At 39.1% G+C, this 144,179-nt stretch overlaps 2 protein-coding genes across 8 annotated transcripts; both read left to right on the top strand.

Annotated features, from left to right (window-relative positions):
* The first annotated feature begins 36,520 nt into the window (after window positions 1-36,520).
* On the top strand, window positions 36,521-58,200 carry DAB2 (DAB adaptor protein 2). Of its 3 annotated transcripts, none has more exons than XM_085213242.1 (15): window positions 36,521-36,743; window positions 45,510-45,682; window positions 46,731-46,870; window positions 47,610-47,708; window positions 47,833-47,964; window positions 49,991-50,077; window positions 50,279-50,302; window positions 50,567-50,614; window positions 50,786-50,848; window positions 51,864-52,157; window positions 53,311-53,464; window positions 53,983-54,498; window positions 55,056-55,147; window positions 55,884-55,948; window positions 56,724-58,200. In XM_085213242.1, exons 2-14 carry the CDS (start codon window positions 45,586-45,588, stop codon window positions 55,941-55,943), a joined length of 1,806 nt encoding a protein of 601 aa, XP_085069368.1. In that variant the 5' UTR covers window positions 36,521-36,743; window positions 45,510-45,585; the 3' UTR covers window positions 55,944-55,948; window positions 56,724-58,200. The 3 variants fall into 3 exon arrangements, with proteins under 3 accessions (XP_085069368.1, XP_085069366.1, XP_085069367.1); XM_085213240.1 differs by having other exon boundaries at window positions 51,864-52,499; XM_085213241.1 differs by lacking the exon at window positions 50,786-50,848 and having other exon boundaries at window positions 51,864-52,499.
* Window positions 58,201-70,540: 12,340 nt separating this feature from the next.
* FYB1 (FYN binding protein 1) lies at window positions 70,541-139,789 on the top strand. 5 transcript variants are annotated; one of them, XM_085212747.1, is made up of 19 exons: window positions 70,541-70,662; window positions 98,112-99,261; window positions 116,541-116,694; window positions 118,122-118,180; window positions 119,417-119,436; window positions 120,189-120,235; window positions 121,613-121,730; window positions 123,214-123,370; window positions 124,163-124,295; window positions 127,184-127,212; window positions 128,387-128,456; window positions 128,968-129,108; window positions 129,772-129,800; window positions 130,854-130,923; window positions 132,270-132,375; window positions 132,659-132,821; window positions 136,033-136,066; window positions 137,193-137,224; window positions 137,333-139,789. In XM_085212747.1, exons 1-19 carry the CDS (start codon window positions 70,660-70,662, stop codon window positions 137,353-137,355), a joined length of 2,538 nt encoding a protein of 845 aa, XP_085068873.1. In that variant the 5' UTR covers window positions 70,541-70,659; the 3' UTR covers window positions 137,356-139,789. The 5 variants fall into 5 exon arrangements, with proteins under 5 accessions (XP_085068873.1, XP_085068871.1, XP_085068876.1 ...); XM_085212745.1 differs by having other exon boundaries at window positions 129,769-129,800; XM_085212748.1 differs by lacking the exon at window positions 70,541-70,662 and adding an exon at window positions 89,147-92,852 and having other exon boundaries at window positions 129,769-129,800.
* The last annotated feature ends 4,390 nt before the right edge of the window (window positions 139,790-144,179 follow it).

Here is a 144,179-nt window from a genome sequence, read left to right as displayed (position 1 = left end):
CCTCAAGACAATCTGCTCCATAACCTTCCCTGGCACCGAGGTCAGGCTAACAGGCCTGTAGTTCCCCGGATCCTTCTTACGACCTTTCTTGTAAATGGGAGTCACATTGGCAAGCCTCCAGTCTTCTGGGACCTCACCAGTCAACAAGGAGTGCTGATAGATGATGGAAAGCGGCTCGGCTATCACCTCCGCCAGCTCGCTCAGCACTCTCGGGTGGATCTCATCTGGCCCCATAGACTTGTGGCAGTCCAGTTGGAGTAGTAGGTCTCTGATTGTTTCTTCCAGAATCACAGGGGGGTTAGTGTGCTCCCCAGCCGAGACTACCAGGTCAGAGAGAGGAGTATCCTGAGGATAACTGGTCTGACTTTTAAAGACAGACGTAAAGAAGGCATTCAGAACCTCTGCCTTTTCCTTATCCTCAGTGGTCACATTCCCAGCCTATTCCAGCAAAGAGTGGATATTCTCCTTTTTCCTCCTCTTACTGTTAATACATTTATAAAAGAGTTTCTTATTCCTTTTCACCCCAGTGGCCAGATTAAATTCAAGCTAGCTTTTTGCCTTTCTGATTTCACCTCTACACATCCTAACGACTTCCTTATATTCATTCTGAGTTGCCTGTCCCTCTTTCCACAGGCTAGAGTAGATTCTCTTTTTCTCCCGGAGCCTCAAGAATAGCTCCCTATTCATCCACGCCGGTCTTCTTCCCCACCGGCTCATTTTGCAGCTCAGGAGGACTGCCTGCTCCTGCACCCTTTAGACTTCCTTCTTGAAGAGCAACCAGCTTTCTTGGACCCCTTTACTCGCTAAGACTGAATGCCAGGGGACTCCCCCTATTAGTCTCTTGAACAATTCAAAGTCCGCCCTCCTGAAGTCCAAGGTAGCAGTTTTACTATTCCCCTTCCAGGCTCCACCATGAATCAAGAAATCTATCATTTCATGGTCACTCTGTCCAAGACAGCCTCCAACCTCCACATCTCCCACCAGACCTTCCCTGTTTGTGAACAGCAGGTCTAATGGGGCAGTTCCCCTTGTGGGCTCTCTGATCAACTGCATCAGGAAGTTATCCTCTATGCATTCCAGAAACCTCCTAGACTGCTTCTTCTGTGCTGTGCTGTACTCCCAGCATATGTCAGGGAAGTTAAAGTCCCCCTTGAGGACAAGGGCAGGCGACTGTGCAGCTCATGCCAGCTGCTTATAGAATACCTCATCTGATTCTTCATCCTGGTTTGGAGGTCTATAACAGACGCCCACCCGGGTGCCTGTCTTGTCAGCCCTTCTTCTGAACTTTACCCAAAGGGATTCAACGTTATCGTCCCCAGTCACAATCTCAGTAGCATCTCCTGTTTTAGTTTGAAACCATTTTCCCCTGTACTATCGCAACAGACCCTCCTGAAGAGTCTGTCCTCATGCAGTCATGCAGACTTCACCCTGGAAGCTTTCGTTTCTATATGATGAAGGCACAGCTTTCACTCGAGTTTCAAGTGCTGTGACACACTTCCTCACCCTGCCTCAGGACCACAGTCAATCACAGTACCAAAACTTGGGTCAGCCTTAACTTAAAACTATCTGTCCTAGTTGTGACAGTGTTTAACTTAGCTGCATCAAGATGCCTCCAGGAACGGAGGGGAAGCAAGCACAAAAGGACTGAAAGTTTGTGGGAGGTTCAGAGCAAAAAGGTCTGGAAGAGATCAATATTATTGCAGAGACCTTCAGAACCCGAAGAACTTTCCTCAGTACCTGCCCATGACGCTTGAGATTTTAAATGATAATAAATATAAAGTAATAAAATGAAACAAGGGCACAGAGGAAAATATTTTCCCAGCCATAGGAAAAGTTCTGCTCTTACCCAAAAAAATCTACTCAAACCCAGATAAACAGATCTGAGCACGTTGTGTTTCAGCTGTTAAATACACCTCTATCAGGTCTTTGCTGATCAAGGCGAGAAGTGTGTCAAGGCAGTAGGGTCAAGATCTAATTACTGAGTGACAGCAGCCAAGAAAAACCTACTCACCAGCAACCTACTCCCCAGCATTAACCACACAGGAACATGGCCAGCCAAGAAAAGCTGTGCATGCAAGAGGCCAGGACAGAGGAGGATGGTGAAGGCTGCTTGCAACTAGTGTGGTGAGAGTGGTCAGGGCTTTGATGGGATGTGCAGAGCTCAGGCTCCCTCCCAGCTCCAAGGCCAGCCCTACCAGGCCCCTCTGTCCTTTCAGCCCCCTATGCTTTCCCTGAGGAACATTCCAGGAGCTGTGAGGTTACTTCCCACCACCGCTGTCTCTCACTGCCAGGTCTTCACCTGGGAAATAAGCAGAGGTCAGATATGTTTGGTTATGTTCAATACCTCCCTCTCTTTCAGCTGAAGCTGAACACTGAGCACCAAATGGTAGGGCCACCAACATTTTCTGACTTCTTTCTATTTCTTCGTCTTTCTCTGACTGAAGATGCCACAGCCGGTTCTGATTCTAGCCTGCAATGTGTGCCATATCTGTTAGAGGATCCCATGGTAAGAAAAATGTACTAATTGATATATTTTTAGTTTTTCACTTACATTTCCCATCTAGTCATCCAGCAAACATATGCTCTGGTGCTAATAATTAAGCCCCTGTGGTCTATCATAACCCACAAACAAATGCCAAGGGACCTGAATAGCAGAACCAGTCACAAGCTTAAGCAAAGCTTGTCAGGAATATTCAGCTAGTCCTCTTGCTTGCCTTTTCCTCCTCCACTTGAGGAAATAGATGAAATAGATTCTGTGCTTCAGTGAAAAGAGTGTTGAACAGCGATATTTACCTTAGTTCATTCGATGTTATTGAACCACATTATTATGCTGGTTACTGAAAAGTCACAAGGAATGTCTTAGGAGAGCTGGCACAACATGTCCCTTAGGCAGCTCTTCCTCCTGTCTACTGGAAAGAATCCCTTTTTAGATATTTAGAAGCAAATTTTGTATTATTTCTAACAGCCGTACTTATGTGAGCCTGGAGAGAGAGAGAAAGGGACGGATGGAGAAAAGGAAGAGGAGAGATAGAGAATGAAGAGAGGGGGAGAGGGAAGGAAGGGAAGGGAGGAAGGGAAGGGAAGGGAAGGGAAGGGAGGAAGGGAAGGGAAGGGAAGGGAGGAGGGAAGGGAAGGGAAGGGAAGGGAAGGGAAGGGAAGGGAAGGGAAGGGAAGGGAAGGGAAGGGAAGGGAAGGGAAGGGAAGGGAAGGGAAGGGAAGGGAAGGGAAGGGAAGGAGGAAGGGAAGGGAAGGGAGGGAAGGGAAGGGAAGGAGGAAGTGGGAGAAGAAAGGGAGGGGGGGAAGAGAGGGCAGGGGAGGGAGGGGAGAAGGGAGGGAGAAGGGGAGTGGGAAGGGGAGGGGGAGGGACAGGGGAAGGGAGGGGCAGAGGGAGGTCCCCTATAAAAAATGGGAGACAGCATCCAGTTACCTTTCATAATCTGGTCTTGAAAGAATGATAAACGTAATTCGAAGGAGATAGTTAAAGCAGGAGAGACTCTAAAGTTGAGTAAACGTTTGCATTTCTTTGTAACTCTCTAATCAGTTTTCTTTCGCATTTGTAGGGCTATAAATGTCCCATTTCTTGTTGCATTTTTCTAGCCTAAATTGTGAAGCTTGAAACATAGGCTGTTCTCTTGTAATAATTTTTTAACTACTTATAGTAAAGGACGAGCTGGCTGGTAGCTGAGTACTGTTGCTTACACAAGTCATGAATCTGAATATTTTGCAGGAGTGTTCTTGGCTTATTTGGTGGTGATGCTGGAGTCAGTATCTTTGACAGATTGAGATGTCTGGAAGAAGGGAGAACTTGCAAAAGCAAGGGCAGCCTAGTACACTGAGCCACCACAGTGCCCTCCATATCAGTAAGTGAAAGCTAAACTGACATGGTTGCTTCTGAGTTGTTCATTAAGGATGCAACTTGCCATGGAAAGAAATGTCTGCTTCTCTGGACTCTAAAGAAAGTATATGGAAGCTACAGACACTAAGATGAATCTACCCTAACAAACACTTCTTAAAGAGCCTCCAGGAGCTGTTAAACATGGCAATCTTTAAACCACACCAACAGTTCCCCATGTGTATCTTTGTTCCATCATGTTCTATCAATTCTAGACATTGGTGTAATAATAATATTGCTAGTGAATCCTACTTGTAATTGGAAATAAGCTCTTCAAATATTTGTTAGCATCACAGAAAGACATGTCATCACAGCATTTAAATAAAAAGGAGGCCTTAATTTTACTCCTGACAGTGATGATATGTAGCATGAGGTGTTCAACAGACACTGGCTTTTAAGTCAAGTGATTAACATCAAGGTTTATTGATTTACAAAGTAAATATTAGTGCAGAATGAAACCAAGGTTAATATTTGCCTCAAGGGACAATGAATTCTGGTGATCCATAAAACTTTATGTTAGTTAGGACCTCCAACATCCTCCAGATTAGAGTGGTGCTAATCTAGAAATAGTCTGTTGAAATACATAGAGTTGTAGCAGTTTGTAAATAAACCTGGATGTATGCTTGCTGTATATTATGTTTTTTCCCTAAAATAATAGCCTAATGTCACAGGTATAATTTTGAGAGAATTTTTTAAAACTTATAGTCATTTAATAGTTATACATAAATAGTAAGAGAAAAGGTAGCAGTAGACCTATGACAGTTTTAGATGACTGGAAAATCAATGCAAGGAAAAATATTTTTAGTTTCTGACAAAGCCAAAATCAAATAAGCTAATTTGCAACCCAAATAATCACCTTATTATTTTGAATAGACACTAGCTGTGATGGTCACAATTTTAAAAATCAATATTTAAATCTGAAAAGATAAAACACAACAGGATTTGCCTTTAATTTTGAACCCCTGAATCCATCTAACCACCATTGAGAATACTGCCAAACTCACTAGAGATAATTTTACTTGTATATAATATAAATCTAAATCTTTATTGATTACTCAGTTTGTTCAGCTATTTTGTTTCTTGGATGTCATATGGATCATTTCAACAGAATTAAGCTAGCAAAACAATGGAAAAATGCCACTGAAAATGAGGCAACCTAATCTCTTTTCTGAAACCCCCCTTTTCTGACAGAGATGTTCATATAACCTAAACTCTAATTTCAAAAAAAAAAAAAAAGAAGAACAAAAACAACCATACTTCAAATGTCCTTTCAAGACTTTCTCAGAAGCAAGGATTTCCCACCATCAATAATACATCGAGTTCTTGTGCAAAGGGCAGCCACGAAGGATTCTTGCAACATCAAAAACATATCCATCCTTGAAGGTTCTTGAAAGCGTATTTCAAAATATGTTCTAACTAAAACAAGCAGCACACATGGAAGAAACACTTTTCAGCCATTAGCCACTTCTGTGTGTAAATGATTTCTTACACTGTTATTTACTACCTGAATGTTATGGTGTTCTTCTCAGTTCCTGAAAAGATGAAAAAAAGGGTTATCATGTCCCTTTCTTTACATGTAAGACTGATAGCTAGATAAACGTTTTGCAATCGCTTTTCCAAGGACAAACAAGGAAGAAAAAACATCCAAATTCATATCACCAGCCTATATGGAGGACTTCGATACCAAGCAGGTCTGCTCAATGTAACTTCAAAAGGCACAGCGTAAGAATAAGAAAACATAGCTTTCAAAGTATATTGCGTTTGTGTTGGCAATGAGTAATGCTGAACCATAGAGAAACACAGGATGCTTCTGCTGTTTCCTTTTTGCAGAATACATTTGCGTTTAAAGAGCTCTCTTAAGACATTTTCTGCAAATACAAACCGTCTGATGTAAATAAGTCATTTGCTAGTCTGATCACTCGTTAGAAAAAAATATTTTTGCTGAGCCGGGAATAATTGTCTCTGACAAGGGCACACTAAAAGTAAAACAATATTAAAAGTAAACAATACTAGAAGAGATTATTTTTTATATCAGTAACGTTGATGTAGTTTATGTTATTCGTAATGATTTAAGCTGTCTGACACATGAATTCATATAGCTATTAGCTGATGTTCGTTTCTCCTAACAGACAATAGATTCCAAATTGAGTTCAGAATTTGTCCTTTCAGGGGGAATTCGCTCTTTCCAAAGCCACAGAATTGATCCCAAATCATAAATTAAATCCTTTTATATCACAATCCTAATTGGAAAGAATGAGCTACATTATATTAAGCTCTAATTCTTGGATTTTTTAGTAGTAATAGTCCAGCAGCCAGGCTTAAAATATCTCAGTAATGTATTTCTCCATGGAATAACTTGAATGGGAAATGGCATGGAGCTATGCACTAAAGTGAACTCAAGCCTTGCCAACAACAAAACTGTCAGTTCATGACAACTGCAAGCAAGCACTTGTAGCTTTGTAGCACCTTTGTTCCAAAGTGAACTTCAGCTGCCCTAATTATCTTTGCAGCTGATGGATTGACTGGCAGAATCTGTGGATTATTTGTATTTGCCTCGGCTGTCTGACATGTAAAATCTGGACATGTACATACAGCTTATGTTGATCAGATGGGCTGCAGACAAGCAGCGCATCTAATGTCTGACTTACTTCTCACACACAAGCAGTTATCTTGCATAACAACCTGTCTTTCAGAGGTACCAGACCTTCTACTCACCAGGCCACAGGCCACTGACATGAGCTCAGCCTTCCAAGACAAAGGCAGCAATAAAAGAAGTTTGACAGGAATCAGTCACATTAGACATCAACTCTAACAAGTCCCACTTGCCCTTCCTTTTTCTGGTGTTCACAAAAGGTGGGACTCACTGTAAGCATTCTGCTATGTCCAGGAACCATGACATCTCTAGGAAACACCAGAGAGGCTGTGAATGCCCAATATAAATTGGAGGCATTTTAGCATGTGCCAACTATATCAATTTGGGAAGCCAGACTGGAGCCATTAGGTAGTGTGTAGGACATCTGCTTTGCACTTTCTTCTCCACAGAGGGAAGCTCCAGTGCCAAAACTGGTTTCCTCAAAAACCATACTTAGCTACTGCCAAATGAAGAACCAACTAAAATCTGTAATTGATCTATTTTTATTTGCAAGAACACACTCCAGGCACTTATGGTTCTGCTCTTCAGCATGCCTAGAACTATTGTCTTGAATGATCAGACTCATTCAGCACTTTTCCCTAAGCCTAGAGTCTTGGTACTGCGTGCAACTATCCTAACCTAGGTATAGTCTTAAAACAGCAGAAAATCTGACTCTGAACACAGCCAGAATGATGTTGGGTAGAGATTCATTTTAGCCAAAGTCTCAGTGTTTAGAGAACTCAGGCAGAAAGCTCCTCCAATTCTTTCTCTGAACATGGGAAATGTTAAACCCAACTTTTCTACAACAAACAGATACCCTTTCTGCCAACTCAGAGCTTCGAGAGCATTACTTCTCCATGCAGCTTCATTGCTCTGTGGTTTCACTGGACAAGATTAAACCCAGTGTATCCATTTCTCTTCACTTAACAGTTCCTACAAAACAAGAGATGAGTCTGATGCCTGGCAATCAGAGGAGACAATATCTGGAAATTTTGCATATTATGAAAGACTGCCTAGTTATGGGTGGAATGGCTGATGCTACATCCTCTTCTGGAGATGTTTTATAAGAAAGCAAAAACTAAAACAAAACAATTTTATCCTTTTTTGAAGAAAAAAACATAGGCATCTATTTTGGGAGTTGGGAGTCACATGCTAAGTGAACAGAGTCACTTTGCTACACCCCTGGAGAAATTAACTGTGGCCTCCTTAAAAGTGACATTCAGTTCCCTTAGAGGATTTTTGCCCCAAGGCATTTACTGGAAAGGCAAATCATGTATTTCAGCTGTGTTAGAGATACTCAAGTTGCCTCCAGGGTAAGAAGCAAGTTTACGCAGAAGAGCACTGGGGAGATGCATTCATCAAATTCCTGTAAGTGCTCCAGAAGCACTGTGGCTTTCAGATCATCAGTCTCACCCTGAGACCTCTCTCCCTGGTATGGAGTGACTGTTACACACAAATTTCAGCACTAACCCATACTGTAGGTGGATGAAATCTACTTCAAAATTAAACCAACAAAAAAAGACTTTTGTTGAACAGCGTGTTATAGATAGTACATACATTCTTTAAGTACAATGAACGAACACTATACAAGAATGTCCATGGGATACATTATTATTTACTATGAGTTAATAGACTCTTGCTGCTGTGTGAAGAGGATTGGGCAAGGCTGAGACATTTATGGAAAACTGGAGGCAATAGTGATGATTTAATTTCCAAAACTAGAGAAACTTATTCTTTCATATAGGTTATGCTACAAATAATGCATGCATGCTACATACATATGTATATATATACATATGCGTGGCAAAGAGCAGAGTCAGGATCCGGAACTTTAGGAGAGCAAACTTCAGGCTGTTTAAGGAATTGTTGGATTAAATCCTCTGGGAAATTATCCTTAGGGATTTAGGATTAGGATCAGAACAGAGATGGCAGCTCTTTAAGGACAACTTTCTGAGACCAAAAGAGCTCTCTGTCCCCCTTCGTAAAAAATCAAGCAGAGGAGGCAGGAACATCATAGAGCAGATTCTCCTGGAAGATATATTAAGGTACGTATAAGACAAGGACATGATCCAAGACAGCTAGTATGACTTCACTTAAAGCATATCATGCCTGACCAACCTGGAGACCTGCTATGATGAAAGGACAGCTCTGGTTGACAAAAGGACAACTGATTTCATCTATCTGGACTTGTGCAAGGCCTTTGACATGTTCCCACACAATATTTTTATCTCTACATTGGAGAAATATGAATTTGAAGGCTGGACTATTTGATGGATAAAGAATTTTTTGGATGGGTTGAAATCAGTAGCTTCAATAGATCTATCTATGTCCAAGTGGAGGTGGATCATGAATTGTGTTCCCAGGGGATCCATGTTAGAACTGGTGCTCTTCATCATCCTTATCAACAACATAGGCAGTGGGATTGATTATTCTTGTAACCTGAGCAAGTTGGCTGATGACACCATGCTGAACAGTGCAGTTGATACAGCAGGAAGGGATGCCATCCATAGGGATCTGGATAAGCTTGAAAAGTTGGCCCACATGAACCTAATGAGGTTCAACAAAATCAAGTGCAAGGTGTTGCAGTTGCATCAGGACTATCCCATGTATGCGTGCAGGCTGGAAGAAGAACTAGTTGAGAGCAGCCCTACTGAGTGGACTTGAAGGGTCCTGGTGGAAAAAAAGTTGGAAAACAGTATCCCTGGCTGCATCAAAAGAGAGGTGGCCAGCAGGGAGAGGGAGGGAATTGCCTGCCTCTGCTCAGGTGTCAAGCCTTGAGCCCCTGGCACAAGATACAGAGCTGCTGGATCAGGTTCATGATCACATGACTGGAACATCTCTCCTATGAAGAAAGGCTGAAGATGTTGGGCTTGTTCAGATTGGAGAAGGCTCAGGGGAAACATCCCAGAACTTGAGGGGAGCTTGTAAGCAGGAGGGAGACAGACTGCTTACAGTCTAATACTGACTGGACAAGGAGGAATGGCTTTAAACTAAAAGTAGAGATTCATGTTAGATGTTAGGAAGAAATTCTTTACTCAGAGGATGGTGAGAAGCTGCGGATGCCATTCCTGGAGGGATTCATAGCCAAATTGGATGGGGCCATGAGCAGGCTTATTTGGTGGGTGGCAATGCTGTCCACAGCAGAGAGTTTGGAATTAGATGCTCTTTAAGGTCCCTTCCAACTGAAGCAATTCTATGATTCTATGACAGTTGATCCTGTAGAAAAAGAACTTATTATTTAACACCTGTTACGACCAGTCTTGAACATATCAGTAGTTCAATTTAAAAAAGTAAAAAGATCTGTCCAAACATGGACTAGTCCAGTGAGTAAAGGTGTAACACCAACTTCTCAGAAGCAGATCATGCCTTTAAGACATAGTTTTGCTACAATACAGATATGTGTGATCTATCCCAGATATTTCTGAAAGTAATCATGCATCAAAGAGACCACTAACACATCTAGACAGATTTATGCCATATATTCTGTCTGAAGGGAAATTTATATGCCACAAACAGTCAAGGACAACAGGGCCCATAAATACATTATTATCTTAAGTGAGCTTTTTAGCTTTCATAATTCAGTTATATTTTTTCTACTTGCATATTCCTGAAATCTAATTGGACACTGGAACTAAAAGTGGTAGCACAGATTTTCAGAACAATATGAACTCAGAGATATTGAATATTGCTAACATTGCACATTTAGTTACCACAAGCTGGTCATCTAGCCATGCAAAAAATTAACTAACTACATGATAGCACAGACTGCCAGGGAGATACTTAGATTTTCCATAATGCTCACTTCTGTGATGTAAGAATATTTTGATGTCACAAGCAGTTCTGGTAGATAGTCATTACTTTCCACTAGCTGAAAAAGAAAGGGACTACAACATAAGGAAGATGTAGAAAGCTGAGATATGGAAGTATTCCCACATGTTGTGTGTATACCTGTTTTGTCACAAATTAGCCCAAGTGAACACATAATGAAACCCATCCCTTTACTGTCTTACATTCCTTGGGTATTTTTGATTATCATTAGATTAATATCTGTGAGGTGGTACAGATTTGATCAGCATGGAAGTGTACCTACATAAGAGGAAGCATGAAATCATTACTGTCTAAAAACAGCTGGTGCTTTATGTGAGCACATGTTCAGTATCTTAATCCGATACCTCAGTATAAGTATTCACACCATACTGGCTGATAACTCTGTGTTGCATGAATAGCCATAATACAAAGACCTATATTTCACGAAGAAGATGAGGTTTTAATAAACGTATAAAGTTTTGTTTCTGTATTGAAATGAAAACCATAAGTTTTAGGAAAATGCCTATGGGAGAGATAGGAAAGAATTCTGCACAAGATCTGCAACTTTAAGAACTTGGGAAGCTTTCTGGCAGCTGTAGGAGGAGGTATGGGAGGAGAAAGAGAAGTTACTAAGGAACTGTCTTATTTCTTCTACTTCCCATTCCCTTGTCTGTCTGCATGTTGCAATACGCTGTCCCTAGTGGTGCGGTCATTTCCGGTTTATCAGACCCTTGTGCCTAGGTTTAATCAATGTCCAAGTTACTCTTTTACTGTAGCAATGAAGGAAAAGCAAATAGTTAACAAGTGACTAGGAGTCTTTATAGTTGTTGACCTTCAATAGTCTATATAATGTGACTTTAGGCCACTGAGTAATAAATAGACCAGTGTAATATTTACAGACATGTCTGGAATGCAGCAAGTTCCTCTCTTCTCTTTCACAAAGTCATTAATGGCCCTGTGAGGAAATCAGACGACCACTGTTCATGTTCCCCCAAAACACTGTTATCTGTCGATTGTTTGTGCTGACCTTTCTGCTACTTGTTTAATATATATATTTTTTAATTTGTTGTTCCCTGTTCCATTTCTCAAGTCCTGGGTTTTACAAACTGTTCTAAGGTTTTTCAGCATGTCTTTCTGGATCTCCCCACAGATTCCCTAGTCCAGTGAACAGAAAAACTTATAGGAACAGCATTTCTCAATCAGGTAGAAAGGACCATGTTATTTAGATGAATAGAAATTTTCCTACTGAAAGTATAGAACTCTCCCTCTTTCCCACTCCAGCAGCCACTTTCCATCACTTTGAAATTCTGAACACTGAAGCAAATAGAGAAAAATAGGAAATATGTTTTGGAGAGCAGAAATGAAAACATATGGGGAAAGTTTCTTGTTTTCCTTCTCTTGTTACCCCAAAATAAAAAATCTGAATGCAACAGCAGCTGCTGAAAAGCCCACAGTCTTCAGGGAGACACAGTGTGAGATGGGTCTTTGCGCCGTATTGGGTGCACAGGACTTACTTGTAAGAGGAGTGAAGGGATTCTTTCCAAAGAACAAAAATCAGCACTGTTGAAGAAACAGAGCAGATTCAAAACATTGTAGAGTTCCACTAAAAAGCTTAGTAATTGTTTGCAGCTGCCTGCTAAAGCTATTTCCTTTAAATCCTGTGGCACTGCAGGCAGAACGAAAGGGACTATATGCCAAATTTTATGGATCATATTGTCAGATCTAAACCACTCTGCTGTGGTCTACAAACCATTTTTGTTTTTGTTTTGTGGTTTTTTTCTGTTTTACTCCAAATACAGACAATGCATACAACAGCTTAACATTTCAAAACAAAAATAAAATAATAATGACTTACAGGAATTTACAGTGAATATATTCAAATCTTTACCAAACAAAAGGGAAGCACTATTGGAAGTGCTGGTTGCTGGAAAGTCCACTACATACTGGATCTAGATCTGCATCATGTCATGCCCCCTTTCTGGAGGTAGGAGAAGCAAACTCAGGTGGACTTCTTGTCTTATAATACTATAGTCTGTGTCAAATTTGAGATTTAGTACCCACTGAGATTTTCATTTCAGTTTATATTTTGCTTTGATTTTTAATGTACAGTATGTTGCAGTATAATTCAGCATGGCCCATGGGCATATTAAAGAAGTGTTGCCCTTAGCTACACTCATTTGCTTTCTAATATTTACATCACAGAGCTAAATTTGACTTTCAGTAGAATGCTTTTACCTTCCACTTAACCATTCCTGGCCTAGATACTCACACCAACTTCACTTCCTTGGAAAATAAGGAATTAAGTAAAAACCAAAGACATTCTGAGCAAGACCCAGAGATTTCAGATCCAAACAATAACTGTCTTCCAAGCAGTATGTGGAGTGGAGAGGGAATGGAAAATTTTTGGAAGAAATTTCTCTGTAAAATCAGTACAGAGGCGATATCTAGTGTGGTTATTTTTGCACAATGGCAAATAAGGAAATGTGAGAAATCTGTCTCATGTTATCATCTTCCTCTGATATTGAGCAAGCTATTCTTGGATTAGATCAGCAATTTCTTTCCCTTCCATTCCTGTCCCCTCCATTTCTGCACATGTGCAGTAAACATCTGTGTTAGGGCATTGACACGCTTCTCACTTCGTCCCATTCCTTTCCCTTTTTAGGGAGAGCTGCTCTCTGGAGGTCTCAACAAGTGGCAGCATGTTATTATTTAGTTGCTCTAACTATAAACAAGAAAATTTTTCCATATTGTAACACCACCGGATGACAGTGTGAGATACAGAGAGGAATCAGACTGCAATTAAAGGTCATTTTAATCCTGCCCAAATTCAATTCACTTTCCCAAATATGTCTGTCTGATGGAACTGCTGAAGATGATATATGGTGAGAAGAAAAGGAATAAACAGATATATCTTGTGCTAAGGCATCTCCAGCAAAGGAAGGGAAAGAGCTGGAGTCTTCTCAAAACCACAGTGTGGCTTGGAGAGCTAGTGTACTTTGAGATTGCTTTGCAGGGACTGAGATGACATAAAAAGGTCAACAGTAGGGATTCAGTTAAATACATTTTTCACATGAAGACCTTATCTTTGTGTCCCACAGAATTTGTGCATTGAATTTTGTTTGGTAACTGCTCTCATTCTGGTCATGCCTGCTCAAGCAGTAATTCTTCTATTTCAGGTTCTCCAACAGCACTCTCATTTCCTTGCTACTTTTTTTTACAATGTCTAAATAACAAAATCTCCAGTACAGACATTTGTAAGAGAGAAGAATATGTGATACAGCTTGTCTCTCAAAGACACTTTTTGCTGCACAGCTTTGTGTTTACCTAGGAAGTACTGTGATTTCCCTACAAATACAATTGTAAAGACAAAAATTACTGCCTTTAAACATACAGGAAATGAAATGGGTAGTGCACAAAATGCTTGTACAACTTCTAGAGATGTAGAACGTGAGACAGAAGAGATGTGTAATAAATGTGGAGGAGTGGGAGAAAAATGATAGGAAGCCATCACAAATGGAGAAGTAAAACAAAAGCCAAAGCTTATTCATTTATTCTGTATATTGCTGAACATGTGAGTGAAAGGAGGGAGCTTCCAGTAATGAACAAGTTCTTCAAAAGAAGAAACAACTACGCACAACATATTTCTACTTTGCAAAACCTATTTGCCTCTCTCTTTATCTACCTCATTTTTCACAAATCTTTTGTTTGCAGCTCACTTCCTTTTTAGCAAGAAAGGCAAGCAGCTCTGCTGCAGGCTGCCTTTTCTTTGCGGCACATACCTACCCATAAGATGTTCACACACTGAAAATATGTTTGTCACGTGCATAAACGGTTAGAGTTGCACTTCATTATCCTCGTGATGATCTCAGAGTGGCTGATTTTTCCCTTGCAACTCAGGAGGCTTTTCCTCGGTTTGCTCTTACTTGTTTTTCCTCCTTTGTGCTGGATTTCTCCAACACCTGCACTGGCATACTTCTACCCAGATCTGAGTCATTGGGCTCTAATTCTGCTCCTTGCCATCTCTGGTTATCATTTTGGAGTACTGATGTGGCTTTGAGTTTCTTCCTGGCTTGGGTGCTGTTTGCCTTTTAGTGCTTCTGCATGAACTACAGCAATTTACCACTTGATGTTATCTGGGTAACACATGAATGCACCTGAAATCAGCAAATAATTCTACTGTTACTCAAGACTACATCTTTCATATCCTGTCACTTCAGACAATTTGAAATCATAGGAGATGATTTTAAGAAGCTTGGGCTGCAATTTGTGGCCCTTTTCTGTATGTTATGGCCCAGAAACACTTATGTTTCTTAGTTTGCTTTGCTTAATTGATATATTTTTCTTAATATCTAAAAAAAGAAATCTTTTTTCTTAGTTGGTTCTCCAAAATTTTCTGTCAACTCATATTTTTTTCAGAAAGCATTTTTGAGCAGCCTCACTAAAATCCCTCTTTTTTTTTTTCACTAATAGAATCATGGTTTTATGATTTTTCTTATCAACACTCCACATTGTAACATCATATAGTGGACTAGGAGTTAAAGAGCTATTTCTGCAGTTCCATGGGTTTTTGATAGTTCTGGGCACCTGGTCCCAGGAAGAGATGAACTACAGCTCCCAGAAGACTTCATTATTCTGCTTCTGTTCTCCATTCATAGGGAAAGATAAAACTGCATTTATTCTACAAGCAGTGGAAAAATGATGATTCATTACATTTTCATTTTTACTGTACAGTGCTGTGAATGACTTAGCAGACTCCTGAATTTTTTTATTTATTTTTTTTTACCACAGTATTGGTCACTCCACCATGAGAAACCACAAACCACTTACCCCATCATTGGGGTAAGTTTTGAAACACTGCCATCAGAAGAATGGCAGTACAAAATGAGCCCAAAGGTCTGGCTAGCCTGTCTCCAATATCAGTGGTAACTGAATGGCTAAGGAGAACTTGAAATAAAGCGAGAATATTGTATTCCCCACTAATACTCTCGTAGCTTCCCACACTTCTCACCGCAAGTTCTTCCAGAGCTGGATGTGGTTTCCACATACTCAGTAATCCTTATTGGATTTTTCCACCCTAAACTGTCCCAAACATCACTTGAGCCCACGCAAGCTTGCATCTACTATTCCACTCTTTGGAGCTGAGCTCTGTGGTGTAAAGAGCCACTTTCTTTTTTCTGAACCTTCTTATACCAACCTCATCTGAAATTCTGTGGTTCCTGTAGTGAAATAAAAAATGAACCCTTTGGAAGCCTGTTACAATATTGTAGACATCTAGTATATCTCCTCTGCCATCTCTTTTCAACACCAAAGAATGCAACATTACAAAGACATTCATCTATTTTCATGACAACATAATAACACGGACTTCTAAATACTGAATATTTGGAAATAAAGATTATCCCAGACTATATATGTGAAAGTTCATCAATTCTGTCCGGTGATTCCACTGTGTTTATATTCAACTCCCTTGACGTAATGTACATATTTAGAGTTGGTCTATAAGTGTCAGGGTTTGCCTCTGAAGCCTAACTGAATAATGAACATGCTCACTGTTTTCTATCAGACAAATCCAAGTTCTACTCGGTGCTTTCCATGTGATTGAATTTCATTGGCAATTAAGTGTTTAAGGGTTAGAGGAAAACAAAACCACAGGTTTTCCAGGGTGGCAGAATATGGTACTCAGAATCCAAACAGATTCACAACGAACAGCTTCTCATGTACACAGGCAGACTTCTTTGATGCACTATAGAAACAGACTACTCAAACAACTGCATCATTATAGCCTCAAAAATAAGATGGTGCTGAGGACAAAACACATGTCCTGTGTAAGTGGAAGGTGTTCTGCTGGAAGTTAAGAAGAGTTACACCCAAACACAGAACAGCTGAATTGGACTCTTTTGGCCCCCAGTGATCAAAATGGATCTCACTCAACTCTTCTGCTTGTCAACATCTCCTGAGGCAAAAAGCTCTTCAGCATCAGTAAATACTGAATTGCAAAATTGGCTCTTATCATATTTAGTCTTGTAGTAGACTAAGCAGAGTAATTGCATATAGGAGTTTAATTAACCCAGCTTCATGTCAAGCCCAGAATTATCTGCTAAATTTGTACGCTACACCTTAAATGACACATTTATCTGGCTGTAGAAACACATAACTGAATGCTCTGGAATAATACCAATTATCCATTCCACTCCCTTCATCAGGATTTGTTTCTGTGCTTATCTCACAAAGATTTTCTCTCACCTACTTTTTAACACCATTCAGCTGATGACTGGCACTAACCTGGATGCATAGCACTTGCAGATGATTATTTGGTAATATTTCTGAGGTGTCTACAATGGGAATGCCATCTGTGCCATGTCATACCTACCTCCTTATACAATTGACATAATGACAGTCTTAAAAATACTAATTACTTTTTCAACATAGGCCTAACTGACCTCATCAGACACGTGTGGAACTGAGTGTAGCTGTAGGCACTCAGCATGCTGCTGTTAGGTAGGACATTTTCCTGCCTATCACTGCCCACAGAAGTGTACTGCATGGGCACTGACATTTGTGCTGTAAACCAGTTATGATGTGAGTAAGACTGTATTTTGCAAAAAGAAAGAAACAATTCAGGAACATATTTTACAGCTCTGTTGCTCAATCAGAGAGCCATTACAATATACCCACAGACCTCAATGTGCAAAAGCACATGGATTTGCTGCAATATCTACAAATAGTTTAAACAGCCAGATTCATCACCCTATGTGGACAGAAATAAAGAAATCTCCAAAAGATCTCCAGGTTTCCAAGAAAACCCAAAGATCTGCAGCATCCCTACTGTAACAGCACCTATTGCCAAGCTCCTCAGGCTGTGAAGAAGACTCCTCCAGCTGCCACAGGCACACAGAGCCTAGAACTAGCTGTAGATATGTAGGTAACAAGCTCATACTGCTCAGCTGCACTTGTGATGGATAAGCGTTCCACCCTTACTCTAGGGAATTGAGCTCTTTTGGCACACTCATTCGCTGAGTCAGAGCCACTACAGCATGCAATAGGTCCCCTCTTCTTCCCAGGCTTAGCCTGTGGATAACTTTAACCCTCTGTTACCAACTTGTCTGTCAGTTTTGTGTTCATCTTCACTTGTAAAGACTATAGAGAGATAGTTAAACCATTCTTGGATAACGGAAGCCATAAGCACAGGACTTGTCTGGTGAAAAGGTGAAGTTTGGGGTTTTTGCTCTGACAAATACCATATCTACAACAGTAACAAATGTATAATCACACCTGGCTGAACCCCATTCGCTCTTCACCTGAAAGAGTTTTTGCCTTAGGAGCCATAGCATGTACTGATTCATTTTAAAGAAGTGTCTTTATGTAATTTCTGTGTTGCTTTCTGATTACAGCAGATTATAGCAGGATTTCCTTTCAGACTATTAACTACTTCTTTGTATCTATTATTAAATGAATACGGATTAGATCTTCACTGTCATAATAATGAAAAGATTGTCCTGAGGATGAATAGTCTAGTTACAAATTTGTGTATATAAAAAAATTAATAGTCGTAGCTACAACTACTTATTCAATTAAGTGAAACACACTGATTATCCTTTATCTCAACTTATTTAAAAAAAAAACAACCTAGTTTATCTCAGTAAGTACTGAATTTCAGTCACTAATTCCATGCAATAGAATAATTGCTTTTTTATTATGCAAATGCAAATTTCTATTTGAGATTACTGGTCCTCATTTAAATTCCATTAGCTATCATAAACATCTTCTTTGTGTATCTATTGTGGTTCCCATCTACAAGAAGGGTTGTAAGGAGAATCTGAGGCCTGTCAGCCTGACTTTAGTATTAGGCCGGGTTATGGATCAGACCATCTTGAGTGAGATCACACAACATGTGCAGGACAACCAAGGAATCAGGCCCAGGCAGAATGGGTTCATGAAAGGCAAGTCCTGCTTGACCAGCCTGATCTCCTACAGACAAGTAACCCACCTGGTGGATGAGGGAAAGGCTATTGACATAGTTTACCTAGACTTCAGCAAAGCCTTTGACACTATCTCCCACAGTATTCTCCTGGAGACGCTGGCAGGCTGTGGCTTGGACAGATACCCAACTCTTTACTGGGTAAAGAAATGGCCACATGTCTAGCCCAGAGAATACTGGTGAATGGAGTTAAATCCGTCATCAATGGTGTTCCCTGAGGTTCAGTACTGGGGCCTGTCCTGTTTGATACCTTTACTGATTATCTGGATGAGGGGATTGAGTGCACCCTCAGGAAGTTTGCAGATGACACCAAGTTGGAAGGAAATATCAATATGCCTGAGGGAGGACTGCCCTACAAAGAGATCTGGACGGGCTGGATAGCTGGGCTGAGGCCAATGGGATGAAGTTCAACAGGACCAAGTGCCAGGTCCTTCATTTTGGTCACAACAACCCCAGGCAACGCTGCAGGTTTGGGGCAGAGAAGTTAGAAGACAGTGGGAAGAAATGGACCTGGGGGCATTGGTTGACATTGGGCTGATCATGAGCCAGCACTGTGCCCAGGTGGCCAAGAAGGCCAATGGCATTCTGGCTTGTATCAGAAATAGTGCTGCCAGCAGGAGCAGGTTGATGATTTTCCCTCTGTACTCAGCAATGGTGAGGCTGCACCTCTAGTACTGTGTTCGGTTTTGGGCCCCTCAGCAGAAGAAAGACATTGAGGCCCTGGAGTGTGTCCAGAGAAAGGCAACAAAGCTGTGAGGGCTCTGGAGCACAAGTCTGGAGCAGCCGAAGGAACTGGGATTATTTAGTCTGGAGAAGTGATTTTATTGCTCTCTACAACTACCAGAAAGGAGATTGTGGTGAGGTGGGAGGTCTTCTCCTGCATCAAGAGTGAAAGGACTAGAGGGAATGGCCTCAAACTGTGCCAGGGGAGATTCAGCTTGGACTTTAGGTATAATTTCTTCTCCAAAAGAGTGGTTAGGCACTAGAACAGGCTGCCCATGGAGATGGTGGAGTCCCTGTCCCTGGAGATGGTCAAGAAACATTTGGATGTTGTACTAAGGGACACGATTTAGTGGGGAAATATTGGTGGAATGTGAAGGGTTAGACTGGGTGATCTTGGAGGTCTTTTCCAGCCCTGGTGATTCTATGATTCTACATCATTTTGTCTTAATTATCAGCAAAGGTGAATGTAATTCTCTTCAGACATATGAACATGTGTATGCTTGCTCTTACTCATATCACTTCAAGAAACATGAGTTACCAAGCATAAAGCTAAACTCCTATTAGTAACACACTTTGTGCCATGCAGAAAAACACCAATACACAGCTGCAACACGCTGAAAATACCTGGTCTGCAGTCAATATCGTGTAAGTCTTGGAAACAAAAATAACAATCATGAGCTGGATAATTCAGAAACTGGAAAAACAGAGTTTCTCATACTGCCTCAGCTGTAATGCTGAACTGTTAACAAATAGCCCTGTTTCCCACTATTTTACTCAATTTTCTCTTTTTTATGAACCAAATTTAGTCTCAGTCATGAAAGTGGTGTATATGCTACTATGCATTTTCAAGAGCTCATCACATTCATACTCATCACATTCATAATATCGCACATGTAAAAGTGCAGATGTATCTGGTCTTAAATGAATTCTGAACTCTGTCTTCACTGGAACAGTGAGATATGCAAGTGGGACCAAGAGCAGGTTTCCTTCCTCTCACACTATCATAGGAAAAGTCTTGTAGGACTTCGTGCATCCACATTGCCTTATCTGTCAGAGATCTTCCAGCTCCTCAAAAGAGAGGAGTTCTGCCACAAGCATACAATCCATTGTCCCCAGGAGAAAAGCCAGGAAAAAAAGGTAGGTATGCTGAGGAGGAGGGGTACCAGAAACCAAAGGAACAGAAAATGGAATCACAAAGAGAAAATTCTGATCCCACAACAAAATTGGGTCAGTTCAGAACATGGAAATAATGTGGAATATGTGAAATAACAGAAAATTTCTCCTTGCCCTTACGCACAGCTTCTCCTCCACCCAATTATAGCTAGTTTAATGGTTTCACAATCCTTTGTGGCACTGCAATGTTTTTTTGGTGTTGGTTTTGAGAAGAATTCAAGTGTATATACTGATTTAGCAGAAAGTCAACGTACAAAGTCATATTTGACTTTCACTTCTGCAAGCAGAGCAGCCAAAGGGGTACTGAGTTTGTCCTGTACCTTTTGCTGAATTAACTGTTAGAGACTTGGACTGGGAAGCTGGCTGATTGGAGAGGAAAGAATAGATTGTGTTTGCAAATGACCAGACATTTTACTCCCTGTTCTTCTTTTCCCTTCACTTTTTGTGTTCTAGAGCAGTGGAGATCACCTGCCCTGTGTAATGAAGGACCCATCTCTTCCTCCCTGACTCACATGTGAAGAGTAAGCAAGGAGCAGGAAATGGGCTTCTCCTGAAGCAGTGCTGCTGTGTAAAACCGCAATCTAGATAACACACTTCCTTTTCTGGCTTTCTTTTTATACTGCTGGGATTTTTGCAATATATATAAAACAGAGGAGCCCCTGTCAGCTTCTGTTTCTGTTCCCCATTTCAGTTAAATACTGTTTTTTTCAGAGATGGGTGATTATGTTACAAGCTATTTCTACTGCAATGGATCTGGACATTTCTTTCAGAATGCTAGAAGGGAACTGGTGCAGTTTTGTCACCTCATGCAAGAGGGTAACAAATAAATGAACTCTTCCAACACTCTTTGGAACAATTTTCTTTCTTTATTTGAACTTCATGCTTCTGTCAATATCATCCTTATGTTGTCTATTCTGAAACAACTGCTCACTAGTACTATTTCTGATAGAAATTTTGGTGTATTTACTGAGAACTAGACTGAGACTCATCACAGCATTTGTTATACACAGTTGAGAGGCAGCAGTGGCAGCTTTCAGGAAGAATCTTTTGCCAGCTAAGTCTGGAAATTTAGTGTTCAGCTTGCTCAGCAACCTTCCAGATGGAAATGTGCGTCCAAGATGCAACTTTTGCTAAATTTGAATCTCAGGCAAATTCAATTGCAAGACTATTTTGATCTAATGTAGCTATCTTATGACATGGATGTTTCCTGCAGAGAAGGACTTGGAGATTCTGGTAGACAAAAAGCTTGACACAAGTCATCAGCGTGTACTCAAAGCCCAGAAGGCAAACTATATCCTGGACTGTATCAAAAAAGGCCATCAGGGTGAGGGAGGTGATTGTCCCCTTTTGCTCTGCTCTTGCGAAGCTCCATCTGGAGTACTGCATATAGGCTTGGGGCCCCCAGCACAAAAAAGACGAGGAGCTTATTAGTGGGTTAAGAGGACAGCCATGAAGATATTAGAGGGCTTGAGAGTGGTCTAAGGGAGGAAGCCTGGAAAAAAAAAGGCTCTGGGAAGCCCTGTGGCCTTCCAGCATCTAGAAAGAGCTTCTCAGCAGGAAGAAGTCTGGCTTCTTGCATGATCTGATTGTGATAGGACAAGGGCAACAGTTTTAAACTAAAAGAGGAGAGATTTATACGAGATATTAGGAGGAAATTCTTTACTCAGAGAAGGGTGGCACAGACAAGGTGTAGATGCCCCTGGAGGCATTCATGTCTGGGTTGGATGGGGCTCTGCCCAGTCTGAGGAGGTGGTGACAACTCTGTCATGGCAGAGAGTTGAAACAAAATTATTTTTAAGGTCCCTTCCAACCCAAGCAATTCTGTGATCTGATGATGTTTCTAGTTTGTATGGGTACACTTGTCTTATTGTCCAACTTAAAAACAGCTCTTACACATCATGTCCTGTATTGCCCTCTCATCACACTTCATGCCTTTTCAAATTTCATCGTAAGTATTGCAGATTTTACTTTTTTCTGTGCCTCTTTACTATTTTTCTCCCTCTGCAGTGGTCCTTATACTGACTGAAAGTTTTTTTTTCTATCAGAGCAACATTCATATCTATATTTGTTGTCTGAAGTTTGCACCACATATTCTCTGTGGTTTGGTATTACTCAGTATCGCACTCTGAGATGTTGGAGACCTGCTTTTGGAGTTGCTCACATTTACTTGCACTCCTCAGGACCTATTGTCAGGGTAACAATGTACCAGGGCAGGTTCAGCACAGTGACAGCAGAGCTCAGGCAAGGACATAAAGCAAGAGCTTGATCCTGGTCACAGCTCCTGCATTCTCAGATTCACAAGGGAAACCAGACAATGCTTCTGGCTATCAGCTGTTTTCACAACGTCTTTATCCAAGGTTACCCAGCTGTACCATATTCAAGCTGCCTTCAGCACATCTTCCTAGGACAGGAGACAGTTTACAGGGCCTGCTGGTGCACTCTGTGCCTTGTAGGCAAGTATTACTGAAGGTCTTCCCTTTTTCATTGTTTGTTTCCATACTCTGTGGCTCATTTGGGCCCTGAATGCAGTTACAAAATAGAGCACAGGACTAGAACTGGGAACCTGTCAGGCACCAATCATTTTGGATTTTCCTGATATCATAGAAATTTAAAATTGCAATAACACCAATTTAGCCACTTGTCATTTGTCAACAGATAAATGGATATGTGAATAGTACTTGCAATGTCCTCACTGAGTCCCAAACTACAGCCTTGTTGTGCTGAAAATCTCCAGAAAAATGTGTAACACAGCAATGCAAAACTGTTCTACAGAGGTCTGCTAGCTTTTGATAGCTCAGCAAGTACTCTGTTCCTGGAATATGCACGTTCCCAGTAGTTCACTTGTTTACTGCTCTCTGGCCACTCTTTCTATGGAATTTACATTAATTTTCCAGTCAATAGTAGAGATGCTCTCAGCCAACATCAACGTTTAAAGCACAGTAATGAGAAAAAATAAGTATTTCAAAACATCCTTTTCTGCTGCTGCATATTATTGAGAATAATACACAAAGCTTGTGGTGCTTAGGAGAGTAGCATGAAAGATAACATGAGGAAGATGATTTCTAAGCTTAAAACAGAGTTTATGGTCACTACAATTTATGATTTATGTAGTGAGTAGCTAGACCACTTCTAAGTGGTAGTACTATCCTGCATCCAATTTGAATAAGTTTTTAAGGACACTTAGGAATGATTGGAAAGAAAAAATACAGGAGGCATAATGACACTGCATTATGATATCTAATGCTGTATGCTCAGAAATTACAGAACTAAGTGTGCACAGACGCTGGGGGAAGATCTGCATCCAGTACAGTTTATACAATTTCAAAATGGTAACAGGATGAGCTGAAGACAAGGCTCATATCTCAGTCAGATAACACTGACAGATAACAAGGCCGTTCCCACTGTGACCTTGCTAACAACCACAAGGAACATTAATGCATTACTGATTATTTAACACTACTGTGTCAGCCTGCACCTAAATGATTTACCTCAGTGGAACTATATCAGTAGAATCCAAGTTACTTTCTTGCTTGTTTTTAACTGCTGATTATCAGGCTTCTGTGAATTATGCAGAATCCAATCATTGTAGATGATGGATATGCCAAAAAACGGATAAAGGGACACAGCTGAAGCTGTCTGTCACTGAGACAATGTGAGTTCTACATTGGAAACCACTGCAGTAGATACCTTGTGACCTTGGTCACTTTCTTTGCTTTGGTCTATGAGGCTATTTGCTTTGTGAGATCCTCAGAGCAGGGACCAGGCTCTAAATGGCTATTTGTACACTGATCAGTACTACCAGATGACAGCTCCAAGTAGGAAACCAGTGGAAGACAGACATCTGCATTTTTTCAAAATTTTTATATTTCTTTATTTTTGGAATTCAAATGTTTGAATTTTACAATTTTGTCCCTGTAAGTAGGTTGAAAATAGAATTATTTTATATCTAAAATTGACTATCTTTGTAGCCCCAAACCAAGGATAAACAGTGACTTATGGTCTTATTTCTATCTTTCTGATTTGGGGATTCTCAAAGGCTTAAGCAACAATGCCATGGGTTAGATTATTCTCAAGATAAATACATCAAGATAAAGAACTTATCCAGCACAGACCCTGAAAATAGTCTGGTAAAAGCACAGTGCAACACCAGAGAAAGTCAGAAAATAAATTGGCTGCTGTATTTACAAGAGCAGCCTCAGCAGGGGAACATAATCCCCCCCTTGAGATCAACACTGCTGCAAATGAAAACAAAGTTCCAGAATCATAGTATTGGAAAGGATCGTAAGTCGAGGCTCCTACAGTCACAGATAACAATGTAAATGAGATATTTGGTGCAGAAGGGTCCCCACAAACCACAAAATACTTCCAAACACTCTGTAACAAGCCTACAAACTGTGATGCAAAAGACCAGAAAGCCACAAAGACTTTAGTGTGCCACAGTCTGAGAAAGATCCAGCTCACCAATGATATCTTTGGCCTGTATGAGAGCAAGGGTATTGGGACAGTAAAAACTTGCACATTTTGTCTTGAGTTATGTCTGTTCTATCTGATGGTTGTTCTTTAAATTTCAACTTGTGCTAGAAACCTAAAGTAAGCCCTAAAAAATGAATTCAAGTATCATATTTCAATAGGAAAATTAGATAGTCATGAATCCTTTTTGTCTCAGCCTTGTTAACTCCTTTCTGTGGCTTCCCATATGAACAGTGCAAAGTGAACATCAAGTACCACTAGCGGTATCGCTAGTATACTAAAGTGTTGTCCTAAGTGTTGTCCCTCACTAAACTGTGAGTAGCAGCTGAAGACAGCATTCTTCAGGCAATGTTGGAAACTGTACTTGTGAAAACCAATCAGAAACGTGTTTGAGACACAAACCTGTGATTTTCTTTCTTTTTTTTTTTTTTTTTAAGCTCTCAGATTTGGAGAGAAGCCCAAATTTGGATTTTGCCCTTCCAAAATATCCTATGAGCATCTGGTTAGGTTAGTGGTTCATTTGTTTCAAGTGCTTCCTACACAATAAATGATATCCATGGTTGCATATAACCTAACACATATTTTTACTGCATTTGCAAAAAAAAGGCAACAGCAACAATAGCAACAAAAGTTTGATTTTGGAAGATGCAGAGCCAATTTGGACTTGGCAGACAAAAGCTGCTTTAAAAGTGGCCTAGCAGACCTCCCAAAATACAACGAATATGGCATCAGAATATGCTGAAAAAGGAATTTTGGTTTGTTGCGAAATTAGAGTATATTATTTTCCCTTCACTGCAGTTTTGCTGTCTAGTATGTAGACTACTTTCTTAAAAAATTTTGAATCCTGCTGTTCTCAGTAGGAGTTGCATATTATGGCAGTTCTGTTGGAAGTCTTACTTAAAATGACTGAATGTTTTTGCAGGGTGTCAACTTCCAAGTCATCATTAATGTTTACAGTTTCAATAGCAGCTTGCATTGCTATAGTAACCCTTAAAGGAATACTCCTGTCAGAAAGCTAAAATAAAAGAAAGACACATTTTCACTGAACTTTCATAACACGGGGAATATTCCTGGGCTATTTCAGTAATTTATATTTTAAACAAAGGAATCCTAAAGAAAAAGGGGGCCTCTTGTGCTAGCAAACCAGTTTTATATACTGCCGCATGATGAGATGTGACAGAACTTGGATATTTGCCCCCTCCTAAAAAATATAACCTCTGTCAGCTCAGATTGAAGCAAGGAAAGGAAGGGAGTTAAGGAAAGGGAAGTTTCTTGCCAGCAAATCTTTTTGCGAGGAATTCTGTGGCTATTAACACAGAAAATCAGTCTACCATGATCTTTGTGTTTATCTCTAGGCCAAGTAGGAGAAAACAAAGCTGTCTTCTGAGTATTTAGTGCCACGCACTGTGGAGAGAAATACACTGTAGAGTAGTTTATGGTCTATAGCATCCCTTCCTCAGCATGAACTACAGCATTTATAGCAATCATTTTCCCAAGCGCAAGCATATTGTGCTAAACCTCATACAAATTTACAGCCAGATTTACGTAGATGAATTTGTTCCACGTTTCTCTAATATTTTACACTCTTTCTCTAAAATCCAGTTTTATTTCCTACAGCAGTAGTCTCATAACTTTCACTCACCAGGAAAATTCTGAATCTACTTTACAATGTATTTGTCTTCTAATAACAACAGTATGTTAACTTCCAGGCTGCCGAAATGTTACAGCTGTAGAGAGGTGATCTAATCTGAGCATTCTCAGATTTGTGAAGTCACAACCATTTTCTGATGAGAAAATGTCTTTTAGCAGTGATATTGGACAATAGTTATGACAAAGAGAATTATGAAATGAAACTTGACTTTTAAAAATATCAAACTTTGTAGAGTAGCAAGAGGGAGCTTTTTATGGGGGAAAAAAAAAAAAACTCTAGCAAAAAGGAAGTTTAGAGGAATGAAGAATGAGCACAGTCTGAAAAGTCAGAGTCAATATCCTGATGCTGATCATACAAGTACCCTACAAACTTTATTTAGTTTTAACTTAAAAATGTCTTTACCCCAACTTTCCTACCACTCTGAGTAAGGCAAATTGCTATGGTCAAAGCTGCAAAGCAAGTAAGTATCAAAATTCCAGTGCCTCAGGTGTCTAAGATGAATGTATCTCAAAAGAAACAGAAATTATCCTAGGTTGTTAAAGCTCAGTGCCCTGAATACAAGTCATGGAATGTTTGTTCACTTCTGACTTTCTATCTACAGAACAGGGAGAATTAGGTTACCTAGAGAAATGGGACTGTAGAACCTGCATATTTGACAGCCATCTTCTTCACTATTTCTGTTTTTTGTCCTCTATATTCAGTCTTGTCAAGCCTGGATCTTTATGGACCAAATGGGTTCCTTTGAAATGAATATAAATTGAAAGGACAGCCAGAATCACAGTTTTTCCTTCACAAACAAAGCATGACAAATCTGAGCCTCTCTTTTTCGAATTGGGAACATGTAATAGGAATTTCTCTATGCCCCTTCATGTAAACTAAGAATGAAAATATTAACTCAGAGAAAAATGCATTAAAAAAAAAAAAAAAGTCAGTAAGGAAATGTTGACATGACTAAAATACTACTGACCAAATTTTGTAAATTTTAGAATAAAAAGTATGACTTATACAAGGCAAGAGATGGGTGCAGATGTTCTCTAAATGCACACCAAAAACTAACATGGAGCTTTCTCTCTTCTAGAAGGCTAGTGTAAAGCTCACATTTGGCAAGTTGATGCTAGATACTGATAAATTAAGCTAGCATAAAAAGGAAGAGGATATAGTTTTACTGCATTCCCCAGTGTGTGTTATTTACAAGATAGATAAGGAAGATGTAAAATTCAAGTAGAGATTGCCAGTAGGGCAGCAAGGCTATCTGAAAAAGCCAGGAACTACTGCAAGGAGACACACTTTTAAAAAATGGATGAAAAGACAACTAAACTTAGCATGAGAGGTAATTCTAAAGAATTAGGGGAATCACAGAATCACAGAATGGTTGAAGTTGAAAGGGACCTTCGCAGGTCATTAGTCCAACCTCTTGCTCAAACAGAGACATCCAGAGCAGGATGGCCAGGACTATGTCCAGGTTATTTTTGAAGATTTCCAAAGACAATGACTCCACAGCCTCTCTGTGCAATCTTTGACAGCACTCCATCACTCAGCGCATGAGTGTTTCCTGGTGTTCAGACAGGATCTCTTGTACTCCAGTTTGCATATACTGTCCCTTGTTCTGGCACTGGGCACCACTAAAACATGTCTGCCTCCATCCACTTTGCATTCTTCCTTCAGGTATTAACAGATATTAATACATTTTTCCCCCTGAGCCTGATTTTCTCCAAGCTGAGCAGTCTCAGCTCTCTCAAACTCTGTTAATAGAAGAATCACTCCAGTCCTTTGGTCATCTCACTGGTCCTCTGCATGAATATATTCATGCCTACTTTATACTGGAGCCCAGAACTGGACACAGTATTCCTGGCACAGTCTCAGTAGTAGAGGTGAAGGATAACTCTTTTGACTTGTTGATGAGACTGGCTAATGCAGCTAAGAATCATAGAATCACAAAATCACAGAAACAGAATCACAAGGTTGGAAGGGAATTACAAGATCACGTAGTCCAACCATCCTCCTATCATCATTGCTACCACAAGCTACTAAACCACATCTCATAACACCTCATCCAGACGCCTCTTGAACGCTGTTAGGGACGGTAACTCCACCACCTCCCTGAGCAGGCCATTTCAGTGCCTGACCTCTCTTTGAGAGAAGAAATTTTTCCTTATATCTAATCTAAATTTCCCCTGACACAAATTGTGGCCATTTCCTTGGGTCCTGTTTGTTGCCTAAGACAAGAGGCCAAACCCCTCCTCATCACAACCTCCCTTCAGGAAGTTGCAGTTGAATACTGTTTACTGTTAATTATCCACCCTCAGCAAGTTTGCTGATGATACAAAGCTGGGAGCAGTGGCTGGCACACTGGAAGGCTGTGTTGCCATTCAACAAGAGCTGGGCAGAGCAATGAGTTGGGCAGAGAGGAACCTGATGAGGTTTAACAAGACCAAGTGTAGAGCCTTGCACCTGGAAAGGAATCATCTGGGGAGGAGTAGCTGCATGCATCAGTACAGGTTAGGGGATGACCTGTCAGAGAGGAGCTCTGCAGAGAAGGACATGAGTGTTCTAGAGGACAACAGGTTAGCCGTGAGCCAGCAATGTGCCTTGTGGCCAAGGTCATCAATGGTATTCTGGAGTGCATTAAAAAGAGCATGGCCAGCAGGTCAAGAGAGATGATCGTCACCCTCTATTTTGCCCTGGGGAGGCCATATTTAGAATACTGCATCCAGTTCCAGGATCCTCACTTCAAAAAAGACAGGGATCTCCTAGAAGGAGTTCAGCAGAGATCCACAAAAATTGTAAAGAGCCTGGAGCATCCCCCTGATAAGGAAAGGCTGAGTAACCTGGGTATGTTCAGCCTGGTGAAAAGAAGACTGAGAGGAGACCTAAATAGTGTTCATACATATCTAAATTGAGGTGGGAGGCAAGTGGATGAGGCCAGGCTCTTCTCAGTGGTATGTAGTGATAGGACAAGGAGTAATGGCCTAAAACTTGAACATAGGAAGTTCCAGACAAACGTGTGGAATAAGTTCTTAAGGTAAGGGTGACGGAGCACTGGAACGGCTTGCCCAGAGAGGTTGTGGAATTTCCTTCTATGGAGATGTTCAAAACCCATCTGCATACCTACCTGTTTGACCTGCTTTAGCAGGGAGGTTAAATGCAATGCTCTCTTCAAGACCCTTCCAACCCCTGCAATTCTGTGATTCTGTCTTAGCATCAGGACATACTGCTGACTCATGTTCAACCTGGTGTTCACCAGGATTCCCATGTTCTTTCCTGCAGAGCTGAATTCCAGGTTGGTGCTCTCAGCACTGGTGCCAGAAGCTGTTCCTCTCTAGCTGCAGGACTTTGCATTTCTCCTCACTAAACTCCATAGATTCTGGTCAGCCCACCTCTCCAGCCTGTTGAGTTCCCTCTTTGTGGCTGCACGGCTTTCTGGTGAGTGAGCCACTGCCCCCAGTTTTGTGTCATCCATAAATGTGCTGAAGTGCACTCTGTCCCATTGTCCAGATCAGAAATGAAGATGTTAATCTGGACTCAGAACTGACCTCTGGAGTACTTCACTTGTTACTCTCCTCCAACTAGACTTTGCAATTTCAGCCATTACACTCCGGGCCCAAACATTCAGCTTCACCATCTGCTCTGCCAGCTCACCCTCCATCTGCTTCACTATGAGGCTCTTATCAAGTACAGTGTTAAAGGCCTTACTGAAGTTCAGGATGACGAAATCCATTATCTCCCTCACTGTCTCCTTATCTATCAGACTGCTTATTTCATTATAGAAGCTTGTCATGTTGGTCAGAGATCGTTTTCCCTTGGTGAATCTGTGCTGAGCACTCCTGATGATACTGAGCACTTTGATCTTCAAAGGGATCTCATGGTCATACAACCCAGATCCTTGTTGATGACTGTTCCACAGGCAGTTACTGGAAAAAGAAACAGACAAAACCAAATGTAGTTTGTGATTTTTCTCAAGAAGTGAAAACAAAAAGTGTTGAATCATAGAATCATAGACCTATAGAATTACAGAATTATAACATCATAGAATCGTAAAATGATTTGGGTTGGAAGGGACCTTAAAATCATCTAGATACAAACCCCTTTTTCTGTGGGCAGGGACACCATCCACAAAAACAGATTGTTCTAAGCCCCATCCAAACTGGCCTCGAGGACCTCCACAGCTCTGGACAAGTTGTTCCAGTGCCTAACCACTCCCATAGATATGAATTTCTTCCTGGTGTTTAATCCAAATCTACCCTCTTTCAGTTTAAAAACATTACGTACTGTCCTATGGATGCAATGACTGATAGAGAGTGTCTCGCCATCTTTCCATTAGGTCTCATTTAGGCACTGAAAGGCTATTATAAGATCTTCCCAGGGTACTCTCCAAGTTGAATAACCCCAGTTCAGCCTATTTTCACAGGAGGGGTGTTCCTGCCCTTCGATTTTCTTTGGGGTCCAACCCTTGACCTGTTCTAACATGTCCACGTCCTTGCGCTGGGGGCTGCAGAGCTGAACGCAGTAGTGAAAGTCGGGCCTTACAAGGCTGAGTAGAGGGGTGGAATCATCTGCGCTACCCTGCTTAGCCGTGTTTCCTTTGATGTAGCCCAGGATAGAGTTGGCTTTCCGGGCTACAAGCGCAAAGTGCCAGATCATTATAAGTTTTCCATCACCAAAAGCTCCTGAGTCCTTATCTTCATGGCTGTTCTCAGTCCATTCTCTGACAAGCCTGTATTTGTGCTTAGGTTTGCCCTGACAAAGGTAAAGAACTTTGCACTACACTTTCTTGAACATCATGAGTTTTGCATGAGCCACCTCTCAAAGCTGTTAGGGTTCCTCTGGATGGCATCTATTCCCTGTCACTGATAAGTATGTAAAATACCAGTCCCATTACAGACTCTTGAGAAATCTGGTCTCCACTTGCAGTTGGCCATAATGATTTGAATGTGACCATCAGCCAATTCCTCACCCACCAAGTGGTCCATCTGTCAAGTCTATGGCTCTCTAATTTAGAGTCGAGGACATTGTGTGGGTCAATTTCAAATGCTTTACACAAGCCCAGATAGATTACATCAGTTGCTCTTCCTTCTCTACCAGTGATGTAAAACCATTGTAGAAAGCCACCAATATCATCAGGCACTATGTGCCCTTAGTGAAGTCATGCCTATCACCAATAACCTCTGTTTTATATGAGACTTTGCATAGTTTTCAGGGGTATCTGCTCCATGATCTTGCCGGGTACAGAAATAAGACTAACTGGCCTGTAGTTCACTGTTTCTTCCTTTTTCTAACATTAAAAATGCGGCTATGTTTCCCCTGTTTCAATCACTAAATCACTAGAAACTTCATCAGACTGCCACAGCTTCTCAAATATGATGGAGAGTAGCTCAGCAGCTTACAAAAAATAAAAAAAAAGGATAACGAACAATAAAGGCCACAAAGAGGCTTGATTTTTCTCCCTAGAGCATGTATCACATGACAATCATCTAAATAAAATAAAGTCATTATTGACTTCTACCTGTTACCTCCTCTTTTACCTCAGTGGTGTTAATGTGATTAAAAGTATGGAAAAATACAACTTAGCTAGGGCACTGCCAGCTAACAAATGAAATGCTTTTCTCAAGGAGACTGATTTCAGGGTTTCATAAGAGACCTGAGCTTTTAGCATTATGTCATTTTTTAGTAGAATTTCAAAACATAGCTAAGCAGGTCAACTATCAAACTCCAGTTCACAGTCTGTAAAGGTTAGGAATGATGGGCCAGACTCCAGAAGAAGTTCACATGTTTGGATGCTAAATATTATGAAGCCCAAAAGTCAGCAACCAGCTGTGGACTTAAAAACCAGAGCCAGAATATATAATGTGCACAAACAGAAGAAGCTACATCCAGCCAGCATGACACACTGCCAAGAGGGATGCATCTGAAATTCTCCCTCTCTTCTGGACATAGCACCTCTCCAGGGAAGAAACATACCATGCCAAAATCCTTTCCTGTATGCTGGAACATATGTACACATGCAGTGTCATTTAGGCCACAGATTCTGGCCACTCATTATTAAAGACAGAGAGTGGTCACCACCTTCCTTTTGCAGAGTGGCCTCACAATTAATGAACACTGCTTGTAAATGGGCTTTTATTCACCTTGAGCATTGCCAAACAAAATATTGTGTTTATATATTTAATATGGGTGGGGGCAGAGTACTCTTTTAGATCTGGTGATATTGTCTACCAGTCTATTTTTTTGCTCTTAAGAATTCATAGAACTAGTTGATCATATCAGTGACCAAGAAATACTCTACAGTGGTAGCTGCTTCAGTTAAAATCTGTTGGCCATTGAGTCAAGCACAGAAGTGCTAGAACAGAGGCAGCGTGTAAGCTGCACACCATGACCATGTTATGTGATGTAAGAGCATGCCCATGTTCTGTGGCAGCACACAGTCACAGCCAGGCCTGAGGTAGAATACAGGCACAGGAGTTAAGAGATACAAAAACTGCTGAACAGCTCCACAGTGTCTCTCTTGTTTTGGAAACCTGGATTGTGCTGGTGACAGCATTGGACGCATAGAACCTCCAGGTAGGAGAGAGATGACACTGTAATTCCAGCCCTGACACTTGTAAACTCCTCCCAAAATATTCCTGACTGAATCCTGACAGACTATAGTAGTCTGTATAGTATAGAACTTAGAGGAAATCATCAAGTCTCAGCCAAGTATTAGCAGTCAGCAGAAGCGAACTGGGAGAGGTTAGCTTAAATTCTTAGCAAATACCACTGATGGCAATTTAAAATAATTGGTTTTGCCTTGCAGTTCAGCTGGTTAAGATGCACACCAAGAGAGCTGAGGAGCAATAGCTCTAACATTTCTTTTGGTCAATCACTTCTAAACGGATGAACATATTAGCAATTTAAATCCCTGTGGCAGTCTAAACTAGAGACTGCCAAACCAGAGCCTCCACAAACAAGCCTTGGTTTAAATAATTACTCAAGTCTATTCTTGATTCCAGAAGACAAGTTACCTGTGCACTACATTACCCAGAGCTTTATGTCTAGAGCTACACTAACGTGAACAACAGAGTGCAATTTAAGATTTTAAAATAGCAGGGATGCTTTTTGCTACAGATATTCTGTGGACTTTGTCTTTAACTGAATTTATAAAAAGAAGTGGTCAGCAAGTCCAAGTCACATGAGAAACTTGGCTGAGAAGTCCAAAGGCTGAAGTACAAATTCTTCCTTCATGTTTCCTTTGACATAGTTCGCCTTCTCTCCTTTTGACAGCAGTGAAGCTTCACTGAAAATGTACTTTCTAGGCCAGTTTTCCATTAATTCTATTCCCGTATATTCCGAAGTGAGAATTGCCTAGGGACAACCACATCTTCCCAACAAGTCCTGCTCTCACCAGCATTTCTTTTAACACCAAGAGAAAAGTTAGCAAGTCCTCTTACATTCAGTTACTTATTGTGTGCCTGAAACATCTGTCGCATCGCAAGGAAGCTTCCAGGAGCAGACAGTTTACCTTATGGCAAATTCCAAGGCAGTATTTAAAGTTCAAATGAAATTCCACTATTCAAAGTGGGAGGTTTAAGAAAAAAAAAGTCTCAGGTCTGTCAGTAAAATGTTTAATTATGGACAAGATGACACACACATAGTATAGCCCACAAAGGCAGCAACACCGCTGTGGAAGCACATTCCAATAAAATCTTAAAAGATTACTTTAATAATAAACCGTGCATTCTTGAGCAAGCCATCGCAGGATTAGCTACCACACTGCTTTGCTGCAAGCAGACTTTTCACAAACTGTTATTGATACTACTTTCAAGGCACTCATGTTTCTACAATTAAAGTCAATGTCTTCTGAAAGTCTCTGCACTTCTGTGTTTTCATTTCACTCTGCTACCCCAGTTTTCCACCCAGACTGGAATCCCAGTGAACCTAATGACAGACTGTGGTTTAGGCAGAGTTAACGTCCGGAAAAGCAATAGAAAAACTCACTGAAGTGAAGCTTTCCAGCTGCAACTTTGAGATAATTTTAGACCTGTTTGTGAAGTCTTCAGGACGATACTGTTTTCTGCAATAAGTGGTTGATTTAAAACAAAAAAACCTTGGGTAGGCACTGAACTTATGCCAGCAACAGTAAGATCAGACACAACAAACGAGAGAAAAAAAAAAAATCGTCCTGGAAAACAGAGCACTCTCTCTGCTATAATCTTTTAGGAGTCAGGCTTAAAGTCATAACAGCCATTGTTCATTTGGTTCTGTTTTTACTGTGGTGAAATAAAAATCTTTTTACTTTTCATGAAGTGCAAAGCACGCCCTTTGAGTCCTGTAGTGCGCTATAGACGAAATAGCTGAATTCCTGTGGGGCTTTCTGCCTGGATTCCTCCTACAGTCGCAAAGCAATCCTATTACATATGTTTAATGTAACAGTTCTGAATTTTACCATTTAGTTCAACACTGTGGGATATCAGGGGAGCTGTTCAGAGTTGAATTACAAAATAGATAGTGTAGTCCTTTAAGGCTTGAGACATTTTCTATTCTCTAAGAAAATCGTCACTTTTTCCAGTTAGTTATTAACCATTTATCAGTTAAAAAACCCTTTTTCCATGATGTTATTAGTTGTGTCTCAAGTGCTGGTAGGTAGTGAGGAACCTCTTGGTGTTTCTGCAGTAGGTGTAATTTCACAGCGCCCTGAAAGGGCTCATAAGCTGCTTTCTATGGCCAATGAAAAATATTTTAATATCTTCCATTTTAACAAGAAATACTATGAATCATATTTGTAGCCATTACTGCAACTAGTATTTCGGGGCTTAGGTTTCATGCCAGGCAAAGCACAAGTGTTAGTCCTGCTTATGCCAGCAGCAGTCTGACTGCGTTATAGAAACTGCTTCGTTACTACACTGTGTTTAAACCAGGCACAGCCTCATCCTTCATTTGTGTTGCTCACTTCCACAATACATGCTGAGCAAAGCATCACTCTTTAAAACGCATACTGCCCCAGCACAGAGAAGCTCCAGCCTCAATGATAGGTCTCCAGCTCAGGGTGTTCACAATAATGTACAGTGCAGTACAAGAGGTACAAAAACAACGTTGTTAAACATGAATAAGATAGCGTCCCAAAGAATTCACATCTAATCCTTCAAACGCCGACATGTGCATGGCCAGCAACCTGCTAACTGCTGCAAATGCCTTACTTATGTAGTATGTACTTCCTTCCATGAACGCTAGGCTGATGTACAAAAATGTGTCCCTCAGAGTCCTTTATGGTTAAAATTAGCACTTCTGAAATTAAAGACTGATATGGGCAAACGACACAAAACTGACAGGTTTTGGTTACCACAAGCACAGGGCTCCTACGAATTTTGCAATTCCAGGCCTGAGCAGCATCACATTGTGTCAAGGAAGACACTGTGCCACTTGGATGTGCTTCATGACCAGATGTACCCATCAGTTTAGAATCCTGAACTCCCCAGTAATAAAATCATTTAGTATTAATTCTTTTCTTCTTCTAAAACAGTTTAAAATATCTACCCAATTCATTGCTACTTCAAAGAAAAAACATCTTTTTTATTTTTTTTTTAATGTCAGGTATAGCTGCAAAGGGCAATAGCACAGATTTGGACAGAAATGTTTTGCACTATTGTTGAGAAAATGAATGTTAAATTAACTTTGTAGTTTCAGGGGAAAAAAAGTAAAAAAAAAAAAAAAAAGCTCTTCTGCAAGGTCAAAGTATGAGTTTTCATCAGAGGGTTCTTTCATATAAGTTGGAAATTGTTGTACTGCACTGGGAAACAAAACATTATTGAGATTTTAATAAAGATGAATGGAAATTATAGAGGTCAGGTCTGGGTGTGACCCAGAAACAGAATCATACCATCCCAGTATGGTGCAGCTAGCCACTGATTTGTGGGAGAGAAAGGATGGAATTTTGATTTTGGTGTTTTTGCAGAAAATAAGTGTTCGGCTTGGATTGGATTTTTAACAACGCTGCCGCACCTGTCTATAAACAGATGGTCACAGAGACACAAGAGAAGACCTGTTTTCTAGATGAGAACTTCAAATGCATCGCTGCACGAGGAGCACCAGCTATGTCTCCCCTGAACCAGTCTGCACCCACCGCACGTCTCACCCAGTGACTGCGGCTGGGCTGGACCCCCCCCAGCAGCGACAGAGGCCGGAGAGGCGGCTCGCAAGGAGTTAATCTTGGGAGTACCGACACGTTGAGGGGGAGTAGCCAAGACCGAGCAGCAAAAACATCATAGCACATTCCTGGGTAGTGCTCAGCTGCCAGCATCTGATTAAAACCATATCTCTCACTGTGAGTGGCTAACTAATCCGAAGGCGAGAGTGCCACTGAATATTTAACCGGGCCCTCGCTCCCCGTCAGGCTGCCAGCTGCGGTTCTCCTCGGATCATGCTCGGAGCGGCACGGATCTAGCCCGTAAGCAGCTTTGCGAGCGGGGACTCGGCTCTTGCAAGCCTCCGGGAGGGGCTATAACCAGAGAGAGAGGGCGATTTTTTTTTGTTTTGTTTTGTTTTTTTTCCCTCTTTTCTTTTGCCTCTTTCTTCCTCGAGAACGTGGCAGAGCGAGCTTATAGCCGGGCTGCGGGGGCCAGCCACCCCCTGCCGCGGGGTGGCAAAGCCGGGGGAGCGGGTGGCTCCCAACGGGGCCACGGGTCCGTGTCTTCCTGCAGCGCCGGCGGCGTCGGGCCGCACTCCGGCCGCAACGGAGGAGGAGGCGACGCGGGGTGGGGGGCGCTGGGGGCCGCGGGGCGCGCTGCTGTTCGGGTGCCGTGGGCTGGAAGCCGCAAGCATCCTGCCCTGGGCTGCAGCAGAACCGGCTCCCTGAGGAAGCCGGAGCTGAAAACAAAATAAACATGCGTTTTTATTTCTGTTGTGGAGGAAGGGGTGAAAACGCAAAAAATTATATGAAACTTTGTGTTTATATGCATGCATCACCGAGATGAAAAAATCTTCTGGCAGCAGAGAGAAGGGTTAGAATGTAGTGAAGCAGGGGTAGGCTTTCTGTTCTCATTTTAGATGGAGCATCCTTGCTGAGCACCCCTCTGTCTGCCAATGAATCTCAGGATGATACTTCCATTTGTGGTAAATGGATATAGTTAAGAATTTCTAGGACTAACTGAAGTGAAAACACACTCTTGTCAGGAAAACTAACTTCTCAGCTGGTGAAGATTTAAGCCCCAGTGATCATCACATGATGACACTTTGAGTGCTGTTCCGCAGTAGTGCCTGCGATCCAGCCATAAGACCAGTGCAGTTGGGCTTCCCTGGAGCAGAGCTTTTACTCCTCTGCTGAATTGAGGGTGGTTGGTTGAGCGCTTACTAGGGAAGCATATAAATCCATTGTTAAGGTAGGACTAACTTCATTTTGTTTGGGTCTTTATTTGGGGGTGTGGGAGGAGGTTGAGGGTAGAAGAGGGACTAGAGAGAAATCATCTTCATCTTGATAAAGTTACTCTGCCTTAGAAGGTTACATTTTTGCCCAGAGTATTTCATAGTTTCCATGAAAATTCTATCCAAAATAGGCTGGGTTTGAGAGTACGTATGCTTTAAGATTTGGTCATTGTATGCAGGAATGAGCACTGATATGCTTAGGGGTGGGAGCTCCTTTGTAGATAAGCAACTCAGATTAAATTAATTGCAAAGCTATATATTCCAGTTGGTTGTGAAGATTTATTAGGCACTAATAAGTTGAAAAAAATGATGTGATGTCTGATAGATGCACTTAGAAGTTGTTATGAAGGCCTACTAACACTGTGTCAGGTGATTATAGAGGTGAGTGAGACACTGGGTGTCTAAACAGAAGCAAATCTTAATCCAAATGAATGCTTGAGAAGAGGATTTTTTGAGGGAGGAAAGGAGCATGCCTGTTTAAAGAATCACTGCAGTCACATCCAACACAAATGGCCCTTGGGGCACAGTTAAGCTTCCAAAATGCCCTGAGTGAGTTGAGGATGTGGTCAAGTCTAAAGCAGAAGCTTCTGTTAATAGAAACTCACTAAAGTTTGCATTTGGAGGAGGAAAATTGTTGTGAGTTCTGAATGAATGTCAGGTGAGCCATCAAAGCAGAAGCTTCACTTGCAAACCTCATGACTGAGAATACAGGAAAACTCAAGCTAAAGTGGGTTGAATGTTAGGTGCTGTGAGTCTTAGATGAGATGCTTCTGCTGTAAGGAATCTAGTAGGGCCTTCTGTGCTTCTTGCTGAAGACAAGACTGGAAGAATGATGAGCTTTACTGTATAAGTCCTGTGACTTGTGACACTCTTTCTAATCTATTGTGCTTCAAACAAAGCTATTGGCTAAGCATCAGCAGTTGTGCTCAGCATTATCACTTGGAAGGATGGGACAAAAGCAAAAAGTCTGGCATCGTTTTCCTCTTGTGAAGGTAGAGATGGTTATCCATTCTAATATGTGCCTTCTGCTGTATTTATATTTACATCTGCAGAACACAGTCTACTTTCTCAGTGAGAGAACATGACTTGACAAATTTCCTGCATAACTCAATTACTAAACAGAATGGCCCAGTAGATGCTATAGTTGCTTAGCACCTTTATTTTATGAGTAGATAGGAATAATGCACTTTAAACATGTGAATGATATATGCAAAAAGTACCAGAAGAGCTCTTAGATTTGTGGGAAAACAGCTGTACTTAATGTCAGAATGGGGGGGGGGGGGGGGGGGGGGGGAAACAAACAGCTGCTATTCAGACAGGATGTTTAAAATAAAAACTACTGCTTGTGATGTTAAGTAAATAGAAGTGCATAATATGCTGTGATTACTGAGTATTGTTGCTAGACCCACAGATCTTTCTCCTGTTGATGGTCTTCTCTCTTTATGAACTTTACACTGCTATTATACTAGTGTGACCTACTAGGTTAACCCAGTTCTTGGGAGTGCTTGTGGACTTCATACAGCACATCTCCCACAAAGCAAGCACTCCTGAAGTGTGAATTTGCTAGGATAACCAAGGGACATATTCCGCACCAGAGAGAGATGTCTTACTCAGGAAATAGTACTGGTAAACCAAATCCTGCTTGCTTAGTACTTTCCATCAAAAGATGAGATAGTATGAAAGTACCTCATAATCTGCAAGGGTTTTGGAGGAAAAACTTAGCTCTTAGATGAAGAATAAGGGATTAGTAGTAGAAATAAAAGTCTTTCCCTGCTTTGTGGGGTGGGGAGGGAAATCTGAGGGGTTTAAAGCTTCTTCTGTGAAACACAACCAAGCATAAGCCACTGCTCCCCTGCCTCAGGTTGGCCTCTGTAGGAAAAAAAAAAATCAGAGGTGTGTTTAGAGGATCAAATAGAATGAAGTGTCAAAGCAGTGTAACTTTCAAAACAAACTAACTTTAGGAACCCAGTTTTGAGGCTGTATCTGGGTACAAGGGTCTTAGGGTCATAAAGAAGCTGGATAAAGTATAGTGGCAGGCCTAGTCAGTAAACAAGATGTACCAGTTCAAACAGGATTAAGCTGTTTATAAAGCTGGGCAGCTGAGTACTGAACAAAGCATCGTCTCCTGTCTAACTCTTGTTGGCCTGGGTTGATGAGGGCATAGATCATTCCAGTTTCACATTTACTGGAAGGATGTGCCTTGCATGTGCTATGGAGTGCTTGAGAATGAAGCATCTCTGTTGAAACGCCCTGCAGACCTTCACTCCCAACTATATCCATGTGTATTTTTTCTTAAAAGCTTCTAAGTTTCATAGCTGGTGCATGTTGCCTTAAATCTCAAAGCTCAGACACTCTGGGGCCAGTTAAGGGCAGACTTTTGGCCTTGGAGATGAATTTCCTGCTGTTTTGTCAGTTCATATTGCATTCTTAGGCAATAAAATGAGAAGTAAAATACCTTATGAGGATTATGTTTTGAACCAAACAGCTAGGTTAGATCTTCAACCTGTCATTGAGAAGGCTTCACAACAGTGTTCTTGAGGATCGTGTTCTTTAGAAAGGTATGTGGAGCACTTAATGCTGATGCATCACATAGCCACAAGTCTCCTCCTACAAGGAGTCTGTGATATGTCTCTCCTATGGCTAAAATGCTTAGGATTGAGACTATGATCCAAGAAGGGACAGGACAAGTAGGGAACACACAGGTTGAAGTGTGATGAACACTACATCCTTTGTCCATCCTTTAGGCTAACTTCTGTGCTTCTACTAAAGAGGGTAATTGGTGCTTTAAACAAGGGCACAAATGTTGCTATGAATAAAAAAACTAATCTTCTAGAAGCTCGAATAGCAGATCTGTTTGAGAACAGCTACTAGCCTTATTAATAGAAGATAGACTCTAGATGAGGATGGGAGGCTTGCCCTTTCTCTCTTCTGGTGGGTGGGGGACACGTCTGTAACCCGATATCGAGACCCTCTTAGGGATGGAAAGCTGACTGGGGTCTCATAGGGATTCCTAGAGTCTTGATTTAGGAGTAATGTTGTAAAGTTCCCTGAGGAAAGAGTGAGACCGCTTCAGGAGAGCTGGTCTTCATAAAGTGCAGGCAGGATCATCAGTCTCCTGGTGAAAGATCAAGAACATAATTTGTGTCTGTTACAGGAATCTTGTGACTAGTGACTACTGCACTGAACAATGTAACCAAAGGCTGGCAGAAGCTGGTGGCTACATGGAAACCTCTTCAAATATTGATGATTTATTTTTAAGGGCAGATTTCTGGCTGGTCATGGATAATCAGCTGGATGAGCACCTTTGGGTAAGCAGACCACAGTACTTGACACTGTGGTAATGACAATATGGTGCTGAGCTGGGTGAGCTCAAGAACAGTACAGGAAAAATCCTGTTTCTCATGGAGATGTTTGTGATTAGGTAGAGAACATAGTTCAGTGTATGCTATGTAGAACATATGCAATCTCTCTCAGTACAGCTTGCACACACCCAAACTGCAAAGAGGGATAACTCTGCCAGCACTGGACAGTTAACAGCATTCAGCTGAAATAACCTATGATAACAACTTCAATATGTGTCAAGTTCCTACTCTGAGGAAGGGGGTGAGAAGCACAGTTATTAGCAAGAGTCTTTTGTTATACAAACTAGAAGGAAGATCAGAAACAGTCTTCTTAGGCATGAGAGAGTTAGAAGCACGGTTATAAGTGAGGTATTTGAGTTGTTCTTTAGTTCAAACTCCAGTTGGCATCGGAGTAAACCCTAGCTGAGTTAATTAAGCAACCTGGAAGCAAAGCAGTTGTTAATATATGCAGTGAATCCCGTCAAACAGTACTGACAGAAGACTGAGTGGTAGATGCTGCAGACATACAAGACGAGAAAACTCAAACTGTGAGTAGGCAGGTGATGTTCTCCTGAGCAATGTCTAGGACAGGTGAACTCAGACTCAGAAGCCACTGACTTTAGGGGCTTCAGCACCGGGGGCCGGATATGTAGGAGCAGCCTCTCAAGTGTGAAAGGATGTTGTCTTTCTGCAAGACTGATGTGAAGAAATTTTATTTGGAAACTTTGTTGTGAGAACTACAGGAGTAAGCAGGAAACCTTCTGTAAGTACATATTTCTAGAATAAGCCTATGTTATCAGCCAAATAAGTCTGTAACAACAAAAAAGGAGAACATATCCACTAGTTGCTTTCTAAGAGAAGGATTTAGATTTAAGAAGCTGATATTGTTTGTACTAAAACTGAGGTGGTTTTTTAGTTTACAGAATTAACTAGGAGGACAGTATGCTGAATGTAGATGTTGGAAAGGCTGCTATGAAGTATTGAGAATTTTAAAATTCTACTTTATTTCTAGAATAAATTGTAAATTCAGATAGATAGATAGGTATCTGGATGATACCGTTAGACACTTGAGTTTCTGGCTGAAGAATAGCTCTTATTTATCAGTCTGACTATGGCAGTGCTAGTTCCGCTTGTTTTGAGGTGAAGTCTTAGCAAACCAGATAACAAATATTGACCTCTACTTACTTCTAAAGAAAGTGAGACTGTCTTCATAACCTATTGTTAACTTACATAATACCAAGTTCTTAACCAGGTGCAGCTTGTTTAAACTTGCTGTGACTTCACTGAGACCTCTGTTCTAATACACTTGGAATAGCTATATTGATTCCTATAGGTGGAGGAAAAATTCAAACTAGAACTACCATAGTGGCTGGGCTCAGAGACTACTGACCATCTCATCAGAAATGCAGTGCTTACAACTGCAGCACTATGACAAAAAGGAACAGTTCAACTGTATTAGTTGTATGCAGTGACCTGTCCAGTTCTAGCTTCTAGCATGGTGATGTTCATTTGGCTGTAATTCCAGTGACTGAAGTGTGCAGCAAACACTTCCAGGAATTCAGTTTGAATTTCTACATTCTTGCTAAAAAATAAGCACTTTGGAGAAAGCTGATGCACTGATACAGTGAGAACAGACTGTTCTGTTCTTGTGATGAAATAGCAGTTGGTAAATAAACTGAAATGGTAAGATACCTGGGTGGTGATTCGCAGGCATGGTCCTGCACCAGCTGTGGTACATGCCAACATCTGAAGCTGACACCACTTACTAAAGCAACAAGATCTGTCTTCTTTGCAGTGGATGCCTAAGGGAATCAGAATCATGAAGAAGGTATTCCATAAGGTACTGTAATATCTCATCAGGTGAGATGAGCTGTGTCAGACCTCAGATGAGAGACATTTTTGTCTGTGATCTGACCAGAAAGGTCTCACTAATCTTCTCAAACTGAGTTGTTAACACAGAGTGGCTGAGCACTTGCAACCCATGCTGTTCTTCCTGTGGAAGATCTCATACTTGTGTATATTCCTGCCCATTTTCTTCTATCTCAGGTCTTTGTGCTGTGTGTCTCTATGCAACTCAGTGGTCTTGTTTCTGGAGGCTGGAGACAGATAGCTAAAAACAGATGCATAACTAGAGCCTGAAGATGAGAACTGCCCTTATGGAGTTCTATCATTTTAGTGAGATCCTGTTTGTGCATGTCTATTCCTTCGTAGGAAATTAACTTGTAATTGACTCTTAGTCATACTTCAGTCTTTGGCTTTATACATCCTGGACTAAACTGGTCAAGCAGGATCACTGGCAGGAAGGATTTGGTGCCTTGAGGTTGCTGTTTCTTCTATCTAGTACCATGCTGGGCAGAAAGTCCTAAAGCTGTGATCCATCTCCTTGACAGTGTGTCTTAGCTGTTCTTCGCCAAGCTCTTTCCTTCTTTTCTCCAAATTGTAACATACCAGGTGAGGGTGAGTGGTTGAGTAATGACATCATCTTAATCATCCTTTCTTCCTCTCTTTCTAAAGGACTTGATAAACCTAGAGAAAGGTCCATTACCAAATGCTACTTACACTGTAGTATAAAGACCATCTCCAACTGTTACTCTACCATCAGAAGTAGATGCTGGCCTAGACTTAAAGCGGGATTCAATTGGCTTTATTTCACTTGATTAATGTGGGGTTTTTTTTTGTTTTGTTTTAGTTTTTTTTGGTGGTTTTGATTGGCACCTTTTAATAGTTCTGCAAACATTATGCAAAATCCCTGTTTTATTGCAATAGTTTGTCCTTTGTTAGAATGGGCACACAATAATAACATTGCTTTCCTAAATCATGACTTCAAATATTGGCTCTTCCTATATCATCTATTTTTACTTGGTAACACTTGAAATTTTCACAACACCACCTGTTCTCTTGACTCAAGGATTACCGACCTGTGACCAAGTAAGTTCCTTACAGAAGAGAACAGATAGAGCTGCCAGAGATTTTTCTCAAATTAGCAGTATTATCTTAGTTGATATACTAGAGCAAGGATAAATGCAACTCAGAAACCACCTGATAAGCAGATAGATTTAACTTTGCTTCTGTTAGCAGATAGTTGACTAATGGAGGCCCTTCTGTCTAAATGGAAATGAAAGCCTTCAGGGTGACTTTTTTTTTTCTTCTAAAGATCTAGGCATTTGTGTTCTTTCTAGGTTAAGAATCAGTTAAGCATTGACATCCATAGCTCTGCTAGTTGCAGGCTGGATGAGTCAGTTCATAGTTATTGACTTAACAAATTGAGGAAAGAGGAGAAAGGTAGGAGTGAAAACAAAATTCTTAAAGTAACAGAAGTAATGGGTAAAGCATTAGCTAAAATAAGGCTAGTGGTGAATAAGCCATTGAGAATTACAGGCTTTTAAAGCAGAAGGTATGCAACTCTTCCAGCAGTTGTCTGGGGACATAGAACATCTCAAATGGAGTGCTGATTAAAAGGTGGCTTGGTCTGTGGCTACCTCATTAGAAACAGAGGAAATTAGTAGTAGTGGAAGGCAGCCCAGCTATTTAATTATCTAAACAATGTTTTGGCTTCACTTGTCACCTAAAATTCACACTATCTGATATCACTACTATACCTCATACTCAGAGCAATTTTTGTAGCAATATGAATGCCCTTTCTGTCTGGTGATAGGTGATCTTCAAAAGTACATGTACCTTTATTTGTTAAATTTTACTCAGTATTTCTGCTGTTTGGGAACAAAACAGGTGACTGCTAGTGATGGTGCATATTTTGCATATTCATATGTATTATGAGTTTCCTCTCTGAGGCTAGAAAGGTATCATGGTGTGGATTTGAGAGAAACAGTGGACTAGCATGGCTTAACTTCTAGAGTTTTTTGTGGGGAGGGGGAAAGTAAGGTTGCTTGATTACTCTTTGGGCAAGGGTGTGGTGGTTTTCTGGTTTTGCCTTTCTTCTGAAACAGTCTTGCAGCCAAAGGAATTCATTGGCTTTCACTTCTTGAGTGTTGAAACTTCAGACATTGACTATTATGGGAACGTGAATAAGATCTAATAGCTTTTTTTTTTTTTTCTAACTGTTCTGTTGATATCTTCGTGAGTGTTTAAAAACAGATCCTAGCAAAAATTTCTTGCATGGTCTCCTGCCCTACTACAGAGATGATGGTTGCAGTGAAGAGTACAACAAATCTCTAAAGTTCTAAAAATAGCCTTAGAAGCTAAGAAGCTACAGGTTCACATATTATAGCAGGCTGTCGCAAGTACAGCCTGCAGATGTATGTCAGTATGATATACTGATTGGGTATCACTGGGGAAAAGGGGTCATCACCTAGTTGCCATAACTTCATGCTCTCTGAGGAGCAGCATGAGATGAACAGGTGAGATGACACTTCTAGTCAGGAGTCCTGTTTCAGTAATTCAGCAGAACAAAACTGGACTAACAGGTCTAATGGGAGTATTTCTTCTTTAAGGTAAAATATTATGCCTGCCTACTGATTGTTACTTGGATTTCAAACTACAGCAAGCATAGCTGACAACCATCTCATCATGTCTACTGAAGCTGAAACTACTTCTACTGTAAACAACCAGCCAGAGCACCAGGCTCCACCAAAAACACAACCTTCAAAGAAAGAAAAAAAGAAAGGTGAGCAATATCTACTCAGTGAACACTTCCATTCAGTCTCCTTAATTTTTTGCAACTTTCACTGTGTAGTTGACATAACTCTGAGGTTTCAAATTGGCTGAAAAAGTGAGTAAATAAGCTAGTGAAATAACTCTAATCAGAAGGTAGGCTTCTAGATAAAAGCTGTTTCTAACTCTTCTAAGGCCTTCAGTTCTACTTGTCAGAATCTGCAAATAAGTCATTGGAAGCTTGGTGAAATGAAAGCATTCTGAGAAGGCTAAACAACTGAGTAGTAGCACGAACTCAAACTTTTTCCCTCCAAAGATGGAATGACATGCTAGATACAGATTCAGATTTTTACCCCAGAGAATCTAGAAAATACCATTCATGAGAATAATTGTCAGTCAACAGGTTTTTAGAGAGATTTGGTTATGTAAGTATACAGAGATACATACTCAAACATACTCAAAGTATACACACTGAGTGTATGGAGCATGCAGAAGAAAATGAAGATGTTCTGAGAAATAATGGGAACAGCAGGAATAGCAAATGCAGCTAAAATATCAAGAGGTTACAGGGATGTGGGTATTAGTACCTCTTACAGAGATGAAGGTGCTGATACAAAATTTCAGCATGGGTACTAGCAGGTTCTTAGAGACCAAGAAGAGTTCTGATTAGACCACAACTGGCAGCAAACATCTGAAAGTCTTACTGAACACCCAGTATCACCATATGAAGTACTGGTTTTGCTTAGAGGTAGTGTTTAGTCCTCGTATCTAGTTGGCTGTTACCTGAAAACAAGTCTGTGGGGATTTCAGAACAATCCAAAGACCATTAAGCATTAGACCCAACTCTGAGTAGAATCTTAGAGATTCTGTAAGAGCAGCATGATCTTACAGGGTCAGTTACCTTGCAGAGCATGCACCACTGGAAGGACTACAGTTGTTAGTCCATTATAATCAACAGACAGTTTTTAAAAGCAAAAATGTACCATATTAGTATTTTAAATAATATTTCTAAAGCCACAACATAAATATTTCCCTTCTAAAACAAATCTTTCTGTCTCTAGGGCAAGAAAAGACAGATGAATCTCTCCTGACTAGATTCAAAGGGGATGGTGTTAGATACAAAGCTAAATTGATTGGCATTGATGATGTGCCAGAAGCAAGAGGAGACAAAATGAGTCAGGATTCAATGATGAAGTTGAAGGTAAGATTTCAAGTTGGCATCCAAGCAACATGTTTTGCTTGGTCTTCAGAAGATGCATCAAATGACTTTGTCACAGTTTCAAATATTGCTTAGTGGGAACATCTAGCGTGATATTTATTGCTTCATGGAAGATGCTTTTGAAGTTGTAATTTATTGCTTGGAGACTGGTAGTCTTAAACATAATCAGTTGTTTCTCTGCCTTGGGAATACTCTATTGATGAATCTCTTGTTATCAGTCATACTAGATTCCAAAGTATTACGTTGATTACAAGTAGTTAACTTAGGTGGTGGATGGGGAAGAGGGAGATTTTTCTTCTTTAGGATAAGACTGCAAAGCCCAAGCTGCTATTCTGTAGCTATGGTAACACCAAAAGATACAGATAAACCAAAGGATAAATGTGACCCTGCAGCAATGAAGATAACCTCTTCTGGAGAGCAGAACCCTCACATTAGTTTCTGTTAGATGAGTAAATCTGAGGTGGCCTGGTAAGGATGCTGTTACTTCACTGGTTCCTTGAACAAAGGTAAAAGCTCTAAAGCTCCTAAAAATTATGAAATTTTGTGCTATGAGGGTTCATGTGTTATGTTGGAAGAGAAATGTGGCTTAAACATTGCTTAGGAATAACTAGGCTAGTGCTAATACAGTCACAGCTATGGGCTCATGAGAAATTCTAAGGAAGCAAGCTAAAGCTCAATTAAATGGAAGTCCCATCAATACTATAATATTCATCTTCTTCAGGGAATGGCAGTGGCAGCTCGTTCCCAGGGTCAACACAAGCAGCGGATCTGGGTGAACATCTCCCTCTCTGGTATCAAGATCATAGATGAAAAAACTGGGGTAAGAAATGACTCATTCTCATATTTTGAGTCTTAAATAAAGTGATGAGTTGGAGTTAGACGAATCTAAACTAAATCTATTAATGGTATCTTGCAATTTGAACTTCATTTCTTTCCAATTCCAGGTCATCGAGCATGAGCATCCAGTAACCAAAATCTCTTTCATTGCTCGAGATGTAACAGATAATCGTGCCTTTGGCTATATTTGTGGAGGAGAAGGCCAGCACCAGTTTTTTGCTATAAAAACAGCACAGCAGGTATTGATTATAGCCTTTTTTTTCACATTCTTTAAATATATTATATTTAATATATATAAATATATTTATATATATATAAATATATAAATATATTGTCTAAACTCTTAGTAAAACTTCTGGTAAGGCTTTCTCATCGATAGTTCTGTGAGGTGTAGAGAAACATCAGCACTGATGGATTGGTATATATCCTGAAGAAGGATGGTAGAAAATGACTATCATCAGTGGCTTTGGTTTTATTCAGTTCTGCCATCCAGAATAAAAGTGTTCAAGTAGCTTTGTTTATTATTGCTGTTGCTTAACATTTCATTCACTGTGGAAGTCATTAGTAAGATGAACAGAGCTTTTATTATGGGCTTTCCTGTACAGAAGTATGTTGCTGTCAGTGAGAATATTTTTGAGTCAAACATCCATAGGTTTGCTCAGTTAGTAGGAAAGAGAACAACAGAATTGCACTAGTCTAGTTTTCATTATGCATTGTCTTGCACAACAGTAAAAACTAACACAACTGCACCAGTATTTCTGGGACAAATGAGTGGCATAATTGGTTATCCCAGATTTGCTTCTTCTGAGAGGAGTTCTAATCTTTCTGTAATGGGCTTCCACCTTGCAGATATTCAGTGCAGAGTATGTCTCTGTGAAGAGAAACTGTGCATAAGCAGTATTAAATACAAGCTACTTAGAATTAATACTGAATATTGTCCAGCTTCCTAAAACACCGAGACATGTGCTAGATATTTATCATGATAAGCTGCTAGACAATCGTGTCTACAGTAGTCACCATAATGACTTGAACAGCCAAGATTTCAGTGCTAGATATTTCCTCACACACATGCCTTCCTCCATTCCTGTAGGACCTCTTATCAGCTTCAGACCCACTGCAGGTGAGAGTGAGGAGCTCCTTGTTAGAACTTTAGTAACAGCTGCTACACCACTGAGCTTGTTTTATTTCAGATTCCTGTTCTGATCTGCTTCACTGGAATTGAAAATCAAGCACAAAAGCTTTCTGTGTGATCAAGTGGAGTCTGTTCTCTGGGCTTTACACCATGGGGTGCTGCTTGCTAGTCTGTAAGCTTAGCTAAGCCATAGACAGCTCTTTATTTAGCTGCTAGTTGCTTTTAAACATAAACACATCTGAGTAGTAAGCAGTTCAGCAGATCTAGACTACTGCTGTAGCTGTACTCTTTGTCAAAGTGACAACTTGAAATGGTTCTTCCTGCAATTGCGTATCTAAAACACTTAATTAGGAGAGGAGGGTGCTCACATATGAACAAAGAGACCAGTTCAACAGATTTTCTGCTCAAGCCAAAGGTAGTATCTGAGCAGGAGGACTTGTCATTGACTTGTCAGGACTTTACATTGACTCAGCTGTAATATGCTTCAAGCAAAAGTTTCTAATCAATATAGCTTAATAGCTGAACCTGCTACCACTTCAAAGGCCTCTCCAAATATTCTTCATAATGTTCTGTTTAGAGCCACCCATTCTTGTTCACAAAATGCAATACCATTCTAATTCACACTGAACTTCCATCCAGATGCAGATGTCACCTCTAAGTCTTACCTGGTATCTGTTCCACACACACTTGATTGTTTGCATTAAAATAAATGTAATACTAAAGAAGCATTCTCCAGTTTCATTGTTGGAGTTGGTAGAAAGCAGAGAGAATGTATGTTATTATCATCTCATGAAGATACGAGAGCTTCAGTGCCCTGTACGTTTCTGAGGAAATGCTTAGGATTTGCCATGTACTTATGAAATTGTGAATTTTAGGGGGGAAAAAAAAAGAGTTCAATGTAGACACTGTCACTTTCCCCAGGGAGTTAACTGTTCTGGGCTGATGGTATGCCATCACCCCAGCTCTCTGCATAAGAGAGTTTATGAAGAGACCAGGCAGTCTTTGAAGTCTTGCTTTTCCTGGTATCTGAACTGTACTATTGCATCACTTAGGAAAGTTTGACTTGCAGTTTCCTGGACTTCTACTGAAGCTAAAAACAAAGTAATTTGTAGTCTAAATATGTTCTTTTTCAGGCTGAGCCTCTAGTTGTTGATCTTAAGGACCTCTTCCAACTAATATATAACATGAAGAAGAAGGAAGAAGAAGAAGACAAGAAAAAGGCAAGTAAAATTACAGATGCTGCAGCAGTTTGCATAAAGTTTGTTTTATCTTTGGCTGGACTTGTAGTGAGACATGATACTATTGGCTGGCAGTTGTGCCAGCAGTTTCATCACTAGATCTAGGAGGTAAGCTAACTAAAGCCTCTTGCTTTGGATATTCTACCTGATGTATAGATACTAAAAGCTTTTTTTCTTCTTTAGAGTGAAGAAGCAAATAAGACTCAGGTAAGTCACTTTAATTCATCTTCACTTGATCAGGTATTCTGCTGTGATAGAACTAGCTCTGTCCTTCTTCATGCTGCTAGCATTATGATGGAATCACGAGATGCCCAATTACACTGGAAATGGAGACAAATGTGTCTGCAGAACTAATAGTAGGGATCTCCCATACTTTTTCTTCTATATCATTTGCTCGTTCAAGCATGTAAGTTTAGTGTTTAAGGCAGGTTTTGTTTTCTTGTCACTGACACTGTTGTCCATCTATTCCAGAATGGAAGTGAGACACTATCTGCTGGTCAAGCTGACAAACTGAAAATGGTAGGTTAAATTTTAGAGCTTTATCCTGATGTCATTAAAGTGTATAGCAGACTATCTCCATGTCATACAGGAAATGTAAGTTTCATAGATGTTCAGCAGATATGTGTAATACTTGGATTTGGCTTTTGCAACAACTCTGACACCAATTCTTTCAATACTTTCGGCTTCAAGGGAGTTGACCAGATGGACTTGTTTGGGGATATGTCAACACCTCCTGATGTGAGCAGTCCCACAGTAAGTGGACTCCAGCTTACTTATGTCACTTCTACATTTGAGAGCAAACTTTGTCTGAGTAGTAAGATCTATTTTGTTCTGGTTTTGCAGAAGCCTCTTCCTAGTTATAGCAATATATTAGAAACTTAGAGCTATGATAGTGGAAACATATAAAATAGACTAGCTAATATTCTCATCCAACAGTATTCACTGAAGTTTGTGTGACAGAAATACTATGTGTATCCTATGTTGTTAGCCATAGGCCTGATAAATATGTACTAGCAGCATATGCCTGTGCAGTAGGAAAAAAATAGAAACTCAGTTAACAACCTTTAAAGTTGAAACTTATTTTTTGGATGAGTCAGTAAGTTCCAAGTGGACTTCTAGGTATTACAGATGTAAGCTAGGTCCATAAAATACGGCCTAACTTCACAGAAGTATGCATTTACCCTGTAAAAACTCATTGTGACTTCAAAATTGTATTAGCTTGCTCTGGCACAAAAAGTTATTAGTAGTCATTCAACTATTGGTGTTGCAACTGATGTCAGTAGAGCTATTGACTAGGTCTTCTGCCACTTGCTTTGGTGGATAGTGTGTTAACCTTCTCCACAGGCAGATTGCTTTCTAGTCTTACTCCAAAGCTGAGACTGCAACTTGGAATCACTCTAAGGCAATGTGATTTCACAATTGTTAAAACAAAGGAGTAAAACCCAGGCTGTCACTGGAGTCAAACACCCCTAGGTATAATTAGTGCTAATGACTAAAACTTCCCTTACATTAAGTTCACTTGAACTAAAGGGATCTTGAAACAGGTGCTTTCAAGATGATTTTTTTTTTAATTGAGTAGCTGAGGTATAATTACAGCTACCAGACTTATAAAATGGTACCTTAGTGTGACTTCAGTGTGACATTGAATACATATTAGTATGATGTGCTGGATACCAGAACTGTCCTTTTCTAAAAGTTTTCCTTAAGCTTGTATACTTTGCAGTAGGTGATACAGAAAACTAACTTTCTTTTCTTTCTGAACAAATAGGAAGCTAAAGAGATTCTCTTAGTGGATCTTAACTCAGAAATTGAGACCAAACAGACTTTTACAAAAGAGGATCTCTTCTTGAATGGCATCACACCTTCCCTTCCACAACCAAAGCCACGGCCACCCTTCTTGCCAGAAAGTTCTTTCTCTACCAATCTCAACTTCTTTCCCACACCTAATCCAGACCCTTTCAGTGATGATCCTTTTGCACAGCCAGACCAATCCACACCACCTTCATTTGATTCTCTAAAATCTGCTGATCAGAAGAAGGAAAATCTGAGTACCTTGACATCGGTGGGTAATGGTGCTTCAAATGGTGATGTTGACTACTTTGGTAAGCAGTTTGACCAGATATCTAATAGAGCTGGCAAACGAGAAGCACTAACAAGCCAGTGGCCATTTGACAGTAAGCCACCCACAGCAAGAACTCCAAATGGGGTACCAGAGAGAGAACAGAATGGCTTTCTTAAAGCCCCATCAAACCTCTTTGTGGAAGATCCTTCCAAAGGAGTAACTCTGCAAAATGGAGTAAAGCTGGATTCTGAAAGCAATATCCAGCTCTTGTCACATGAATCTATAACAATTAGCCCACCACCACAAAGTAACAAGCCAGGAAGAGGAAGGAGGTCTGTCAAGGTGAACAATGTTCAAGTAATTAATGTGATATGCATGCTCTTACTTAGAGAAGCTGGGTGAAGGAAGCTTTTCTTTCTTCACACTGCGTAAATGACTAAAGAGCTTCACAGTGTCTCTCTTCCACCTGCCATGCTTACTCTAACCTCTCTGCAGCCATGGTAAATCCTAACTCTCATGAATGCTCTGTAGTAGCTATGATACTAAACATATGTTCTTTTCCTTAATGCTGCCGTACTTCTGTAAAGGTCTGGTAAGTATGCTGCTGTGAAATATTGATGCCAGGTACAATGTCAATAGCTGTTATGATAGCTATGATAGATACACATAGCCTGTGGCTTCTTAACAATGAGGTACCAATAGAAATTTACAGAAGTAATTGTGGCTTCACAGTGCCTGCCAAATTTGCCTGGTCATACACAGGATGTCTCTGGGTTAATCTCTTGCAGTAAAACAATACAGAACTCAGTTGATGACCTTGACATAACTTCAGGGGTCATTACAGTCTGGGCAGGAGTATTTGTACGTGAGGAGAAGAGGATTCTCATTATGGTAACAAGTAATTCAGTTACTCTATAAGTCTTACTCTTCTGCTGTTGACCTGGAACTACTATATATAATATACAATGCCAAACTTATCAGTAGGCATAAACTGGTGAAGTCTGAATCACTTATACTGAGTACCTTTGAATATAGCAAAGCTTCATGCTTTGCTGTAGCTAAAATAAAAGCTCATGGCTTCAGAATAGCAATCCTTAATCATGTTAGTTTATACTCTGCCATGCCATTTTACAACAACTTTTTTTCTTTCTAGACTGCATCAAATGACTTGTTTAGCTCGGAGTTTTTTGCACCAACTACAGAGAGCCTTGGCTTAAACTCATCAGTACAGACAGGACCAGTGCAAACTAATCGACTGGACCTCTTCAAAACAAGCCCTGCCACAGCCCCTCCATTGGCTGGCCGAGGTTAGTTGACAACAAATATCTTGACTGGAATAAGAGCTTGAATTTAAACCTAGCACGGATGTTCTAATTACCTTTTATTTCATGTGTGGTGCTTAATCCATGTGCTGTCTGTCATAAACTATTAAATTCTGTGAATCGGGGACCTAAATTCTGCATCTTCAACTAGAACAGGACTTTTTGCTTAAACTTTGACGACAGCCCCAGGTTGTTCCAGGATGCTAATGTATGTATCACAGCTTGAGAAACTAGGGTACCATTGCTGGAGGATCTTAGTAAATACTTGTGTAGAAGTAACTATCAACCACGGTTCTGTTCTTTAAGGACTGACGTGAAGTGAAGGAAAAAATACCCTTTTCTCACCAGCTCCCTTCCCCCAGTAGCATTATATTAAGGGTAAATCAACAGATTTTTACAAACAGACATGAAGAATGCCTTTCTGGTATCAACAGTGGAATTGATACACTCTTTCTTGATCTTTGAATCACTGAAGAACTGTGTAACAACCGTATTCCCCACAGGTGGCTTGCCCTCACCATGGAATACAGAGATACCTGCCTTCACCCAGGCCACATCTGTCTTTCCTGGGTCTATGATGCCTACCCAGTCTCCAGGATTTACTCAACAGCTTACGTTTGGCTCTCAAGCAGTGCCAAGCTGGAGCCAGCCTGGATCTTTTGGTCCAACAGCATCTCAGTCCTCTGGTCTCTGGGCACAGCCAGCACAAGTTCCATCTGTTCCATGGGTACAGCCACCCAGTGCTGTAAATCCCTTCCAGAGTAGTGTGTTTGCACCTTCAACACTACCTGCTCAGACACAGTCTGTACTGCCCTCTATGTCAACAACAAGCCCACCTCAGCCACCACCTAGAGTTGTACCTCAGAAGGAGCTATCCAAGAAAGAGAGTGATGCTTTTATTGCTCTGGATCCACTTGGTGATAGAGAGATGAAGGACGTCAAAGAAATGTTCAAAGATTTCCAGCTGACAAAGCCACCTGCAGTACCAGCAAGAAGAGGAGAGCAGCAAAGTTTTTCAGGTGCCTCCAGAGCTTTCAGCAATTGTTTTATTAATAAAGTACCAATTTGTCAAGATAGTACAGGTCACAATGATGTGAAAGTTAGCAAGCTGTCCATAAAAAAGACTGGTAAAATCTTTCTTGTATTTGAATAGCTACTCAGGTAACATGATGTCTGATCATGTCTTATCTAAAATCTACAATTATACTGATTGTTTTATTTACTTTAAAGTTCTTAAACAGAGAATTGAAGGACCTTTTCCCTAATAGCATTACATAGACCACTGTCAGTGGCCAAACACTGACGCATCTAGTGTCTAGGCTAAACTGAGATAGACTAGGTCTGTGCAGTGTTAGAAAACCCAGATAGCTTATGTGTATTGAGGAATAGGTAGGAGATAAAACTGAGATCATGCAAAGCAATTTGCATGCTTTTTTCAATTTTTTAAATCTATTTTTGTTTGTTGTTTTGTTTGTTTGTTTTTAAACATCTAATTGGATGAGTTTAAGGTCAGCTGATAGGGCTTAGTACATGTAAAAGCTGTTTAGTGATATAGCAGTATGTCTCCTCTTCCTAGAGCCACTGAAGCCTGTTCCCAGACAAAGTGCACTACCAATTGATGGCCTGTTTGAAAGTCAACCTAAGCCAGACCTTTTCAATGTCTTCTCTGTAAGTAATAGATGTTTTCTCTATGCCTATTACTACACCCCACCAACAGGAATATTTGTGATGCAATGGCTTTAGAGGCCATGGAAAAAAACTTCTTGTATACTTGATCTAACAAAACCCTTCTTGAAAGGCCAACGAAGCTTTATTCCATTTAGCTTAAGTCCATAACCAGTGCCCCAAGCTGTGAAGCCTCTCTGCAACTTTGTTTCTCTATGGGGAGAGCTTCTACAAAGGACTGTAAAGTAATGGAGGTGGAAGTAGAAGACTTCTACAGCTATGCTTACTTCTCTGCAGAGCAGACAATATTGACTGTGCAGGTGTTGGCTGAACAAATGGGAGGATCCCATGACCAGTATCCTCTTGCAGAAGCAAGTGGCCTAACCACATCACTCCACCTGGGACATGACACTTGGAGTCCCCGGTGGGAAAACCTGGATCATCTCCAGAATGCTGACTTAAAACATCTAACATTTGGCTAATCAGATTTTATCATGAATACACTAACTCAGCTCCACATGGCTTTTCTAAAGGATACCTTAACCCAAACTAATGTGTACTAACACAGCTTTAGATCTCCTTTTACATTCCTTAAAGCAAGGCATTTAATACCTGCTTACCAGTGTTTCTTCAGTATTCTTTCCAGAAGGAGTTTGGAATCAAAACCAGCTGAAATAAACATGAAGAATAAAACCTGAAAAACCTTTAATGACTAATGATTTATAACTTTTCTTGGCAGGAATCTCAGAAGCAACATTCTGGCCCATTTGGTGGTCCTTCCGGCAACCCTTTTGCATAGACCAGGTAATATTTACTCTACTGAGACAAACTACTTCAACCTCTGAAATTGTTTTCAACTAGCTCTTTGCCAGTTTTCCTGAATCAACTACACTGGCTTAACTTTATTGCTCCTCTGAAGTACTGCTTGCTGTACTCTAGAAGCATTCTTCTAAGGACCTCTGCTTAGAGCTATACATGCTGTCTGCCAAGGCCTAACTAGTGTCACTTTCTTAACAATGAAGATCCTGTTTCTTCATATTCTTAAATCTCAAAGCCATAATAGATGCCTATTTCCTTTCCTTGAGGAAAGTTAATGAATATGCGAAGTCTGTGGGGCATGTTTACAGGAGAGTGTTAGCAGAAAGCCCAATGCAGCTCTCTGAAGTTTAATATCTGAAGTATTATTGGATAATAAGCTGGGTGAATTAAAGTGATAACAAGCTAAGAGCTGTTATGAGAGCTTTTGCAGTGAGAAACAAATTAATTCATGCTCTCTTATCACTGACTAAAGAGCATGAATTGTCAGATGTGTGGCAGAGGAATAGATTTGCTAATTTAAGTCACGGAATCAGTAAGGTTAGAAAAGATCTCTAAGATCATCTAGTCTAAATGTCAGCCCACTATACTACATCCCTAAGTGCCATATATACATATTTCTCAAATCTTCCCATGAAGTACTGTCTGTCTTGTAAGAGAAGACAAGTATTGCTATTGCTTTAAATTTGCCCTCAGTATCTATAAGCTAGTTTAAACTATGAAGCTATAACCTCAAATCATTCTAACCTTAAATTCTTTTCAGTATACTAGGCATAACCAGGAAAGGAGAAATGGAATAACTGGACCTCTGCTCAACATCAATTTTCTACTTTTTTCATTTTTGTCTGCCACTCTTGCTGCCGCTCCATGATGTGTCATCTAAAACATGTCCAGATGGATTGAAGCACAAACACTGAAGAACATGCTGTGAAGATAGTAATTCAGGGCAAATGGAAACTTAGACTCAACCCTGAAGACCCAAAATCAAATTGGTGGATGTTAATTTTACTTTAGGCTTTGCAGTCATTTGTGGAAGAGCTTAGCAACACTAAGTCACGTGTTTTGTAAAATGCAGTCACCTCAATTTCTCTTTATTGTAGCACTTACTGTCCTGAAACATGGGAATTGAATGTACCTAGGAGAGAAATGCTGCTTTAACATAAGGGAATTGAATTAGTGGCTACACCACACTTTAAACAACTAGGTCAGTTGCTGTATGTTTACACAGTATCAGCCAGTTGTAAAGTTATGTGGATGTTTCATGCTTCTAATTGGTGAATGAACATATGACTTGGTCTCTAAGCCATTGTAGGATTGTAGGAAATGGGGGGGGAATTGGGTGAAGGAGGAACGTATCCAGTACACTTGTTCACTTAACTAACGGTAAAAGTAGCATTCTGCCATAAACATATAATAAAGGGACTAACCGTAGGGTCTTCAACAGAGTTGCTGGGGTCCTGAGCAATAGGGGTCTAAGGCAGGATCAAATAAGCTAAAACATTTCTTGAAGTACATTGAGGTATTCATGGACACTAACTGTTTTATTGGTGCTAATATAGCTATTTGAGGGAGGGAAATCTATGAAGATTACCTTTCTTTATGAAGGTGGCTTGGCAGACAAATGGAACAAGCAGATAGGTCAGACATGGTGTAGTACGACATTATTCCAGTGTGTTAGAAAGCAAAAAGACAATCATTGCTTTATTCTATGCCTTGATTCCTTATGAACAGATGTACCATCTCTGTGTCATTAACGTGAGGTATAATGTCTTTAAACAGTGCCTTTTCCAAAAAAAAAAAAAAAAAAAAAAAAAAAAACAACAAAAAAAAACCACCTCTTTACTAACAGACCTTTAAATCAGAAATCAGTCAGATGTTACAACTAGTTGTAACACTTTGTCAATGGGGATAGCTGATATCTGAGTGGTTGTTTGTTTGTTTTTTTCTGTTTAATACTAAGTATAAACTTGAAATAGTATAAATCAAAAGCCTAAGCAGTTGCTGAACTGGAGATCTAAGAAAATCAACTTGAAGACAGCCTTAGTACTCAATTCAGCAGGTCATGCAATTATATAAACCTTTCTTGCACTTTCTGTAATGCAAAAAAGCTATGAATTTAAATATTTGTCTCAAACTGGAAATGTAGAAACTTCTGGATATTACACTGCTATATAAAACTGTAGTATCTCAAGTGATGTTACCTAATGACATTAAAAACAAGCAACTCTAATAGCAAAGAATCATCTGTGTGGCTGTTGGTTTTATCCTTATAACTCAGTCTTTTGGTATAATTGATTCTACAATTTTTGGTGCTGGCTAAGACTTGTTTGTTTCACAGCTTCCTAACATATCTGTTTGACAGCATTCTCTTAAGTCTTTCTGTAGCATCTTGTGTCTCAGGCCTGTTCAACATGAGTTACTCCTCAGTAAGTTCTCAGCTGACCTAAGCGTTTCCTGCTACTAATGTGGATTGCCAACAAGAATAAATAAATGGGAAATTTTCTCTCTTAGGTAGCTGTCAGCCATAACTTTTTGCTGAATAATTTAGAGTAAGTTCTTGCTTACTTAAATCAGTTGTTACTAGCATTGATAACTAGCTTGAAAAATGCTTATTTGGAAGGCAGTTCATTTCCATACTGAAGGCCTTCGAAGAATCACTTTTGGCTGCAAGGAAATGTGATTTAGTATTTGGAGATAGTATCTAATCTAAACCTTAAAAAATACTATTCTTTAGTGCTTAAATGAAGGGCTACTCTTTTAAATACACTGTACATTTGAAATCAGCAAATAATCATTTAGGAGCTTTTCAGGTTAAAATTAATAGTCCTATTGCTGGGGCTTGACAAAAGCTGACAAGATCAACAAATTACAACCCATGCTATTTTATAAGGGATCTCTTGTGGGTAGGGTTGCCATCCACTAGATCAGGCTGTCCAGGGCCTCATCCAGCCTGGTCTTGAACACCTCCAGAGATGGGGCATCCATTACTCTCTGGACAGCCTGTATCAGTGTCTCACCACCCTCTGTATAAAGAATTTTCACCTAACATAAATCTAATTTATTTTAGATTTAAAGCCATGTTTCCTTTCTGTTTATAAGCTTCCTTTAAATACTGGAAGGCTGCAAAGAGGCCTCCCTGGAGCCTTCTCTTCTCCAGACTGAACAAGATCAGCTCTCTCTGCTTTTATTCATAGGAGAAATGCTCTGGCCCTCTAAGAATCCTCGAGGCCTCCTCTGAACCTGCTCCAAAAACTTCATATGTTGTTGATCACTGATCGCTATTAGAAAGACCTCTTGAAGATGCTTGCTGGTTGGTTAACTGAGCTTAAATGGCCATTAATTCTGACTTACTTTCTGTCTTAAAGAACAATCATCTGTGTTGATATATATATATATATATATATATATATATAGCATTAGCTGAAGCTAATGAAGAAACTACAATATTACAAGCATCTATGTCTCATATTTTTGCTCAACAAATGAGCTTTATGCAAATGGGACTCATCAAATTGTATAATTGCTGCATCAAATTTGTTCCTAGAGATGAAACCATCACAAATCAAGCATTGGATAGGAAAACAAACAAACAAAATCTCTGCCTTATTCCAAAAAAAACAAAGGGAACAAAAAATAGAAGTAAATTTCTCAATTGTGCATCATAATGTAGAATATTCTTAAAAAAGATTATATTAAGTTTTAGTTCAAATACTTAAGTAATATTTAACTGCTAAACAGCAGTTTATTTTGAGTTATTTCTGTCTTGGGATTGTGCACAAGACATGGTATCTCAAATTTTTAGATCTGGGTTACAACAAACTTCTGAATAAGAATGATATTCTAGAGAGCTGGCTTGGGGTTGGGCTTTGGTAACAGAGACTTGAGAAGGCTTTGAAACAAAAAAAGCATTGCTCTTCTCTATTAGTAGGAAGAGAAGAAGGAATGTCAATACTTTATGCTTCCAGTGCTCCACATGAGGATCTCAAAGATGTTAAAAGTAACATCCTCAGACAAAGATCAATTTACTGCAGGCCCTAGCTTAAGGTCAACAGGCTTCTGGGGAAAGAGTTGTTTAGGGGCAATAGGTAGAGTAGTGGGACTGTGTGATGTAGATAGGCACTGCAGCAGCTGCTAGAAGTGTTTACCACTAGTATACGTGTTTACACTAGTATAGTGACAGTGGAAGTTCTGAGGCATCAGAGCCAGGCAGGGTAAGCTGAGAGTAAAAAGGGTTGTCAAACAACCCTGCGATTACTAAGATATTGAAAATTCAATGGTTAGAAACATACATATATCAATTCAGTATCTCAGTAACAGCTTACTTCATATGTAACCTGAACATATACTAAATAGTACTTAGAAGTTGAAGAGACTGGTGTATCTTCCTTGTCCAAAATGCATCTTTCTCGGGTTTTTGGAATCAGGTTACATTTCTTTTGTCTCCTACTGCATTTATACAAGGAAAGGGCATCATTAGAGTAGAGGGCAATGCACTGCATGCAACAGAAGCCCCATCACTCTGTGAGAAATGCATGTCTGCTAATCAGGTGGATGCAGGAGGTCCCACTGTAGTACAGAGGCAGCAGCATTAACCTGGCAGGGTGCAGAGGGAGAGCTGCCTTGGAGTAGATGGATACTCAGCACGAAAGGCCAAAACTGAAGTAGATTACAAAGAGTAATCCAGGCAAGTTAGACTTCAGTATCTCATCATTCTTCTGCTGTGCAGCATTGCTACCTGTGAATCAAATTATTGGCCTTGGTTTATAAAATAGACAAGATCCTACCGTGCTTTGGTATATACAGTCTAAGTGTCAAGAGACACATTTTTCTATAACGTGAAAGTTTTTCATTACTGAGAGTCAGGAGTTTCATAGTGTATGAAGTTAGGCACTAAAATGAAGAGTCACACTGGAAATTATAGGTCTTCAACTGAAACCAAACTGGCAAAGCATTACACTCACCGAGGTATTAATACTTAGAGAGCTAAGCACTTGTTTGCTTTTTCCAACTATAAGTATTACTATTAGCCTAGTAGCAAATAACATGTTTATTCATGAGCTTTCTTTTAACTCAGGAAAACATTTAGACATTTGTTTAGGCTTAAAGACAATTCCACAATCTTAATATGCTCAGAAATTAGAAAGTCATAGTGAAGCATTATGCCAATTTGAGATGTGCCAGTATGCCTTTGCTTCAAGTATGAAGGTCATGGCCACGATCTGAAAAGGGGAACTGCAGATGTTCTCTGTGTGTAATTGTTTGATTCTCTTCAATAACATGACCCACCAGAAGAGCAGGAGCATGCACAAAGATTTAAAAGGGGAAAAGATCTGTCTTAATACATCTTTGAGATTTTTTCTCATGTAATTTTAAGGCAGCAAAGAAAAGTTAGGCAGTTGTTAATCTAAGTAACAGGTACTTCTATGAAAGAGGCAGAAAACAGCTAGAAAATGCTTCCAAAATATTGATCTACAATTTAAATACAAACTCAAATGTGATTTTAGTATGCTGCTCAGGGCTATACTGGCATTTTTTTTTGTTTGTTTGTTTGTTTTTGGTTTTGGTTTTTTTTTTTTTGGACAGCTCTTCAGAAAAAACTTTTCTCAGGGGGATAAGAGTACTGAAGGCTGTATCTCCAATAGAGAGAAAGATGAGCAGCTGGAATGCATCGGTGCACTGTGACCCCTGCACCTAGAAAAAGGGTAAGCTGTAGCTGAATGTCTTCATACCAAAGCAACAGTCAAAAAAGCATTATCAGTTTATAGGAAAATATCAAATTGCAGCTCCTAGAATAGCAGGTTCGTGATTTGGTGAAACCCATAATCATTTCAGACCTGAAGCCACAATAATAAGGAAAGACTGTGTCCAGATGTACAAAGCTAGTCAAGTACTCACATTGAAAATTTTTGTGGAAAGAAATAGATTTTTATGGCCACATAGATATTCTTATTAAGAACACTACTTTTTCCCCTTTTAAACATTAAAGAAGCAATCTTTTCAACTAGAATAGATTTTTCTTTTCTTAGGGGCCTCTTTTAAGAGTACAAAAAAAAAATGAAAGACTTGAAAGCAGATAAAATATTTATGATGTATTTCCTCCCAGGATTCAAAATAATGGAAATAATGAGATAAATAAATAGATAAAGTAAGCATCTCTACATAGTTGCTAAGATATATATTTTTTTTACAACATAAGCTGTACCAGTGGACTTTCAACCAATAATTTCACTGAAGATGCTTAATTTTGAAAAGTTATACGTTCAGCTGAAAATTCCTTAGTTCTGGTGGTTCCCTTTTCTCTCTAAGCACATTAGAACTTTTATTTAATATTTCAAATTTCATACCAGAAGTGTTGAAGGTTTCAGACAGTTTGGCAGAAAAACATGACTGGTAGACGAGAAGCTGAACATGAGCCAGCAGTGTGCACTTGCAGCCCAGAAGGCCAACTGTGTTCTGGGCTGCATTAAAAGAGGGGTGTCCAGAAGGGAGAGGGAGGTGATTGTCCCCCTCTACTCAGCTCTTGTGAGGCCCCATCTGCAGTACTGTGTCCAGGACTGGGGCCCTAAGCACAAGAAAGACGAGGAGGTCTTGGAACGGGTCCAGAGGAGGGCCACTAAGATGATCAGAGGGCTGGAGCACCTCTCCTGTGAAGAAAGGTTGAGGGAACTGGGCTTGTTTAGCTCGGAGAAGAAGGGCTCCAGGCAGACCTCACTGTGGTCTTCCAGTACTTGAAGGGAGCTTATAAACAGGAGGGGGTACGGCTGTTTACATGGGTGGATAGTGATAGGATAAGGGAGAATGGTTTTAAACTGAGACAGGGCAGTTTTAGGTTAGATATTAGGAGGAAGTTTTTCACACAGAAGGCGGTGACACATTGGAACAGGTTGCCCAAGGAGGTTGTGGATGCCCCATCCCTGGAGGCATTCAAAGCCAGGCTGGATGTGGCTCCGGGCAGCCTCGTCTGGTGGTTGGCGAACCTGCACATAGCAGGGAGGTTGAAACTCAATGATCTTTGTGGTCCTTTTCAAGCCAGGCCATTCTATGACATGATATGTAGAGCTGTGAAATTGACAATGTCTGTCTCACAAAACCAGAACCAGACTGGCACTGACTTTCAACATAAATCTGTTAGGTTTGTTTTTATTCCGTAGTGAATTGTGTTATAATTTAGCAAAGCATGCTTTACTCAGTTCTATGACGAAGTTCACCCAGTTTCTATTTAAGTCAAAGTGAATATACAAAAAGGGGCATATGTTTTAGTGATTTTCTACTAGGGAATGCTTTCCCTAAGCAGTGTTTTAATGCTAGAGATTAGAGAAAGTATTCAGTATGTAGATGTGTGGGTAGCAAAGCCAAAACCAAAACATGCAAAATGCTTAAGAAAAGAGTACATTCCTCTGATCTCTCATTATAACTTTGGTCGGATTTAAATTCTTTTCCTGTTTTTTTCACTCAGTGTTTTTTAAACTATCCATAATAGGAGTGTTCTTTCTTCTAGCATACATTTTCTACCTCGTACACAATAACTGTTTTATGAAAAATCACTGAGAAAAACATAGGACTAAAGGAAAACTGATGAAATGGATATGGAGGCTTAGTGTCTAAAGTGATACGGTATGTGTCATCTGGGAACAAGGAAGCTGCTAGATTCAAAGATCTGAATTTGTAAAGCAATACAAGCATGGTATATGAATTAATGTAATTTTCAAGAAATATCACAACAAGAAAGTAGCGTAAGTTAATGGTAATACTGCTGACCAAAACAGAAAAGGAGAGATGGTAAATGAATTTATAGTCATTGTTGATAGTCTTTTTTTTCAGCTACTGAAAAGTCCAGATATAGAATGAAAAATTAGAAAGAATGTGTTTAATTATTAGCTTACAGCCATTACATGACACCTACAGGTGAGTTAATTAATATCAGCATGTGTTGTTTTATTATGATGGACTATATCTCAAATCTTTAAAAAACAATTGTACAAAACAAAATTGTGTATAATCTATGGTATCTGACCTCGGTACAATTATTTTTTCACTCTTACTTTAGAACACCAATTATTAAAGTTCATATCTTCCAAACAGCAATAATTTAAACAAATCAAAAATAATTCTTTGTTGATATTGAGTTAATATTTTCCTGGATTCTCCTAAAACACAATTAAAATAATAATCTAGTAATGAAAAAGAATATAGAAACAATTAGAATAAATAATAACATTTTGTAATAGAGAGCAGTTCTCCCACGAGTTACTTTTCTTATCTATCTCAATAAACTAAAAATTAAATTTAGCAATATGGCTTTTTTTTTTTTCCATTTGAAGAAAAGAGAGCAAAAATTGCTTCTTAAGTAATGAAAGAATAAAAAGGGAAAGATCTCTGTGAAGAATAGCTGGGAGTATCATTTAAGGTCTATCTGGGAAAGCAAAAAAAAGATTTATTTTTATATTAGGTTGATGCATGAAGTGACAATTTCTGTGTAACAAAGATGATGACTGCTGAGATTTTTCTAATGAACTGTAAATTTGTACCACAGTTGCCATGCCATAATGATCGCATTGACAGGCCGGAAGTTGGCAGGAAGGGGAAGAGTATGTAATGAACAAAAACATAGTTTTGGGCACTCTAAAACTGTCTCCAAAAGCAACAGAAAATATAGGCTTTCCCTGAAGTGTAATTATGTTCTCATTTGTGTACTGAAATTCAACATAGCTTTTGGAAGAACATCTGACAACTGTTTTATGTTGTTTACTTAAAAGATGATAAATATCCAGACAGTGAATTCCAAATAAATCAAGCATTATGCTAATATACAGAATCATATATATATATGATATGAATATTCTTACAGTTATTATTTAAATATTATTATTATGGTTGTTATTGTTGTTATTATTATTATTAATTAAGTAGCATTTCATAAGGAATCAGTCATTCCCAATTACATCATTTACACACTGCCTGCAGCTTTTGTTTTTCAGAATTACATTATTCACTTCCCCAGAAAGCGAGAGAAGAAAACATAGTATACTACAGTACCACCTTGTGTTGAGATGAAAGGGGTGCAGCCTGTATTTCACTGTGGAAGAGCACGACTGCCCAACAGTCATCCTTTGTAGCAAGGAGAAATAAGCTTTACAGGCATTTTTAGAAGCAGGGTTTTTTTTTTTTTTTTAATTATTTCTATTCTAATAAATTATTGAAGGTTTTCATGAGACATGTATAAAAATTTAGTAGTGATGCTGGCAACTTGCATACTTGAAACCCATTTTCCACGCTCAGCTAGGTACAGGGACATGTATCAGACATAAATATTGTGACCCTTGGAAAGACTGAAAACTTTACATATAGAATATGATAGAACATGATAGAAACAAACAAAACAAACAAACAAACAAAATGCAATATGGAATCTCCAAAGAAGCAATTCTATAATTTTCTGCTGAACATTGGTATATAGGTATAGAGAACTACATCCCACGTGGTCACTTTTAGGGGTTTGAGATGGTTCAGATTTCTTCTCCTCCAGAGAATTCTATTACTTCTCCAGGTCACTCCCTGAGAGAAGAGACAAAGATGGGAGTAGCTGTATATTCCTTATACATGGATTTTGTGTGTTCTTGATACCAATGTTTGCATCAGCAAAGAAAATAATATGAGTTCTGGGAAAAAAAAATAAATCAATCAAGGCTAAAAGTAGCTGTTGATATGTCCTTTTCGAACCTACATGAATCACCTTATGTTTATAAATATTTAGCAGATTTTTTTCTACTTTTTTTTCAAACTTTATTCAAGTGCTTTCACTGAATTCAGTTTTAGGTTAATTTATTTCCAATCACATGTGTTCTTAGATATTAAAATTGAGATAATTTAAATCTAATTTTTATAGGCTGGCTGTCCAGGAGTTTGGGGGGAAATAAATAAATAAATAAATAAATAAATAAATAAATAAATAAATAAAGTTAAAGATTTTTAATGTTTGGTTGCCCTCACACTGCAGAAACTCAGAGCACTGTAGATACTTCTGAAATCATATTCTCATTTTCACACAGCTGGTATGCCCATCTGTGAGACATGGCATGACTAGACATCTATGAGGAGGACACAGTCTGTGAGCAACCTGGGAGCTTTCACATCTGGACATGCAACATAGTGTGACCAAACAAGGGAATACACAAATCATCAAAAAAAAAGTGTTGCAAAATAAGGTTTTTTTTGGAGTTTGTGTTTGTTGCCTTCTCCACATCTGGTTCTCTGCTCTGTGGCCCATACACTGGCTCTCAGCAACTTGGGGATCTTGAGATCATGCTGCACATGCTGCCTGAATGCAGAGCATGAATGATGTCCTGGGGAACCGGGCAAAGGAATGCAAGGCAGCATATGTGCCCAGCATTTGCCAGGTCTGATTACAAGCTCAGAATAACAAATTTTAGGGCTTTTTTTTTTTTTCTCAATTTGTGGAGAAATCTAAACAAGAATCAAGAAAATTGCACTTCTTCCATCCATGAAAAATAAAAATCACAGAATCACTGAATTGTAGGGACTGGAAGGGACCTTTAGAAATCATGATCTAGTCCAGCCCCCCTGCAAAGCAGGCACCCTAGACCATGTTGCACAGGTAGGCACCCAGGCAGGTCTTGAATATCTCCAGAGAAGGAAATTCCACAACCCCCCTTGGCAGCCTGTTCCAGTGCTCCATTACCCTTACTGTGAAGAAGTTCTTACATTTGTGTGAACTTCCCATGCTTTAGTTTGTGGCTGTTTCCCCTTGTTGTCCACAACACTGAAAAGATTCTGACCTTGTCCCTTTGCCTCCCGCACCTTAGATATTTATAGACATTGATAAGATCCCCTCTGGCTTCTTTTCTCAAGGCTGAAGAGACCCAGGTTGCTCAGCCTTTCCTCATAAGAGAGATGCTCCAGGCCCTTCATCATCTTTGTGGCCCCCTCCCGCTGCACTCTTTCCAGGAGAAATCATTTTTGTTTTTCCATCTGTGAAAACCCTGCATTTGTAGATGTACATCGCCATTAAAGTATTGTGCTCCTCTTTTCCTCTGAAGACAAGATTTCCTGCATAGATCACATCTCCTCTTGGACAGTGTCTTCTCTCTACATAGTGAGATGTTTTTTTCTGTAAAAGTTTCTGGTCACAAATAGAGCTAAGCAGATGCAGACAGCCCTGGGAGCCTGGCTCCCCAGAGAGGTTAAATACACAAGGAAACTGCATAAGAACTCCCATGAGAGAAGTCAAATTATTGATTTTAACTGAATCACATTCTTTAACTGAATCAAATTATTTTGAGATTCAATCATGTGCTTGTTTCATAAAATCAATGAATCACAAAGGTTGGAAAAGACCTGTAAGATCATTCAGTCCAACTGTCTACCTACCACCAATACTGCTCACTAAAGCATGTTCCTTAGTACAGTTATTTACAGGTTTCTTGGTTTCTTTAAAATCTACAGAGGCAATGACTTTACAGCCTCCATGGACAGCCTGTTCCAGTGCCTGACCAGGAAAGAAATTGTTTGTAATATCCAATCTGAAAGTTCCCTGACACAACATGAGGCTATTCCCTCTCATCCTATTGCTGTTACTTGGAAAAAGAGGCCAACTACCAACTCATCACAACCTCCTTTCAGGTAGTTGTATATGTCAATAAGGTCTCCCCTGAGCCTCCTCTTCTCTAGACTAATCCCTGTTCCCTCAGCTACTCCTCATACAGCATGTGCTCCAGTCCCCTCAGCACCTTCAATGAACACTGAAATTTTTCAAGGATAAAAGTCAAACATCTTAGTAAAGCTTAGAATTTTTTTATTTTTTTTTAATCAAAATATATTTTTCTACTATAAAATGCCATTGAGCCTCTACTAACACTTTCAGTAGAACGACTTTGCTGTCTGGATATAACATATTCTGTTACATTATTCTTTGTGTTCAAAATCAGTATTCATATCTGTGTTTGTCTTATATGATTGCTGTTGTTACTGATAAGCTAAGTACATTATGCAGTTTTACAGTGTTACATATATTATTTTTTTAACTGCCTGTTCTGATTTCTCATACAATCTTTTCATCCTCTTTTCTAAGACAGAAACAGACAAAATCTTCACATCTGAGATCTAGCATAATCATAAAAATTGTTATGAGAGGTCTACACAGACAAACAAAAACCTCTTCAAACTTGACTGTCTCTGAAATACACACCTTCACCTACTGCAGGGAGTAGCAGGAATGTTTCAGGAGCTAATTTAAAGTTTCACTACAGCTGGACTGTAAGTTTCTGTTCTATGTTACATAGTTTCACAAGAACAATAACCCTGATCAAACTAAAACACTTAATTTCACTAAAACCAGCAAAATTTATATAGCATTAGAATAAAGGGAGAAGCAGCCTAGGGACATCAGAACAGTAAAGGATTTTGCACACGCTGAACAGCAAGAATATCTGCATTAACTAAACTTTCTTCAGATAGACGTAGAGGCCCAGAGATTTGCTCTAGACCTAAAAGCATTTGAGTCAGCAGTTTAAGATGCCTTAAATGGTGCCAGCTGATGCAGTGGTCAGCTGCTAAATTCCTTTTACATACCCCCTACTAGGCACTGCTGTTAAGGAAGACATGTAAGAACTGTGGATAATAATGGGGTTTCTAAGGCAAGTGCCTTAACTGCAGCTATTTCACAAGATGTCATATGTCACAGACAGCAGCTAGGATATGTACTTCAGGATATTATGTAAAACTGAACAGTGTAATTTAAAATTAGATGTAGAATGCATGATTTATGTGCCTCAAAGGGATATTTCTCCTGTTCAGTTTTCATTTTATTATTTTAGAGCGTTTGCTTTGTTTCATTTCATTTTTAATTAGAGCTGTGACCTTCATGCAAATAGTCTGAGAATAGCAGAGAGTGATCCAGAGTAAGAGAGAATTTAGTTCTCTTCTGAAAATAAATGAAGGCAAAACTCCAGCTGACCATAGTGGGCATGCAGGAATAGCTTCTATTATCTGGCAAGCCATACAGATAATAGAAATATTTACTAATAGAAATAGTTACTAAATTTGAGCTTTTTACATAATATACCTAAAAAGAAGACTGATCTCAAAAGTAAGCACCACTTGGTGCTTCCTCTACTCAGCTCTTGTAAGGCCCCATCTGCAGTACTGCATACAGGCCTGGGGTCCCCAGCACAAGAAAGATGCAGAGCTCCTGAAACAAGTCCAGAGGAGGGCTACTAAGATGATCAGAGGGCTGGAGCACTTCTCCTATGAGGAAAGGTTGAGGGAACTGGGCTTGTTTAGCTTGGAGAAGAAATGGCTCCAGGGAGACCTCATTGCAGCTTTCCAGTATACTTAAAGGGAGCGTATAAACTGGAGGGGGAACGGCTGTTTACATGGATTGATACTGATAGGACAAGGGGGAATGGTTTTAAACTGAGACAGGAGAATTAGGTAAGATATTAGGAGGAAGCTTTTCACACAGAAGGCAGTGACACCCTGGAACAGGTTGCCCAAGGAGGTTGTGGATGCCCCATCCCTGGAGGCATTCAAGGCCAGGCTGGATGTGGCGCTGGGCAGCCTGGTCTGCTGGTTGGCGACCCTGCACACAGCAGGAGGTTGAAACACAATGATCTTTGTGGTCCTTTCAACCGAGGCCATTCTGTGATTTCATGATTCAGTCTGGAGAAGAGAAGGCTGTGAGATGACCTAATAGCAGACTTTCAGTATCTAAAGGGGAGCTACATGAAAGAAGGGAACAGATTCTTTAGCAGGGTCAGTGGTGATAGAACAAGCCCAAAAAGGGTACATTTAGATAGGAGATAGGAAAAAAGTCTTCTACAGAGAGAGTGGTGAGACACTAGAACAAGTTGCCCAGAGTTGTGGTTGATTTGCCCCATCCCTGGAGACTTTCAAGGCCAGTGTGGATCAGTCCCTGGGCAGCCTAATCTAGCTGCAAATGCTTCTGTTCATTGCAGGAGAGATGGACTAGAGGCCCTTTGAAGTTCCTTCCAATTCTAAGTACTCTATGATTCTGTGATTCTATGATTCTGTGATTCTGTGATCCAGGTCAGTGAGGTCTAGGCCCATATGACCTTTCTTCCTTCACTTTTTATGCATAGAAATTCTGTAGCAGTATTGAGCTTCAATATACTGCTGGACCAGAAAAGCTCTATTTTTCTGATGTTATCAGCCATTAAGAGAAGAAGAATCAAAAGTCAGTCCACAGAAACACAGTTCAGCTTATTAGAGGAAGAAAATGACTTTGATTTGAAACGTTCAGGAAAATCTAAGCCAGAAGGAAAAGTACGTTTGGTAGGTAATGAAGCTTGAATACACAAAAACTTGGCAACCTTGAGAATGAAAAACAAAAAACAAAATATTTTTTCTTTCATAATTCAACCAAAGATTAGAGAAAAAATTACTATATGTTCTCAGAGATCATAAATTGAATGAATGCACATTCACTGTCATTTGTCCTTCCCAGTGCAGTGTATCCCAAACAAATGCTGTTAAAAATTCTGCTAAGTCTCTGATAATAAGGAAAACAAGGATTTTGCTGATAACTTTTCCTGTGAAGGCTGGATAGACCACATAGACTTTCAAAAAAGGAAGTGCACAGTGAAGGACAAAGAACGTTTTTGACTCTCTCCAGTACAGTACATACTCTTTAGCAGAACTGCAAAGACAGAGAGGCTGAAACCATGGTAAGCTCTATTAATTTTCTTTTTATTATATGAATGCATAATGTTTAGTATTAAAACTATATGGGATGCAACCGTAAAACTTTAAACATATTTCTAGTAATTTTCAATTCAGTTTCTTGCAGCTCACTTCCTGCTTTTGAGGGAATGAAGAAACTTTAGTTTTTTCTGTTTCTTCATCATATGAACCAGTTTGTTTGTGTCTTACAGATTCTGAAATTCAAAAGTAAGGAAGAGACAATGGTTTCTTTCAAGACTAAGCTGAAAATTAAGTTTGTAGATCTAGAGGAATTCTGCAGACAGGTGTCAATATGATACCAAGCCAGAAATGAGAGTAAAGCTCTTTAACAATATTTCCAGGAAGACATTGTACTCTCCTCATTCAGAAGAACTTTGAAGCTAAAAATAAACAAGATTTATGCTTCTAGGTGTAAATTTGCAGTACAGACATTTTTTTTTTTAACTAATATCTATTCTTTTTTATAAAAAAGATCATTTAAAATTCAAAAACCTACATGCTTGCAGATGTTTTTCTAAGTATTTATTAGTAAATTGAATCAACAATTTCAAGTCAAATGGTTTTAAAGATGTTAAAAATCGTGTAGTCTCAATAGCTTTTTACATCACCTTTTCCTCAGGAAATATTTTAGAACTCTTGGTGTATCTTGTATACTTTTGTCATGGTAAATATGCTCATACAAAGCTATCTCTAAAGAGCTTTTCTTTATTTGAACCTGCTTATCTGTTTTAAGGGGAAAAAGGTAGTTTATGAAACCTAGAAAGGAACCCAAGCCTTAGAATTCAGTATTTTCATAGGCAAAAAGGTCTAATGTCTATCACAAGTAGGACAAGAAAAATGACAGTGTGAAATAGGATTGAAGGCAGAACACAGCTTACATTTAACAGTGTTTCGCAAAGTTTGGAGGGTTTGGGCAGAGGCTGTCTCTGTTTTACACAAAAATCGAGTTCTTCCTGAATCTGAAGAAATGGCCTCAGAAGTGTTTCAGTAACATTTTGGATATTTAAAATAGAAAATAGACATTTCTTATTTATTTCTGTTGTAATGAATCCTAGTGTGTAGGAACAAGTGAGAAAAAAAACAGAACAAAACAAAAACAAACAAACAAACAAAAAACCATTGTGCTTGTATCTGCAAAAAAAATCAACTCAAGTTACTTGATTTACTCACATATAATATGAATGGAATCCGAAAAAGCACAACAGTTCTAACAAATTAGCATCTTACTGTGCTTTTGCATGCTGAATTCCTGTTGTTGCAGAGATTCTTTAACTCAAGCTTTCCATTCAGCATTCTCATGTACACATGGAGCCTTTGTGTCTGCAAAACTCTACATTACAATTTGCAAGGCAAATTATAATACAGTTATTCTATTGGCATGACTCAAATGTATAGCTGCTTTTGTAAAAAAGTTTGTTTAGAAGGAGCATATAAATATGCAAATACTTTGAACACAAGGTTTCTGCTGTTGCCAAATGCGGTTTGAAAATAAGCAACAACAACAATTCTACTTCTTTTTCAAATTCTTTTTAAGTTTCAGATTGGTTTATCTGAATCGAAATATGACTGGCAGTTCAAAAAAAAAAAAAAAAAAGCAAACTATGTATTTATATTCTTATTAGATTTCCCCAGGAGTACTATATACTCTATAGGAAAGGAGTGCTTTTATCTCTGTATCACAGGCGACCCAGGAGCATCGCTAAGGAAGCAAATCACAATATTTGATGCTGACGGGGTGGAAATTTGTATTATAGCAATACAGGTTAGGTGAAAAGAAAAAGGTAGTAGTTTAAAAAAAAAAAAAAAAGCGGAGAGCAAAATAATTAGTTAGGTTAGAGTGAGGGTAAATGAGGGAAAGTGCATTTTCTGACAGTTTTACACAAGGCAGAGATCGAACTGGTTGAGATAACAAATTTATCCCTACAAAAATGTCAATGAACTGAGACTGACATAATCTGGATGAGGCCGACTGTGCTTTAAATGCAGAAGGGAAGATGTGGAAGGAGCAGATCTAGGTCCCATGGAATCCCAAGATCAAATGAGTGCGAAAAAAGAGTTTAGTATTTTATTTCTGCCTGTCATTACAGAGCCAAGTCTAAACCAAAAGGTACAGACATAATAAAGTATGAAAAAATACTAAAACTACACCAACAGCTGCTGGTAGTTGTTGCTTCATGTGAAATAGGAGCTGATGAATGCAAAGGAAAAGATCGCATTTTCCTTTGACTTAAGGCCAAGACTAGCTGTGTTGATTGCTACGCTGAAAAATAACACTCAACACAAGCCTGCTTTCCTTTAGTGCTACTGGTAATTTGTAGGTTAAGAAGTAAAAGAAGTTTTGAGATATGAGATAAATCCATGAATGCAGATATGACTAAGGATATTGGTTAATCTATTTGGATTTACTGATTGTTAAAATAGAATTTCTGTTAAAAATAGTCCAGAAAAGTGGAAGACGGCTGGCATCTTCTTAGTCATAACATCCAGGCAGAGCTAGGACTCCTGTTAAAGAGTGAGTTGCTGTGTAGCAAGGAGGGCCCACTGAAGTTCATTGTACTGAAATCTCTGATTCATTTTAGAATTTCAGAACAAGATCCAAAATACAAATATAAACATCAATCCACATTTTCTAGGTACCTCAATTTGGGAGGCATTTGCATTGTCTCAGGAAATTACTAACTTCTCATTTAATTCCTAATAGATTCTGTCATTCAGCTCGTATGAGCTTTGATTAAAAAAAAAGTCTCCATACAGTTAATTTCTGGAAAACAGCTGTACTCCTATAGTTTACCTTGAAATAACTCTTTCATGGTTCTGTGTCATATTTCTATTGCATGTACTTTGGAAAGAATTTCATCTGTTCCCAGAATAGTTAAAATATTTTTACCCTTTGAGACCAAATTTCTGTCACACAAAACAAATGGCCAGTTAGCGATGTCAGGAAAAAAGGCAAAACAAACAAACAAACAAACAAACAAACAAAAAACCTTCCTACTTACAAGTGGTCATACTAGACATTATTCAGCAATTCAGGGTCCCAGCACTGAAACCCAGCACTCCTAAGCACTCCTATGAACTATATGCCTGAAGTTTGTTTGGAGCACACCATTATCACATACCAACTCACTGGCAGCAATGACCTGGAAAAATAGAAAGGGAAAATGGTAGATGAATTGTCTGGTCAACTCCAGAAATAAAAAAAGAAGTCTCTCTTCCTCCCTGGGGATCTGTATCTTGGCTATGGAGAAAAAACGATGAGGAGTAATATATTGAAATATATATAACATGTGAGGCAGCACAGAAGTAGGTTCTGAGAAAGAGAAGAAAACAGTTCAAGTCCCTCTGAAAGCCACTTCTAAAACAAAGTAAATTCAAGGTACCTGCACAAGAAATCCATTTTAGGAATAAGACAGCAAGATGAACATTATCAGATCCCAATGGATATGATCAACAAAACTGCTATGTCTCCACCAAGTAGCAAAAAGGAAACACAAGCTTTCTTAAATTTGGGGAGGGGGTTGGAGAATGAGTATTCTTATTTACAGTCTGATTGTAAATCCTTTAAATCAAGTGACCCAGATGAAGAACAATTTCACACGGATTTCTGAGAAACAACAAATCTTTGAATAAGTTAAACAGGAGATAGTTCATGCATTAGTTCTTGGGCCATTCAAGGTATGACAGGATGTAAAAAAAAACATGTTCTGTGCTGCAGCCTGGGAGAATGGCCTCACCTAGAGCCTGTGGCAGAGAGCCCCAGGTGAGACTTGACATCAGCCTCTAGAGTTTTGCAGTCAGGGAAACAGGATCTGGGGCCCTCTATACTCCAACTGAAAAAGAAATATTGGCAGCAAATGAAGGAGTTTGAGCTACTTTGGAAGTGGATGGTACTGAAACACAGCTCCTCTTGACACCTTGACTGCCCATGCTGGGCTGGACATTCAAAGTGAGGGTCCCCTCTACATATCATGCAACTGATGATTAGAGACCTCTGTCTCTAATTCTTTCATTACTCCAACACTAGGTTACCACTGATACAAATATTTTGTATTCATGACATGAGCTTTCTGTCAAATTTCTTTTGGTTAGCCTACAAGAGCAACTGTGATGGATCATCTTTATGTAGCAGCCCTCAAGAATAAATAGTTAAAAATATGGAAGTACCTTAGCCTAACACTAGTGCTTTTCTCCTTCCTGCTACTCTTCTCCCCACTACAGTCAGTAGTTAATCTACCCTCCATAATAGGTATATTGTGTGCAATCAATGAGCTTCACAACAGCCCATCCTTTAATGGATGCCAAGCTGACTTATCTTTTGATCTAGCCAGAGCTTGAAAAAAAAAAAAAAAAAAAAAAAAAAAACTGGCAATGTAAACAATGGAAAAATGGAAAATATTATTATGCGCCTGCAATCTATCTGATGTGCAGCAATGTATCCGGTGTGCAGAGCATACCTGGCATCCTGGAAAGCAAGGCTTGCAGCTGGCACAACTCAGCATCAAGAAGCCTCTTCCCTCCTCTTCCCCACTTTGTTTGCCCTATCACTAGCACTTGGAGCAGAAAGTCTCCTATTTACCATGGATGGTAGCCACTGTGAGGAGACAGCAAAACTAAAACAGACTGTGACAAATTAAGTTTCCACTTCTCATTTCCTCATTCTTGAGGAAATGGCCATAAGTTGCGCCAGAGGAGGTTTAGGTTAGACATAAGGAAGAACTTTTTCTCTCAGAGAGTGGTCAGGCACTGGAATGGCTGCCCAGGGAGTTGGTGGAGTCGCCGTCCCTGGCAGTGTTCAAGAGGCGTCTGGATGAGGAGCTGCAAGATATGCTTTAGTGCTTGTGGTAGCAGTGGTAGTGAGAAGACGGTTGGACTAGATGATCTTGTAGGTCTTTCCAACCTTGTGATTCTATGATTCTGTGATTTGCACATATCCTGTAGCCAGTAGATTCAAGTGCATGCAAATAATAGACACAGTAAGCTACTAAATTAATAAGATTAAATGGAAGTAGAAACAGAAATGAGAGGCATGGAAAATAAGCTGCAAAAAAAAAAAAAAAAAAAAAAAAATCCAATCAGACTTTTTTTCCACTGAGAGAAATCAAATACTGGGACAGATCTACATGACAGCAGCATACATCTTTGCAGGTAGTCAAAATGCAGTGAAGGAATATTTTGAGCTATTTGGTAAGCACTGTCCCCGTTCTGAGCAGAAAGATGGACAAGATGACCCTCTCTACCTAAACTAATTCTGAAGCTACTATTAGGAATGAAAATGGTCCGTCCATTAGAGGTCACTGTTGTGCAAGCACCCGGCACGACACCACAGGAAAAAAAATACGAAAAATAACTGCAGAGAGCAAGTGATACGTGAAGTAGCGTTTCCTTCCATCTAACAGCTGAAAAGTGACATACGTCTTGCCACAGGACAGGTGTACAATGGAAGAAGGGAAACGCAACCCAATCACATCTCCTGGGTTTCCTCGTTAGCATCTGCCAGCTACGGATTAAAAGGGACAGTACAAGGATAGCAGAGAGGAGAGTCTCGGGGAAAAACAAACATACAAACAAACAAAAACAATAACAAAAAAAAACCAGAAGAGTAGGACCAGAAGCAAGAATTCTTTTTTCTTTCTTTTTTTTTTTTTTTTATAAAATGTGGATATATCAGCTGGCACTCTTATGCAGACAGAGTATATACTCTCTACAAACGCTGAAAGCCAAAAGGACTAAAAGGATTCAGCGAATGGAAAATACATCTCAGTTCTTCTCTGTGCTTTTTCAAAGGAGCAGAGTAAGACACTCTTATTTAACTTAATTTTCCTTTTTTTTTTTTTTTTTTTTTTTTTTTTTTTTTTTTTTTGGAAGGGGGGATTATATCAGAGATTGACAATCACTTTGAAGCCAACTTTGGAGCTAACTTTGAAACCAACCTGCTACCATCTACAAGGATCAAAGTTCATTGGTAATCAAAAAAAGCTTTTTGAAAGCCCAAAGGACTTGGCCATAGAAAGGATGTTATGTAAATCTTAGGCAGAAGTTCATACACAGATTTTTATTGAAGCTTTGTTTTTAAAATCATTTGGATTAAACTGGGTTTTCATTTTTAATTATGATTGTCTTTGATTTGAATTCCTGTGGAAACATTCCTGAAGTTAGTTTATGTTTTGAAGTGTTGATTATGGGATTGTTATTTAGGCTATGTAATATAGATGTCAAGAACTGTACTAGATTAAGAAATAATATAAATGACTATTCTTATTTTTAATCACACTTCAACATTCTGAACTTAACATTTTTCCAGATGCCTAATTTCATTTCTGGCAATCTGATAAAGTGTGTTGGTTACACTACTTCACACTTACAAAAATAAATAAATGAATAAATAAATAAATAAATAAATAAATAATGTTTGACTAGTATTTTGAAAAATATCATAAATATAAAAGGCTTATTTGGCAGACATTGTGATAGGGCATTGGCTTGATAGAAGGAAGGAGAACGGCCCATATGTGCCGTAGAAACTATATTCAGTATGTATTTTACTCATTCCTCTCTAACCAGCACAATTGTCCTGAAGTTATGTTTTTGAAGAGTGTTCTCCAACCCTCCTTCTCCTCCATGCAGCACCAGCTTAAGGAATTTCTCATACAGTCACTCTTCTCATGCTGTTATTCTAATGCATTGTTAGTACAAACATGCTGTTATGTAACCTCAAGCAGTAAAATAATCTAGACTGAAAAGCAGCTCTTTTCCCATACTTCACTCTTTCTTTCTTCTTCTTTCCTTGAATATCTTCAGTCTGCATCTTTTCAAAGATATATGATATAGAACAGTATTTAGCAGCAAATCTGAGGGGATACCAGTGAGGAACTGGTTTTTATACTGAAACTTCACCTTTATGAACTGTAACAAAAAATTGTGGAGGTCACTATACAGCATCATAGCTTTTTAACAGTTTATAATTGTGTGGTATCCCATGCCACACATCAACACTAAGAAAGTGTTATTTCCTCAGAAGGAACTACTAGACAAGGTGACTGACAGCATAATAGCAGAAGCTCAGTTTTTCTATTGTGAATTTTCCACTTATGTTGTGAAACTGCTCACTTACAGAAGAATTTGCAGAAACTAAACACAGCATGAGTGGCAAACAAATGATGACTTAGAAGTAGAATGCTGCAAGAGATCATGCAAGGCTACTTACTGACATCTAAAACTGTGTTTGCTCAGTGGCAGTAACCTCACACTTCTATCATACATGCTCCCTTCCATAAACCCAAACCCTGATCCTGGATTGTCGTTTTCCTACATTACAGTTTACACAAGCAGGGATCCTAGCCTATCGTCTATTTTCTTAAAAAACATCTTCAGCTCTGCGAAAAAAGAATCTTAACTGTATGTCATGGATTGAATCTTTGCCGTGTGACAGGCCTAGCTCCCTTTATCCCACCCTTCCCCCTGTGGGAAACCAGAAGAGAAGAAGGAGGAGTTGTTGCTCAATTGAGATAGAAAGAAAACTGCTGTACTAAAAATGATGAAGGAATGTGGGATACTGCAATATAAAAGGAATAAAGAGTAATAAATCAAACAAATGGGAATGGGAACAACTCCTAACAGTGCTGCTTGGTGATACAGAGAAGAAAAGGGATGTCCTTACATCTGGAAGGACTGCAGCATTTTGGGAACCGTAGTTCTTCTTTAACAACTGTCCCAATTCCATCATGATACTATAATACCTATGGAAAAACGTGACATTGTATCCTGTTTCTTAGTCATATTTCACTATGCTTTGACCTTGATCCTGCACTCTCAGCCATCACTCAGTCTCTCTGCACTAACTGAGTTCAGAGAACAGGCTGAGAAACAGATATCCAAAAGTCCAACTGCAGAGTCCAGAAAGTTACAGCTAGTCAGCTGATGAGTAATAGCTACGATTTGAAGGCACTGTTCAGCCATGTAATAAGCTCACTAATAATTACTTGTATGGAGGCACATTATTCTGCAGTTTAGATGTGGAAGAGGTAGCTTCTGAACAGAAACAACTACAGGCAAAGCTGAGTCACTTCTGTGTCTCATTTCAAAGTAATTAATGTAGTGCTAATAGTTGCTCTTGAGAACAGAGAATCTATAATGTCATTAAGTGCTACTGAAGGGCAAAATCTATAGAATCACAGAATCATAGAATTATCACGGTTGGAAAAGACCTCGAAGATCATCTAGTGTAATTGTCCACCTATCACCAGTATTTTCCTTCTGAAAATACTTACCACTTGTCCATTTCCAACACTCAGGAGTCAGCTGGAAATAGTAATATCAGCATTATTTTTCAAGAAGCTTCGCAATGCAAAGGACAAGAAATAGAAAGGGTTTCCCAAGAGACAGACAAAAATATCTGATGCTCAATCTGTGGTGCTTGAAGTTGTAAAAATTAGTCCCACCTAATATTAGTTCCTGCTGATTGCATTTCTCAACCATTGAGAAGTTAGTTATTAAAAGATTAAGAATGCCATCGAAATTTTTGAAATACTCCCCACATCAAAGTACTATATTAGTGAAACAAGAAATATTATAGAGATCAGAGATTGGTGTTACATGGTATCTCCCTGTCATGGTTTCATGATTTTTCATTATCGGTATTCCACATCATAACATCATGCAATGTACTGGGGGTTTGACTGCTGATGCTCAAGTTCCGGGTGCCTGTCCAGCGGAGAAGAGCAGCTACGTTTCCCCAGGGGGCTTTGCGGTCAGCGAGGAGATATAACTCCCGGCAAGGTCACCTGATGCTCTCTTCTTTGCCTGCGCTGCTTCGCTTGCGCTTCTCTGCCTGCGCTGCTTCGCTTGCGCTTCTCTGCCTGCGCTTCTCGCCTGCGCTTCTCTGCCTGCGCTTCTCATCTCAGCGTTGTGGTAAGGCCGATCCACTATCAATTTCACATTCTCTCTCCTTATAAAATTCTGTTGATACCATATTTAGTAAATTACTTTGTTTTACCTCAGATTGTTGCCACTGTTTTCAATTATTTCGGGGTCCCTTATTTTCTTTTTTTTCCCGGGGGCGCGGATCCGCGGATCCCTCCGCCCTTCTAGTCACGGAACCGGGCCGAACCAGCCCGTAAACCGTTGACATTCTTGGTGGAGAATGCGGGCACCAGTTGCTTTTTAGCTTTTTGAACAAATCTCTCTCTCCGCTCTCAGACAGCTTCATTGGGAAAGTTTATCTGTTTCACCAGTACTGTCTGAAAGCGTGACCTTGAAAAGTCCAGGCGGACGGCCAATACTCTAGGATATTTGTAAACTTTGAGCCTTGCTATCTTGTTTCTGTAAAAGAAAAAAAAGAGAAAAAATGCTTTCTCTACTGAAACTGCCTTTTAAGGGGCTGCATGCCACTGTCTCTTCTTTCTTAATGCTAAAAACATACTGGGCCTTAATTAAGTTCACCACTTTGCTCTATGGAGCAATAGGTATATATAGCCAATTGAAAACATGGATGGAAATAACTATGTGGCATCTGCATATTATGTGGCATACCATTCCAGAGGGAGCTGCTAATTTTACAGGGTTGGGGATTTTTAAGCAGGTTTCCAGCCTCTCCTTTGAATTCTTTATGCGGATTTTCAATGCTCACCTGATCACGTTATTAATCTCCGTGAATGTACTGCTCACCATTTCACTTATTATTAGTATTTATTATATTTTGAGGAAGTCTGCCCCAAAACCAGTAAATACTGAGTGGCAGGGAATGTGGAGAGGCCTGGGTGAGACTTTAGAGAGATGGAAATCTTCGGTGTCATGGAACTTTACTCCAGAACACCTGAAAGACCCTGAAAATTTAAACAGATATTTGAGACAGGAATGTCGTGGCTCAGGAAGATCTGAGGAGGCCCAAATTGTTTGGGGCCTGGCTAATGCTTACCGGGCCTTATTCAATACTATCCTGGAGAGGGAGAGAGTTTGTGAAATTGAAAAGGAGAGTCTCAGGGAAACAGTGCAAAATGAGCGAGAGAGTCTCCTGGTCGAGAGAAACAGCCTCCAATATGAGAGAGATGCCCTCCGAATTGAGAGAGACTCCCTGCAATCCAAACTCAACAGTCTTCAATCTCAACAAGACACCCTCCAATCTGAGCTAGATACTCTCATAATCGAACGAGACAGGCTCCGAGCTGAACTGGAGGATGAGAGCATTGGAACTGACCAACCTGATCAACTACAGGAAGCACCACAATTGATGTCACTTGCCCCTGTAAGAGGACGGAAAATGAAACGAATCTCGACTCAGTTAGAAGAGAAGAAAGAAGAGGAGAGAGGTCCAGAGGAGTGGCTCCAAGATCCACAAGAAGCACCCCTAAGTCCAGGAGAGGGGCCCTCAGTAAGACCACGGTCACCGGCGCCAATGAGGGCAACAAGAAGTCCCGAAAGAGTAAGAGGTGAGCAAGATATCGTTACCATTGTTGATCGATCTCTGAAAATGAATGAAATTCGAAGTCTGAGAAAAGACTTTTCACGTCACCCAAATGAGCCTATTGCCACTTGGTTACTTCGATGTTGGGACAATGGGGCCAACAGTGTGTGGCTGGATAGTAGAGAAGCTCGCCAACTGGGTGGCGTTGCTAGGGACTCAGCCATTGACAGAGGTATTAGTACATGCCAGAACCAGGCCTTTACCCTCTGGAAGCGGATGTTGTTAGCTGTAAAAGAAAGATACCCCTTCAAAGATGATCTGATGCCTGAGAAAAAGAAATGGGCTGATATGGAAGAAGGCATCTGTTATTTAAGAGAATATGCTGTGGTGGAAATGCTACATAGCCCCGATTTCATTCCTGACGAGCCAGACCAAGAGCATGATCCCGAGAGAGTCAGGTGTACACCAAACATGTGGCGTACATTCACAAAGACCGCACCAGAAAGGTACGCCAGCACATTTGCAGCAATGTATGGCAGAGGGGAAAGAAGACCCCTTATAAGTGAATTGGTTAATAAACTTCAAGACTTTGAGTTACATTTAAGCCCTCTGCGAGCTTGTGTTTCAGCCATTACAAAGGTAGCTGAAAAGCTGGACAGAATGGAAAACAAACAAGAAGATATAATAGACAAACTATCAACCGTGCCTGAAGCTGATAAATCCATGGAGGTAACGGATACATCAAATGGGGACCAGAATCCCCAAAACAGCCTATTGGAGGGGCTGATCAACTTGATTTCCTCCCAGCCGGTGGCATCTAATGTCTCAGCTATCAAAAGAAGACGTTCTCCTGCTCGAGCAAGTGACAACAGTAAGACCACATCACGTTTTGCCTTGTGGCATTACCTACGTGACCATGGAGAAGATATGAAGGAGTGGCATAAACAACCTACTCCTGTACTTCAAGCACGGGTAAGAGAGTTACAAGACAAATCAACCACCAAGGTGAACTTCTCTAAAAAGGTGATTGCTCCAGTTGCTGCAGACAGTGAAGGTAACAAATAGAGGGGCCCTGCCCCCAGCCAGGGGGGGAAAGGGATAATAGAGTTTATTGGACTGTGTGGATTAGATGGCCTGGCACATCAGAATCACGAAAATATAAGGCCCTGGTGGATACTGGTGCACAGTGCACTCTAATGCCCTCGAGTCACCAAGGGACAAAATCAATTTATATTCATGGGGTGACTGGAGGTTCCCAAGAGCTGACTATGTTGGAGGCCGAAATCAGCCTCACTGGTAAAGACTGGCAAAAACACCCTATTGTGACTGGCCCAGGGGCTCCATGCATACTTGGTATTGATTACCTCAGAAGGGGATATTTTAAGGATCCCAAAGGGTATCGATGGGCCTTTGGAATAGCTGCTGTAGACACAGAAGGTGTTAAGCAGTTGTCTATTTTGCCTGGCCTGTCAGAAGATCCATCTGCCGTGGGGTTGCTACGAGTGAAAGAGCAACAAGTACCGATTGCTACAAAAACGGTGCACAGACGGCAGTACCGCACCAACAGGGATTCCTTGCTCCCCATTCAGAAGCTGATTCACCAACTAGAGAATCAGGGAGTGATTAGCAAGACTCACTCACCTTTTAACAGCCCCATATGGCCAGTGCGTAAAGCCAGTGGAGAATGGAGGCTGACGGTGGACTACCGTGGCCTGAATGAAGTCACACCCCCATTGAGTGCTGCTGTGCCAGATATGTTAGAACTCCAATATGAATTGGAGTCAAAGGCAGCCAAATGGTACGCCACCATTGATATTGCTAACGCCTTTTTCTCCATTCCTTTGACCAAAGAATCTAGGCCACAGTTTGCTTTCACCTGGAGGGGCATTCAGTATACCTGGAATCGTTTGCCCCAGGGGTGGAAACATAGCCCAACCATTTGCCATGGGTTGATCCAAGCTGCACTGGAACAGGGAGGTGCTCCTGAGCACTTACAGTATATTGATGACATCATCGTGTGGGGCAACACAGCAAAGGAAGTTTTTGAGAAAGGAGAGCAAATAATCCAGATCCTTCTGCGTGCTGGTTTCGCTATTAAGCGAAGCAAAGTGAAAGGGCCTGCCCAGGAAATTCAGTTCCTAGGTATAAAGTGGCAAGATGGCCGTCGTCACATCCCAACAGATGTGATCAACAAAATCAGTGCCATGTCTCCACCCACTAATAAGAAAGAGACACAATCGTTCCTGGGTGTAGTGGGTTTTTGGAGAATGCATGTTCCAAACTACAGCCTCATTGTAAGCCCCCTTTATCAGGTGACACGGAAGAAGAATGATTTTATGTGGGGTCCTGAGCAGCAGCAGGCTTTTGAGCAGATTAAACAAGAGATAGCCCGTGCCGTGGCCCTGGGGCCAGTACGGATGGAACAGGATGCGAAGAACATCCTCTACACTGCTGCTGGAGAGAAAGGTCCCACTTGGAGTTTGTGGCAAAGAGCCTCAGGAGAGACCCGAGGCCGACCCCTGGGATTCTGGAGTCGGGCATACAGAGGGTCTGAAGAGTGCTACACTCCAACTGAGAAGGAGATCTTAGCCGCGTATGAGGGGGTTCGGGCTGCTTCCGAAGTAATCGGTACAGAAACACAGCTCCTTCTGGCACCTCGACTGCCAGTGCTGAACTGGATGTTCAAGGGAAAGGGTCCCTCCACCCATCATGCTACTGATGCCACTTGGAGTAAGTGGATTGCGCTGATTACGCAGCGAGCGCGGATGGGGAATCTCAACCGTCCAGGAATCCTAGAGGTGATCATGGACTGGCCTGAAGGCAAAAAGTTTGGAACACCACCAGCAGAAGAGATATCACGTGCTAAAGAGGCCCCACCATATAATGAACTACCCGAAAATGAGAAGACATATGCCCTATTCACAGATGGATCGTGTTGTATTGTGGGGAAACACCGTAGATGGAAAGCCGCTGTGTGGAGCCCCACACGACAAGTTGCAGAGGCCACTGAAGGAAAAGGAGAATCGAGCCAATTTGCAGAGGTAAAGGCTGTCCAACTGGCCTTGGATGTTGCTGAACGGGAGAGGTGGCCAATGCTTTATGTTTACACTGACTCGTGGATGGTGGCAAATGCTCTATGGGGGTGGTTACAGCAGTGGGAGCAAAACAACTGGCAAAGAAAGGGTAAACCTATTTGGGCTGCTGACCTGTGGAAAGATATTGCTGCCCGAATAAAGAATATGGTTATAAAGGTGCGTCACGTAGATGCCCATGTGCCCAAGAATAGGGCTACTGAAGAGCAGCAAAATAACCATCAGGTAGACAGAGCTGCCAGAATTGAGGTGGCCCAAATAGATCTGGACTGGCAGAACAAGGGTGAATTATTTCTAGCCCGATGGGCCCATGAGACCTCAGGCCATCAAGGGAGAGATGCGACATATAAGTGGGCTAGAGACCGAGGGGTGGATTTAACTATGGATGCTATTGCGCAAATCATTCACGACTGTGACACGTGTGCCACAATTAAACAAGCCAAGAGAATGAAACCTCTCTGGGAGGAAGGGCGATGGCAAAAGTACAAATATGGGGAGGCATGGCAGGTTGATTATATCACCTTGCCACGATCTCGTAATGGTAAGCGTTATGTGCTCACCATGGTGGAGGCAACAACTGGGTGGCTTGAAACCTATGCAGTACCCCACGCTACCGCCCGAAATACCATACTAGGTCTTGAGACACAAGTCCTGTGGCGACATGGTACCCCAGAAAGAATTGAGTCAGATAATGGGACTCATTTTAAAAATTCTCTTGTAGGTACCTGGGCTAAAGGTCATGGTATTCAGTGGATTTACCATATTCCCTACCATGCACCGGCCTCAGGTAAGATTGAACGATACAATGGGTTGTTAAAAACTATGCTGAAAGCAATGGGAGGCGGTACATTTAAGCACTGGGAGAAGCATTTGGCAGAAGCCACCTGGTTAGTCAATACCAGAGGATCTATCAATCGTGGTGGTCCAACCCAGTCCAGCTCCCTACATACCGTAGAGGGAGATAAAGTCCCTGTTGTACATGTAAAGAATATGTTGGGAAAGGCAGTTTGGGTTATTCCAGCCTCTGAGAAGGACAAACCTCTTCGTGGAACTGTTTTTGCCCAGGGACCTGGGTCCACTTGGTGGGTGATGCAGGAAAACGGGGATGTTCAATGTGTACCGCAAGGGAACTTGATGTTGAGGGAGTGCAGTCAGTAATTCCTAGTGCGTGTGTTTATATTTTGTTTGTCTATATTAAGCATGATGTAGTGATGTGGAATAAGGGGTGGAATGTCATGGTTTCATGATTTTTCATTATCGGTATTCCACATCATAACATCATGCAATGTACTGGGGGTTTGACTGCTGATGCTCAAGTTCCGGGTGCCTGTCCAGCGGAGAAGAGCAGCTACGTTTCCCCAGGGGGCTTTGCGGTCAGCGAGGAGATATAACTCCCGGCAAGGTCACCTGATGCTCTCTTCTTTGCCTGCGCTGCTTCGCTTGCGCTTCTCTGCCTGCGCTGCTTCGCTTGCGCTTCTCTGCCTGCGCTTCTCGCCTGCGCTTCTCTGCCTGCGCTTCTCATCTCAGCGTTGTGGTAAGGCCGATCCACTATCAATTTCACATTCTCTCTCCTTATAAAATTCTGTTGATACCATATTTAGTAAATTACTTTGTTTTACCTCAGATTGTTGCCACTGTTTTCAATTATTTCGGGGTCCCTTATTTTCTTTTTTTTCCCGGGGGCGCGGATCCGCGGATCCCTCCGCCCTTCTAGTCACGGAACCGGGCCGAACCAGCCCGTAAACCGTTGACACTCCCTCAAGTGAACATAGTGTTCGGTGAGCTCTACAGCATAGTTCTTGTTGGAGTTCTTGTTTCTTTGGGTTACTCCTGCCATATCAGCAGAAGTAAAGGAGCTTAAAACTGGAAGTAATAGTTCTTACTTTCTGTATCCAGGTCAACAGTGAATCAACAGGATTTGAATCTATTTCTTGAAACCTGTTAATGATACACCAACCAGGAAAAACAAACAAACAAACAAACACTTTTTAGCCATGTGACTGCCATGGAAAAGTGATCTGACAAAATAGGCCAAGGTTTCATTGAAACATAAATAACACTCCTATTATATAATTCAGGTTAAACTGCAAAGCACCGAGTTTTTTTAACTTGTCCTTTCTCCCATCATGATTTAGAATACAACAACAGTTGTAACATAGCATATATTAAAAGATTAAAATCCGAGACTGTGAGAAGAGACTCTGAAATTGTTAATGGTTGCAGTCAGTGTAGAGTCTTGCACCTGGGAAGGAATAACTGCAAGTATCAGTACAGGTTGGGGCATGACCTGCCGGAGAGGAGCTCTGTGAAGGACCTGGGTGTTCTGGTGGGCAGCAGGTTGGCAATGAGCCAGCAGTGTGTCCTGGTGTCCAAGAAGGCCAAGGAGATTCTGGGGTGCATTATAAAGGAGTGTGGCCAGCAGGTCAAGGGAGACGATCCACCCCACCCCCCTACCCCCCCCCCCCCCGCCCTGCTCAGCCCTAATCTGAAGTACTGTAACCAGTTCTGGGCTCCGGGTACAAAAAAGACAGGGATCTCCTGAAAAGAGTACAGAGGAAGGACACAAAGATGATAGAGGGCCTGGAGCATCTCCTCTGTGAGGAAAGTCTGAGTGACTTGGGTCTGTTCAGTCTTGAGAAAAGAAGGTTGAGAGGGGATCTTATTTATGTTTATAAGTATTGTAAGTAAGGGGAGTCAAAGGGACATGGCCAATCTCTTTTCAGCAGTCTGTGGGGACAGAACAAGCAAAACGACCAAAAAATTGAGCATAGGATGTTCCATACAAATGTACGAAGGAACTTCTTCACAGTGAGGGTAATGGAGCACTGTCCAGGGGGGTTGTGGAATTTTCTTCTCTGGAGATATTCAAGACTCACCAGGACATTTATCTATGCAGCCTGCTGTAGGGAGCCTGCTTTGCTTGTTGGACTTGATGACCTCTGGAGGCCTCTTCTAACTCCTACAATTCTGATTCTCTGATTATACTAAATAATATTAATTATCACAGAAACTCATGAAAGAGTGCAGAGGGAGAATGGTGAAAGAATCAAGGCAACGAATAATTCAACTTGAGTCTTCATTTTCTCTGTTCTACATGTTTTCAAATTCAGCCATACATGTTACAGGTACTTACTTAAGAGCACCTAAAGTGTGAATTGATGCAAGTTGCATATTATTAAAATATTTTTTTGTCAGAGTTTGTCAGAGATTGCTTTACTTTCCAAAATTAATTGTGAACACTGTTTGTTTGTTTTTGTTAAGTAAACATCTTTTTAAAGCAAAAGTAGGCTGCTTACCACTAATATGACATGGGCACTTGCTACTAAATGTGTCTGATATTGAAGTTTTTAATTCAGTGTCAAGGAAGAGGAAAAAAAATCAATAATAAAAAATCACATAACATTGACAAGGCCTAAATTGTTCAGTTCCCAGTTACTTTCTTTGAAGGTTTAAGGAAGAGATCTTGTAGAGTAAAGGTCCTTTGCTACCCTCTAGCCTGGGAAAGCTCATGGTAAATGAGCTAAATGAATACCCAAAGAGTCACAGATACCTGCTGCAAGTCTTTTGCTCAGAAGGGTTAACAGTGAGAGGACCATGCTTGGAGCTGGGATCTTTTTTAGGAAAGGATTCCTGTTTTGCTTCTCCAAACTAAAAACAAATGAGCTGGCAGATGGTTAACATGTGAAAAAGGTGAGAAGTTTGCATGTGAAGGCATGGGGAGCACAGAGACATCTCTCCCTCCAACAGTTTGCACAACTGCTGGTGAGTGATTTGCATGTTCTTGAACCTTTTTTTTTAATTCCCAGGCAGAGGTGGGGAAGGACACATTGAGGAAAAAGGGAAGTTAGAGGCGTTTTGCTAAGGATGTCTGTTCCTCTTGCTTTTCCACTTCTTCTTCCTGCTGGTAACAGTAGCTGGGGGCATGCTGAGGGGAAAGCCAGGCCAAATAGTTCCCCACCAAAACATTTATACTGGGGTATATGTGGGAGGTAACTGAAATAACTTCTTCTATATGAAAGCTGCTTCCTCCCTCAAGTCCCACCATATCTGCTGAGGGGGAAGGCACTCCAACAGATAATTCCCCACTTGACCATGTATACTCCACACTTACCACCAAAAACTCCCTTCCCCCACTTCAGGATTCCTCTCTTCTCCTTTTCCTGGACACAGTAACTACTAAAGGTGGGCATGCCAAGGTCCCAGCCTTGCTGGTCCCAGCCAGTCATAGGGCCTTCACTGGCATTCTGAGTCTGGGCAGGAATAATGCAGAGAGGCAGAACCAAGGTGGGGCAGGGCAGGGCCAGACTCTGCTGGGGTGCATGGGGGAAACAGAGGGAGCACAACCTTGTGAGGGGAGACAAATGGCTGCCCGTTCTTCCCAGCTGTCAGAGCTCCTCTCCCCACACAAAATGCCCCTGCCCAACTCACTGCAACCCTGCCATGCTCCTCCACCCTCCTTCTTATCCCATTTTCCACAGCCTTCCCCTCACCTACTGATTCTAGCAGCTTCCTGCCTTGCATGCCTTATCAAGATGGCCGCCAGGCCCATGGACAGGATATCTGCATGTCCTTCCCATGACCCCAGAGCACACTACTGAAAACTCAGCAGTCAGCTTCACGCACATCACCTGCTATTTAGCTCATTAATCAAGCTGCCATCTGTGCCAGCGGTGCCCCTCAGCAAGGCATGAATTGTGGTGTGTGGGAAGTTAGGGGCAATGTGGTGTGTCTGAGCATGTCAGGGCTGCTGTCCATTACAGTAGGCCCTGCACTATCAAGAGAGTTTTTCTGGTACCGGTGGACCATTTATTAAAGACTCTGCATTCCCATCTAGTCAGAGACAGGTTTTGCATCCAAACACATCAAGGAAATGTTTCTTAGGGTCTGAGCCAACAGAACTCAGGTCAAGCTATAAAAAAAAAAAAAAAAAAAAAGGCTTCTGTCTTTTCAAATATACAATTTTTTTTGTACTACAGGGGTTTTACATCAGCTTTTGATGCTCACTGGAAGACCTATGCTGTGAAAGGAGTGGTTTAGTGCATTGCTTACAGCCAAGCTGATCCACAAGGACAAGCACATGCCTGTGACACTCTGGAGCACACTGGGCTTTCCTCCATGGCAGAAACACTTTCTTTACAAAGTTTAACAGGCATGGGGAAGTTCTATCATCATCTTTTGCCCTCTTTCTTCAGTTTTCAAAAGCTGCCTCCCATTAGTATAAAGAGATCTAGAAATGGTAATTATATTCAACACTTTCAAGGTTATAAGGATTTAATTATGGCAGTCTAAAAGAACCACAGCATAAATTTGATGCACTTTCAGGGTATCCTGCCTGTCAGCTGTCCACAAATAGTATCTGGGAAGCCCAGCTGTTGCTGTATATATGACAGTGCATTTAGACATGAGACAGTGCCGTTAATTTGCTCATGACCACATCAAACTTGTGTCAGAAATACTAAAACTGCTGTCAAATATCAACCTCGTGGAATTGAAACAGCACACATTTCAGGAAGTCTGGCCCCGTCTTGCAGACACAAAGATAACACAGTCTGCTCTGACAAGAAATACAGCAATAAAAACAGAAGCTCCTGCCAGTGTTCGTGAATATCAAATTTCTACTGAAAATCAGGTGCTTTCCAAAATGACTCTGTAACTGGATCATAACCATGGCTACCTGTCGTGGGCAGCAACTGTATGGCACACACTCTCAGCACTGCTCCCAGGATTGGCATAGTAGTGCTAAGCAGGCATATTAACTCATTGCCTTGTCTTTTGACTGTGGTAGAATTGTTGAAATGTTATCTCCCAGGAGTGGCATGAAACTAGATAGCCTAACCCTCTGAGAACAGGAATGTGCAACTGATTTTCAGCAGGAAAGATATATAATCTCTTTTGCTGAGCCTAATCTGCCACTAGGTGGCAAAAGACCTATGGGAGTTATGAGGAGACTGGAAGACAGGCTTCTGCAAAAAACTGACTTGTTTTTCTTCAGCACTCCACGTATCTGCATGCATTTTACATTACAGATGGAACAACTACTTCTGACCTAGGAAGAGGGCTGCCAGGCTTTCTTTATTGATATTAGTGCACCTGTCCGAAGGGGGCTCTCCCATGAACATTTTGTAGCTGTGGTTTAGGAATTACCTGGCCAAAAAAATAATTTCTGTGTTGTTCACCTCCCAGACTCCCTTACAGTCAATTCTGTTATGCTATCAGACCTGCTTTGGAGTGACATTGATCACTAAGATCAACGAAATGAAGCATGCTAAAACAACATGGAAAGCAAAACAGTTTTTTTGTTGTTTTTTTTTGTTGTTGTTGTTGTTTTTGTTTTTTGTTTTTTTTTTTCTAATAGAATTTCACCTCTCCAGTTCACAGCATATCGAGTAAAGATACCAACACGGCCGTGGCTGTAACAAGATCGTGACTGTGACATTCTTTGTGAGCATTGACCTGGAAGCCCAAAGCTGTTCAAACAGTTGTGACTGACTGCAATTCTAGAGTGAAGAACAATGTATGAAAGTTGCCATAAAAAATAAACTAGCACCTTAAAGCAGATCAAGTCAGGGGCACTTTTTCCCCTTTTGTCTTTTGTCTATTTATGACAAAATAAATTATTAAGCAGACATTTTTCCAAAAGATATGTGGAAACCAAAATTTGAGAAAATATTAACAAAAAGCACATAAGACTGCAGTGATAAATTTTGCACTTGAGAATTTTGGAAAGTCATTGTTATACTGGGCTTTAGATGCCAGTTTTGGTCTACACCAATTCTGGAATGGCATGCTTCTATACAGGAAGATACTATCTTTATTTGATATGCTTGTCATGCTTAAATCTGTGAAGTTGTTATTGCTGCTTCTGCTTCTGTTTTTGCGGAAAGTAGAAAAAGGAAAGTACAAAACAGTTCCAGTGTGCTTTCAGGCTTGCAGGTGATGTTCCTTAAAATATCAATTCCTTCAGATTCTTTCTTCAGAAAAAATAACTAATTCCTCCAAAGTACTCAGAAACACTCCACTCTATGTGGAAGAAATAGAAGGGATCCAGGAAGCTGTTGCACCTGCAAGTATAAAATGAATCATACAAATTGTAGATTAGCAACGTTCACAGCACTTTTGCAGCCTAAACTGTGATTTTCAGTATTTTTGTTACAATTCAATTTCTCAGCAGCATTCTATCAATTAGGAACGTCTTTACAACTGTGCAGTGGATGAAAGAGAAGACAGGAACTCTCTAGCACTTAGAGCTGCAAAGAGGAGTTCATTCTTTGATCACTGTATGCTTTGCCTGATAATGTGAGCCATAACTTGCAGTAGTGTTTACCAGTGCAAAATGACTATATTGTTACATATAGCACTGTATAACAGTTGTGTAGTCTGCCAGATAGAATAGCAAGTTACAAAGTCCAATCTGCTTTAAGACTAACAATAAAAGCTTCATCACTTGCAATCATTGTGTATTTTCACAAATAAATATGAGTTTATAAATCAAATACAGAGCATAGCAGAATGAATAGTATGAAGAATATTGCTCAGAACTGCATTTCTCCCACTAAGAAAAAAAACACTGATTTAATTTAAAAAAATTGTTTTCATTGGCAAGTGACAAATACAGAGAAAGCAGTAGTATTTTTATCTCAAATAAGCTTCCTCCAACACTCTAATAGTCTTCTGAACTAGCTAAAATAGAAATGTTTGTAAAACTAATCCAGAAATGTCAAGCACCTCCAATGCTTTAATTAGGCATTCAAAATTTTTTAAAAAAATGCACAGGAGATGAATAATGAGGAAGAACCAAACAACATCTAGTGAAGCTCAAAGACAAATTTTTTCACCTGCGATCTCATTATCATGCAGAGCTCCAGAAACTTCACTGAGCTGTATTTAGCAGAGGGTTGTGCCTTATGTTTTGGATTTAACTTCAGCAGGTTTGGAGTTTCTCATAAAACTCATTTTCTCAGTATCTTTCTTATCCTATATCATACTTCAAAATCTTTGATTTGTGCAGTAAACTGAGAGGCAAAAGGGTGGGGAAAAAAAAAAAAAAGAGTATGATCATAATTTAAAAACAACAACAATGAAAACTGTGTTAAAGCAAAAGCTTTAGAAAAAATGGCCAGCAGAATGTCTTGAGAAATTACTGGCAAGAGTGGGAGCAAAAAAACACATTAGCTGACATCTTCAGTTGATGAGTAGGAATGGATGCAGTGATTCTTGTTGGCAGCAGGTGGATAGACTTCACAACCCAAGAGGTCCATATGTTTTGTTTAAATTTTTAATTCCCACAAATATTTCCTTAAATATTGTTCTGTAAAATTCAAGCTTGTACGTACCGATATAGCTTCATGGGACTGCAACATGGTGTAAATGCAATGCTGGAGTTCACACTGCTCTTAAGATATCATGTAATGAATACAGCTGGTGGCAACAGCCAGTCTGAACACATTTTAGTTCCCTTTTCCTCTGCCACTTCTTACTTAATATCCTGAGGACAGCAGCTTTTTTTCTACTGGTCATGACAATGAAAACCACAAGCAAAGCCTCTCTTAGGCAAGCTCTCTGAGAAGAACTCCTCTCAGCAAACACAATAGGCTGCTAATGTGACAGACTCCGTGGATTGTCTCATTGAGGGAGCTCGTTTTTCTGCTTGTATCAAAATATTGGAGAGCTTTGGGAAGTCCAGGTAAACTGTTGTACTTGTTTATCTAACAAATAAAAGCGCAAAGATCAAAAAAAACCCTATGAACAGTACAAGATATTATAGATGACCTTGTATATGTGGAAATTCTATTGTAAAATTTTCTTGCAACTAGTTGTCCAGCTGAAAAGTTGCCAAGTTGACGAAACTGTCTTTTCTCTCTCCAAAGTTTGTGTTCGGTTGCCTGAGTTTTTACTAAAAGCAGCCCTACTTTAAGTGACATTTGCATTTTGAAGACTAAGAGAAATGAGGGGCAATTAGAGGCAATTATTTTCTAGATAGAATCATAAATTATCTAGCTACAACTCAGCTTAACCTTTTTGTATTATTTGTGGCTGTTGGTTTGGAGGTTTTGTGTTTTTTTTCACATATATCATACTCAGAATTGAGGTATCAGTGAATTTCAATGTATATCAGAGATATTAAACATACTGCAACTATTTTTTGTAGTGGGTCATGGAAGATATTTTTCTTTGCAGTAGAGCTTTAGAACAGTAGTTTGTGGCTTAACACTGCATGAAATGTCCTTTAAAATCATATAGGATCTTGAAATTCTAAAAACAGCGGTAGCATCTTTTCAGTGGCAAGAACTTGAGGTTTCTTTTTTCCTTGAGATTCAGACAAGTTCAGTTAGCTTTAGTAGAATAATCAGAGTCAAATTAAAGATTCTTATAAGGTAGTCGCTGTATACAGAATGGAATGGAAGTATTACACTGTTCTCATTTTTCTGCAACATTATGTATTTGGTCTTAGGATTGCGGGAAAGATGAGAAAACATTACAAGAGGGGGACAAAAGAGGTTTAGTGGGATACACTGTGGAAAAGATACAGAAAACTGGGTAGTCAGGTTGTCTCAGTTTGACAACCACATGTCTGTGTATATGCGCTACTTTCATTTGCTGGCATCAGATATTTTAAAAGATTTTATCAAGAAGACAAAGAGGCTGTTGGCCTTTCTCCAAGGAATCCCATAGATTTCCATCTATCCTGTCCTGCAGACCTGTTGAAACGTCTGCCTTTCAAGAAAAGCAAAGAGAATAACTGCTGGACCTTTCAGTATTTCCTACTCATATATAGGGCTCATTACTCTACAGTCATTGTATCTGCCATTCTTTCTATTTGAGCAGATGCTGTCTTTCTGCTTGTTTTTCACATTTATGCTGTGTACATCTGTAGGTACAGAATATTGCAATATCTTCACTCCACTTTCCAAATGCTGAACTCTTAATTAAAAGAAACTTTATTAAACTAGTTATTACAACAGAGTCAAGACAAGTAACTTGAAAATTGTCTCTTCCAAAAATAAAAAAGTGCTGTACAATGATAATTTTGAAATCTCTCTGTCTAGAAAAAGAAATAGTCAAGCAAAATTTATCATTAATATAGAACAACACTAGCATTTTATGCAAACAGCTTAACTCCCTCAATCCATACACTTCTGTAGAACCTAAATTAGGCTTTTATGTTGCCAACTGACTTTCAGATCTGTATTTATCTTTAATTTGCATTAGTCATTTTCTTTACCTTTTTTTCCCCATACATTATGCATTATATCTTGTCCATGGATTAGAGCTCAATTCCTTCAGAGGTTAGCAGCTTTTGTAATTTTTTTCACAATAACAGAGTTCACACATATGCACACTTTTATTCTTAAAATGATAGCTTTATAAACTTTCTTTATTACTTTCTAGAAAACTCACCAATATTTGTTTGTTTCAATATTACGAGTTTTTTAAAAACCTGCTTAAACCCCATCATTTGTTAATAGAAATAAAAAGCTAATGGTGAGAAGCAAAGCGTTTTTTTCTTTATAAACCATTATCTATATGCCTTTTGAAGAATTGCACAATTCCTTGTACAGGCTACAGTAACACACATTTTATTTGCTGAACTAAAAACTCCATGTGCACATCTGCTGTTGCCTTCATTCATCCAGTGGTGCTATTTACTCGAAGAAAAAGCAATCACAGGGGGAAGCTGAAGTGAAATACTCTTTTGGCTTCATCAAGATGGAAATGAAATAATATATAATTATTTTTGTTTTGTTTTTAATCAGGCTTCCAGTTCAGACTGACATTTTCAGAGAAAATTTGGGAAAAATAGATTTGGAATTTTTGTTGTGTTCTCATTGTACTGTTATTTTGAAAAAATATATATATGTTGTAAATAATGGAGAACTGCACTTGTACATTGAAATGTAAATGTAATCTGCTCTTTGAAGAATTCTGTGCAAATGTATCTTCATATCTGTGTGGGTCCTATTTGAAGGAACTGGAAAGTGGGAAAGCACACTTATGCAAATCTCCTTGATCAACACATGGGAACCAAAACCAGAGTATTTTTCTAGATATGAGTCAAACACATTTAAATGCATCCATCTCCTTGCAAACAAATTGTTACTGTGTACCTTGTGCTGCTTCCAGCAGTTCAGAAGGTGAATGCTTAGAAATATTTTGTACTGAGTCTAAAAGAATGCAAACAGAAAGTTAGAATATTACCTAAGTACTTCTTGCATGAGACTCCTCTGTCTAACATGCACATTGCACTTCAGGTAGGAAAGATGGGGTAAACTTACTCCAGTTTCACAATCTTTTCAAGTTCCTGTTTCATTAAGTACAACATATTGTATGTGCTAATGGAAAAGGTAACTGCTGTCCCTTTTGGGAAGGGAAATGCAGAAACAGCAGAGATCACCAATAAAAGATTCTCTTTATCCTAGTTCTCCACCTATCCACCTGAACACCTAGATCTTAGCTTAGAATCCTCAATATGGCTCCTGTTATACATTTATTAAGTCAGGAAATGATTATATACATTACAGAGAAGCAGAAAGATTTCTCAGTTTCTTACCCTCCTTTGATTCTTAGAGTGCTGCCCTCACTACTTAGCTCACTGTGAGTGAGAGAGGCTATGCTGCTGATTGTAAGCCCCTCTACATCTCTAGGAGCCTTTTTTTTTATGAGCTTGTAAATCTGTTTGATAAGGACGTTTGAAATCTATTCATAGTGCCAGGAAGGCATTTTGTAAAACAAATCTATTGATGTAGGTAGTCCTTACAGAAAATAAATAGTCTTGACAGGGCAGTAGTGGATTGTTTAAGGCCTTTGAAAGCCTGCATGTAATTGATCTTGTTATTGCCAGGATATAGAATAGTTCTCAGAAACTGCACATCACAACAAGAAAACTTTCTTAAAAGCCATATTTCCAACTTCTGAAAGGTTTACATGCTGAATATCTGTTATCCCAAACATTCACTTTACCATAGATTAGTATCGAATGCTTTCCTTGATTACAAATGAAAGAAAGAAGAATCAATTTATTCCTATAACTTTCAAAAGAAATAAGTTTCTGAGATGGCCAAGCTGTTGATTAGATTGTCATTTACAAGTTCTGAATACTTAAAACACTGTATTTTTGATGGTTTAGATTTTGCTACTGAAGTTAAAAAAACAAACAACAAAAAAAAAAAAAAAAAGAAAAGAAAAAAAACCACCAAGAAACCAAAAAACATGCATTAGTCCTGATCAAGAGAGATCAAAACCAGAAGTTTTTATTATTCTTTCTGGTGTTGAAATCAGCCTAATTTTCTCATTATGTGGGTAAAATCACTGCTTTGTGAGGTTTTATGTGAGAAATCTTGAATGATTAGTGATACATATATATATGTATCTATGCAGTGTGACTGTGTGTGTGTCTGAGCGTATGTATAGCAACCAGCAGTAGATAGCTTAAGCCTGATAATCTCCATAGTACATATGCATTTCCTCCCTTTCCTACAAGAGAAAAAGAGATAATCAAGTACTCTGGGGATAGGTTTCAAACTGTTTTGGCTGCTTTTCTTGTAAGTAGCTCTGTAGTACAATGTAGTTTGGAAAGACTGAATTTCTTGGTGGTATTGAAAGACTGAGATAGTTAAATTTATTTTGCAGAAGTCACAATTGAAACTACTCCAGCTTATCAGGAAATTCATAACATGACAGAACCAAACAGAAGGCAAAAGGAGTAGACAACCACAGTTCAGAAAATCTTGTTAATTAAGTTAAAAAAATTACTGAATGCTCATTGAAAACCATACTGGCTGAAGACACAGTTCATTTGTTGATCTTATTCTAAAATATTTTTTCAGACTATTATGTACTGTACTGGATAGTGATAATCTTTGTTTCTAAACAAAGAATTTAGAGCAGTTCCTAGCTATAACATCCCTGCTTCATAACATTAGTTTTACATTTTGACCTTAAAATCAAAAAAAAGGATAAAATGGGATAAAACAGATCTCACTTAGTACAAGCTATGAATCAGTTCTGACACCACTGTCTGCTGGCAAAGGAGCAGCCCCTGCTGCTGGTGACAACTATAACACAAGAGTGGACCCAGGCCATTGTGGTGTGACTACCTCACTTCCCTTTGCTCAGATATTTCACTGAACTGTGTAACAACTGCACTGAATCAAACTGTATTCAGCTTTTGTTCTCAGTTCATATTGAAGGCTGATCCTGAAAGGTGTCCAATTAAAACGTTTTCTAATGAAACTGAGTTTTACCCACTTTGAACTGTTCATCTTTTTCCTTTTACAGTATTTTTGCTTACTGGTTGTCATTTCTTCCCATTTTACTCCATATATTTTCACTTTCAGTCCACCCATGTACAGTGTTTATCAGATACAAAATGGAGAACAGAAACAAGGACAAAACAGGGGAAGGTGGAGAGCAGTAGGGAAGCAAATTGCTGAGAAGGGAAAGAAAATCTGACACACAATCCCTCCAAAACAGAAGACTTTCTGTTCATGCAACTTTCAGTTCTCCAAAGATCTGGTATGAATAACATTATTCTGATGTACTGTCCAGGTTCTAGTATATACTATGCTTCTAAGCACAGGATACTCCTATCTTTTGGAATAATTTTGAAGTTGCAGATATCTTCATGTAAATATATACCAGGTGTTTACTTCCTAGTTCCAGAAATAATCAGAAATCATGCAATGAACAAAAGGAGCTGAATGATCACTGTCTGAATGCAGAATCTGTCATGAAAAATTTAAAAGATTATATAACCACAGCAAGGATACAACAAAGTGCTTAGCTTTTCTAACCCTACAGGAAGATGTGCTACAATATCTCCACAGCCAATCAGCAGTACTACAAGCCTCAGACCAGGAAATTCTTTAAAGTACAGTATGTGTGAACATTTTAACTGACACTTTCTCATTGTTTCTTTTTCTTTGTTATTTCTCTGTGCCCATAGGATGGAAAGGCACATGTGAAGTCACTCATGGCGAAGTTTAACGTGGGTAACAGCCCTTCAGAGGATGTTTCTGGTAACATTCGACTCTCTAAAGTCACAGGACAACCAACCCATTCAGGATTACAAACAAGGAAAGCAGTATTTGAGAAATTTGCAAGTCAAGGAAATGCAGCTTCTCCTTCAGGACCCGCTGTTTCTCAAAAACCTGCTCATCCTAAGCCGCCTCTGGCAGTCAAGCCTTCAACTGAAGATAAGACAGAGAAGGATCCAAAGCCCCCATATTTGAAACCAGTGGGGCAAAGGTTTGGGGTTCAACTTCAAGCAACTAATAGGGAAAGTGATGGAAAAGCTGGATACACTAAAACCTCGACCAAAAGTAGTGACTTGGCAAAAGAAGAGCCGAAGTCTCTGTATCCAAAACCTGCAGGGAACAAGCTTCTTAATTCAGCTCCTCAAGAGAAGGAAAAAAGGCCTCTGGGAACAAAGCCAAATTTTAATTCTGAAGCACAAGAGAGTGAAGAAAAAACATTGTTTTCAAAAGTAGCTGGAGTTAAGGAAAAGTTCATATCTGCAACACAAGAAAATGATCCCAAGCCTTCTTTCTCCAAACCAGCTCTTGCACAGAAGCCTTCTCTAAACCTTGCAGTTTCCCACAATGAAGACACCTCAAGTAAAAACGCTTTCCCACATAAAGGTCTAGGAGGCCCTAGACCAAATATGCATTCATTTAAAGCAACAAAGGAAATGGATGAAAATAGTAACTGCGCTGCAGAAACTGCAGGCAGTCATTTTTCTAACATGGCTCTGAAACCTACTGGCCACTGGTCCAGCGCATCTCAAGGCACTCCCAAAAATGCAGAGGAAAAGACTGAGGAAAAGGGAGTGAGTGCCTCCAGGAATATCTTTCTGAACAAAATCATCCAGGAAGAATCTGGTTTATCTCCTCCCAAGTTCCATAAAACAAGCACAGCGTTTGCTGCAGGAAGGTCGTTGGGTGGGTCAGAAGAGAAGGATGACTGGGATAGGAGCTCAGGAGCCCCAAAACGGAAGTCTTTGCCCCCGCTGTTCAAGCTGGGCCAGCCCCCACAGAAGCCCAGCCGACCACCCAGCGTGGACCTGGAAAGGTTCCAGAAGAGCATCCCAAGAGACAGTGAGTCCTCTCTGTTCTTGCTTTTATTTCTTTTCTACCCATTCAGCACCCAATTCATTTCAGGTGGAATCCTCCCTTCTGTTCAAAAATGACACAAGACCTGTGCATCAGACAGCCCCTTAAAGCCTTAATGTATACTTTTACCTCTTCTGGGCAGGACAGAAATTAAAATTATATTCTTTTTATCTCAGCAACATATAGTGTAGAAGGAGTATTTTCTGTACGGGGCTTATTTGTTTTTCAAAACTACTTAGATTCAAAATTACTTAGCTTGTAGCAGTGAGTCTAAGTGCTTTTCACAACGGACACTGGAGTACTGACTTTCTATAACTGAGGTGTTGATGTTCTCTGTTCAGTTCTCTAATGAACTTCCTGAGCACATCTTGATATCTATATAAGTGATAGTAAACCTGTTGTAACCATACATTTTTTTCTTCTTTGACTTTCACAGTGACTAACCACATGACCTTACAAGCCACTGAGTTTTATAGTGTTTAGAATATTAGAATACTGTTTATGTTAGAACACTTTGCAACGTTACAGAATCAACCATACGCAACTGGAGCTGCATGCATCTCATACCCAGATCTGAATCTAGACCCTATAAGCATCTTCTTCACCTTGCATTTTTTATTAGATTTGTGTGATTTCAATAGCATAGAAGTTTGTAGCATCTGAGGCTCTGCGTCACTATTTTTAGGAAGAGCCAAGCCTCCAAAATTTCTTATGGTTGTAATCCAGGCACAAATATTAATAGATTTCTGTAAAACTTCAGATTGCTTTGCCTGTGATAATAGACTGTGAATACATTTAAAATATATAGGAGTATGTGCATTTCTGTGAAGAAAAGTAATTGCCATGACTCTCTCTAGTCCTGCAAAAAGTCCTACTTCAACAAGTTCCTTTCACCATGTGTGACAAGTTTTAAAAAAAAAAAAAATTGCAAAAAGCAAGCTGTGTCTGAAAATATAATTTATCTAAGATGGTGCTTCTTAAAATTAGACCCAGAAATCTGCTGTCAGCTCCCTGAAGGAGGAGTCAGTTTTTCAGATGTTCTGCATGTCCTTAATTTTCTTTTAAAACACCTGTTCTTAAAAGTTTGGGGTCAAGGTTTTTTCCCCAGTGCATTTCAGGCAGTCCTTGGCACGGTCTAATCAACTATCTTCGCCTCCAGCAGGAGGGGGGGATGCCAATTGCCATGCTTTTATTCAAAGTTATAGGGTAGCTGAGGGGGCTTTCTCTCTTTTTTGTTATACCACCAGGTACTGGGAATTATGATCACATAAAAAAATTCTGATTGTATTTTTAAAATCAAAGTTTTAAGCTTTATGTGTCCAGGGGAATGCAGTACATGTGGGGGAATCAAGGACAGAAACAAACAAAAAAAAAATTACTCTTCTGTTCAATTTTGAAGGCTTTTTTTTTTCACATATTTGTTTTGTTTTTTGTTTGTTTGCTTGTTTTTCTTAATGCACTATTACCTACATTGAGTTCAGGAAGCAAAGAATATGCTCAGGCCTCACAAATATTTTTTAGCTCAAGTCATTTTATCCAGTTACGTCCCACTACAAATTGTGTCATGTAAAACACACAGCTAAGTAGTTTCTGACAGTGGGGGTCGTTTCACATTAACTAGTCTATCTTAAGTATCTCTCTTAGGTTAATTAAACAAATCAAACTTAGATTCTTAAATTTCAAATATACTAAGTAGGAAAGAGATATGTCCAATTACATGATTCAGCATCTGATGAAGCTGAAAACAAATGCTGTAAAGAAATCCACAATCATCAGGTTAATTGATGTCAATTACTTGATATAAAATTTTACTTGTGCTTTCTGTTTTTAGAATACAGCATTACTTGTGTTTTGGCAGTTTGGAATGCACTCAAGACTGGGTTTTGTGAGTCAGAGCAAATTAAAAGTGCCACAATCAGATGAAAATTATCAGAGTTTCTATGAAGACAAAAGGCCACGATAGAGCATGCATGTAGCTATATATATTTATTACTATTTTCTGCTGCTCAAAAATAAGGAGTTTATCAGTAACATAAAATGTACTGTCTTGTCAGCTGTGGCCCTGGACAGCCTGCTCTAGCGGCTGGCAACCCTGCACATGGAAGTGAGATTGAAACTGGAAGGTCATTATGGTCCTTTTCAACCCAGGCCATTCTATGATTCTATAATGTGATGATTCTGCTATATTCTGGTTTACCTCTGTCATCCTATGTTTAAGGAAATGCTCTCTCAAACTCATTACCAGGGCCAGGTCCTGAGATGGTATAAATTTGTGTTTCTTTAAAAGAAATGTCGGATCACAATAGTCTGAATAGCCATCTCTTTGGCATAGAGCATTGTTAAGAATGACTGTCCTTATTTCATTGTCCAGAAAAGTTTCAGAATGGAAAAGCAGCATAAATAATTTTTAAAAAATAATTTTCAATTTTACTTCTAACCAAGTAATGGAGAAAATATCCGGTTTGTTTCTTTATTTTGTTTTCTTGTTTACTTCTTTCACTTCTTATAGTGACAATGTGTTGGGTTTTTTTCATTCCCTTTCTTAAATTGAAAGCTAGAAATATTACTCTATGTATTTCAAATGAATTGATCGTATGAACATGGCTATGAAGATAATGTCAGAATTTCTGCTAGAAGGAGGAATCTCCAGTTGTCACTGACCAGTGGAGTACAGCCATTGGCTGGGTTAAACTGCACTGGTTACAGTGCCAAAAGACGGATCTGCCCAGTGTGGTGGTACAGGTTGCACTTCAGATACATTACAAATCATGAACCCAACTAAGTAGAACTCAGTGATCGGCCACAGCATTCTCTATTTTACATTCTGGAGCAGATCAGGAGTGAAAGATTTAGATATGATATAAATACAAATCTGTTCATGCTGACCTTGACCTTCAGCCCTCCCCTGAAGAACTGACATGTGGACTTTGATGTTATGTTTGGCTTTTTTAAATGCAGGTCATTTCTTTGTGACCAGAATAGTAGAGTATATAGATTATGCAGAATATTCTGATGGAGAGACCCGGTGTTCTAGAATAAATCCTGAACAAACTAGTTTTCAGCTTGACGGTTATTCATTATTGCTGGGTGTTGCCAACACTGGGTTTCTTGGAAACCTGAATGACAAAACTGACCTGCTTTGGAAAAGCAGTTTAACCAAACTGCTTTTTCTTATTTTCTTTTTTCTTTTATCTGTCATTTCAGGACTGAAAAGCACTAATTCTTTCTGCTCATTACTTTTTCCTGACAAACAGCAGCTTTGCCATATTTGCTTTATTCTCTGCTGTGATTTACAGACTGAGTGAAAAACAGAGATAGCGAAGCAAATGGAGAAGGCTTTCCCATTCATTAGGATGGATTTCTGAGATCTAACCTTTTGGGGTGTTGTTGGTTTTTTTTGTTTATTTTTGTTTGTTTTTTAAATCTGTACTAGGGCAAAACTTAAGCGTTATAGTGTCTTTTTGTGAAGAGATAAGCTTTATACATGGCAACTGTTTAAGATGTGTTAAGGACATCTGCCTGGGTGCAGAAAACTTGTATTTCCTGACTGTAACCAGGATTTTGAACTTGGCTTTCTCAAAAGCATCAGTTCACAGCTTTTTTTTTTTTTTTTTTTCAATTTTTTGACCGCTGTCTTTTCCCATGAAAGCTACCGTACTTTTTTTTTCACTAAAAAGTATTAATTGGGCACAAAATAACTTTATATACAAAGTTGAAATACTCACCTCAGATGCAGTATTTTTATTCACATGTACAGGAAGGATTTAGACTGCCCATCACTCCTGCATGAATGTTATGGGTTGCCTGGCTATTCATTAGAAATTTTTATCTCATCCTGACAGCACCCCTGCAGATACAGGTGCACTGCTGAGGCAAATTTATTACTCCTTTCCACTGAAGACAGGTTTCAAAAAAATCCAGTCTGGACCTGTGAATACATGGCACTCCGGTACAAATGTCAGCTTCTCTCTGGTGACAGTGATAGGGCTCTAGGGAGCGGCATGGAGCTGCATCAGGGGAGCATCAGAGCAGTGCTAGGAAAAGGCTCTGCAACAGGAGGGTGGTGGGCATGGAACAGGCTGCCCAGGGCAGCAGGCACAGCCCCAGGCTGCTGGAGTTCAAGAGGCATTTGGACAACACTCTCAATCATTGGGTTTTCACATGAGAGGAGAGGAGTTCATTTCAGTGATCTTACAAGTCTCTTCCAACTCAGAATCATAGATTATGATTCTAAATTTCTGTGTCATGCTCCACTAAGCCTATTTTCTTGAGATCATACTTACCTCAGCTTGGAATCAGTGGGATGCATGTGCTTTCTACATTCTGAAAATAATACTCACATTAATGTCTAAAAACAAGCATCCAAAGTTCAAACAGGGCTTTTTTAGAAAAATAAAGAGAAACAAAGCCGTTTTTCTGACATCTCTCCATGTGAGGCCACCACACACAGCTGCTTTCAGAGAACTGCACCTGGGCTGACTTTAGCAGGTTCCGTCAGTGCAGATGGCCACCCACATGAAGTCTGTAGAAGTTGCCACTGCTCTGAATTTTGCTTGGGAGAAGATTTTGAGTAGCGGTGGGAGAAATGAAAGGAAACTACTGAATCAAGGAGAAGGTAATGCATGCAAGAAAATTCAAAATTTGCATAAAGGCAGTGTTGCTGGCCCCATTAGGGTTCTGTTCTACAACATATTGCATAACCAGTCAGTGACACGGATGTTCATGTTGAATAAAGCGACCTGTGATAATGGCAGAATTAAAAGTGGAGGTGCAAAGCATGCTGTCTAAGATAGCACGACATTTTTCTAAGTGACAAGTACTATACCCGCCAAAATAACATTTTGACCATCTTTGCAGAGAGCCCCTTAAAGCCAGCAAATTGTTGCCCTTATAAGACGGCAAAATGAAACAACAGCTTCCAAAGTTACAAAGAAAAGGGGATTTTTTTAATCACAGGAAGTCATTACAGTTTACAGCAGAATCAAGACTTAAAATGTCACTGGTGGTTTTCTTTCTTTACTTCAGTGTTCAACTGGATAGTTACAAAACAGCTCAGTCATAAGGTGTAAGACGATAAAGAGAATTGTAACTTGAGGCAAGCAATCTGTCTAGATGGAAGTAAAACAAGGTGATGATGTCAAATAACATAACTTTGCTAGATCTGCTTGAAAGTGCTATAAAATCTGGACTAGCATGTAATTAATAAACTAAGGTAAAAACTTTTCAGGTTTCTTTTAAGGACATTCCTCCCTTGATGTCTTTGTACGTAGGGGAACCTAAAGGATTCATCTTTCAGCAAAATTAAACTGAAATATTTAACATGGCTGAGAAACAGAATAATCAATTTTTGAAGTTCCTAGAACTGAAGAAAGATTCTCGGCTGAAACACATTCAAAGCTGTGATTCTGTGATGCAAACCAGACCACAGTGTATGAAAACCTACACAATATATGTAATTTTGTACAAGTGCATCGTCATCACTTGAGTGCATCTGGCCCTAAGGGAGTTTTGTCACTGACAGCATTACTGTAAGGTCTCTTTAAAAAAAAGATTTTACTTCCTTTGTAATTTCAATTCCTACGACTATCTTTCATTAGCTAAAACAAGACAGTTCCAACCAACCAGTTGAATTAATTTTCCCTCAGTCCTTCTGCTCTTCTCTTCATTCTCCAGATATAATTAAATGCATCATAATTACAGAATATTAGGTTGAAAATTTTCAGTAAACAAACAAAGAGCAACTACATGCTTTCTATCTGCTTCAGTCAGAGACTCTTTTAGGACTCTCCACAGCAAAGAATATTAATACTATGGAAAAAATCCTATCACAAAGTTTTACAAGTGTTGCTTTTAATTGTTTAAGGCTTCCCCCAAAAATTCTGAGTGGCTTATATCAGTTAAAAAAAAAAAAAAAAAAAGTAAACTTCAATTTAAAAATGAACATAACTACTCTGATTGAAATATGACTATAAGTTATTGATCTGCCTAAGAAAATAGCTGATATAATTGACACATTCATAGATCTTCTCTGAAATATTTTTGTATCTGTTTGTAAGACCTTACGTGGTATACTTGTTCCCTTTTATATGATCAGACTGTTGTAAAATTAACAGCAAAATGTGGACTGTGTATGAGTAACCTTGTATGAATGATAAGCACACAAACGTATTTTTCTCCTGTATTTTCAGTCTACATACGAATTCTAGAATCATTCCTGCAGTTGACTAACCTAAATCCCAGAAAGCCCAATCCTGAACTGCATATTCAGTATCTAAGATGCATAATTTAAAATTCTGAAGATAAGATGCACCTATTTATTCTGTTGAAGTAACTTAAATGATCACTTACTAGCAATTGCAAAATAATATCAACAGAGTAACTGAAATTGATTTGAGGTATTTCTGGTTTGAATTCAAGTATATTCCCAATATGTTCTTTGAATTAGTCTGGAAATTGCAAAGAACTGAATGAAAGACATGATGTGTTACGTTATTTTACAATCCAGTGTTCATACTAAACTGGAGTCAGTGCTGGATTAAAACAACAAAATGCCTTTGGAATTATTCTGCATACAAAAAAAACCTTTATGGAGGAGTATTTTGAGAACACTAGGAAAACTTCTAAGGTAAAAAGAAAAAGACAGCTATTAATTATTATGAAAGTTGACAAAGGGAACAAAAAGTGCTAGACAGAAAAACAGTGAAAGAGATTCAACTGAATAATCTTCTCCAAGTTTTTTTTTTCAGTTTTTGATATCTTGTTCTTTCCTAGGCCTGTTTGGTTCATATAGTGGAACACTTTTGGTGAACCTTCATCATTTGGTTGTATTCAATAGGTAACAATACACAAATAATTTTGCTGTAACAAAGACACGTGTATTCCAAAATCTGGTCATATCCCAGATAACAATAAGAATACAAGCTACACTAACAATTTTAAGTGAGAGCTGAAGAAAAATGATAAGAACTAGCTGAAAATTTCCCCATTATTAAGTTCATATGTGTTTTGCTTTACAGTTAATTGTAGCAATGAGGGGTATCCAGAGTATCACATTAATTTACAGGTAACTTCATAGTAAAATTTGAAATAATTATACTTTTTTTTCCAGATATGCAAAAATATGTGTGTGGTCATGAAGTTCTATACGTAGAATCGCAGAATCCTAGAACCACCAAGGTTCTTGGAAAAGACTTCCAAGATTATCTAGTCAAACCATCCACCTATCACCAATATTTCCCACTAAACCATGTCCCTCAGTACAACATCTAAACATTTCTTGAACTCCTCCAGGAATGGTGATTCCACCACCTCCCTGAACAGCTTGCTCCAGTGGCTGACCACTCTTTCGGAGAAATCTCTCCTGATGCCCAACCTTAATCTCTTCTGGCATAACTTGATGCCATTCCTTCTTAAACCTATTGCTTGTGACATGGAAGAAAAGGCCAACCCCCCCCCCCCACCTTGGTACAATCTCCCTTCTGGTAGCTGTAGAGAGCAATAATGTCTCCCCTGAGCCTCCTCTTCTCCAGACTGAACAAACGCAGTTCCCTCAGCCACTCCTCCTAAGACATGTGCTCCAGACCCCTGACCAGCTTTGCTGCCCTTCTCTGGACACATGCCAGTGCCTCAGTGTCTTTCTTCTGTTGAGGGGCCCAAAACTGAACATAGTACTCAGAGTGCAGCCTCACTAAAACAGAGTACAGACAGATGATAACTTCCTTAATCCTGCTTGCTACACTACTTCTAATGCAAGCGAAGATGCCGTTGGCCTTCTTGGCCACTTGGGCACACTGCTGGCTCATGTTCAGCTGCATGTTAATCAACATGTTGCTCGTAAGATGCATCCCAAAGCCAGAAGTTCTCACTTTCAGCTAGATCCAAGCAAGTCCTCTGTATTTGGCTTACAAAAATGCATGTACTTCTCATACTTTTGAAGTCTGACATAGTTTCTCTTTGAGCTGGGATGTCTTAATTTCTTCTACTTGTTTTAGTAAAAAATCCCTGGTGGTTCTCATATGTAAAACTGTACAATGTTGTATATTCTCCTCTATCTTGTCATTTCCTAGATCTATTTTGGTTCACATGAAGAAGGACTTTAGATGAACCTTCATTCTTTGATTGTATTATGCAAGTCACAGTGCAGAGGTTAATAACAATATTATAAAAGAAATTTGATTTTCTGTACTGCTGAACACTCCTGAGTTTTGAATAAAGTTTTCCAAAACAACTTTCCCAGCTTCCCTAGTTCTACTGTAGAAGTGAAATACTTCTTCTCCTGTGGATGACAGAGGTCTGATTAACATCATTTGTCTGCTTTTGGATTCCTCGCAGGGAGAGCTGAGGTTTCATGTGCTTTTCCACAATCCTGTTTCTTTAGATAAATAAACAAACAAACAAATAAAGAAAGAAAGAAAATTTTTAAAAAGGAAACAGACATAAAGTGGGTCAGACCTACTGCAGCTGTACTCGGCACTGGTGAGGCTGCACTCTGGGAACTGTGTTCAGTTTTGAGCCCTTCACTACAAGAAAGACTGTGTGTCCAAAAAAGGGTAACAAAGCTGGTGAAAGATTTGGAGCACAAGTCTTACGGGGAGCAGCTGAACTGGCATTGTTCACTCTAGAGAAGCAGAATCTCAGAGGAAACCTTATCACCCTGCAACTACCTGAAAGAGGATTGCAGTGAGGTGATGGTTGGCCTCTTCTCCCATGTAATTTGCATCAAGAAAAGAGGTAATAGCTTTAAGTTGCACTAGGAAACGTTCAGGTTGGATATTAAGAAAAATTTCTTCTCTGAAAGAGTGGTGAGGTATTGGAACAAGCTGCCCAGGGAAATGATGGAGTCACTGGAGTCCCTGGAAGTTTTCAAGAAAAGTGTAGATCTGGCCCTGAGCGACAAAGTTTAGGGCGACCACAGGCATGGTTGATGGTTGGACTAGATGGTCTTAATGGTTTTTCCAACCTCTATGATTCTATGACTCTACAAGTCTACAATTCTATGATTCTAGTCTTTGAGGAAGATTAATTTATTGTTAATGTAGAGTATGATAGTGAGAAAAAAAAGTAAACAAAAACAATAAACAAAAGCACCTTTCCCAACCCCTGTCTTCCCAGGCTCAATTTCACTTCTGACTTCATCGTATCTCCTCTATGCCAAGCAGTGTAGGGGATGGGGAATGGGGGCTATGATTAGTCTGTAATGCTTTGTTACTACCACTCCCTCGTAATCACTCCTGCTCAGTGCCTGGAGCACCTCCTGCACTCTGCACTAACCTTGGTGCCTGCAGGGCCCTTCTCATGTTTTTCTCAGTCCTCTCTTTCACTGCTGCTACATGATGGTTTTTTTTTTTCCTTTTCTTAAATACGTTATCACAGAGGTGACACAAGTGTTGCTGATGGGCTCAGCTTTGGCCATGGTGAGTCTCTTTTTGAAATGGCTGGAATCTTCTCACAGAGGCCACCACTGCGCTCTCTTCACCCACCACCACCTAAACCATGCTACATAAAGACTGTACAAAGCCTTATTCGTATTATTTCGTATTTGTCCTTCTAAAGACACGCACAAATCTTTTTAAGCTGGAATGTCAATTTTTACTAAAAAGCAGTAAGCATTTTCTTTTTATTAATTATACTCTCAAGCGCGCACACACACACCAAGAGTTGTCAAATGTTCATAGAAAAATCAAGACTAAACTGAACTCCTAGATTTTTCATTTTTATGGTATATCTTGCAAATGTACTTCGACCTGAAAAGTCAAGACAAAATTTTTGCTCCATTTTCAGAAAAAAGATCTTGTAGGATTGAATCAGGTGTAGAGAAATACAGCTATCTTCATTAAACATAATTATATACAAACTTCCACTAAAACTGCCATGAAAATTTTTCTTTATATAGCTTCTATTCTGAAAGACAGTAATTTCTCATACTTCAAATCTTCCATTTATCATTTGAGACATTTTTTAAAGATCATTTTCATCAAGTTCTTTATATCTAGTTTCTGAAAATAATTAAGTTCTTTTAGTTAGCCGAATACTTCTTGTAGGAAACAGCTAGTTATTCTTGAATGCTTTGACATTAATTATTAAATACTAAAGTAATTATTCAGTACTGATGTAATTTAAACATTAAGGTCTTAGGAAGCTTTTTAAGCAGTATACTGACAATTTTATCCTAAAGAATTTGTTTTATCAATGAACATATCTGATATTATCAGTTTCCTCCTGAAACTGAGCCTTCCTGAAATTTTAAATTTGGAACAGTGATGTTCCTTGTTTGCAGATCCGGAAGATAAATGAGCAAAAAGCCCCTGACTTGAATGCAAGATTTTGTAGCATGGGAAATTTTTTATGCAACTGACACTTCATATAGAATATCAGTGTTTGCACTTCTATGGTTATTTTTAAAATAGAACTGTACGCTCCGCATGATGTCCTTGTTTTTTTACACTGAACGAGTCAAAAAAATTGTCAAGCTCTTCTTTCGTTTGTTTAATTAATTTTAAACTACTACTATCTTGCATTTACTCCATCTCTGAATACTTCAAACTTCTGTTTTTCTCCTGCATATATTTTTCCTGTACAATATAAAATTAATTGGTTCAGGTTTATAAATATTTCTCATTAAAAATAATAATAATACTAATAATTAGAGTTTGTTCATCAAACAACTAAAAGTTTTACCTACAGCTCAAAGGGGAATTAAATTGGTTCTCCTTTAGATAAGGATTGGCTTCTATATATTACACATCAGTTGTTTGAAATCACTTCCCTCATGCCAGTCAGCTCTGCCCAAAGTATTCTGAATATTCAATCTCATATTTAGCTACCATACAGCTCAAGACTGATTGTACATTTAATGTTTTTCAGATAGCAACCTCATTTGTAGATTTTTCTGGTGTTCTTTTACCCCTCATCCATTTGTTTCTACAGTCTCACGTAGAATGGGATATACAGTCATCAAGGTATGCGATTTGTGGTCTCTATGTCATCTTGTGAATGTAAGGCACTGAAGTACCACTTAGCTGAAGAAAATATTTCCCAGTTTAGATCAATGAGGTGTTCTACTTGGAAAAGAGGGACAAATTTTCTATCTATCTGCTCAGATCCTGTTTTCCATGATGTATGAGCAAATATCAGTAATGTTTTCTTCAAACAGAAGGAGCTAAGCAGAGCTAAGTCTTTATTTTCCTCATTTCCCTCCTCCAAAATTTCCCTTTTGTGGGAGGTAACTTCCTCTGAATAATACTGAGAAACCATCTTTATTGTCTAAGATCAAGAACAGTCAGGAGAGCTGAGAAGAAAAAAAAAATAAATAAAGACTGTATTCAAGTATGTCTTAAGGTAGGACCTGGACTCAAGGAGGGCAAAATCAAAACCATTTTGTGCTCTTTGTTTTGCAGGCATGAGCAGTGTCTCCTGTAATCTCAACGCCTGTACGGTTACTGCATGTCTGATAACAGCATATCAAAAGCACTGAGCTTCAGAAATCTTGCAAGCATAGCCTGTTTACCTTCGCAGCTCCAAAGGAGCATAATAATGAAACACGGAATAATGACTTGTATCTAAATCAATAAGCAGGTTAGGGAAGCAGAGCAGAGATCAGCTCTCTGCAAATTATGAATAAAGTAGGAAGTGGGTGATCAGCTGCTGCAAATGTTGTTGTAGGTTCTCAGCAAATTCTTTGTAAAACCCAGAAGCCTTCCCAGATCTTGCATGTAGAAATGGTGACACGTGTTGCAGTAAAACTGAAAAACAATACCACATTTGCAAAGCAGCTCAAAAGAATTTTATTTTGTAAAATAAATTGTTACTTCAAAATGCAGAAGTTTTGACCAGCAGTGTAACTACCTAGAAAATCTGAAGTCCTTTTTCTGTCGTGAAAAAAAAAAAAAACAAAAACAAATTAATTAAGAAGTATGAAATTCCAGGCATTTATCCTGTAGAAAGTTTGGGATCTCCTTACAGTAGCAGATTGTTAGTTTTTCTCTACATTAACAAAACCAGAAAGGGGTGACTCCTCATCAGTAGCATCATAAGGAAGGAGGTCTTTCCATAGACTAAGGAAAGAGAGATGGTCTGGTTTTTAGGATATGAAATGAAGAAACAGCTTTTCCCCTACATATACAAGGAAATTATTTCTTATGGAACAGGTTTTCTTTAAAATGTTTTTTGATACATTTTTGGTGAAGTAGGTGCGATGAGAGTGAACTTGAAGTTATCGCGCTCTGTACATCCAGTTTCTCTTTTTTAGTATGCATTCTTCAATTAGAAATTTCTGGATTGAGGCCTAGATGTTGTGGCCCGATACCTTAAATGTAGTTCACAGTTCTTGCAGTTAAGATTACAAAAGCAGTCTGGACATGGTCCTAAGCATCCTGCTCTGACCGTTCCTGCTTAAGCAGAGGTTGGACGAAATGGCCTTTAGAGGTCCTTTTCAATCTCAGTAGACATTCATATTTGCTGCAATCCAGCCAAGGTTCAAGAAAAATATGAATAGCTGAAGCTGTGCAAAATGGGATTGCTTCCTACCTCATAGGCAATTATCAAAACTATTATTTTTCACCATTGCTACTTAATAGCTTAGTGCCAAGGAATCACAGATTGAACTGATCAGTGGTTTGTGCCTTCAACTCATGGGAGCTGAACTGCAGCTGTGAGTGCTTTACTGTGCTTATTTTTTTTTTTCTTTGCTTCTGTTCTGCTCAGGCTGACAATTTGATACTGTTCCTCATTTGTTTTCATAGTCTCTCATCCAAGCAATAAAACACCCTGATATTCAGGGAAGAGGATATATAGAGATGTATCAGTTCAGCTTTGTCAGCATTGAAGCCTGAATCATAAAATTTGTGAATCTGAAAAGGACTGGGGAGAACAGGTCTTTGCTGAAGCACTGGTTCTCATCAGACTCCTGTTTCATCTCAGTACTGCTTGTTGCATGTGTTCCTCCAGTAAGGAAAGGAGGTGCTGCTGGGGTTGTCTTCCAGGACTGCTAGGTGTTTCTGGTGTCACTATCTCAGGGCTGAGAAATGCAGCATTTTGAGGCAGTCATGGACGACTTTTAGTAAGGAGACAAAGGGTATCTTCCCTTTTTACTAACCTCAAACAGAGTACAGGGGTGCCAAGGAATTGGGTTTATCTGTTTATTTTTTGTTTGCATGCTTTTGTGGTTGCTGTTGTTTGTTTGTTTTCATTAGTTTCTCTTTGAATTCACACAGTAAAGCATGGATGTTACTCAGGCTGATTTTTACTAAAATTATAATGCAGGATACTTGGATGAAAAGCAAAGATGAGTTCTGCCTCCAGACGTTGTGTTAGCTACTGAAGATGATTCAGTATCTCTTTCACAAGCCAGGAATGGCAAGGGTCAAGGTATATACTTTACATCAAAAGTGTCCTGAATTTCCTGATACACAAATGTTCTGCAGGAATGCAGCTGACCTCTGCTAACTGCACATACAGAAACGGTTAGAAAAGGCTCCTAAGCCCATAGGCGAACAGTTTACTGTGTTCTGTGCTCAGTTCTGCTGTGAGTGCTAAAGGATGATTTTAAAAGTTTATTATCAATCACAATTAGCAGCAATTTTTGTTTATTTTTATGGAAAGTTTCTACGGCAAACTTCTCTTAGCTTCTCTACAACTGCACATGATTTGAGGAACTAATTCCATTTCATCCAGTCTTTCATTTCTTTGTCAAGAATTTCAGTTTCTTTACCTGCTTTCTCAGTGCCTCCTGGTATGTGAAAAAGCAGAGAACAGAGAAGAGGCCATTTGGAAGCAGTGTTAGTAATCAAAGCTGTCATACAGTGATGGTCTACAATGCTTCCTGTGGCTTCCTTTAGGCACCGCTTAACTAGGAGACAGTTTTGATTTAATCTCTCATACTGACTGTCCAGAGCTGACTTCAGTTCCAGTACCAGCACAGAACCTTTTTGAATCCTCAGAGTACCAAATCTATGAGACTCAAAAAGAGAGAAGGAGATCAAATTAAACTGCTCCAATACAAATAAATAAATAAACAAACAAATAAATATATAAAGTTCTACTGAAACATCATGACAGCTTTGTCTCTGTAAGCCTCCTAACAGCCTTTTCATACCGAGTGTTGCCTTTCTATCTCACTCATCCCATTATTTTCAGTATTAGAATTAAAGCATTTTATACTCAGAGCAGTCTCAGTTTGTGTAGGTGTAGATAATTGCACCTCTAAATCCAGAGAAGAGTCAGTTCAACAGTTAGAGAACAGAAAAAGCTATGTTTCCATTATCACGACGACCATTCCATTCATCTAAGATTCAAGCAATGAAAATAGATAAAAACAGATAAGTTGTTCAATCCTTATACTTAAAAAGAATTAAAAGGTATTTAATCTAAAATGCATCTGGAGTTCTTTCCTGACATTTTTTTCTTTTTGCTTTGATTTGGCTCTCAAGAGGATGGAAGGAGTACTACGCACAGGAACTTGAACAGAATCATTACCTTAGTCCTACAGACTAATCACAGTAGCAATACTGTTGGATGATATATCACCGTGGAAAAGTTGATATGGGATTGGCAGTTAAAACACAAAAGTTTTAGAGTATAATCAATGCCAAATAACATTGCTTTTATGAAAACAGTCTTTCTGCCTTCATTCTTTGATTAGAATTCACTTGAAAGGATCCAGCTGCAGAGAAACACTTAAACAGTGTTAAACTGTTTAACTTAGTGCTATTAATCTCCATCAGGGACGTCAGAGAAATAAGGGATTATAGCTGGTAGTCTCAATGAAGAGAGACTCTGAAGAGATAAATGAGAATTAAATAAAAGTTAAGTGAAAATTAGGTAGTTCAGTGCCTTGTAAAAAAAAAAGATCTAGACAAGAGAGAGGATAAACAACCTGAGAGCTGAAAAAGGACAATGATGTGACAAAGGTCAAATACATTACAATTTTGAGACTAAAATACTAATTTTTTGGAGTCCTACCCTTAAGAAATCTTCATACAATTAGAAAGTTTTGAGAAAAAAAGCTTTTTGCTAATGCTCCTTAGATTGATATTTGGTTGCCTGCAGTTCCAAACCAGGAAAACTAGAAAAATGCTCCCTAATAGCTAGTGCTTGTCTTTAAGCTCATTACTTCTTGTCTTCTCTGCCATATAAATGGAGAGAGAAGGGATGTTTTCTGTTGTTGTTTTTATTTTTTAAAAAAGAACTGTTTTTCTTGGCCAGAGACTTTTATGTATTCTTTTTGGCTTTCCTTCAGTCTTGTCATCTTCACCAAAATGATCACAATTCATTCAGTGTCTCAGGAATTCACTTCTTCACGATATCTAATCATTCACACTGTTCTTCCTTGGGCTCTTTCCAGCTGGTGTACGTTATCACTGCTGCAGTCTCTTCAGTACTCAGAGAAAGTATTATTTCACATTGTTTTGGGGCTAGGCTTTTGAAGAAAACTGCACTTTTGGCATTAAAGTTTTATGATCTCACACATTTTAATCTCATCAAACTTACTTTTGTTGATATGTATGTTCAGGTATTGCTTCAAGGAGCCATGAGCTACTTACTGACTCTGCTTGGAGAGGGAGCCTGTGTCAGGTGGCCCTAAAAGTCCCTTCCCAACCTGTGTTGATGTAGGCTTTGTGATTCTTGCCAGCATATTGTCATTACAGTGCACTTGCATGGGGAGAAGGAAAGACTGCACAAGTCCATGGAAGATAATTTTTTTGAGAACTGTTAACATGCAGAAGCCACGTTTAGCTTATCTAAACTCACAGCAGTTACAGACTAGGAGGTTGTCAAGAAGAAGTACCGTTCATACACACGTCTAGCTCTGAGCAGCAAATGGCTGGCCAGCACTTTAGATGGAGTACATGACAAATTCAGTTTGTTCTGGTATTTGTTACCAAAAATAGGTAAAATAAACCTAGTATAGCAACTTCCCTGCCACATTCATGTCTACTAATGTAAGGAGATAAGAATAACTCCTGTTTTCTGCCCCAACAATGATGTGGAGAAATGAAGCACAGAACATCTATATTGTCCAGTGTTTTATTCTGTAATACAATAGGCTTCAGGCTCCTCATTCTGTTTCATGATACTGTTAAAATGACATCATCCCAAAAGAGACAGGTAATGGGATTCTTAACATTTTTTTGTGTGCATGCATTATGGATAAATTAAACATTCTGTTTTATAAATTTACAAAAAAGAGAATCTGTACGAGAGCTTTTTCCACTGAATTTCAAATTCCCAAACAGCTAAGGAAAGCTCCTTCAGTAGTCCTACTAAGTTTCTGTCTGGATATTAACCATTACTAAATACTTTTTGTTTTATGTTTAAGCCACTTTTTTTTTCCAACACTCTGAAGATTATTCTGTTCGTGACAAGATATTCATCTCACTACGCAGGTGTAAACTCGAAGAGAACCTCCAGAAGACAAAATGGTTCTTTCTGATTGTTGTTGGTTTAACTGACATGTGAATACCCTTTCTTCTCCTGCTTCTCTCTTTCTTAGAATTTGCTGGACTTTGCTCCATACAGCTGGGAAGAATTCCTTCTAGGTAGCTTTTAATCCACTAATGCTAGTTAAAATATAATCCCATGCTTAACATCATGTATCCAGACAGTGATTTTGTTTGAATATGTGTGAGTAACTTGTCTGAATGTGAACTCTCAAAGCAATAGTTAAGACAGTTTTGGTTGCAGCCTCTGTGTGGAGCACACATTCAGCGCAGTACACAGTGCAGTCTACTCATATAATTATGGCTTCTGTGTTTCTCCTGCACTGCATCATCTTGTTTTTAAGACTACCACCTGTTTGTTGAGGGTGTAACTTCCCACACTGCATCTTTACTAGTATAGGCTTGCTAATTAAAAAACTAGATCCAATCTTCTATAGATGACATTACAAACTTACTTCAAGGTGTACAGAGACCTGTACAGCTTTTAATCAATACCAAGTCTTTTCATTTCTCATCCTTTCCCTTTAAACTTTGTTTTTGAGCAAGGAAAACTCCAGCAAGACTGCATCACTGCTTCTGTGACACTGATCACTGCAAGCACGTTGTAGAATAAATGATTATTTGAGAACACAACAGCTTATACACTGGACAAACTGATGTTTTAGTATCTCACTCAGATGTTTGCAAAAATATTTTCAAGACTGCTGTAGGCATTACATTCTTCTAGGCAGAACTTGAGGTTTTCATTTTCTATCCTTCTTGAGCTGTTTGCTTGGTTAATTTAGTCTGTTCTGTTTTTGTTTTTTTATTTATTTGTTTGTTTTTCAGGCCCTAAGAATGACGGGTTTAAACAAATGGCCCCCTCCCCAGCAGCAGCCTCCCTACCTGCACCACCTCCTCCACCAGCCTCTCACCCAACCCTGTACACCCCTGCAGCTCCCAGCCTGCCGCCCAGAAATGTCAAGACCAGCTCTGGAACAATGTAAGTGAGCTTAACATCCGAGGTCTTTTGTCTTCTCTCCTATTTCTGCCTATTTGTTCATGTAGTAGCAGCTGAAGACGCTTTTCCAGTTTTCTGGGCATTTTGCTCATCTTACCCTTTCCCTGCCCTGTATGGAAAAGTTTTCTTAATTTGGATTCTCTATGTATTTAGTTGTTTCCCCAGATAGCGTTACTTGTAAGAACGCTTTCTCTGCCCCTTGGTAAGGGGGTAGGGGAAGGAGCAGACAGACACCTGCTGGCTTTTGTACTCCAAAGAGGAGTACATTTCGTATGCTTACAGAAAGTGAGCTGAGTCAATAGCGCAAGCCTTCCCGTGCATTTTCCCGGAGGGAAGGAGTCAGGAGGGTCTGTCCGTCTTAGCTGACACCCCGCCGTGCGAGCGCGAGGAACCGAGCTCAGCGGTGTGAAACCGCACGACGGAGCGCAGCCTGGCCGCCCGCGATAATCTTAGAAGCCTCCTCTACGCCTCGGTCTTACTTCGCCCTTCTTCGAAAAGCCACCAGCTAATCGGGAAACCTACAGCGGCGAAGAAGAGAGAGCACTTCTTTACGGCGTGCAAACTGACCGGAAACACGCCGAGGAAAATATCGAGCCCTCCTGCTTAGCAGCTGGCTTCAAAGAGCAGACGGGGAGATAGGCGGGGAGCCGGCTGCGCCCTGAGCTCTGCTGCATCCGGGAGCCGCGCTGCGTCCCCCCCTGGCGGCGGCGGCGGTTCGGGGTCGGTGTTTGTTAGGGGTGCTCCCGTTCTCCTCTCCTCGCTCCCGTGACGCGCCTCTGATGAGTGAATGCTCGGGTCGATAGTCCTCATTCGATTATTATAAACTGTTCGAAAGTTAGAGATCTCTAATGTAATTGCCAGCTAAATTTTCACTTTCTTACTTCTCTCGGTTTGGCAGCACGTTTAGATCCAACACCAGAGACCTTGTACCCGGCCTACCCTTACAATGTGGTTTCTCCCGTCCCTTGTTTGCACTTGCCATACAAGTCAGGGAGCAGTTTGTAGAGCTATATTTAACGTTGTGCAAAACATCTGGCGTTCTGTATGTACGTTGTGTGAGAAGCCCTCATCCGCGAGCGTGATTAAGATGAGCAACAGACACTCCATTGGGTCAGCCCATCTGCCTATTGTATTTCTCGTACCACACCCATCTCCATGGTATCTGAGTGCCTTCAGCTCATTTTCTCCATTCATACTCCGGATCTAGGTGTTCCTTGTGTGAGAAACCTAATCACAGGAAGAGCAGCTTAGGGAATTGCAGGAGTACTTAAGGAACGTATAAGGCTCAACAGAGTGCCCTGCCATTCTATAAGATAATTGAAGAAAGCACCAGAAAAAATAGTTATACAAAAATGCAATCATAGAATCATCTTTATAGCTTTCACATGTTCCCTTTTTCTTATTTACAGAAATCCAGACACTGAAGAAAATTATGATGATGTTGAATTTCTTTTACAGGGTAGGATGGGTAAGTTTTAATTAATTACAGCTATATGAAGCTGTAAGAAAGTTGTACTTATAAGAGAGGCAAAGGCATATTTATCTTAATGTGTTTGTGAATGATTTGTGTAACTGATTATGCTGGTACTGCAGTTTTATGAGTGAAGTTTTTCTCATGTAGCTCTTTTAGAATTAATATTACATACTCTCAAGAACTGCTTTAAATATCTCTCTTCCACTCTCTCCCCCTGCTCCCTCTGTTTTTATTTTGTTGTTCCGTTAAAGGTACTGGGACAGCAAATTACCAGATTTGAAAATCCAAATCCAAATGAATGCTGTTCTTTCAGAGCTGAAGCTGTGTGCCCTGGTGAAATAGGCATTGTTTTATATTTCATTAAGAGAATAATAATATATTCATTGTGCTTTTAGTATTTCTTTCTGATCTGCCTTCTGTAAGAGGCAGTGAGTGGTTGTGTTGTACCAGGAGCAGCCAGAGAAGCAAGCAGATTGCAACACAAAGAATTTCAGTCTGCCTTCTGATCTCTGCTCTGGAGGCATCAGTCTGTGCCAGGCACAGAATGTATCCTTCAGCACGATGGCCATCTGTGCTGCACAGCAGTGTGGGTGCTGGAACTGCATCTGAGCCCAAGCTCTTTGCTTACCGAGCTTACCTGTGCAGGGAGGAGGAAGCGGTGGATTCAGATTTCCTTCTCCTGCAGCCCAGGGCAGACACCGGCTTAACAGGAAAACCTTTGCACCCCCTATTCAGCTGCAGGGCTGGCACAAGAAAGTTTTATGTGGTCTGCTCAGACGGATTTGTCTTTTTTTAACGTTGATTTTCTTGTGTAAGTAGATATTTTTGCATAAAAATTGCATAGGTAAGTATGTTAGTGTCACTGAAGAATCTTGAAAACAAATTTTTCACTTCTAAAAATGTGGTGAAATATGTTATTTTTTAGAAAACAGCAGATGAAGTAAAGTGTTTATGGCAGGTATGTCTACTTTACAAAGTAAAAGAAAAAATACCTTGAAAACCTCTATTTTTTTCACTCTCAGATCCTCAGTGAAAGCAGGAGTCTGCATTTATTTCCAGTTAATACCACTTATGTTTTAGCAGTCTGTAAAGAATTAACTCTAGAGTGGATTGCTTTTGTACAAAAAAAATTAATATCCTGGTGTTTTTTTCGTTTGTTTTGTTTTTTGTTTTTGTTTTTGGTGTGATTTTTTTTTTCTTTTTTGGTTTTTTTTTTTTTTTGTTAAACAGGTCCTGGAAATAAAGATGGGGTAAGCATTATCCTCCCTGATAAATTTCTCCTTTTTAGTGCAAGTTACTTCCAATTAATTAGAAAATTAGTTGTGGAATGAATCCAGCCATATTGACAATAAATTGTAGAAGTACTTATTATGAAGGACATAAATAAAACTGTGTAAGCAGAGCAACCTGGAGCTAATTATCAAAGCTGGCTTGACACCAGTACTTGGTTTTTATTTTTTAACAAAAAAGAGTGTAAAAAAACCCTTCTTTTTCTTCTGACATTTAATCTTATTGGGCTTTCCCAGAAACAAGGCCCCTGTTCTATTTTGGTAGTAAATGACTTGCATCAGTTAAGCACAGGTTTGTCTTGATGTATGCAAGTACCTAATCCGTCTTCCATTTTGATCCAAACCATTCCAGACTGGGATGTTAGTTACTGCTATTAACCATGACACTTTCATCATGGCAGTGCAATAATCACTGCAGATAAAGGCTTTCCAGGACTAGCATTGCAATTAAAACATCCACTTTTGATGAAGCATTGTGCTACTGTTAGTGTGATGGTAACAATTCGGGGCTTTATAACAGTGATATCACGAATTCAAAGTCAGGAGGAAAAAAAAAAGAATGGGTCTGAAAATGTAGTAACTAGACTTGAGAACATCTGAATTTACATCTTGCTGTAAATGTTTTTATATAGTCTTTATGAAGTTCATATAACAGGTGCATTTTCTTCTTACCAGATGTATCTGAGCCACTGAAAATGATTTTTGCCTTACAGGACCAAGGAAGTGATGGAGAGATGTACGAGGACATAAATGACATCAGGTATTAATTTTAAACCCTGTAGCCTATTGTATCTTTATTAGCAAAAGCTTCCTACAACAGCTGCTTCATCTGGCACAATAGATTCCAGTGCTGCCAAGCATTATTGGATTCATTCATTTCACATAGAGAAAGTCAGATTGTTCATAGTTTTTTTCCAACTTATATCTCATACGCTCTGGGGTGAAAAGAAATTCTTTAATAAAACAAAGTGATTACTGTGAGCGAGGTAACAGAAAAGTCTGATTTCTGACCTAATGAACATGTACAAATCAATATTTCAAATTACAGCTTAGGAACAAAAGTAAGGTCACCTCCCTCATTATTATGGTCCCAGGGAGATCCTTCTGTTTTGGCTATTCTTGCTTTGTATACAAACGTACATAAATGAATTTATATGAGCGGCTGGATTTACAAATCTCATGGCCCAAGACTCCTGGCATTTCTGTAGAGCTGAATCAGAGCTCTGCTCACCCTTTAGCCCTTCATTTTGAGGAGTGTCTCATCGCACTAATGGCTGAATATATGGGATTCATTATATGCCAGAATGTAAAGAAACACTCTAATTCCTTTGGAATAAAAGAGATTATAAGTTCCTACACCAAAATATTGTTTCAGAAGTATAATGGCTTTCAGCAGTAATTTCTTGTTGTATTCTCTTTGAAGATAGATAATTTTAAAGCAATACAGCCAAAAGAAGTACTCCTCATTCAGTCAGTATTTTTATTTGTAGATTTTTTTTTTTTTTAAATTTGAGCGTATCAATTCAGCAAAAGTATTGATACAGCAAGAAGAGGGAGCCTCACTCCATTGGTTCCGTAGGGTCTGCAGAGCATAGGTCTTCCAGCCAATCTTCTGGCAGCAACCTGCAAATCTGTAACTATAGTCCTACTTACATCCCCACATCTTAGTACCATCTAGCATGCAAGGCATCACAGGCAATGAACCCTGTATTAGGCACGCTTACAATGCACTGCATTTTATGTAGACCATCTTTCAATTAAGTTTAAAGTAGCATTACACTGACAGTTCAGGCTTCAGTTTGGGTTTTGTGAACCACTCGTAGCCTAGATATGTATTTGGCATCTATGTTGCTGCCAGTTTCCAAGCCTCCTTACCAAAATTAGTTCAGAAATGTTTGGACATGCACATGCAGAGCCAGCCTTCCTTTCTGCTATATTGCCCTCTTGAAAACAGCTGCTTTAAATTATGTATGTGGTATAAGAGAGAGGGCTGCTTCTTCAATCTTTTGCAACCGCATTTGGGTTTAGAATTTGCATCTTTGGTTTCACTGGGAGAAGTAGTCTTCTGCCACATGTAGCTGTTTTCTGACACTGGGTGAGAAACCTCTATTGAGATTTGCATCACTGTTAATTCTAGAACATCAAGGGAAAAAGAGAAGAAGTCGGAAAAGGAAGAAAAGAAAAGACTGGACCAAGAAAAGAAGGAACAAAAGGAAAAAGAAAAGAAAGAGCAGGAAATAAGGAAGAAGTTCAAAGTAAGCACTTTGTTTTGTAAACTGGGCAAAGACATCTAAGATTCATTAATTAGCATTGCTGAGTTCAAAATAGTTTGCAGACAGCTGAGATGTGTGTTTGTTGTGCTAAGTAGGTCAAGCACCTGGATAATTCCTGAGTACAATTTTCATCTACCCTTTTATGTTTGGCATATGCCTAATTTCAGACTCTGTACTGAAGACGAAGATGTTTTTTTCAGTGTTTATGCTGTTTTCATTAAATTCCCTTATGATCTATTTATGAAAAGAAAAAAGCCTTAAAAGCATTTCTCTTCACTTTTCAGTTTAAAATAATTTTCCTTCACTGAATAGCACCAAAAGCCCTTCATAAAAGTGAAACTGGGAACCATATACTTCTTCTGTTTGCTTAACTCAAGCTAGGTACAACCATATTGAGCCTCTAAGAGATTTCAGCACTAAATAGCATCACATTGCCCTTGTCTTGGTCTCCAGCTCAATGGGATTTCCAGCCTAAATGGTTTGGAAGGGAGTAGGATACATTTGTATGGGAGCTATAGTTACTGTCAGAGCCTAGGATCTGAGTTATGAGGTAGTTCTTTCTGTTTTCTGTCATTTTTATGGAGCTGTTGGTCAGCACACTCTCACAGTTTACAAAATTGCCAATCATTTTCTTTTAATTGATGCTTATTTGTGATGTTCTCACTCTGTTGCTTTTGCTTTCATTGTACATAGTAGGTGGATTTATTTTTCTCCCTTTCTATTATGCACAGTAAAGCCATAGTGATTCTGCCACATCATGGCCTTGCACCGGTGATGAAAAACAGACATGAGGCAAAGAGCAAATATTAATAGTTAATAGTGGTTTAGCTAATGTTTGTCAGGAGTTAGCCGCAAATCTGTTTCATATAGGAACAGATTTTCCTAAGATAGTCTATAGTTGTTAACAGCCAAACCCTTCTGCAAGACTATTGATATAGTAAAGCCACAGAAGTTAAAATCCAAACAAGCTTCCTCTCAACATACATAAAGAGACTCCTGAATTCTACCAAACTGGGTGATCACCACTTTAAGGTGCTTGCAGAATCGCTTATAAAGCATAATTTTCTGCACATAACTTATGTGGAAGACTTTCCAAATCTTACTGAAGGCTTCTTCATATCAGTAATTCTGCTGTAACTACACGGAGCTGGCTGGTAGAATCAAATACAAATCTGTTCCATGAGAAACAGCTCCACAGGTTGATTTTAGTCTTCTATTACTGTGCTTCTGCCACTCACTCAGATGTTTTATTTCTATGTAGTTGCCTTTTCTTTTAACACCCAGCTTTAACTGTAGTTCATAAGCTGGAAGTAGGGGTGATGTCTTTATGTTTGTCTGTAGTATTTTAAATGTCAATGAAACAAATAATCATCATGATAGTTATTTTATCTTTTGTGTGAATGTTTGGGAAAGAGCTGTATTTTTCTACATCTGTGACTTCTTTTGTTGTTTTTTTTCTCTGCAGTTAACAGGACCCATCCAAGTCCTTCATCAGGCACGGGCTTGTGTTGACAGCAAAGGAGGAAAGAATGAACTGACTGTCAAGCAGGGGGATCAAATTGAAATCATTCGCCTGACAGACAACCCAGAAGGAAAGTGGCTGGGCAGGATAAAAGGATGTTGTAAGTTCTGCTTCTTCATTGTGCTCCTGAATGTTTTCACTATAAGATAGGGAACATGTGTGTGCATGCAGCATTTCACCAAAAGAGTCACCTTAACAAGGCTGAGTCACTGATCAACAAAGCAGTAATTACTACCATGAGCCCTGCTGTCCTTACCTGGCATGCAGAGCTCAGTACATAGCAGCAAATGACTGTACAACATAATGTAGCATCAAGAGGTACTACAGTAAGTTAGGAATTATTCTAAGCATACATCCTTGGATCTTCAAGGACATGTTGAGAGGTAATTTAGTATCATCCTTCAAACTAACATCAGAATTTGGCTCCATGCAAGTAATGATGTTGGCTTTTTCAAATTGTTCTATGAGAAATAAAATGGATGTACCTAAATTAGAAGAAGAGAATAGAAGATCTTATTTTAAGTGGTTTTCTTTCTCACTGATTTCTCTTTCTTTTTTTTTTTTTTTTTTTGTCTAAAATATTAGACATTTTTCTACTTGTATTAACAATTTCAGTGGATCCATGATTATGATGAAGGACTGATTATTTGGCTCCTGAGGTGTAGAAAGATATTAAAAGATGACCCACAAAATCAATGGAAGTCACAAGCTGAGGAGGGCTGAGACGGGTCTGAGATTTGTACATATGTAGGCAGATAGAATGACACATTTTTCTGAATGTTTTCAAAGATAATCCAATATAACGTAATCAGTGATTCTGTATCTTCTGTTAAAACGCTCTTTTTACTGCAGGCTTTAAAACTCTGTAATTAACATGGTTTCATTTATTTAGATGGATACATTAAAACAACTGTAGTGGAAATTGATTATGATTCTTTAAAAACAAAGCAACAAGCTGTTGCGAAACAACCAGAGATTGACCAAGAAGTATATGATGATGTTGGAGAGCAGGACAGTATTAGCAGGTATGTATAAGGAACAAATTAAAAGGAATCATCTCAGCCAGACTGAACAGGAGAAGTTTTAGAACTACCAAGTAGATGTTTTCATAAAACAAAAACAATTATTTATATCAAAAATGTGTCACCAAACTATTCATTTAGTAGTCGAAAGAATAAGGATGGACTCAGTGGTTCACTATCTATCAGCACTCATCCTCAGGAGTAATCCTTGCTGTCCATACTGTACCATCACAACTCAAAAGAAACAAAACATAAAACCTGCAGGATTTGCTATTTTTTCCCCTCTCTCTCATTCCTTGCTCTGTTTCTTGAAGTCATATACTACCTTTTCTAACATGTAAGAATAAAAGACTCGAGAAGCACTCACTGTGTTGGAGAACTTTTTATCACCCTCATTGCTCTCAAATGATAAGCCTTACTACCTTTCTTCCTTTTTTTGTTGTTGTTGTTGTTTTTTTTTAAGAAAAGAAAAGAAAAAAGAACCCTCTTAAATTCCCTGATATGGGTATGAGCTACATTTCTTTAACTTCTTGTAAAAAAAAAATAGAATTGCAAAACAGAACCTTGAACAATAATCTAGTTCCAACTTCTCTGTCATGAGCAAGGGCACCTTCCCCTAGATCAAGTTCTGCAATTAAACAGTTCCTATGCATTTGCAAATGCAGCGCTACATCACAGCCTCTCTACTTCAGTGTGCTGTGCTTTTAATGTCAGAGAGATCTGCATGTAGGAAATGGCCATCTCCAGCTGATGCCAAATTTACTGGCAAGGTAATATATTTACGATCTTGTGATAGGAGCTGGAGCTATCACATAACCCAAAATGAATGTAGTAACTCTGTTACCTGGCTTTAATATGAGAATCTGTTTCTGTCACATGAGGTAACAAATCAGTGCTCATTCTCCATCCTGTGCAGAATCACATACACTGGAATTCAGATAAGAGGTCTGCGTATAAGCATGGAGGATTTCAGTGTGTAGGACTACTGTCATGCAACACTCAGTTGTTGTATCTGGTTTTAGTGCTTCCCAGCACCTTAGCTTAGAGACTTGGCTGGATTAAAATGACCACAGCTGTCTGGCTGGGTCACAGATGGTCCTCAGCTGCTAGAACTGCCTCATGAGCTCCAAAAGCAGCACTTTGAAGATCTGCCTTTGGGCTGGCATTCTTTAGGTAACTAATATGGTTTTGCATCTGATATTTTTGCAGGTTGCTCAGTATCAATTTCCCTCAATGTGCACTGGTCTCATATCATAGTAATGGTAGTCAGAAGAGTTATTTGAGTTAATTCTGGGGCTTAGATACTCAAAGTTTTAGGTACTTTCATCACAGAAGTTTCTCCAGCCAATCCATTTCACTATGTCAAGTATTACAATCAGCTACCTCAATGCTTCTTCAAATTCCTCAAATTCCTCAAATTCCTCAATTTCAAAAACAGATAAGAATACTTACATTGTTGCATATTGAAATAATAGATAAATGAACCTGCATGACTGAATGAATGGCTAATATTCATTAAATCCTCTAAGTTTCTTTTGACATTTTTATCTTCTCTAGTGATTAATAGCATTCTGTTCAGTTCATGAGCATGAATTCTGAATCATGGAATGTCTGAAGTGCATCAACATGTTTTTAAACCACTGTAAGAATGCCACATTAAAAAAAGCCTCTTTACCAAATAGCATTATCTCATTATCAGGAGTATTATTAATATTCCAAAATTAATAAATGACTAGGGATACTGTATTTCAGTAGATCCTGGCACAAGAGTTTAAGAAAAATCTCACTTTGATGAATAAGTTTAAATAAGACTTTGACTTGGAATTAATCTGAGTAACTATGAGCCTGTCAGGTTCTTTTCAGTTACGGTTAGAACATCATGCTCATACAGAATCCTTGAAATTCTAGAAACATGCAGTCAGAGGTTTAAAGCATCATCTATTAAAAGATAGTTGAACAATAAATTTGTTGGCTTACTATTTAATCCCATGAAAATTGCCTCATAAGGTGTGAATCTAAAGGGTGTGGATACACTCTCATGTTCAGTCAGGTTATAATTTCTATCCAATTGAACTACATGACATCCCAAGATCTATTCCAACTCGAATTATCCTGTAATCATAAACTATATTTTGTTCTTCAGTTTAATGATATCAACAGCAATAAAAAATACTTTCTGAGTACATAATTCGTTAACAGCTCTAGACAATGGTTTGCACTTCCTTGAAATTAAGTGAAAATGCCATAAATTTTCAATAGTATCAATTAAAAACAATTATATTTAAGTATGCCGAAGACATGAAAATGTGCACCTATCTGTATCTTCAATTTGCTTACATTTCTGCAAATGTTATGTCCCTTTCCTTTTTATATTAAATGAAGAGGCCCTTGATAACTCTGACTTATTCCACTGTGAATTATTGTGAATGATATTCTAAAACACTTTTCCATCTATTTTGTAATGAACTATTTCCAACGATAAAAACAGAGCAAATTTTCCTAAATTCCTTTACCTAACTCTGCTAAAAATTAATCTCCCCTCATCTGAGAGCTAATTCACTTATGAATCAGATGACATACTTTCTTTAGCATTACTGAGAGTGCACCTTCTTTTTGACTGTAAGAAGTCACTGCACAAAGGCAGACAGAAAAACAGAAGTGGCATATTCAGTCGCAGCCCCCACAGTACATACAAGCCTGTGCATGAGCTTTCAGCACAGAATTTGTAGTACACAGCCAGTAATACAAACGAGTACCAAAGCCGGGAGGCTTAGAACTAAGAACAATTAAAGCAAGAGGTAATCCTGATGTGTTATATTGTTTATTTGTTTACTTGTTTGTTCAAATAACTAGTATTTTCTCTAAAATATCTGTTGTTTTTGTTTTTCCAGTCAGAGTGGTGGTCGAAATGGAGATGGAAGTAAGTTTCTTTGTGTGCTTTTGGGGGAAGTTGTTTCTGTATACTGCTTACCTTCAGATGCTGGCCTCTGCAGCTTCCAAATAATGCAGTAGTTACCACCATCATGCTATGCATTAGCTAACAAACAACAAACAAGGAACGTAGTGGCCAAATTCACTTTCTCACACCTGTGGTAGCTTGGATGAAAATGAATTTGTCTTCACATACTGTGAATTGGAAGCATACCAGATTACAGACAATTAAGATATTTTTATGAAAAGGTAAATGACCTTGCAAAACAGGAAAGATATAACTAGAAAACATTATTATATAAAACAAATTAATGTGAGCTTAAGATTTTGTGCCAGATAAATCAATTTCTGAAACAGCCAGTGATGTAAACAATTAAAGTGGAATTTTTATGGCAAATTCAAGGGGTATTTCAGTTCTGGCAATACCCTGGAGTCCTAACTGTTAAATCTGAAGTAGTTCCACTCTGTCAAAAACACACATTCAAATCATTTTCCTCTTTGGTAACACATATATTTATGTAGCATTTTCTGTCGATCACAAGAGCACAGCTCATCTTCTCATCTTAGAGTTTAGATACTAGTCATGGGAGAAGCATCCCCTGGCAGTCCTGAATGAAGCTGCTGCCAGATAAGTACAGATTTCACTAGGAGCTCTGACCAGCGGCTGGAACTGGGTATGGAAACAGAGCTAGCCCTGCACTGAAGGAGGTGGAGCTGAGAGGTCAGAGCTGTGGCCAAAATGGGGAGCTTGCATTGCACTTGCCTGTATGTCCCGTGGATGAACACAAGGTGTCATCTGCTTGAAGTGCTGGTCTGACATCTTCAATCATCACAAACAGAAACACACAAAAAAGTCAGCGTACAAATGGGACAAAACCAACTGCTGAGAACTTCATCAAATACAGTGTAAATTCATTTGTTTTCTCTATTCATGCTCTTGTTAGTGGCAATGTCATCATGTTTAAATGCTGTGGATGATATGCCTGACTGGGATACGTCTCAACTGCTATTTTAATAATTAGGCTCTGCAGGTTTACATAAAAACTCAGTTTATAAGGATATTGCACAGACTTTGCACAGAAATCTGACACACTGGGGCCAGTAATTAGTACCACGTTCAGAAGCCTCAAATATAAATACACTAACTTTCTGATCTCTTAAAGAGATGTTCCCTCCTCCTCCTTCCGATCAAGAAATTTACGATGGAGTTGATGACACAGATGCTGTTTCTAGGTATGTTTTCATATCATTTAAATATTTGTGTTTAAATGTTGGTTTTTATTTTCTTAAAATTTGATACAGTAATTAGCAACAGTTGGGCTTTCCAGTAAGTGAAAATACATCAGGTGACACGGAATAATAAAAATAAAAGGTTCTGTGGTCTTTAGGAGAAGTTACATTTTATAACTAATTTTAGTATGTCAGCAAAAGAATCTGCAATCTTGAAAATCACCAAGTAGACCAAATAACTCTGAAATGAAAGCAACATAAAAAAGAGCTAGCTTGGTACATAATAGCACCAAATCAGAAATCAGGTTGATGAATATCTACAACTATAAATGTATCTCTATGGAAGACCTAAAATACATGCTTCAGTATTTTAGATAGTTAAGTGTCCTCATTTTTTTGGTAGATACAGTATTGACATTAATGAGAACTATGTGCATCAATGAAAAATTTAAACTGGAGCTTTTGAAAGGAATGTTACATATTACATTGTGATAATTGCATGCATACTCCAAAGGTCTGTATCACAGGATGAAGATAAGAATGATATCTGGTCCTGGGGAATCTTGAAGAAGCTAAGGGTCAAGGATGACAAAAAGAAAAGTGTACGAGAAAAAACAGCCAAAGTCAATGGGGCAGAAGATAATGGAGATTTGTTGTAAGAGTCTGCTAGGAAATCACAGCGCACATTAACTAATGCTAATAAAGCATTGATCACATGCTACTAACATGATCTCATTGCAGCCTAATGAATCATGCACCAAACTGCAAATCAGGACAATATTTTTCTGCAAAAAACATTGATCTCTTTTCTTCTCATCTTCACGATGTAATTAGTATGCTTACATGCCATATTTGGTGTAACAAAAAATATATACTTAAAAAAAAAAAATGCTCAAATAATGCATCGTCTCTTCCACTCTGGTGATGCCAGATTCTTCTGTTCTCTATTTAAATGTATGTTGTTCACCAGCACAATACAGCTAACATGAACTGGTAAATCTAGTTCTGCCAATCCAAATTTTAGGAATATTGTATCATGGAGAAAAATGCAAAAATTATCTTCTTCCCAGCTTGCTTAGTGGTTAGGTCAGCAATTAATGTTTTTACTATCATCTTTTCTCATTTACTTCTAAAATAGTTTTCAGTAGTAAAAAACATTTGGTCCTCAACAATTGATAATGTCAGCAGGTCTTAAAAATGCCTGGACATTACTTGGAGCCCTTCTGTTGTAAGCGTTGATGTGAAAGGTTATTAATGTGATATAAATATATAATGGCCATATTTTTTCTTTATTTTTTTTTTCTTTTTTTTCCAGCAGTTCTCCTTCAACAAAGCAGTTCGGAAAAGGTAATTAATACTCTATTGTTTTGTCCCCATATTGATTACTGATTTTTTTTCCTACATATATATTACTCTATGTCGTGCTAGTCACAAGAACATATCCAAGGAAGGAAACAGGATTTCCCATTACTTACCCAGTTCTAGCAAACGAATTTCAAATGTTGTGTCTGATTTGGCTACAGATGAGGAAGTACCAATACAGTACAAGCTTCCTAGAGAACAATTTAATGTATTTTTAAAGGATGCTTCTCTTGGAGACTTCCAATTATTCTTTTCATTTAACATTAAGTGTGAGCAGATACACTTGAAAAATAACTCTTAATGAGAGACTTCAAAAGCATAGAGAGATGCTTGCTGTTATTTTTATCACTTTCAATGTTGTTGTAAGAAAACATAAATACCAGCTCAGCCATGAAATAAAGAGCAAACTCTCACAAGTTTGCAGACTGCTGCCTGAACTGAATTCTAAACCTTTTATCTCTCACTGTGACTTTCTTAAGCCATGGATTTGATAAGTTGAATAATTGCCTCCTTTCCACAAATGCTCTGGATGTGATTCAAAGTACATTCTTGTGGTAAAAATCTTTTCCACTTTTCCATACTTTGACACTATAAAGTGGCCTAAAAACCAGTGCATGTGTGAATCGCGTCCACTTCTAGGCAGTGCTACACTGACCAAAGTACAATAGAAGCGCTTGAGTGTATATTAAAATAAAATCTTAAAAATATACTTTGATGCAACACAGTGGGAAGTAGACTAATTAAAAGGAAGATTAAAGGCTATTGCATTAGCCAACATGTGCTAAAACTTGTTCCAGCTTAAGAAGATTAAAATATCAGTGAATACCTATTATTATTAATAAAGAGTCTTATTCTGAAAAGGAGTGCTTATGTATGTTTTACTCAGCAGATTGTGCAAATCAGAGGGCCCGCAGAAAAGGAGCAACTACAAGACTTGCTGCAGTTTCTTGTCAACTTACCTATACTGTTATGAATTGTAATTCAACTACTCACCGATCATATAATAGTTTTGAATCTGTTTAACTATTATTGTTTCAGATTGTGGAGACAGTGATGTTTATGATGATGTAGATTCCTCAGACTTCCCTCCTCCACCACCTGAGTTCAAGCAAGTGAAAATTACTATTCTGATTAAAAATCTTTAGTACGCTCTGATATATTTTCAAAGTATTCAGTATAAGTGGACTGTATGCTTTATGTGGTGGTATCAAGTCTAATAGTTGTTATAACCCTGCTGTTGGCAATGACCTACATTACATGTTGAAACAATAATTGCATTAGAGTACAGAATAAATAGTAATTTATTATATATATTATTATTGTAAATAGTAATGCTTTGAACTTCAACAAATGTAGCCTCTTACAAACAAGAGGTAGAAGTGAATGTGTGACCTAAAGATCCTTAATTGTAGATTATCTGCATGCAGACCTCTTACTAGTAAAATCTGGAGACTGTTAAGATAAGTACTATACTTGATCTCGGCTGCTACAGTATTTTATGAGAAAAGGAGATAGTGTACAATGTTATCAGTATGAAACACATCTGGAAGTGTAAAGTTCAACTTGGAAAACTTTTATCCCTTTATTGAGAATTCACAGCCATCTCTGGAGTCTCTGGAGCACAGATGTGTTATAAGCATTTGTAGAGCTGACTGCAACTTGTCACATTCTGCTATCACTGATTTCTCTCAGGTGGAATTACACACAGATTACATTACAGTAATCTAGTCTGGAGTATAAAAACAGGACATGGTCCACCTTAGATCTTAATTACTTTAAACATATACATTCGCTATCTGTGAAACAGACTAATTCAGAGCTCTGACTTTAAATTCCCAGGTATAGCACCAGGAAAGGCAATTAGGAAGCAAGACCTTTCCATGATCAGTGGTGCAAATCAACATGTCAGAACTATGGGGGAAAAAAAAAAAAAAAAAAGAACTTGAAATGTAATGCAGATTCCCTTGAGCAGAAATTCTTATGATGTATGCAAGGGATTAATTCATTTATGGAGGACTAAGATGTTCTAGAGACCTCCGCAATGGGGCATGTGATATTTATTCTACTGCCTAATATACCTAGACTTCACAAAAATTGTCCCTTGCTTAAACGTTCTAGAGTGATGAGTATTGCTTATGTAAACTACTTTGATAATGAAAAGTTCTCACAGATGCGGTAGCTAGGAGCTTTGAAATATTCTCCATGTTCACTGCTGTAATTGATATATTAACATCAGAACTCATCAAAAAAAAAAAAAAGCTGGCAAGATAATCTCAATTTTTCACTTCTTCAGTAATCAAATCTGCATTGTACTATCCACATTGTTTTTCTAGAGTAAGAGAAACACACTAAGGACATGCAGAGGGAAGTGCATTTTCATTAGAATTGCGACAAAGGTTGTCAGTACCTCAGAAGTGTTACTAATTTTATTTCGTTTATAACTTCTTGTTTTAGTTTACTAAAATCTATGAGTCTTGGAAAAGGCAAATCAGATGAAAAGTATCCACAAAAGCTTAAAATGATGGAAAGAGAAGAGAAAGAGTTCAGAAAAAAGTTCAAGGTAAGTTTCCTTCACGTAAAATATAAAAACAAAATCATTAATATGGTATTTTCTAATGTGTATCCTCTACTTTGTAAACAATCAGTTAGTTTGCTCTTAACAGGTAAAGTACTACTATCTGTAAAAACAGTATTCAAACATTTTCAAGTGCATAGACATTTATTTGCCTAACTTTCAAAAATCTAGTAATAGATGAGAATATATTGCTATAAAAATGCATGATCATAAATTCTACATTAATGTTTTTTTTTTTTTCTGGCATCTTTTTATTTCATTTTTACAGTTTGAAGGTGAAATCAAAGTTCTTTACTCTACAACCACTGTCCAGGATTTGTCCCAAAAAAAGTGGGGATCTAAAGATTTGCAGATTAAACCAGGAGAGCTTCTTGAAGTTATACAAAGTACAGACGATACCAAGGTGCTGTGCAGGAATGAAGAAGGAAAATGTAAGTTTTAATAACTAGCTGTAGTACAGAATGCATGTGCTATAAATTAAACGATCTGAGAATATATAACTTGAGACGGGACATGGAAAAATACATATTTCCTGTCGTACTAGAGCATGTTTGTTTTTGTCTGGTGGTTGACAAGAAGTATACTGTGGTTATCTCATTGTTTTTACTACTTACAGTAGGTCCTCAAGAGTGTTAAGTGTATCAGACCCTAGAAAACAGAACTTTAATAGTTAAGAGATAAAATTGTGAGAGAGAACACTTTGCATCAGCTAACACAAGCAGATGTTTTTACTACTTCCATCTCCCTCCTTTAGAAAATTCTAAAAAGATTACAGCACTGATGCCCCACTAAACCAGGTAAAATAGTAAAATCCTTGGAACTGTTGTCCATTGATTTCAGCCAAGGGAAGATTAATGATGGTATTCTTGCTCTGGATTCTCAGAGCTGGAATTTAATCTCTTCAGCAGGCAGGGAAGGAAAACTGCTGAGAAGTCTTCCCCTGCTGGCCCCCAACTGATCCAAGGCATATGTCCTTGTTGGCATCCCTGCCTGTTTTGGGAACTGCACAAGGCCTTCCAGTGTTTCTCTGAAACCCCTGGAGAGAGTATGCATTGGCAGAAGTTTTTGCATTTTTTTGGAGAAATCTGGACCATCTACTCTTGGTTTCAATTTCTTCATGCACTTATGCTACAATGCTTTTCAATTCTCCTCATAATAATTTCACAGAATACACTATGTTCAAAGTGGCAGCATCCTTCATCTCACCTTTACCTTTTACCATTAGCTTATGTAGGTGACAGTCCAATGCCTTATGCTTCTGAAGAGGATTCGGTCACTTTCTATTTCTTTCCCCTCTGTATTCCTTTGTTACAGTCTGGAGTATGGCCTTCTTCCTGGCAGGCCGACAGGAAGAATTTCTTGCATAACAACACATATGTTTTTCAAAATATGGATTGCTTTAGTGCAGCTACTTCCCAAAGTGGGGCTTTCAATGCCACATTTTTTGAAGTAAGATAATAGCAAAGTGGAAATTAGTTCATGTTGTCTGTTTTCCTCATGTAATCTTCAAAGCTTTTCAGATAGTGACAGAAGATACTGCTTTGCTATGCATAAAGGAGCAAAACAAATAAAAATATCCTCTGTGAAACCTCTAAAGATTTCTGTCAATTTTCACATTAATTAGTAAAATTTGAGTCCTACTTTATGGAGTTGTGGTTATTTGTTCTAGTTGGAGTATCCTCATATCTTAAGAGTAGAGTTTTACCTTTTGAAGCCCAGATTGACTGAAAATTAACGTTTGGTTTTGTTACTTCTTCTGTTTGGTCTTTAATACACAGAGCCCCTCCACAGCTCAGTGCCTGTACAGTTAAAAAATACACAGTTGACTGAAACTACACAGCACTGGGTTCTTTGAAATACGGCAGATTACATGCAGTTTAACATTTTTAATAGGCAAAAGTTTTAGCAGAACCTATGTAGATATCACATCTTCACAACAGTGAAGATATAAATACAGGAAGGTTAAGCAACTATTTCTTCTTACATAGCTGTAGTCTAATCTGAAATTCGTATAACTGTTTTTCGGTTTTCTTAGCAAGAAAAATTTGTATCATTTTCTCAAAGGATATCTGTAATGATTATAACTTTCAGATACCATTCAAAATAAGGAAACTCATAACTTCCTTAATCGTAGAGAGTATGCATTGTGGATCAGTGATTAATTTTAAAGTGTTTTTGAACTCACAGAGGCTTTAGCTAACTCAGAGGCTTATGTAGAGGTCTATTAAGGTTATTTTTCACTCTATATGTATTCCCACAACTGCTAAGTAGTAAATGGAAGCTAAAGCAGATTAGTGTCAAATGAAATATTACTACGTGAAAATAATGCTTTTCAGGCAAACTTGAGCTTTAGCACAAGACAGAAGTTTTCCTGAACAATTCAGTGTTTTTACAGTATTAAGACTATCGCAGAAGAGACTGCTTACTTGTACTACTTTGTATAAGACTGGCAATTAAATAGCAAATTTTGGGGAAAAAATATTACATATTTGAAATGTATAGCAATATCTAACTATTTTCATGTTGAAATACACAAAGTTGAGTTATATAAGTGTTTCTCTATGGACAAAAGTTGTGTATAAGAATTAGTTATTATTATTTGCAGTTCTATTTGGGATAATAGTCTTGCCAATAAAGTAGCGGATCTTGTAACAGGGATTTTGTAGAGGGAAATTTCACTTAGAAAAAAGTAGGTAATGATTCTTTATCTGGACATTCCTTTACCTTCTTGGAATAAAAAAGAAAGATACTTTTATGTGTCAGAGAATTTCATGTGAAGGAGGAAATCATCTCTTTAAAGTAAGATAGAAAGATCTGAAGATTCATATAGACTGACTTGCAGGATCACCACCAGATATACCAGCAGAAAACTGATACTTTCATACCATGCTCGAATGCAAAGGAACTTACAACTAAAGCTAACACATTTATTCTAAAACCAATTAATATGGTACTGTATGGATAACTAAAAAAGCACAATCTTAGTGTGACTACCTAAGCTTCCTAAGGAATAAAATGGGCAAACTTTCACAGTAATTTCAAATGAAATAGAACATTTTTTTCTTTGAAACTATTCTAATTTTTTACAAACATACTAATATTTACCTAGAAATACGTAATTACCGTTACAGCTTTCTCTTTGCTTATATATGTTATAGCAATTGACAAGTATTTCAGTTGATATCTTTTACCAAAGATGGTGAATAACATTTTTTCCAAGAGGTTAAATTCATGAAAGAAGAATTTGTGCAGTTTTATCAGATTTCGGTAGCAGTGTAAAACAATAATAGATTAAATCACTAATGAATAGCTTTTCTAAGGTATTTTCAGATTTTTACACAAAGAATTTTTATCAATTTGATACAGTTAAAACATTTTTAACAGCCACAGTTAATAATTATTATCTGGTGTATGTATCTTAAAAGACATTTTTGTCCCTATAGGAGATCCATGTTATACTAAACAAGTAGATAAGAGTAATTAAACAATTAAAACTGAGTACATATGCAGTGTACATTGTTATACACTGTAAGTCTTCTTATCTGAAATAATTAGGAGAAAATGGCATTTCACAAGTGATAGAAAGAGATCAAATATCATGACTAAATTTAACTTAAATATATGTGTATTTCAATTTTATAGATGGCTATGTTCTGCGAAGCAATTTAGTTGAGAAGTAAGTACAAAATCATATTTTTGAAACATTTATTTTAATGCTATTCTTTGTTCGGAACTGTTTGTTCAATAAATGGAAATCTGATTATTTCAATATGTCATCCCAGTGCTATAAATCGAGATACTTCTATGGAGTTTTGATTTCTCAAGAACTAATCACATACATCTAAGCTGGAAATTATCCACGACCTCATTCTTCGTTGCTCAACCATAGATTCTGTCTTAAACCACAAAAAACAGCATAAATAAAGTATTATCAGGACTATAATCTATTATTAAAACCAACATTTATGTGATTAAATGCACTGATGCCAATTCCAAATGTTTAACTAAAGAGGACCAATTTTTCATAAGGCTTATTTTTATTTCAGTCTTACTGGGATTGAGCATATTTGGCTCCGTGTTGCTGAGAATAATTTTGTGGTTCTAATCCAAAATCTTTGTCAGACAGAGCCTCTCCATTTTCTTCAATGTGCTTTGTGTTAGATCTCTAACACAATATTAAATCAGATGTCAATTTTAGAAGTCAGGCCTGCAAACACTTACACAAGGGCTCAGCTTACGTATATAAATAGCCTTATTGGCTTCCAGGCAACTGTTCAAGTGTCTGAGTGACATATTTTGAAAATTCCTTCTCAGAGGACAATTATCATATATAGAAGTTACGTAAATTCATTATCCAAAAATCTGGTTTTCCAAGATCATTCCAACATATCCAAATACAGAAAAAAAATAAGCATTTCAGGTCTATGCTGATTTTTTTTTCAATTATCTTTCCCAATTTTGATTTAAAAAAACACCTCATTTAGTCTTTCATTCTTAATGGAAATGTTACTGTGAACTTGTTGGAATAGCTTTTTTAAAACCTAGTTTAAAAAATCCTTTAACAATGCAAGCATTTTACTTTAGAAAGAAATACAGTTTTGCCCTTTGCTGAAGCTCTTCTGTCTTTACCTTCTTGCTCAGTGCTGTTTTGTTACAATAAAGGCAGCACTTTCCTAACCAGCAAATGAACTATATGACAGTGCATCTGAACCACAGTGCTACAGCATTTCATATCTGTAGGCAGAGAGTAATATCTATATTTCCATTTGAAATACATTATTCTTCTCTTTTCTAACTTTCAGCGATGGAGAGATTTATGATGACATTGGTGAAGGTATGTTAAACATTTCAATCATTACAATAATATATTAAATTACACTCAATTTCAGCCTTCAGGCAAAGTGCTAAATGCTAATCTTCCTGCATTCTATTTCCATTTCAGATTGCATCTATGATAATGACTAATGCAGAATTCTGTGAGAGTAAGAGCTTCATTGAAGACCAAAATCTATGCTGGACTTCTACTTACCAAGCAAAAGAAGTCATTAAAGATGATTATAACTGAATTGCTTAAACTCTTCTAAATGTACAATATTTGGTTTGCATTTTTTATAATTTCAGGGTTTTGTTTTCAGTTACTTTGTAAGATCTTTGTACTGCCATTTATGAGAGCAATTCAAATGTGGAGCATATGAACTGAAACTAAAGTTACCATCTTCCACTTCTGTTCTACAGTGTTAACAATCCATGTAAAAACAATTCTTCAATTAGCTGTGCCCAAACAGGCCAATTCAGGTCTATGAAGGATACAAAGGACTACAAACCCTGTGAACAAGTTTTATACTCTAGCTCCATTTTAATGAACTCCAGAGACTGCCACTCTGGGTATGACAGCATCCTGTAAAGATGCTTCCTTTGGGGATAAAATCCTGTTGTGAAAACAGGAAATCAAAAGTGGGCATCAGAGTATGTACTGCTCACCTGTTTTTCCAACTGTAAACGTGTTAGCCACACTGACATGTACAGCCATGTACCTTTGTTGCTAAAATTTCTTTTTCTGTGTTGTGCTAGTGATAGACTACCAATTTCTAAAATTATCTTTATTTTGTAAGTACTTTTTGGCTGCCATAACATTAATAGTAAAACATTAATTATAAGTTATGTTACATTCCACACTCTGAGATATAAGCCATAGAATAGTCTGCTTTATAGTAGTGTTGCTTTGAATATCTTCAGAATGCTTAGGTTAAGATTTAATTTCTTTGTAGTTTAAATATATATTGCCGTCCCTATAATATTTTAGGCATTAAAATGGACCTACACACTTATAAATTAGTTGGAAATAATTCCTACATTTAAAAAGTATATTTATTGATGCTATCTTTACCTTCTAGTTATTATTTTTTTACACTGGGCTTGTTGGAATAAGGATATATAAATTAGATATTTCCACGCTAATCCATTGTAGAAACAGTATTTATTCCTAAAGTAGCCATGCTAATTAGTGGTGCTTTCATATGAATGAGCAGAAGCAAAACAATTTAAAATGGATGCATGTACCATAATAATAATCACTTTGGACTTGCTTATTTATCAGAACTCACTGGAAACCTAAAGAAGTTTACAGTGAACTCCAGTAAAGAGGGTGAGCAAGTACAGAAAATGGAATCTATTTGTACTGTGTGATGCTTTTGCTGTTTTGTAAGATAATCAAAAATTTGTCAGAACCGATGTGACTAGGTCAGAAAGTCCTTCTTGATAATCAAGTCTCCACTAATTCTCAAGAGCAGAAATGATAATTATATTCGTCAAAACAGTGCAATGCAGCAAGCTGGTAAGTTTAGCTTCTAAACAGAAAGAAAGAAATTTTGGCTCTGTTGAAGTCATAATTTTGGAATCACTTTCAGTGCAGCTGAGATTTGATCATACACAAGTGCCCTTTACTGATAATTTTAAGTATGTTATATCTCTAAATAAGAAGAATGCTATGATAGCAAACATGACATTAATTGTAGGAATAATATCTGTATTTAAAATCACTGATAGTACACTGAAAAGCTATAAGCAATCTCGAGTTTCCAGTTCTAAATTTACTATTAAAACCAGCATCCAGGCATGCAAACACCAATTTTATTTGTGAATATCAGCACCTGTGCTCAAATTTAAAACATGATCTTTTAAATTAAATACAATGAATGTGTCTTAGCTGCTGGTGGTTGATTTATTTTTTCTGGTGATTTCTAAAAGGTACATGCACTGGCTAGGTAGTGTGATAGCAAACTGGAGCAAATTCCAGTTTCAAACTCTAGACATTCAGAAATACTCGACCCCTTGTCAGTTAAAAATAGGATAAGAATTTTCATGCTTTACATAGTTAATTGAGATGAAGAGTTTGTGTTAAATTTCAAACTATATATGCCCAATCTTATTTTGATTTCAACTCATTGTAATCTCAGTGCATTGCAGTAGGATCAACAAAGGAACTTTCCTTCTGTATGTACTTTATCTTGCATTAAAGAAACTCAGTAGTACACAAACCTCTTTTTTCTTTTTTTTTACTTTTTCCTTTTGTTACTTTACCAATGCCATTAGCTGGATTCAGTGTATTTTTTGTTTTGTTTCGTTTTATTTTCCTTCTTCTTCTTAATAAATGCATGCTTTCTCCCAAGACATGTGGGCACATCACCTTCTGCCAAACCAGAACAGCAGTAGCTGAAAAATAACTTCACTGAACAGCAGACAGAGTAAAAATTAATTTTATTATTGCTGCAATGGAAGCACAGCTACAATGTGGTGTTCGTTTGTCAGCAACTACTATTCAGAATATGATATGTAAGCAGGAAGACTTCCAGACAGGAAAATCTACTACTTAGTCGGTTTAATAAAGGCTATATTTTAAGGCTTTCTCACCAGTAATTTGTTATATTATCTTCTAAAATTCATAAAGAAACAAAAAGAAAACTATTCTCTCTCGACATTTTTCCCTCTCCAAACTCTGTCTATAATCCTGGAGTATTTGGCTGTGCCTGCTAAAACATTCAGCACAGAAAACACTAAAATACTGACAAAAAAACAGGCTTCAACATGAACACCCCAGCTGAGCTAAATAGCATTGCTTTCCATCCAGTTGGACCTCTATGGTGTTCTGGTAAACAAACTAAGCAAAACAAAAAAGCAGGAGAGTTTTTTTTCCTCTGATTCAGCAGCTTTAGCGCATTTTCCCTGCTTTTACTGCAGGCTTTTCCCTGGGCTACAGGAATGCCACTGATCTCCTGTGCATTCCTGCCTAAGAGGTTTATATTTTTGATCCTCATAATTGCAGATCCCCTGTCTACTCCTCCCTCGGTGGTAACAAAGCCCTCCTCTATGCGTGATCCTCTTACATAATCCACTTTAGCAGCAAAGATTGGTGCTTTGGCGAGGGAAAGGAAATGCAGAGTAGGAACCTAAATTCAGCAGGTTAAGGATGAAGCACCACATTGCTTTACAGCTGAAATAGGTGCGTGCGTGCATGTGTGCATCTCTGTGTATGTATTTTGTGGCAAATAAGTCAACTTCTGAGAAGAATGATGGATCCATAAAAGGAGACATCTGACCACCAGCCACAGATATTTCTACAAGGAAAAGCTTCCACACACAGCCTCACTGCTGAGTGAAGCATCCGAACTCAAGGAAACATGAGTTTGCATTTGCATGGCCTCAGTCCTGCCCACTTCTGTGTGCAGTCAATAGTTGCTGGATGGCTTGGGAGATTTTTCCACAAGATCCCTGCCTCATTAGTGCAGTTCTGGATGAGACCTAACAGAAAAGGCAGTTGTTCAGCTCTGCAAATCTTTCCTGGCCTCCGTTGCACCAGAAGTATTGTGTCCCATGGCATCCACCACAAGTAGATCTCAGATTTCCATGAATAGGAATGGACTTATCTTGTGAAACAGAAAAATATTTTGTTCTCATTTCAGTGTATGAAAGGAAGGCACAAAGGACAATTTGTGGCACATATCCATTAGTTCCGGGCATAAAAGCAAATTACTAAAGCTAAATTAATGATATTTTTAGTGCTTTTTTTCCTTATATTAGCACTCTCAATACGTTCTGCTCTTTGCTTCTTCCAGCAGTTAAGAATAAAGAGGAGAGAGAAATCACTTTATGTTTGAAAAGTGTGAACATCCAAAATATATATTTTAAATAAAATACACAGTAGTAAAAAGGGCAGATTGGGGATACCATTGAAATTTGATTTAAATAATGGCTTCGATGATATAGTGAAATGTCTATTTATTTTCCACCAAAATTGGTGTGGACACCAACTTTGCTGTCATGGCCTGAGTCATCCCTACAGCTATAGCCAGAACTACAGCCTTCGGTGCTCGTGGTCTGGGGAGACATTGGGCTGAGATACTCAGACTTGTTCTGGAAGAATTAACTTATTTCTCTGAAGTCGCTCAACAAGCATGGCAGCCTAGCCTCCACCCCTACTGCCAAGGAACCAGATGGTGGTCCCGCCAAAGGATTTATCCCCAGCACCTCCCAGCACCACAATGGGCATGAATCCTCCCCGCACTGCTCAGCGTGGCCGCAGCACCACTGACATCCACCTGTGCAGCATGATGGTCCCAGGTCCCAAAAGCAAAACAGCAAGGAGCTCCCCTTGGCTTTTATTTTCTGTGCTTAGACTACCAGCTCCTGAATATGTGTAGAATTTGTTGAATTATTGCTATTTGCCTCCCTTTAAACCATTTGGAGAGAATGGATTAAGCTGTTATCAAATGTATGAAGTTTCATGCTCTAGGGTTTTTATATCAGCGACCTTGTTGAAAAGAACACAGGAAACTATTTTCATTTCTAATGCACTTAGAAACGTTGCTTAATCTTAGTATGTTCACTGTTAGGCACCAAGAAAGTATGCAAACTGTCAACACGTACATGAATGAAACGTGAATTAAGTGGATACCAGTGGTCTCAGGAAACACTACCATTTGTTTTACTTCAGCAGTATTGCCAAATCCTACAGTTCAAGCATCATGAAACAGACAAAGAAAACAAAAATCAGTACCAGCTTTTTTCCCTCCCTTTTAATTCTCTTTTTGGCCTGATTCCTGATTCCCAAGTCCTTAGCAGGAAAAGCCACCTGCTCCCTTGTTGGTGCATGTGGGCTTCGGGTGGGAAATGCACACGGAGTGCCAGCACAGGGCCCAGGGCCCCCGACTCCTCCTTGCTCTGCCTGAGGGCATGCCATGCCCCCAGCTCAGCTCTCTGTCCTGTGGGCATGCCATGCCCCCAGCTCAGCTCTCTGTCCTGCTACCCAGCTGCCTCAGGCAAGCCAAAGACCCAAAGACCCAAAGACACGCTGGGTCTGGGTGTCACTGCCCTCTTCTCTGTGTGAGACATGATCAGCATGCTTCCACTTGCTTTCACAATTACTTTCTCTTCCTTATAATTATTCCTCTTTTCCTCAATCCTCTGACCATGGCATTGTGTCCCTTACTTCCCTGTTTCCCTGTTCCTTTCCCTTTTCGTTTAATTGAGCTCTTCCCCTAATTCTTCTTTCCTGCCCCTTGCATTTGAATTTTTCTCAGTTTTAGAGATTGCTCAGTGTAAATGCCCATTTTTGGAACAAGATGCCCAACTCCATGCTTGACACCAGCAGAGGTTCTCTGCTTGTGCCAACAGCTGAGAAGAGTTTAACAATTCTTGTGTTTGTGACCTATGCTGTTTTTATGTGGTTTTATGTTTTATGTGACCTATGCCATAGCATTTCAAATTAGATCAAACAGTATTTGAGGAGGCTTTTTTCAGTACTTAAGTTGAGATGCTGTATGTAAGTAAATCAAATTACTTAGAGCTTGAATAAAAATTAATAAATTGACCTATTCTAAATAAACTCAAATGTTTCCAGCAGGGGGGTTGGAGACTGATGATTTTTATAGCCCCTTCCAACCAAAGCCATTCTATGATTCTATGCTATGATTTCCTAACGGAGAGCAAGCCATAGAATAGTACAGAACTTTTTGGCCAAGGCTCAATTTAAAATAAAACGATAATGAAAACTTAAAAATCCTTTGCTGCTGTAGAGATTCTGAATCAAGGGGTGATAAATTATGCATATGTATAGCTTCAGCCCTGTAATGGGATTTATTTGGACTGAAACCCTCGACAGCTGTGGTTTTTTCCTCAGGTCTAATTAATATGCTAACCATACACAGACTGAGCACCTGTTGCTTTTCACAGCTTCAACAGCATTATGCAGCACAGAATGCTGTGAAAAATCTGACATGAATGAGTGCTTAAATGAGAGGTTGCACTAATTAACCATCCAGTTAGCAGCCTGCCCAGGAAGACTTGTTGCATCACTTGACATGCTGTTATTCTGCAGCTGGTTATTGTTGCTTTACTATGCCACTTATTGGTGCTCTTGCATAATCTTCTGCTATGTGCTCCATGTTAGCTTTTTAATTCCTTCCATTACTGGATAATGAAGAAATACTAACATTTTACCCAGCTGCAATCTATTCAGATTTTATCTTTCTTTTTTTTTCTATTTCTTTTTTTTAACTTTCAGTTGGATTTAAGGTTACTGCGTTCATGAAATAACTTAGATCAAAATCAGAGCTACTCCAGAAGAGTACGTTAATTATTTTTCTTTAGTCAAATCATATTGCTGCTGCAAACTGTTTTATTGTTATGGTTTTACACTGTATAATTGTATAACTTGAAAGTTGTATCAAACACCTTTTACGTAAAAATATATGTAGAAAGACACCATTTGGATTGTATTTGAGAAGACTATCATGGGAATATATTAGGAATACACCATGTTCACCAAGAAAGCAATCACACCTCAAAGAGCAAACCCAGTGGGAAAAGCCTTGCAGGGAGCAAGCTGCAAATTGCCCCTCGCTTTTCCTCCAGGAGCTTGGTGAATGTGCGGCCATTATTCATCCAGATGAAAAGCTGGCAGGCTGTGGGGCTTAACACTCAGTTCAAAACAATCAGCATCCACATACCCTTTGTGGTGCTTTTGCACGTTCTCTGCTCAGCCACACACTGATCACAGCCTGGAGCTCAAGTGTGTTGGCTGTGCTCATTCTGGTCACTTAAAGCAGGGCCAGGGCAGTTCTGGGCACTGGACTACGATGTTCTCACCAGCCATATTGGCTGAAGCGGAAACCTTTGGCTCAGGACAGCTGCAGAATCGTGAAGACCCCCGCCCCTCACTGTACCCCAAATTCAGCCAGGGTTTCAACAGAACTTTCCCACATTCACATTTTCTCAGATCCTCTGGCAGGATC

Source organism: Meleagris gallopavo, chromosome Z, assembly GCF_905368555.1.
Source record: "Meleagris gallopavo chromosome Z, MGAL_WU_HG_1.1, whole genome shotgun sequence".
Taxonomy (NCBI): Eukaryota; Metazoa; Chordata; class Aves; order Galliformes; family Phasianidae; genus Meleagris; species Meleagris gallopavo.
Note: the sequence above shows the minus strand (reverse complement) of the source record. Positions and strands in the feature narration are given on the sequence as shown.

Bases quoted from the DNA above. Each gene is read 5' to 3' on its own strand.
- DAB2 (XM_085213240.1), top strand. From the start codon at position 45,586: ATGTCTACTGAAGCTGAAACTACTTCTACTGTAAACAACCAGCCAGAG. The intron at 50,303-50,566 runs GTAAGTCACTTT...CATCTATTCCAG, and splicing joins AAGAAGCAAATAAGACTCAG to AATGGAAGTGAGACACTATC. The intron at 53,465-53,982 runs GTTAGTTGACAA...TATTCCCCACAG, and splicing joins CCCTCCATTGGCTGGCCGAG to GTGGCTTGCCCTCACCATGG.
- FYB1 (XM_085212745.1), top strand. The intron at 127,213-128,386 runs GTAAGTTTCTTT...GATCTCTTAAAG, and splicing joins TGGTCGAAATGGAGATGGAA to AGATGTTCCCTCCTCCTCCT. The intron at 136,067-137,192 runs GTAAGTACAAAA...TCTAACTTTCAG, and splicing joins CGAAGCAATTTAGTTGAGAA to CGATGGAGAGATTTATGATG.